At 41.3% G+C, this 123736-nt stretch overlaps 5 protein-coding genes across 14 annotated transcripts; 3 read left to right on the top strand and 2 right to left on the bottom strand.

Annotated features, from left to right (window-relative positions):
• Window positions 1–663: 663 nt before the first annotated feature.
• mnx1 (motor neuron and pancreas homeobox 1) lies at window positions 664–2713 on the top strand. The gene is made up of 3 exons (XM_086191459.1): window positions 664–1216; window positions 1865–2025; window positions 2357–2713. The coding sequence occupies exons 1-3, from the start codon at window positions 718–720 to the stop codon at window positions 2642–2644; spliced, it is 948 nt and encodes a 315-aa protein (XP_086047585.1). The 5' UTR covers window positions 664–717; the 3' UTR covers window positions 2645–2713.
• A 1679-nt stretch (window positions 2714–4392) lies between these two features.
• Window positions 4393–12835, bottom strand: nom1 (nucleolar protein with MIF4G domain 1). Its single transcript, XM_086192235.1, has 11 exons — window positions 11560–12835; window positions 11361–11473; window positions 10149–10344; window positions 9568–9891; window positions 9322–9432; window positions 8880–9050; window positions 8413–8534; window positions 8166–8298; window positions 6404–6535; window positions 6202–6311; window positions 4393–5338 (listed from the first exon to the last, which is right to left on the bottom strand). Exons 1-11 carry the CDS (start codon window positions 12478–12480, stop codon window positions 5161–5163), a joined length of 2511 nt encoding a protein of 836 aa, XP_086048361.1. The 5' UTR covers window positions 12481–12835; the 3' UTR covers window positions 4393–5160.
• Window positions 12818–49028, top strand: lmbr1 (limb development membrane protein 1). Its single transcript, XM_086192236.1, has 17 exons — window positions 12818–13033; window positions 16363–16435; window positions 18346–18385; window positions 20104–20243; window positions 20982–21085; window positions 27475–27601; window positions 28840–28908; window positions 29036–29100; window positions 29408–29480; window positions 33916–34005; window positions 35648–35724; window positions 36100–36177; window positions 41501–41574; window positions 41792–41882; window positions 42495–42561; window positions 45980–46141; window positions 46649–49028. Exons 1-17 carry the CDS (start codon window positions 12971–12973, stop codon window positions 46732–46734), a joined length of 1479 nt encoding a protein of 492 aa, XP_086048362.1. The 5' UTR covers window positions 12818–12970; the 3' UTR covers window positions 46735–49028.
• On the bottom strand, window positions 18329–89116 carry rnf32 (ring finger protein 32). Of its 10 annotated transcripts, none has more exons than XR_015111076.1 (13): window positions 89089–89116; window positions 85002–85125; window positions 80138–80252; window positions 78274–78389; window positions 67797–67915; window positions 57531–57765; window positions 57308–57450; window positions 56111–56268; window positions 55223–55331; window positions 50802–50969; window positions 49948–50073; window positions 25700–25884; window positions 18663–18759 (listed from the first exon to the last, which is right to left on the bottom strand). XR_015111076.1 is itself a non-coding variant. In XM_086192239.1 (8 exons), the coding sequence occupies exons 1-8, from the start codon at window positions 58712–58714 to the stop codon at window positions 18691–18693; spliced, it is 1023 nt and encodes a 340-aa protein (XP_086048365.1). In that variant the 5' UTR covers window positions 58715–58782; the 3' UTR covers window positions 18331–18690. The 10 variants fall into 10 exon arrangements, 3 of the variants coding, with proteins under 3 accessions (XP_086048365.1, XP_086048363.1, XP_086048364.1); XR_015111075.1 differs by lacking the exon at window positions 89089–89116 and adding an exon at window positions 88576–88731; XR_015111070.1 differs by lacking the exons at window positions 67797–67915; window positions 78274–78389; window positions 80138–80252; window positions 85002–85125; window positions 89089–89116 and adding an exon at window positions 58700–58782 and having other exon boundaries at window positions 18329–18759; window positions 25709–25884.
• Window positions 89117–111482: 22366 nt separating this feature from the next.
• On the top strand, window positions 111483–119413 carry shha (sonic hedgehog signaling molecule a). Its single transcript, XM_086191661.1, has 3 exons — window positions 111483–112267; window positions 115682–115943; window positions 117618–119413. Exons 1-3 carry the CDS (start codon window positions 111968–111970, stop codon window positions 118280–118282), a joined length of 1227 nt encoding a protein of 408 aa, XP_086047787.1. The 5' UTR covers window positions 111483–111967; the 3' UTR covers window positions 118283–119413.
• Window positions 119414–123736: the final 4323 nt, after the last annotated feature.

The raw sequence follows: 123736 nt of genomic DNA on the forward strand, positions 1-123736 counted from the left end.
TCTGCTGTCCTCAGCTGGACCGTCGGAACAGACCGTGCGCCAGAGGACATCAGCCCTCCTGATGTCCCGGAATACAAAAGCTGGCAGTATAAAAAATAATAATAATAAAAAAAATAACCCTGCAACTTCATTTGATTAAAGCCAGATTTAAAAAAAAAAAAAAGATTTCAATGCAGCTTAATTTGATTGTTAATTTGGAGAGTTTGTGTGCGCCAGAGTCTGTTGCTGTGACCTTGGTCAAACGGTTGATGTATACGCTGGAAGCCAATCCCCCAAAATGTATAGCGCACTTCCTCCTATAATCATAAAGGAATAAGCTCTTTAGTCACTCTGGACACTTTTACTCGACAAGCCTCCTGTTAATGAACTGTATATTACTGTAAAAAGGCGAAAGATGGCATCTCGTTATAATTAATGGAAAATATGAGGTTTTTTTTTAACAACATTTGCGTCATTTTCCTATAATAGCAGCACCCCGCGGAGGCGTTAATACAGCCCGCGGTGATTAGAGGAGAGAGGCGTTGTTGGGTCCGATGGGAACCTTGGGACAGCCCCCTACCACACGCTGCACCAATCGCCTCCATCTGACGGGGATTAAGTGTCACGCCGAGCTTCTCTCTCACACTTCCGAGCACATTAGAACTTTTGAGAGGTGGGAAAACGGCACCGGCGAGTCCTTCCTTCATAGCAGACCGAGGACGCGCACCGGGGGGCTCCATGGAGAAATCCAAAAACTTTCGCATTGACGCGCTTTTAGCAGTCGATACACCCAAAGTGCAGACCTCTCCGCTGGCGCTGGTGACTTCCCTCTCCTCCCCCTCTTCCTCCATCCCGTCCACGGGGAGTGTGGCAGCCTCAGAACTGACGACCAGCGGCGAATCTTTACGCACGGAGACGCCGTCCCCGCCGAGGATTTCCACTTGCGGTTTGATCCCTAAACCTGGTTTCCTCAACAGTCCGCACAGTATGGTTGGATTACACCCGCAGAGTACCGCAGGGATCCCCGCACAGGCTCTCTACGGGCACCCCATGTACACCTACTCCGCGGCTGCCCTCACAGGCCAGCACCCTGCCCTGTCCTACTCGTACCCGCACGGCTCCCATCACCACCACGCCAGCGACCCCATCAAACTGACCGCTAGCACCTTCCAGCTGGACCACTGGCTCAGGGTCTCCACAGCCGGGATGATGCTGCCAAAAATATCCGACTTTAATTGTGAGTAGCCCAACTGTTTCATGACAAGACGGCAAAAAAACCAACCCTACATAAATCATACATTTATTCTGAACATAAAGTAAGATGTAGAGTAGTTCATACAGAGTTAGACGGTTCCCTAACAACCAATAAGCACCATCCTAACGTTGGTACGCACCGTGCGACTTCAAAACACGCAAAAAAAACCAACAACAACTAGAGTTTAAAGAGAGTTTTCCCTCAGATTTGATCACCTGAATGACACGGATGTCAAAGAGTGATGATTTTTCTGAGAGGAACTAAAATGGACAGATAATGGACAGTGGGAAACTGGCAGAAGAGTGTGAAACCCACAGTCGACATGCTATTTGCTCACCAGATACTGCCTTTTTGTTTCTGCTGGTTTTAGCAGATTTGTTCAAAATGAGGTGGCAAATAGCTTCTGTATGGCCATATTCATAGGGGAAAGCTTGCTGCTTCATCCACAGACAAACAGTCTCAATACATGATACATTGTTTCGTTTTCTATACATTCCACCACAGTATTTTAGTGTCAGGGATTTAATGGATTTTGTTTCTCCAAAATATTCATATAAAAAAGTCAAAATTATTCTTGCAAATCATGTGGAAATTAATATTCGTTTGTTTTGTTTTGTTTTGATCTTGCAGCTCAGGCGCAGTCCAATTTACTTGGCAAGTGCAGAAGACCAAGAACTGCATTCACAAGTCAGCAGCTGCTGGAGTTGGAGCATCAGTTCAAACTGAACAAGTACCTGTCACGACCCAAGCGCTTCGAGGTGGCCACGTCCCTCATGCTCACTGAAACTCAGGTCCGGCTACACACAAACACACACAAACACACGCAAGCACACAAGAAATTCATTGTTTTTTGCGTGATTGATAATTATTGTACAATCTCTCTGCGCCCGTTCTGAATGTTCAGACGTCTCCGAGAATATTTCCAGGGGTTTAAACCTTAAAAACACATTAAAAAAAACATTAAATGTTATTTTTTAACTTAATATGAAGCAGGTCAATAAACATGTTTGCGTAAAAGCAGCGCAGGAGGACAGGTGACTTTCACGGAAGCTTTACGCGCGGCTCGCCTTTGCGTGGTTGATATCATTTAAGCTTTAAATTAATTGACAATTTCTTCTTCAGGTTAAAATCTGGTTCCAGAACAGACGTATGAAGTGGAAGAGAAGTAAGAAGGCCAAAGAGCAAGCCGCCCAGGAGGCCGAGAAGCAGAAAGGCACCAAAAACGGCCAAGAGAAATCGGACGGACTCGAACAGTCGGATTATCAAAGCAAGACAAACACAAAAAACGGCAGAATAAGAGACTTCAGGGACAGTGACGACGACGAGGGCGACAATTTCCTGTATAACTCCTCAGACTGCTCCTCGGATGACGAGAGGAATCACACCAGTGACGTTAGTCCGCAGCCTTGAACCCGAGGAGAGCCGAAGGTGGCGTCTCATTCATAAAGACTTCCTTTAAAGTGCATTTGCATGTAAACTTTTATCACAGAAATATTCATCGTTTTTTTTGTTACAAAAAAAAAAGGGAACATTTAGGTCAAGTATAGATGATCCTCATGTTACTAAAGAAGCAATAAAGCAGATGACTCGGCTATAGTTTCATTGCATGGATTCTATGCAAAAACGCATCAAGGATTTGGGCACCTGGCAATAATCTCAATACTCTTCACCTAAAAAGTCTCCTGTCATTTCTATATTGGCCTTAATCGTTCTTTGTTGTGTCAGTGGGTAAAATTACGCTGGGGAAAAAAAAATACGTTATGTTTATTTTTCTATATTGTATTTATAAAAATGGTCATCGTGTACCAGTGCATGCTAAATGGTTGTTTAGCGTCTCAAACAATGTGAAATAAACTGTTTTTATATAACTCTTATTGTGGCGGAGGGTTTTTGGCGTTTTAAAGGGGGAGTGAACAAAAATAAAGTAGTCCCTCGATTTCTGATTTACGCAGCGCTTGAGCGCGGATGCGGGCAGAGGCTCGTGTTTTTCTGCTGCTCTGACAGGTCGGGTCATGGGAATCACTGTTAATAGCGCTGTCGGATCTGTGCAAGCGTGCGGTGAGAGCAAACAGCGAGTAGGCAGGCAGACGGAGGAAACATTTCACACCACACTAGCAATGGGCTCGGATTAATAAGCCTTTTAAACGCTGCTCAGCCACTATTTTCAGGGCTGAAATCATTTGCAGCACCCGTGGCCGTGCATGGAAATATTTAGCTTATTGTGCCACACGCTTGCCTGTTAAAATGATATTTCATTGGCCTTGAATTTTAATAATTATTTGAGTGATGTTTTAATTTTACAAGATGTAATGGCATCTTGTTTTTTTTTGTTTTGTTACATTTAACATTTTTAAATTGGGATTTAGCTTAACAACTGGCTTCCATCTGCTGTGAATACAGTTTGATTTATTTTGTTGTTCAATGTACATGGTGCTCTTTCAGACAGAACTTTTATGAAAGTGGACAATGACGACTATCAACAGTCCATAGAATGGTTGTTGTCATTGTTCCCGCTGTCATCAGAGTTTAAGTGTAGCAAGCCTGACTGATAATGTGCCATTTGTAGCAGGATTACTGAAAGATCTGCTGGTTATCTTAGACTGTTTGCTTTTCGCAGACTAAATCAAAGTTCAGCTGAGGGTCAAGCCCAACCAGAGTACACCAGGTAAGGCTGATGGCGACTCTCCGGTTCACAGCTGCAGACAATAGCTTGTGTATGGACCGCGCACTGAGCCCATTGATCCGGCCAGATAGATTCTAAAGTAGAACCATCATTTCTCACCAACTGAACCACTGCTGCTGGGATGCAGGGGATCACTGCGTGCGCTGTCACCCCAACTAAAAACAGCTCTTTGACGTGAAGCTACTGAGGAGTTTTGTGGAAAAGAGTAGAAGCTTAGTGGCCGATTCCTGACCTCAGGCTGCACTCCTGCCTTTGATACAGGCTGCATACATGAGGCTAATTAATGGCAGCGAGTATTAAATGTCACCGCTATGCTAACCACGCGGGGAGATACTGATGTCAGCCAGCAAACAGAAACAGACTCAAGACTCAAGGCCTCAAGTCATGTAAACACAGTGACTCACTGCTCGTCATACTCTGGGTGGAAATATCAACAGAACAATGATAACATAGAAATATTCAATAATCAGGCTGATGAAGACTTTATTATAATATGCTTTTGTTTGTGTACGCGTGTAAATACACACAGTAAATCTCAGAAGAATGGTTCCAGGTGTCCGAGGGAAGTGATATTGACCGGCCGTACACTGCCTCCAAGAGGGCAGACTCAAAACGCCGAAGCATTAAAATAAAAATAAAAATGAATGAATAGAAAACAGGATTATGGTCGTGTGTGTGTTCATGTGGAAAATAATATCAAAAATGTTTGTCTTTAATTCTGACTCTTACCCTGACAGTTGTGATTCTGAGAAGAAAAGTCATAACTACCCGAAAAATAAGTCAGAATTGTGAAATGAAACTAAGAATTCTGACATTCTCGCGATTCAAGTCCCCCCCCCTCCAATAAAAGAAAACCAGAGCCTTTAGCCAAAGATTTGAGCAAATACCTGATTTTCTGAGTGCAGATTTACTCAAATAACAGCAGTAAGATGGTCACTGTCTGTATTTAGAAGCTGAAATACAAGAAATATTTACTGCTATTCAAGTATCATTAATCATAAGAAAAATCTATAAATATTAATTGAAGCGATATACACTTGCTCTTAATATAAAACACATAAGCTAAGACCGCTGCGTGTTAAAAAAATATCTTCCAGACTTGGAAATATTAACAGTGAAAATCATTTACAACAACTTTCAAAAGAAAAACAGATTTATTTCTCCCTCAAAGTGAAGTGTAGCTTTGAGTAACCAGTAGGAATATGACTCCAGCAAACCTCCTGATGATGCACCGTTGTGGCTGCTACAGTTTGAGTTTGGCCTCTTTGGCCTCCATGGCTTTGGTGGCGACCTGCGCGCGCTCCGACAGCGCGGCTGCTTGCTCGGCTGGTTCCTGCGACTGGGAGTTCTTCAGCAGGAAGTGGCTGATGAAAAGTTTCAAGCCCTCCCGCAGCATTCCTAGCTTGGGAATTCCTGAAATCCTGGAGGACAGGAAACAAAGAGAGACATTCAGAAGTTGCCATCACCGGGGAGTTAAACTAGACTTTCAGCTGTGTTAGTGACGTGGCTCCAGGGACGCCTCTACCGTGGCTTTTTGACTTTTACCGTTGAGTCATTGTGACATTTTATGGATGGATTTGAACATTCATGCTCAACTTGGGATGACATGTAATAACTGTGGTCCACTGGTATCTTTTACCTTGTGCCATCATTGAGTCAATATTTGTTCAGTACTTTTGTGTAGGATGCATTTGCATGCAGCGCATTCTCACCAACCTCCCTGTCAAATCAGTGAACAGTGGCAGGCTAACGAGCTAAGGTAGCAGCGAGCATCGAGACACTACACCTGGCATGTCAGCATGCTGATGATAACAGTTAGCTCAAAGCTCAACCATGCCCAACTATTTCTGGCACCAATACTGGGAATATCTTCCAGCGAAGACTGTCTGACGATGTATGCTGCAATACCCATATTTAACTGGTTATTTATGAGGTGACTGGCATTTCCCTCCGCTTTGAGTGTGCAGCTATAAACACGCCCAACTGACAGTGTATGAACTCGTTCTTTTTCAAGCAACGATTTGACATTAATCTAAATGTTGAGGAACAGCAGAAGAGGGATGTTTTGCTTCACTTTCTGGTTCAGTTTCAAGCTCCACATCCACCCTCTTTCCTATAACCACGCATGACAGTGATGCAGAGGGGTCCTGGTCCACACCTGAGAACCCCAGCAGCAAGCAGTTACATGATTTCAAGGGAGCAAAAATGATATTTTCAGTTTTTTTTTAATATTCTTTAACTTACAGTGTGAGTGTGAACTGCGGCTAAACACATCGATGCTCACCTTCCAAAAATACTGACTAGATCCTCCAGGTCCGTTTCTTTTAGTAGTTTAGTCAGCACTTGACGCAAGAAGCGCACTTTGGGCTTGTCAAGTTCTCCAAACTCTATTACCTACACGAAGACAAGCACGATCTATTCAACATATAACATTAAATATATAACATAAATGTTACCGTGCCACACAGATAAAAAATGCCACTGACTTTAAATACGGAGAGTGAGAGGCACTTCTTCTGGAGGAACCGGGTAACAAGCTGGATCAAGTTGTTGAAGGTGCTGCTGGGAAGGTTGGAGAGTTCTCTGAATTTGTCCCAAAAGCTGAACTGGAAGGTCATCTATGAAAATACAGATAATAAATACACATAAATATGTTATGAAACAACAGATAATAAATACACGATATGATTGTAAAAGCCATTACAGTGAAAATAAGCACGGTAATGATTCCAAACTGTAGACAAAACACTTAACAGGAACCCACTTTTCGACACAACTAATCCACTCGACCAGATCCAGTCTACATGTAAAAAGCAAACTTTCCCAGCAGCTCTGCTTCCAGCTCTTTGGTGAGGACAATAGTCATCAGTTTCTGATACAGACTGGCGGTGAGCTAGGAAGTGACGTTTGTCGTCACAGTTTGAGTCGACTAATACGAGAGGTGAGAGGTGTGAGGAGCTCCCACAATGAAGAGGTGAAACGCAGGTCACACGCAGAGACTGGGTGGTCTGTCACGCACTCTCACTCACACACACACTCTCACACACACACACACACACACACACACACACACACAGTCTTTAAACGTCACTTATTATCGGTGTTTCTCATAAGGAAATTTTCATCAGCTTCTAGTAAGGAAATTGCTCTTCGCAGCTCCAGATATAATTACAGGGATGACATGTCTGTTCCTTGAATTTCATTGCCTGCTGCAATTTGTTTATTTATCTATAATTATTATTATATTCATATTGATTTTTGGGTTCTGCACCTCCCATTTGGGACAAATATCCAGTACTGATTTGGAGTCCACAGGTCCTACAACATGGAAGGTACTGAAAAAATGATAAACAACTGATTTCTCACTATAAAAAAATATCTTCTGCGCTAAAAAATTAACATAAAATATTTGAGGTGATAAAATGCAATAAATACGGTGGGTCCTTGAGGTCTGATAAGAATATCTGGAGTGTATTGGGAGACCCTCGATTGCATGACATGGAAGCTATTGGGAAATAAAAGAATGATTTTACAGGGTATGAAAAATGCACTTTGCATCAAAATATTCCTGTAAAATTCGGCATAGGCAATAAAATGGAAAGACAAAGGTGGGTCCGGTACTTTCGGAGTCATACGAAAATCTGGTACTGATTTGGAGTCCCCAGGTCAGTTGACCTGGCAGATGTGGAAACATTTAAACATTTTGCAACGTATGAAAAAGACATTTTGCTCTAATATATTGATAAGAAATATAAGAGGCAATCAAATGCAAAAAAAAAAAAAAGGAGGTGTGGCTTATACTTCCATCAAGTACTCATCTCTGGTTCTGATTCGAAAACCTGAGGTGAAATGATAAGGACGCTCTTGTAAAAAAACAAAAAACAGCAGAATTTTCTGTATGTAAAAACAAATTTTGCACTGTGAATATTCATATTAATACAGGAGCCTGAACAATGCAATAAAAGAGGCGTGAGTTGTGTATTTGCAGTCTGACACTAATATCTGATTTGAAATCCCAAAGTCAAAAGACACTGACGCTACTGACTGGAAAAATAACCTAAATTGTTCATTAGGAATAAAGCTGATTAATCCCATGAAAACACATTGTTGAACTCAAATAGTCTGGTTTGTTTTAACAAGTTAATCTATTTAATTCCTGCATGAATGTACATTTGGTTACTGATGAGGGACACTAGATGTACTGTAGATTTACGCTGGTTAAGGTTCCGTATTTAGCAGCAAGGGTACCTGGAAGCGACGATCATGGGAGCAAAACTTTTCTCCCAATACGGCGTAAAAGCCATTGAAGGTTTTCTCCTGGAGACAACAGTCCATCAGGACATGGACGATCTCTCTCTCCTGCTTGTCCTTCAGACCCATCCTTCACACAGAGCAAATAACAGGCTTTGAAATGTCAACCTCACACTTGGAATATCTTCTTTATTCTTATTTTTGGGTCGAGCGACTTCAACGGGAGAGGGGAGTGACGACAAACCTCAGAAGTTTCTCAAATGCATCCAGGTAATCCTCACTGGTCATCAGCACGCAGAAAATGTTTCTTCTGACCTCCGTGTTCATCCTCTGTTTTCGAGCCAGATCCAGAACTTTGGTGCTGAACTGAAAATACCAACAGCCGCAATAAAGTGAGAAATGCTGCCATGGAAAGACACATGGTGTTTATCAGTGTGTGAATATTTCTGAACAAATGACTGCTTGGCTTTCTCCACGCTTGCGCCGATATGAAACTTGAGACGATACGAAACCCACAAATTATAAGTTTTGACAGGAGACGAAAAAGTGAAGTCACAAAGAGCGAGGGAAGGAAATCTCTGGCATTTATGATCGATCAGTTATTAAAACACGACTGACTGAGACTGATAATCAATTACCTGACCTAAGAGCTCAAAAGATGCAGCCTGTCATGTACACTGCTTCACACCTCGTGTGGTTCAAACACTCTACCTGTCTTTCAGCGGCGCTCTGTTTCGAAGGTGCGTTCCCTTGTTCGGTGATCATGGGTGCTCCGCTCCACGAGGAGCCCACGATCCACCAGCGGCCCACTTGCTCTGCTGCCAAGAGATTGTCCAGAGAAACTCGGAGCTTCATGTCACTGCCTCCTGCACTCCGGTGGACCTGAGCAGCACATTTACAAGGAACCAGTTGCAAGAGCAGTTAGCAGGCATACACTCTTGTAAAATAAATGTGGACTTCATTAAGTAGTCCAGCCACACTCATATTGCGGGCATCAGAAACAGCATATCAGCAGGTGGCTCTCTGAGGACACCTGGTGGCATAAATGGGAACTGCTATAAAATAAAATAATATGAGAGAATGCTGCACACAATTAAGGACACAGCGGATAAAGTGATATGTCATATAAAACTCTTAGCCAACAGTCACCTACCAGAGTTCTCTGCAGCTTCCTCAGTCTCTCCACTGGCTCGGGATCATAGCCAGGGATCTTCCTCATGTCATTGTTCTTCAAAGCCAGCATGGTTTCCAGCATGAAACGCACCTGAGGACATGTTTTCATATGATCTAATGTTACAAACACCTCCAGAGGAGCAAGTTACATAATGGTTTGGTTATTATTAGGGAACCTTATTCTAGACCATCTGCTAAACGTTTATTTCCATTACTGGTGCCGTACTCTGGTTTGATCCTGAAACTTCTTCCCGACGTCACTGGCCTTCCGCTGAGCTTCAGAGATCAGCTCCTTGAGGGCAAGAGCGTCGTCCTTCCTCAGGGAAAAGCCCACATTCCTCAGGACAAACAAAACTAGCTCAATGTCTTTCTCCGTGAAGGCTCCCACCAAACGCTTGAGAATGTCAAAGATGAGGACGGAGTGCACCACTTGGAAGTTATAGAGGTGAGCAATGATGGCCACCAGATTGTCGCACTCTTTGCCTTCATTTGAGCTCTTGTAGGCTTCGTCGAATTTTCGGACCACTGTCTCCAAAAAGTTTGCTCCCACCTGGAAAATTATGTAGTGACTTTCTGATTAATATTACTATTTATTATTATTGTGTGAAAAGCATATATATATATATATATATATATATATATATACACACACACATATACACACACACACACATAATTGCACAGTAGAAGTAGAGGCTTATAAAAAGAGCCTTCAACAAACACATAAACATGTCACTCAAAAAGAATCTGCTTCACACAATCCTTATTGCCTTGTTTGCGTCAGAACTCTGAAGTGGGTGTCTTTACCTCCAGCCCCACGGCGTGATGGATGATGCTGACTAGCAGGATGTGCTCCATCAGTAGTCTGTCAGGCATCAGGGCCGGGGTGACGCAGGCTGCTAGCAGCACCTCTGTTATCGTATCATTCATGTCCTTCCTGCTGTAGCTCATGTAGAGCTCCTCCATTTGGCCACTGATGGACGCCATGTTGGGCTCACTCAGCCTGAGGAGGAGGAGGCATTGATCCAGAACTTGGTCACTAATCTGACAAGCTTAGAAGTCACAGATTTTGGAGTTTGTGCTGTTTAACATGGTAACCTTCTGGATTAAAGATTTAAGACATGGTGAATTCAGTTACAAGAACATCAGGGAAGGCATTCTGGGGAGCAGCCAAACGGTCTCCCTATAATCATTTCAAAAAACTTATGTTGCCGCGAAAATGACAACTTTCTCACACCAGGCTGAATTAGTTACGTCTACAATTTTGCCAATGAGGTTAATTGTTTTGGGTTCTTTCAGTCATTTTTGACAGAGAAATCTTTCAGTTATTTTACATTAAATAATTATATCAGGTATACGATGTCACCACTGACTTTGGTTGAGCAAGAAAACTCAAATAGTTGTAGACAGTTTTTGATTACATTTAGTAAATTGAGGCACAAGCAGTAATTCATCTGGAACCGGATGTGGGTCTGATGACATCATTCCAATTTGACGGAGGTTATTACACTGCGAGTGCTCTCGTTTGTTTGTTGGCAGGAACATCTCGAAAACTAATTTTGATGATATTTGGTGGAAAGATAAATAATATTGCGAAGGACAAGTGATGATGGAGGCTATTTGCTTCTAATTGCAGACCCTAGTCTTGGCAATTTGTGAGATTACGGCAAATTGTTGAAGCGTCCACGGGGAACGGTTGAAAGAAGATCAGGAATCATCTTGGTTGTTTTCAAGATCTGCGATCCCAAAGACTCATTTTAGTCAGATGAGTGAAAATAGTTTGATGATACCATTTTGATACTATTCCATAGCTGCATAGCTTCCTTTGAAGAGGTATGAGCTGTCTCCCCACGTCTAGTCACAAACGGATTAGAAAATATAACCAAAATTGTGTTTTTTCTCAAAATTCTTTGTTGATTTGAATGGTTAGCTCCTGCACTATGAATCGTATCGTGACTTGTACACTATTTGCGTACTATTTAACGACTGTTGATGTTTGAAACCTTGGTGTTTGGTTACCTGTTCACCAGGCCTTTCACATTCTTCTTCAGTTTTTCCAGTTCAGCTTTGCGTTTATCATCTCCGGCATTGCGCAAGTGAGGCGGCACGTACTTGCCTTCTGCTGACGTGACCTAAGAGACGACCATTAGATGTAGTGCATCAACACACGCAGTGCCAAGTAATGACAATTAAGGAAACATGTCAGGTGTGAACTCACAAGTCCTGAGTTGGATCCTGGGGTTTTTGAGACGGGAACTTCTTTTTCCTCTGTTTCATCGTTGTTTTCGTCCTCTGTTTCACCGCTCTCATCTCCCTCCATTTCTTCATCCTCTGCTTCCTCTTCAACAAGCATTTCTTCATCCTCTTCCCCTTGCGCATCTTCATCAACGTCACTTTCATCCTCACATGAATCTTCTACGCTACCTTCACTCGTCATCTCATCTCCCACCTCTTCTTCATCATCAGAGAGCTGCGAGTCATTCTTCTCAAGCTCTTCAAAGTTCTCTCTGGCCATGTCCATATTGTCATCGCTGTCATAGATCCCCGGCGCAGCCGTAGAACCGGAGTCAAGAACTCCAAGGATGTAGTCAAGTCCGTCAGCAACGAAGGACTGCGGAAGTTTTTTCTTGTTCTTTCTCTTGTTTAATCTGAGACAGCGTTCTAATTTCTTTATTTCTCTGTCCTCTTCTTCGTTTGCCTCCAAAAGTGCCATCTTTCTTGTCTCCTGAAGCTTATTCACTTTCTTGCCCCCCTTGGATGATGTTGTTTTAGATTTCTCTGGAGCGCCAGCAGACCTGCTCGGATTCATTTTTGGCTCTTCTCCCTTTACTTTCTCCTTCTTCTTCTTCTTCCTCTGCAGCTGTTTACTAGCAGCTGTTTCTTGGTCTCCACCATCACCACCAGGTAAAATGACAGTCTTTTTACCCTCGTAATGACATTTCATTTTGGCTTTTTTCAGCTTTCGCTTTTCTTTGCGTAACTCCTTTCTGCTTTTCTTTTTAACAAACGTATAGCTTCGATCATACTTCTCCTCTTCTACGCCACTTTTGCTTTTCACAAACTCGTCCACTGCAACCATGTACTTCTGCAAAACTACATTTCCCTTCTTTTTGCTGCTCTGCTTAAATTTTCCTTTCATCTTAACAATTTAGACGCAAGATTACGGACCACTACAACGTTTAATTCAACCGGCAAACCTCTAACAACCTGTAGCCGGTAGGCTAGCTTAACATTAGCTTGGTTAATAAATTGACGTCACGTACCTGTAGAGGATTTGTTAAAAAATAAAATGAAAGAAAATAAAATAAAAGACATACATAAAAGATAAACTGGGCTATTTTAAATGCATAACTGTTACCTCAGGCGACACATGCACCACCATGAGGACCACAATGTTGATTCTGTGACCAATTCCTTCCGGGGCATGCAGAAGATTTGGCGATTGTTGATGACGTATTTTATTTTGGGGCTACTTTTTTTTCGGAGCGGGTTTCCTTCGATGCGAACTGTCTTCCAACCAGTCAGGGCAAGTGTTGCAGCGGAGGTAGCAGCACCCAGGGATTGTTGCTGTTGTCCAAGCTAGCATGTAGTGAGTCTGTAGCTTTTATTTTTAATATGCAATATGAAGAATGGAAGAAGACGATGTTACTATCAGAGAGCAGAATTTCCACAGCCAAGTTCGAGAGTACATTGTAAGTAAGCGGCTACGTCTGCTAGCCTGCTAACAACGTCCTCTATTGCATGCACGGTAGCTAGCGTTAGCATGAGCTGTCAGTTGGACTCAGCAGAATTTGTTAAGCTTAATCCACCGAGCAGAAATTCCTCATTCCATTTTACTTTCTTTTAGGGTGCTGCCTGGTGACATGTATTTATTTTAAATAAATCCAGAAATAATTCTTCCGATTAAAGAGATCTACAAGAACACTCGGTTATCGTAACCAGTTTATTGAGAGGTTATTGAACGTGTTATGATGTTAGGTTGCAGATGTAGCTCAACAAATAACATAAATTAACGGAAATCGACTCAAATGAAGAGCCGAATTTGAGGCAGAATTAATCAGAGTAAGTCAGTTAATGACGGTGTTACCAGCTTCCCAGTCAGGAAGCGAGATTGGAAGGTTTCCCACAATTTAGGAAGACTTTCTTAATAAAAAATAAATAAATAAATAAATAAAGTCAATATCACTCTTAATTTTAATTAAACTTTAATAAAAATGTCCCTTCATTCCAGAAAAAAATCCTTCATAACTTCCTTTAGGTTTTTAGGAGGGTGTAATTGGGAAATATTTTCCACATAATTTCCTCTTTGACCAATATTTCAGCACTGCTTGACATAATGTGTAAGAAAATAACATTCTTCCTTTTGATGATTCATCAAAAATATCTGCCATCCCCAAAACTATTTTATTTTTAAATTTTTTTTAAATTAACAAATAAGGAAATCAATCTAAAGAGACATCAGACCAAAACACAAATACTCTAAATTATTTCATCAGCTTTAGTTTTCCCACCCCCCCCCCCCTCCTCTCATATGTCATGAAGTCATCCCATATCGACATTGCTAATGTTATGCTAATAATATCCCTGTAACATTTAAGCTGCATGTTTATGTGGAGTCATTTTATTGATAGATTTCTGCTGGCGCCAAATACAGTGTACTCTCAATATCCTGCTAAGATTAAGTTCAGTCAATGAGCGTGATGCAGTGGCAAGATAGGGCACTCTTACCACACCAACAGTTAAGTGCAGGAAACGTTCTTTTTCTCAATAGTTAAATAATATATAAGGAAATATTCAAACAGGCTATTCCAGCGTCAACACTAAACACAGAAATGAGGTTACTGGTCGAAATATAAAGTGTCACACAGTGCTTTGTATTGCTTTTTCTGTAATTCAGTGTTCCTACCACCTCCAGACGAGGCTTTAACATCATTATTGTCACCGCATTCTTTTGAACAAAGAACTGTGTTGAACAATTTGTTTTTGTGTCCCAGATGCTGTTTAACTGGTGCTTCACGCTCTAAGCGACAGTAGCTGGCCAGGTGTTCAGATATCTGTGCAGGAATCTGGCTCGGTCAATCACATTAGTCCTAGTGGCTTAGAGCAGAAAGTGGAACCCATGTTTCACATTCATGCACGTGAAGTCTGGTCACTGCTCAGAGAGGCAACAGGGTGTGGCGAACATGTTAAGAACAAATGTAATTACTGTCCTTCACCTCCAGCTGGAGTTCATCTATCATAGATGTGTGAACACTGCTGCTTACTTTAAAAGTGCTTGAGAGAAGTTATTACTTACTGTATGGCTCTGTTTTGTTTCTTTTTAAGGGGAAATGAAGGGCTACTGAAGGGCTGTGTGGTCTAGATGTACTGGTGCTGACTGGTCTATTTGGGTCTTGGTGTTATCTTCACCCTGACTGTTGCGTCTCTGTCTGTGCTACCTTATCAACTCTGAACACATGATTCTGTACTCTTGCCTTGTGCCTTGCTGCCAAAGCTTCTTTTACCACCGTTTTGTGTCTTATGTCTCAGTTTTTTTTTTTTAACACAGCTGTGATATCTCCTTGGGGTTTGGATTTCCATGCCAGTATGTGTGGTGTCTGAACTGACTGTGCCATCTCATGATCCCCAGCTGGGCCATGATGAGTTGTGCAATGTTGACAGGACGGCCAAGTGCTGAAGTTGGAGCCTCTAACATTAGTTGCGTCCCCGTCACTGTCATGGTGGGGGTGGGGGGTTGAAATGAGATCTATGCCTGACACCATCCAGCTTGTCCTGAGGCCACTATTACCTAACAAATTCCACACATGGGTAGTGTCAGTATCAGCATGACTCTGCAATGTAGTTTTGGCCTAATTAGTGTCATCAGAGATTTGAAAGAGTGATGTCTCGCTATTTTTTTTGTTTTTTTAGCTCTATACTTACGTAAGTGGACCGTTTTTTAAACCTCCAGTGCTGACTAACTCCTGAAGTTCCGTAATGTGATGCATGAATTCACGAGTCAGAATTGTTTAACTTACTTTGCACATCAAAACAGACATACATTGTTGGTTTTAAAGATGAAAACAATGGCCGAATGATGTGCAGAAAGAAAAATGTTGCAATTATTTTGACAGAAAGGGCTGTGGCACATCATCTCACCCAGGCTATAGTGTCGCCACCATGATGAGATTCTTTTTATCGCATTTTGCTGTCATAGGTACATTCACACTACACTATTTCTTTGTAGTTTTAAACCTCTTTTAGTGAATTCATCTTGCATGATTTAGTATTTAATGATGATCAGGGCTATGTGTTTTTGTTTTTTGTTTTAATATTTATGCTTGCACAGCTCTCAAGATTGTGTCCTGATGTGAACTGTCGCCAAACAGATAATGCTTTATTTTCCGATTTTGAAATTTCACAAAAAAAGCCTTGAAATATCACGACACAGTGTTAAATCTATATCGTCAACCTCTATTGACAAATATCGAGAGATTATTCATAATTGTAGCGGGGGTTATTATTTTTGAATGTAGTTTTTCGCTGCAACAATGAAACATAAGCTCGGGTTAATTGTGCCTCATTCAAAATAAAGTGATGAAAGTTTGATTTTCCAAACTCAAAATGTGTAACAGTATTTGTTTCCTGTAAGAAAAACTCTGCACTGCTTCCATTGTCCATAAGCAGTTTGTACATACGCTGTCCTGGTTGTGCCACACACACCATGTGTGGGACTTTGGGTCAGTCTGCTTATGAGCTTTAATATGAGACTGTTCATGAGTGCATTCTGGGGCGTGATGTTCTTACATGTCCCGGGTCAAATACTGTATTACATGTCGGCCCTGCATTGCCTTTTCATCGCCTCAATATACACAGAGTGAAGTCCTTCTGTATGTGAAATACATTTACATAAAGACGAAAAAAAGTTTAAACATTAAATTATGTTTTCACGACTGTACAGCAGTTTTATTCTCTCTGGTCTATGAGATAGATCCTCAGATTGAGTTTGGCTTTGACTGAGGTTCTCCCGTTGTCCTTTCAGATTTGCTTCCTCCTGTTTGCGGTTCTCTACATTGTGTCCTACTTCATCATAACGCGATACAAGAGGAAGACCGGTGAGTGTATCTGTAAATGATCCGTCTCTGTCCCTGTCTTCATGGGAACAGAAATCTGAATGTGCCTGCGTGAGGGCGTCTTCAAGTGTCTGTGTGGAGCACGTGTCTGTGGTGGATCCGTTTTCTCTGCTAACATGGTGAAATTTAGTCCCTTTAACTCTGCCAAAGGAGGTTATACGCTTTCACTCCAGTCTGTCAGTCCATCCGTCTGTCTGTCCACAACTGCACCATTTTCTTATGAAATTAGGTGGAGGGGTGGAACGTGGGACTGAGGGAAGAAACCATAACATTCTTTGGATTTGGATCAGACGTGACTCACACGGCTGATGCGAAATTATTTTCTGCTTTCTCAGTAGTGTTTACCCCACACTTGTGTTCCAGCTGGTGTTATTGTTTAAACACATTATTGCATCATGTGATATTTTGAGTCATGAGTAAACCAGTCAACCCCTGGATATGAAGGCACGTCTGCTGCGTCTCCAACATAGACGTGTCAATCAATCAGTTATTTTCGTAAAGAAATAATCAACTTGCAGCGACTCTGAGGAGGTATCACACTCATCTTGTTGGAGATCTGTTCAGGTTGTGGTTAAGCAAAGACAGAGCCCCTCATTGTATCAAGAATGGAAGTCAGGGCCAAAAAAGTGTGTATGAAAAACTGCACACACCTCTGTACACTCATAGTCAGGCCTATTTTTTTCCCTTTATCTTCAAAAGGCAAATAGGGACATTTTTAGAAACAATAGTCAATGTGATCTTTTCAAGAAAGCAGTTTTGCTTCTTCTGTCTTTGATGCAGCATGTGAGTGGAGAAAAAAACAAACAAGGAAAAAATAGACCTTATTACTGGATCCCATTTTTCCCCAAGACAAATATAGTCTGTCCAGGTCACCTGGGCTTCGGTTGTCTCATTTTAAAAGTAGACCAGCAGAAAGTCCCCTCTAGAGTTGTGTTGAGTAAAATCTAGGCTGCTCCTTCTCTTACACCTAGGTGGACTGCTAGTCTGTTCATGTACAGGACAAACGAATCCTGAAAGAAAAAGTGTTTGTTCATGAAAGAACGGTGAAAGATAAGGTGGCAATGCAAGCACAGCTTTGTTTACTAAATGGTGATGGTTAACATACTCGAGATTTTCAGGACACATTATGATGTGCGGCTGCACGGTGGTGCAGTGGTCAGCACTGTCGCCTCACAGCAAGAAGTTTCCGGGTTCAAGTCCCGGCTCAGGCACAGCATCTTTCTGTGTGGAGTCTCCATGTTCTCCCTGTTCCTGCGTGGGTTCTCTCTGGTACTCCAGCTTCCTCCCACAGTCCAAAGACATCAAGAGGGGACGAGGCTGATTGATTCTCTAAATTGACTGTAGGTGTGACTGTGAGTGTGAATGGTTGTTTGTCTCTATGTGTTGGCCCTGTGATGGACTGGTGACCTGTCCAGGGTGAACCCTACCTCTCACCTGTCGCTGGGATAGGCTCCAGCCCCCCCCCCCCCCGCGACCTTCAATAGGAATAAGCGGAAGACGATGGATGGATGGATTATGATATGCTTTCATTCACTGTAAACTCTATTTTGCCGTGATTATTATTAGAATGCAGTTACATATTTGCAAAGAAAGACTGTGGCGATGGATTCGACTGCTACTTCTGCTACCTGGTTGTTTGTTGTGAATGTCACCTCTGACAGAATCCCGTTTTCCGCCATGAAAAGAGGGTTTTGATCCTTTGTTTGTACAAAACTAATAATCTTTAAAAACATCTGCTGTTGTCAAGCGATGGAAATATATCAGCTGTTGGATGATGTTTCAGTGTTTTCCTGCTGGAGAAGTGGAGCCAGTGCCAAATTATGATGTAGGATATTATGACCTCATCATGCTTATACCACCACCCTGTCACTGAAGTGCGTTCTCTTTTATAGACGACCACGAGGATGAAGATGCCGTTGTCAACAGAATATCGTGAGTGGACTTTATTTCTTTTAAATCTTTGAAGAACAATGTAAGTGTAGCGAGCAGAGTAACTAAAGAGTTGTGCCATTATCTTCCCTACAATTTTCGGTAGTATTTCACCTACTGACACGTTTCCCTGCTAAAATGAGGAAAGAAAATGACTAATGCACTACAATAAAAGTCACCAATGACATCAGCTGAACAGCACTGTCACTCACTAATTATTACCACTATCACTGATTGTGTTACATGTCGTGTCATTAGCAGGAACGGTTTTGGCGTGTGTCACGCAGGACTCAGCGTAGAATCACACATCACACTCCAGGGACGTCCGCTTTAGACAAGTCCATCCTGCATTCCTCAAAATGGCACCTCAGGGTCCACTGAAATCACAGAAAGCATTCTAGATAAATGACTTTCTTTCGTGATGTGGTGACTTTGGGCCGGCCCACTGAGGACCCCCCGGACAAATGGTCTGGGCCAGACTTGAGGACCCCTGCTTCTGAATTTCGCCATATGGCAGCCTGTAGAAACAGAGCCAGTCCAGGTCTTTTGTTGTATGTCTGAGGCAGGGGGAGATGAAGAATAGAGCAGAAGGACAATTGTACTACAGATGTAGGTTGACAAGGAGCCAGCTGACTACACAATGCAGTTATTTAAAGCAGCTTTAATCAATATGTGTTACTACCCCAATGTATCAAATAAAGAAGAGAAGTGCGAGGCTGCTAGTGAGAAATGCAGCAAACTCTGCATCTGCCCCAGCGTTATTAACCTTTAGAACAAGTTTATATCATCATGGTTTAGCTCCTAAAGCCAACGTTACATTACCTGTTAAGCATCAAGTCAAAATAGATACTTGCTGGCCATCATAGTGGTGCGTTTATCAGATAGAGAACCACAAGTTTTCCTCAGGACATGATAGAAACCAGAGAGAGGGAGTGAATGTTGCTTAAAAACTCCTAAGGTGGACAAAACATGGGTCCAAAACAACGACAAGCTGGATTCTTGTGACTGGATGGCTAAATATTGTGTTTTCTATACTTGAAGCTGATGGTTCCCAACCCTTGGGAGCGCCCTCTAGTGGGTGGCCAATTTTGTTGTTGTTGTTGTGTTGTTGTTTTTTAAGGAAAGTAGAATAGTGAAAAAGTGAAATATGATCATAAGTATATGGTAAAACCATATGAAATGTATACAACTATTACACTGTTAATAGATTAACTTTTATTATGTCCATATTCAACAACATCATCAGTCCGAGAGTCCAAGTTTGGTAAGCTAACAGCCAATATTCAGGTGTGGTGTTGAAGTAAATTTCAGATAACAGGTTATTAGATGAGTCAAAATAAGCCACATTTACTTTTAGTGGGCTCTGGCCTGGCACAAGGTGGATAGATTGGTAGCATGGATGGATGTTGAAAGTAGACAACCACTGCTTTAAGCTAATATGTCAGTGTTGTGCTCAAAGTTTGTTAACGCTGCCCCCAAGTGGCTGAAAATTGGTAAATACGGGCTTAAGTGTTTCGTATGGGTAAATGAGTAGTTCACTCATAGGCTCTCTGAATAAATTTGACTTTATTAATGAAACGGTAATCCAAGATGAACTCACCAATGACTAACCTGATGTAGAGGAATCAGTTGTCTGTTTATGTATGTGTTTGTTCCAGACTAGTCATAACGCTTGTGTGTGTGTGTGTGTGTGTGTGTGTGTTTGTTTATTCCATTCACAGATTGTACTTGTGCACCTTCACCCTTGCAGTTTCGGGTGGTGCGGTCTTCCTACTGCCTTTCTCAATCATTAGTAATGAGATCCTCCTCTCCTTCCCCAAAAACTATTACATTCAGTGGCTCAATGGCTCCCTCATTCACGGTCAGTAGATCACACACTTCCGCCTGTCTTGATTGTTAAACTGACTCATTATCTCAACCTTTTGGTCCTATTTTTTATTGATTTTAAATGCTTCTGCTCTTTAAATGTCTTCCAACATGTTTTGGGATGATCTGCATGAACTGTGTCAAGTAAAGAAAGATTCAGTAGTTGTGTTAAATGATCAGATTTTCTAATGCACCCAGATAAAAACCGAAAAAAGAAATGATGTCATTCCAAGTAGTAGCATTTATTCGACACCTGAATTACATTTGTTAGTGTCCAAAATTTAAATCTCAGTGTCAAGAATGTTTAACTACAAAAATGAATACATTTTTTTTGTCTAAAGGTAAAATTCAGGAAATGAATCAATTGTAGCTTCATTTTGAGATGATTTTTTTCTTTTTACATTTACTGTTAATAAATTTTCATGTTGACTGAAACAACTTTGAACATACAAACTATAGATATTTACATGGACTGCATCAAGTACAACAATGAAGTGTCTGTCTTCTGAGCTCTATGTAGTATCTTGCATCAGACACACTGGGAAGTGTTGGGTGTGCCTTCAGCCAGCAGAGGGCGTTAGAGTCCATGACATAGTCAGACTACACTGTGAACAGAAAACCCTTTTGCTAGCACCTCTCCTGAGAAATGGAAATATTCAACTTCGAAGGAAACGTGTTTTTTAAACCGAGGACTTCCAACTTGTTTTTATCATTTTTGTAATACTCCTTATAGGTCTGTGGAACCTGGTGTCTCTGTTCTCCAACCTTTGCCTCTTTGTCCTGATGCCCTTTGCCTATTTCTTCTTGGAATCTGAGGGATTTGCAGGGTCAAAAAAGGTAATTAAAAAAAAAAAATATGTATGTATATAAAAAAAGTCTGTGTTTTTGTGGTGCAGCAGCATGATTGTGGGATTTCAAGGCTTAAACAAATGTTACCGTGCAGTTTTGATACTGTTGGTTTCTCTGTCAGTGGTGAAAACTGCAGATTGTGTGGTGTTTGAAGTGAGACAAACCGAACAACTTTCAAATGGGCATCGTGGTTGGTACATGGTTGCGCTGATGTGTCTGTATGCTTTGCCATCCATGCACGAGGTTTTCTCTCAACATCCAAAGCAGCAGCAGCAGGTGCCTAGGCTTTGCCCTCTGCCTGACTCACACCACTGACCGTAACTGCCACCACAGAAAGCTCATTAACCATGAAAGTCTGAATCTGGTCTTCACCCAGCGCCACATCCTGACAAACCCTTCCAATAAGGCCATAGGCCGCAAACGCTTCAACACTGCTGCATCGGCCCCACTGATTTAAGGCCTGATTCCTTGTCACCCCCCTCCCCAGCCCCCTAAAATAAAACTTCAAAAGGACAGGCTAATAATCGAGTTGTAAGGCTCAGCGAACTTCCTTGTTTAATTGATTACCCCCCCCCCCCCCAAAAAAAGAGAGGCTGGGGGCTCGTGTTCCAAAAGTCCATAAAGTCGCAGCAACATGACAGCACAATAGAAGCTTGCAAAATGGAGGGGGAAAGATTTACTTTTAATACACCTCTATCCTGTGTCACAGTTTGAAACACCCCTGGTTTATGTCCCTCCTGGCAAAAGCACATAAAAATTAGTCTGTACTGTAGTGTAAGGCCAGTTCTTTTCTTCCTCAGCCCACTAATTTGTTTAGGTTAGATTTCTTCAGGAGAGGGCAGGTCCTGATGTGTGGGAAGCAGGACGAGGGCCTCTTTCACATTTTCCCTTTTTGTTCTTTTTCATTTCAGCAAGACTGTTTCTTGCTACTGATCCGCCATAAATTAGCTTAAAGGAAGCACTGTTCAATGTTGAGCTGCACATCCAGGTATATACTGTGTGTGTGTGTGTGTGTGTGTGTGTGTGTGTGTGTGTGTGTGTGTGTGTGTGTGTGTGTGTGTGTGTGTGTGTGTGTGTGTGAAGGAAGGGGTGGAGGTGACACTCCCGTTTCACCTAAAAACAGCCCGCAGAGTCAATCATGCAGCTAACAGTAAAAGATGTATAAAACCCAGATCCACTTTCCTATAATGTGATATTATCCCTTTCTCCCAATAACAGCATTAGACCGCAATGTCATAAGGTTTTATGTGGCATTTTAACCTTCTGGGCTAATGTTATGGCACCGAGAGGTCCTTTTGACTGCGGAAATGAAGTGAATGATGAATTTAACTACTAATGTTGTAAGTCAGCCTTTTCATGTGGCTGTGTTTACGTTTGACGATGTACTAAAAGACGCCACCAGAATAAAGATTGAAATGTGGATGTTTTTCTAACGTTAACTGTTCAGCTCGTCAGAGGCTGTGTCACCCGAGTGATTAATAGTGTAACAAATTGTCCAAATTGTGGATGAATCAGAGTGACTTAGGGTCTTGATGTCTGATGTTATGATCCCGGCTTTATTTGCTGCTGTAAAATGTCTCAGGCTTTACTGCTGTGTTCTCAAATCTTCGCAGAAGAGCTGCATCACCGAGGCCTCTGAAGGTCGTCGTTTAGTTCAGCCTTTTAGATTCCAAACGTGTTCTTTTTTTGTTCGTTTTCTTTTTTTCCATGCTGTTGCATAGACAGATTTTGTCCAAATAAATTAATTAATGTTGGGATGGTTTTAGGTCAGTGGAATTAATGATGTCCATTTCCGTTTATGAAGCCCAAAATCAGTCATTTATCTGCTCTAGTTGCCTCCGCACCACCAGTAGATGGCATTATAATGATGAGCACGTTCCGTGTTGTCCAGATACACGATGAGCATGTTCTGACAAAGACTTTCAAGATATCTGTAAAGAAAATTGATAATTATAGGTAGTCATGAAGCTATATTTACTCAAAACAAGATTAAAAAGTTTTGATAAAGGCAGCTTCTAATGCAGCTTAAGTTGATAATCTTAGCATTAATGCATGGTAGTTTTTAAAGTTAATCATCTCTCTGAAAGCACACGCTGAAATCATCAGGGCAGATTATTAATTTGATAAAAAAAACAAACCTTGAAATTCTAGATTGAATATATTTTGTGATTTATCACAGATTTTTTTTAAATTAAAAAATAAATATTAGAAAAGGGCTTGGCCGTGTGAAGCCGCCAAGTCTTACCCACAGTATTGAAATGTGTTTGATCCTGAAACGAGTTGGAACGAGTCTGACCCCTTGACTGACCCAGTAAAGGGCCAACAGGTTTCATCTGGTAGTTAAAGAAACTCCTCATCAATCTCATCCTAAGCCTTAACCCGCCGATGATGAGAAGTGTGTTTATTGTGGAGGGAGGGGCAGTGACGGGAGGGGGGGGGGGGAGGAGGAGGGGGGGGCAAGAAAGAGAAAACGTCTCGCCCAGCAAACCCCGCGTGGTGTTACTAAGATACTCCTCTTTGTTGGAGCTCCACAATGGGGGCCTGGATATTTATTTCAAATCTCCTGCACATGCAGACATTTTTCCCAGGCCTTCTTTCGGGCTGGGCCAGCCGGGAATATAAAGTGGTGTTTACATACCTTTCTTTAAGGTCACAATGTCTCCCTAAAGCTGTCTGTTACAATGTTCGTTACCATGGTAACATATTAGTTCGAGCTGGGAATTTGAAAAAGAACAAGCAAGTTGTTCAGGTTTTTTTCTCCCCATCCTCTCGTGACTCAGTTTTTCTAGACAAAGTGATAAGTTTCAAACTTTACAAATTCTCCTCCAGAATTTTAGTTGTTAATTTTTTTTTTTTTTTTAATTATCAAGATGGCCTCCATTATAAGTATAGACGGAATTAGTACAACTCCCCTGGTGTAGGATAGAGCATTAAGCTTGTGGGCAACTCGGTGCACTTGGTCTTAACCGCTTTCCGAACAAAAAGCAGAACGTTGTTTATTCTTTTTAAACTCTTTTTTTTGTTATCTAAGCAAGTTGCTGTTAGATTGTTAAGTAAGAAGTCCTGAATATGTTCATCTGTTTTCTAACTTAGCTGGTCAACCAGGAATTCTTGTTCACACACCTTGCAACCTCAGTGAACAATACGATGTGACACCAATCATTTTCCATGCTCTGGTGTGATTGGGGCATTATTAAGAGTCTTTAGAAGTTTATTCTGCAGCTTTACAGGGTAGTGTCCCTGTCCTCTGCTTTCTGTCTTTGACACAGTCATTGCGCTGTGGCCGACTGCTTGAAGGATACACTAATAAGGTCTTTGGGCATCTGGCATGTCTTTAGCAAAAAGGGCAGTCCTTTTCCTGGGGGCCATGCCCCCTCCCTCACTTACACTCTTGGCCCTTGTTCCACACGCCTCTGTCAGTGAGCAGAAGGATGGTCCGCAGGATGATCTCTGCCACCGCCTGCTGACCTGCTCAGGATTGATTGCAGCAACTAGGAAGCTCCTGCACCACCTAACTCTCATCTATTGTCTCATTTGCTCTGCTACCCCCCCCCCCAAAAAAAACAAACAAACAAACATCCAACACAAGCATCGTCACTCTCTCCCACATCTATCCAAGCACTATATCAAAGATATGCTTTAGTCTTTTTCTGCAACACAAGCGAGGCAAAAAGCTTGCAAACTGTTTCCAGACCCTCGTCAGCTTTCTGTAATTGTGTTGATTTCCTCGGCTGGTCATGTCTGTCCCGTCTTGTGTGTGTGTGTGTGTGTGTGAATCCCGCGTGTTTGTTTGTTAGTGCAAATGACGCTGTTACTTTTCTCTATGGTCACTACACACTTTTCTTGGAAGTCTTTCCAGTCTTGTACAAGCATAGCTGCAGTTAAGCAGCCCCTCACTCGATGTCGGTGTGAGGATCGGGGGATGCTGAATATTTCAGAGCTGCTATATTTAGAGGTAGCTACACATTTAGAATGGCAAGAATAGAAACTTTCAGTGGGCATGCTGGATGCCAAGGCACAGGTCTTTTTCTTTCTTTTTTTCTGCCTTCCTTCACCAGTTGACAGTTACATCTGTGATCAGTGATGATGTCTTAGTCAGGTTTATCTATTTTTAGACCAGAATTATTTCAAAGCCCTTTCAGAGAACATTTGCCCTTGCTTACCTTTGCAACGCGGAACAAAGCTCAGTTTCCGTGTATGCAGGTATAAATAAGGCTACAGAGAACTTTTATTTCCTAATGTTATGCATGCAACTGGACCAGTGAAACCAACCAAGGCTCACACCTCTTTCTCCTGCACACTTAAATCGCGTCAATTGATTGTTCTTTTGGTTAGGCAGGGACCAGGGATGATAGTAAGGGAGGTGACAAGCATTGCCTTTGCCCTAAATGATCTGAATGGGTAATGATTTGAGTCTTATAAATGATTGAGAGACCTATCTAAAGGGAATACACCTTCAGCATGGCATGGGCAGCTTGTTAAGGTGGACTGGTGCGCTTGAATGGACAAGCATCTTGCTTGCTGGGCCTACTCATCCTGATGCATCCTTAAGCAAGCGCGTGTGGGACGTGGTTGAAGTCCCTGAAAGCATTCCTCTCTCACCTCTCTTACCTCCAGGGAATGAGATGCGCTCAGACGTTGACTCCTCTCCTCTCTGGTGTTCTCTCTCTCTATATCTCTATACCACTCTCCATCGCCTCCTTTTTTATTCGCTGGTGTTGAGCGTTTTTACCCACTGCCCAGTTGAGCCGGTCTGCTGTGAGATACTTCATAGTAGCATCCGTCTTCTAAGATGTGCAAAAGAGCATTATGTGTCAGATATATGGATTTATATATCTGCATGTGCATTTTTGTCCTGCACACACACACACACACACACACACACACACACACACACACACACACACACACACACACACACACACACACACAGTTTCTACAGAGTGATGCATTTAAAAAAAATAGACATCCATAGATCCCTCATAAGTTTTGCCTGCATTTTTTAATTCATAGTTTACCATTATTAGGTTAAATTCATGCTGACTTGTGAGGCTCACCTTCCCCCACCACCATTACCTGTCCAGTGGCTGCAGTGTCCACTTTGGCCACATTGGGGCACTCCAGACCCTGCCCACTTTCCTCTCTGTTGTGTCTAGAAATTTCTACCCTCACTGAAGCTTTTCCAGTAACAATGTTGGAGTAGACAAGAGGGAAGTGATTGCTCAGTTAAAGCAAAAGGATGCCAAGGAAGACTTTCAGGTCCTGATGCAAAATGGAAGAAGCTTTAATTCCTATTTTTGCATCCGGACTGACAGAGTGAGCTAATTTCCCCGAGTGTTACATATCTGCATTTGATAAAAAAAATTAAAAAAACAAACAAACAAAAAAAACCCACAAGAGCTAATAAGTTTAAAGAAGATACTATATTTTAAGTGGATTAGAGGAGGGGGCAGCAGTTGACAAGTGACCTGAATTGTTATGCAAATACTGGAGGACCACCACCTACAATATTTTCAAGTTAAACAAACTGCCTGTCTAATTTAATTTGCAGAATTAAAGCCATTTCCATTCCATAAAGTGGTTCCATGATTAGTGTGGGGAACTTTCAAAGAGAAAGCCCCTTCATGTACCTGTTGGCAAATGCTGAACAGCAACCACACAGCCATTATGTTAGCTGGTAACAAATTGCTCATATGCACCCAATTTAAACAGCTCTCCAAAGGCAGAGAAGCCTTGTTATCCTGTGCCTGGCAGCTGAGCTGACATATGTATAAGAATGCCTATCTATCTTACAGTGCTAGACAGCTTGGCTCTCCAGCAGGGGGGGAAATGGAAACTGTGTGAACAGGTAGAGGAGGACTTTATTAACCACTCAGCAGTTTGTGACCCGGAAAACCCAAATTACCCCAAAACCCTCTCGTCTGCACGGCCCAGGACACGACTGTGCTAAGGGACCTCCTAATCAGCCCCAGATGGGAGGCCTGCTCTTGATCGCAGACAGTAGCTGACCCAGCCAGGTTTAATGCTCCTTATAGCACCCCCACCCCTCTTCTCTTTTTAATTTCACCTCTGCCACCGCCAGTCCCTGTTAGCTCTACTTTATAGACCGCAATATGTGTGTATAAAAGAGCTGTTTTACACAGGAGTCCGTGGGAGCGTTTATGTCATGTTTGTGTGCTGTGAATGGAAATGATGCTGTTTTGTATGAGTGTGGCAGGATGGGAGGAGGAGGGGCGTCTAGTAAAATATAAATTGGAAATGATAGCAGTTTAACCCCGTGAGCCTTTTATAATGTGCAGTATATTAACATACGGTAGTAATATTTTGGTGTAGTCTTTATGAGACCTCTCTATTCTGTCCTTTATGTTTTCTCTCAGGGCATTAAGGCACGTATCCTGGAGACCTTTGTGATGCTCTTCCTGCTGGCGCTGCTCATCCTGGGCATCGTGTGGGTAGCGTCAGCGCTCATTGACAATGACGCAGCCAGCATGGAGTCACTCTATGGTGTGTTATTGAATGATCTATAGGCACTAAGTCTGTAAACATGCTGATGTATGTTTTTAAGAAGAGGTTTATTATTTTCCTAAACATTGCTTTCACCAGTGGAAGTGCTTTCATGAGTAGACCCATGTGCCTTTTACACATAAGCACTTCTGGTGCCCATAAATCCGTTAATACACTTTAAGTCCATTAATTTCCTATGGAACCACTGTGATCTCTGACTGTGAAGCTGCTCCTCTGTTTATCTTCTGTCCAGTATTTCTCTTTAATACACTGTAAAAATGTAGCTTTTGCCCCAGATTTTGGGATTGACCACGTGCTAGCAAAAACAAGCTAACAGGCTACAAGTGCGCTAAACAAGGGACTTTTGCCATCTCTGTAGTATTCGATGCTTATATTCCACACATCTAATTGTTAAAAATCAGCTGTATGTCTGTGGCCTTGTGAGGGAATACTCCATATATCGTGTGAGAATTATTGACTACAGGAGTGTGTGTTATGTGAAAATGAGGCTTCAAACACTTCTGATTTTTGTACATCAAGAAAGGTACAGTAGATGTTGATTAGCTGAGCTTCGACTGTGTAAGTGTTTCATTAAAAAACAACAATTTGAGTACCTTATCCCTTAATTTTGTGAGGAACAGGTAAGTGTTTCTCTCTTTCCTTTATGTACAACATGTGGAAATGGTTCTTCCATTTCCATTTACCATTCTAATAATGGGTCAGGTAACAATTCTCTGGAAACAAAGAAGAAGCAATACCACACTGAACAGACTGTAACTTGATTTAGGTAACTAATGGTGCAGCCACAGCAAATCTGACAATTTATTATCTAACTAGATTTTGCCTAGTTTTATAGCGTGATCTGTTTATCGCAAGCCAGCTGTCTAGCGTTGAATGGATCCATTTGCATAGAGGTCGAGAGTATGCAAATTCAAATATAGAAGGCATCCGGCAGATCAGTGCACTGTATTCCATCACGCACTGCACCGTTGGATCACCTGTTCTCAATAGAGAATGATTGTGGTCAAACCGCTTTACATTCATCACTAAATCTGACGTAGCTGTCAAAGCTTCACATTTCAGCCAAGCTTTTCAGAAATGTATTTGATAGCTTTGCCCACCATTTCTAGTGGCATCCTGGGAAATAGCTGAAAGGCCAGTAAAAGTAGTACTAGTGGTAGCCTCAAAAATGTCCCCAATACTCTATATTGTGCTGATGAATCAATGTTTTTCTCCAGACCTTTGGGAATTCTATCTACCGTACCTCTACTCGTGTATATCTCTGATGGGAGGTCTGCTTTTACTCAGTAAGTCTGATGTGGCTTTAACATCCTTTTGTTATTACGAATATTTGTCTTGCTTGAAAAAAAAATTGAATATTCTCTTTATTGTTTAACAGTCAAACTGATAAATCTATTTTTCTCTCTGTTGTAGTGTGTACTCCTGTGGGTTTGTCCAGGATGTTCACTGTCATGGGCCAGTTACTAGTGAAACCAACAGTAAGTAATCTGTTTAAGAACTTGTTCTGTCAGCAGAACCAGGTTGTAAATAAATTTAGATCAAACTTCTACAACTTCAGGTTTCTTTAAAACTCTGAGCTGAACTTTAACAGATCTGCTCAAACTTAAAGCTGCTTTGCTTCTCTATTCTGAAAAAAAAAAAAAGTCTCTGTCGGCCATTTACATCCCCAACAAAGGACTACAAATACATCACCAACTCATCCTCCCATCTGCCATCTCTCCAGTCCCACTTTGGGCCTAATTATAACCCATTTCATCTCTTCCCCCTCTCCTCCCTCCCCTTCAGATCCTGGAGGACCTGGATGAGCAGATTTACTGCATCCATTTGCAGGAGGAAGCCCTTCAGAGGAGATTAAACGGTATGTCTGCGGGAGACGTGTTGGCACATTATAGAGGAGGGGTTGACTGCCCTATTGGGTGTGATGGAGCGAGCCACACTGGAATCAATTAGCATTGAAAATTCAGCCAGGCGCACACACAGACAGTCACGGGCTTAAGCAAGAAAAAAAAAATCCACTCAAACTTGACATCGGTCTTTCTCTACTGCTGTCCCACTAATAACTCTCTGCTAAAGGGCATAGCAGTCACCGTGGCAAGAACCATATTTTATGTTTAGGAAGTTTTTAAGGCTTCATTTAAGACACTCCCGTGCCACTGTCACTCCTGGCGAAATGATTGCCCCATTTAATGTCAGGCCTAGAAAGGTAGTCTGGGTAATGGGATGGAAATTAAATTTTTTACAAGAACTTTTGGCTTGGTGCTGCAGACATTAAAGAGCATGGACTTTTCAGTGAGAAATGAAAAGCGACCCAGTGCCTTGCTCTGTCCTCTGGACTAAGTGAAAGTCCCAAGTTGAGTTTGGGGAATTCGGAAAGGAGTTATTTTCTTAACCTGCATTTCCTTTTCATGTCTTTCATGTTTGTGAATTCCTTGTTAAATAACCTCAAAAAGCAGGAAGTATTTGGGCCGGGTTCCAAAACCTACTTTAATATTAACTCAAGCACGCAAACCAAGTGTACAGATGCGAGTAAATGAAGAGGACGAGCGTCTTTTCAAACCAGGGAGGTAAGGGAGATTACTGCTTGATAGTGCATGTTTTAGAACGCTACACCGGCCACCTCCATAGAGTGCCACCTAAGCGTGTGGTTCCTTAGGGCTCGTTCCACATCGCCCTGCTTTGAACTAAATGATAAAATAATTGTAATCTGTTCTTTATCATTCCCAAGTCTTTTTGATCTTTTCAAGTCTTGACAAGGCAAAAAAAATAACAGTGGTCAACATCTCCATGAGTGCACTGAGGCCAAACTGCAATTCATGTTTGTTAAATTGGGAATTAAGGATAAGGAGGATGTTAATCACTGCAGCCTTATCACACAAGTGTTTTCATGCACATACTGTGTATAACATGCTCACACATTGGTGAAACGGAAGGCCAGCGCAGAGCTCCTTTGATCTGCTCAAAGTCCTGACTGGAAGGCAGTTCAGGAACAGTTCACAGGACACACTCCAGAGGCGAGCAATGTCGTCGTCTTACTTCACCTGCATCTGTTCACCAGCCGATCCCCAGCCTCTTACCTTGTTTGTGTTTATAGATGTGGACTGTTGAGTCACATCAGTTGATGGATTTATGTTTATTTATATGTCTGGCCTTTTGTTTTCCTCCCCTACACATGCAATTGCCCTTTCGTAATGGGAATGAGATTAAATGATGTTTTTAATGTTGCAGATCAGTCGTTTATGGTTTAAATTGGCTAATGGGCCAGGTGTGACTTATTTCCTCGTCATGGGAATGATTCATTTCATAAGTGAACATGAACCGAGAACGATTAGATAAGCTGCTCACATTTAACTTACAAGAACAATTTCAACATAAAGGTGGCCCGTCCACGTTATTGTTTTTAAAGTAATTTAAGATTAGAAAATGATACATTAAGTTATATCAATTATATATGTAAAATGTGTAGAAGCATTTAGTCGAACAACTCATGAGGCCATTAAAGTAAATTCACTGGCAAAAAATGTGATAATTAACTTGTGTGAGTATTCATTCCCTGAGTAGGGAGGCAAGGTTTACGCCTCGTTTGCACATAGCTCAAGTATCCATTCATTCTTACAGGAACATCTGATCTCCACGGACTACCACATGCTTCCTTCGTTACATATCGTGTCACCAGCCTCTTCTAATCATTTGACAGTGAGAAGTTTAGTTGGGACAAAGCACCCCCCCCCCCCGATTATTTCGACCTCAACCGACCATTGGAGGCGCTACTGCAGGGGCCCAGACACAAATTGGCTTGCTGTCGTAAGACACGGCCGATTGTGTCTGTAAGGATGCCTAACCTGGATGCACGGGGATTCAAACCAGTGACTCCCACGATGAAACGTTATTCTTGAAAAATTTAACATTTGATGTTGATTTCGGAGAGACCTCAGACAAAATGCTAGAAGAAACAAGATTACAGGTTATTGACTTCTCTGTAATGTTCCACAAGACTAGATGGCAAAAGAACACCAAAAATTAGCCTCCAGCGCCAGGATAATTACTTTTATCCATCAGTAAAGGGATGAATTTCCTGGCCTTGAACCCTAGGGGGCATAATCCATACATCATACAGACTCAGGGATACCAGACAAATCTATGTTGCAATAACAGCAAGGCATGTGGCCTATTAAGTCTGAGGTGAGGAGCTCAGACATCACTGTTTGGCTAGAGTGACTATCGCCTCTTGACCCTCAAATAATTTAGGTGCAAAGGGGAGTTGTTAATGATCTAATGTCCATTTTGGATATGAGTTTTCAACAGGTAATTAGCATAGAGGAATCTAGAAAATACTGCAGCACCAACAATGAGATGCACATTTGTCCACACTGCCCTCTCAAGACCCTGATCTGCAGATAACAGAGCAACAGAGCTGCTGTCCAGATGCTATGCGGCACAATGACCTTGCCAGTGCCTCTGTCGTCTCAGCATGGTGTTTAGCATATTTGTGGGTGACGTAATTTTTCGACTGTGTTGAAGGTTGGAGAGGATACGTTGAATTACTCTGGGCCTTCCTGGCTGCCAGAAGCCTCACTCAGCATCTCTGCCTCGCTGTAACTCAGTCTTTTACTTGATGCTGCCAGCAGAAGGAGAAGGAGGATATATTTAACTTCAGTCTGGAGTGATGTCATTGTACACATACCGCAGTTTAAATTCTCCCAATTTTCCATTTCTCTTTGGAACAAGAGATGATATTGTTCTTTGTTTTAAGTGAGATCCCTCTAGCTTTCATTTTCATTTGTTTGATCCGTGATTTATCTGTCCTGGTTGACAGGTGACTAAGGCCATGTTGGGATATGTTCTGCACTTCGGTGATAGATTAGTTCACTTGAGGCGGCGAAGATTTGGCTGCCCCGAGGGCGAGTATTCAGTTCGTCTCGAGAGAAAAAGAGCTGTTGAACTGTCCATGACATTTCCTGTTGTGTTGTGACTGCGTTTGCTGGAAGGGTTCAAACTTTCCCCTGCTTAGATCTGGGACAGGTATCTGCGACAGCACAGACAAGACTGTTAGCACTCTCTCTCACTCTCTCCTCGTGTATTTCCCTCTTTTACCTACTTAAACCCATCCAGACAGGGTGTGTCATAATAACAGAGGGAAGAAAAAGGTTTGATCAAAGTGATTGGTCCTTCACTCCTGTAACCTAGATGAAAGATGGTATTTTTATTGCACTCTAGTAACGGTGTAACACTGAACTAATTGGGCTTGATCTGCCAGTCACCCCAGGGGATGCAAATGGATACTCTTCCACTTTGACTCGAAGGGCCTCTACGCTAGTACCTCAAGCTGGAAGCAAAACAGAGTAAAATAGATGAATTAGCCTTAAATGAGCTGGCCTTGTGGTTTTCCTGGAGAATCCCTTGCTGTCTTCTCCAGTCCAATCAACTAGTTGTGGCATGTACTAGACAGCCACAGACATGAGAGATTATTTTTACTTGTTTGAGATCACATTGTTATGTTCTGAACAGGATTACTTGTTTGTTGTTGCTTACCAAAGATATATCAAATACCGTATGGATCAGACAAACACAAAAAGTTAAGACCTTAAGAGCATTCGGACTAATTCTTCTCCTGACTGGATGTATTTAATAACAGACAAATGTCAGGAAAGTACATTAAATGGCCCGTTAGATGTGCATATCAGACAAAAAAGGAACATCAGGGCTGCCAACAAATATATAAAGTGAGTTTGAATGTGAAAATTTATATTTGATTATGGGGAACAAACAAGTCAAACTACTTACTACCTCTATCATGCACTTTACAAAGCAACTGCTGCTAACCCTGGGAGTTATAGACTTCCTTGCACTTCCTTACTCTATGTATGTTGTTGTGTTGTTGTTGTGTAACCAACTTTACTGCTCTCTGCTCTTTTAATTGGCCCAACAGGGATAAATAAAGTTTTCTGAATCTGAAACTACAGCTGTTTGACCTAACCTCTTACCCAAAAACTTCTTCATTTTTTTTGGGCTGCTGGGAAAAAAATTTTATCGACCAAATATTTGACTGCTGAGCAGGAGCGTGAATTTCAGACCTTGGATATCATACACCAGTATGACGTTTGTTTCATCAGTATAAAGAATTTGGCTATTGAATAATAAATCTATTATCAATCATTCAGTTGATCCGATTGGGTGTTTTTCCTCCTGTACAACGTTTTTGAAAAGATTTTCCGTCATTTATGGCCAGTTTTAACATTGCTATATTGTGTTAACGGTTAGACAACCTGTATTCATTTCACTGTTTATTTCCACAGGATCCTCCACCTACACATATACTCGAGGAAGCTTCACTCACCAGCTCAACAAAGAATTGGACAGTATCAGAAATCAGAGAAATAAATTGGGTAAATATTCTTATTACATGATGGAACTTCTACTTTTTGTCTTAACTCCTTGAATTGAATATCTGTGTGTGTGTGTGTGTGTGTGTGTGTATATTTATTTAGAGAGAGAGATAGATATAGATAGATACACACACTTACACATGCAAGTTTGTTTTTTCTCATATTGCTGACAGGCAGTCGCTTTCTCCCTGTCTGCCTTTATTTCTTAATTTGGATGTGGACCAGAACTGCCTGATAATTTTCCATTCATTTTAGGATATTATAAATGAGGCCTGAGTCTTTTGGGGAGCAGGGTGGGGGGAGAGAGAGCACATAGGCACTTAGGATATTGGACAAGATGCAAACTTTATATTGTAGCAAGCCTTTTAGTGATGTCATTAATTTAGAAGGATGGTGCATATAAAGTGCATTTGGCAAACTTCTCAGGCAGGCAGGGTGGGTGCACTTTGGGAATAAGGACTAACAAGGTTGGAAATGGAGAAAGAAAGTCAATATGGTGAGGACCAAATGGTTTAAGGGGACTGTGGATGTCCATAAGGGAGGATGTAGTGCATGTGGTCTATCAGTTCAGACACAGTACAAACATGACAGATGAGCCATTGAAATAAAAGATGGAAAAATGTTTCATCTGGCTTGGAAGAATGGGACACATTAGTTGCCCACCACATGCACACAAACATTCAGACCAAATTGTAAATCACCAAATTAATTTAGCTGTATTTCTTTTTATCCAGGATTTATTATAGTTTCCACTAATTAAGTCAATGATGAGTGTGGCTAATTAAAGAGGAAGAAGATAATTTCTGAAGGTTATGAAAACTGTATCACCTTGAGGCGAGTGGTTGAAATGAGAGGTGAGACTGTGTTTGGCACACACACTCCTGATATGTTTTACCAGACCAAGCTGTACAAACCCTGTAAATAAAGCTGGAGGGCTTGAGGTTTCACTAGTCGTCTTTGATGAACTCATTAATTATCCACAGGTGGAAAGTGGTGTGTAAAATGGAGTTAACCTCATTACTGCAAATAGGAATTAAAGCTAGAGTACATCATTTCAAATCAATGAATGTCTCTTGTAAATCAGCACTATGCAGATTATTCTCATCACCTTCAGTTAAATCTCTGCATTACACATTTGATGCTGTTTGTATAGACGGCGTATTTCCCGTGCTGTCAGTGGCGCACACTACTTCCAGTTAGCCCACATGCTAACTTGAATGTGGATACATAATTTAATTGTGCAGCTTTTAAAAACTTCCCAAATATTAATAAACCAAATGGATCAAATTCCAAGAGTAAAATGAGGAATTCTGTGGCAGCTGTATGATGCTAGGATTTACCCTCTGTTTTACAGCGGAACCAGTAACAACAGATTGGGCTGCAGACTTCTACTGGGTAGCCCTCTGCGAACTTGAAAGTGGATTAATGATGTAATCATTCAGCTGAAAATATGATCACACTTAAAAGTTGAATTTACAACAGTGGCACGAGTCATTCTGCGGGGGTATTTAACGCTCAACACAATTTATCTGTAGTTTTTACAGCAAAGAGTAACCTACAGCAGAGCCTCTGATGTAATGTTCCATTATAAAGCCTTGGTTGTACATAGAATACATAAAAAATAACTCCAATTTCCTTTCAGAGAGACGGAAGAAAGCATCAGGTTGGGAGAAGAACTTGTTGTATCCCATAGTGATGCTGATCCTACTCGCAGGAACGGTGAGTGACCTATGATTAAGCCCACGCTGTTTGCTCATGGCGTGTACGGCCTGGCTGGTGGCCACCGGGCCTAACACCCTGCACCTCAAACCCAGACTCCATCCAGTTTTCCCAGAGTTTGGGTGGGGAAACTACTTTTGTTTAATAGCTGTTTAAGACGATCCTTAATAGACACCTGCAATAACTGTGATTTTCAATAGATTATAGTGTGGGAGTAGTCAGATAAGTCTGTGTGAGACGCACCAAATGTGCATTAACAGTATTCATTTCCGTTCACACAGATTAACAAAGAGCTTGCAAATTGATTATATTAAATAAATCTTTTTATAATTATACCAGGTATAAACAAAATGTTATCTTCCTCTCTACCTACAGACAATTTCAGTTCTTATGGTTGTACTGAATATCCTCTACCTTCTAGTGGATGAGACTGCCATGCCCAAGGGATCCACAGTAAGCCTTCTGTTTAACTTTTTTTAGCCTCCCTTAGTGTCTCTCTCTCTCTCTCTCTAACACACACACACACACACACACACACACACACACACACACACACACACACACACACACACTCCCAGAATGTAAACTGCAGAAAAGCTTGCCTATCAGACCTGCCATGTTCCCGGCTGAGACATAAATCAAATTCCGGATATGCTCAGGTGCATGTTAGAAGAAAAGCCCCGGCCAGATGTTAATCAGGCCCCAACCCTGTGCTTCTGGGTTTTGTTTTGGAAGCTCATTGAAAGTCATTTCACAGCAGTGTGCAGAGTCAATGAGCTAGCTCAACGTCTCAAGTCCACAGTGGATGAATACGCTGCCTCTCCTACTCTCTGCTAAGGGAGACAGAGCCAGGCGGAGGGCTCTCGCTGTGAGGCAGACTGAGTGTGGAATGGCTCTCAGAGATTCTCATCTTCGCCTAACATGCAATGTGTTTTAAGCCCTCCTTATCTCATCTCATCTGCAGTGACAGTGGTGCGTGTGTGTGTGCGTGTGGGTTTGTGGTTGCATTCTTGTCTGAGTGGGGGCAACATAACATATCCTATTTCTCCCTCATTTCATTTTACGTCTCGCGGCAACTGACAGAGCTGTTCTCGACATTCCAATTATTTTATTGAGCAGAGATGTTTTCTTTGGCATGACACGTCACAGAAAATCCCCCAAATTACACTTGTCATGCAGCTTGAAGCTGTCCTCCCTGACAGTGTGGCCCCACTAAATGGTTTACGCGTTTGTTGAGTTGGATAAATGCCACACCTCTGATCTTACACCCTACAATACCAAGCGGAATCTACTCCTCCAGTGTAGAAATGCCCTCGCAGTTACCCGTACAGTGGGAGGGAGACGATGAGACAGAGGAGGCAAAATGATATAAAGAAGCAGAGAGAGTGGCTACCGTGAGGATTGGAGTGTCAGAGCAGTGGGACTCAGACTGTGGGAAAGTCAAATGAGGCCCCGGAGCATTGATTGTTGTGGGGGGAAGAACACAATGGAATTGCCCTGTCAATGTTTGTCTTCCCTTCCAACTATGCATCCCTCCTTAGCATACTGAGCAGCGCCCCACTCAGCTTTACAGAGTAGAGGATGGAGGTGGGATAGCGAGATGAAGAGGAAGAGCAGGTGGATGGAGATGAAGAAACAACAGGAGAGAGTGGGGGGGTGGGGGTGGGGGCTGGAGCTGGCCTCTATCAGAGGACGCCGCTTTACAGCTTGATGAACAAGCACTAAGAGGATCCAATAAAGTCCTTACAGCAGGCCCTTCTCTTTAGTAGCCACCACATTTGACACTGTATTTTGTGAAATGGACAATCAGCTACAAGTGCACTGCAATTTTCACCTCACTAAAGTTGACCTTCACTAAACACATATAGAGAATTACAGAGCACAGATGATCTCTCACGATGACCCTGAGTTCCGCGAGTAGCCTCGCTTATTTGAAAGTCAAAACAATGATTGATATCAAATTCATATCAAATAATCTGACACATAGTATATCTACAGTTGCAGCGCTCGATAATAGGTATTGACTGATTACCAGGTACACAAGTACATTTCCGTGTTGGGCGTGGAAACAAGAAACTCATTTGCTCAGTGTAGTTGATAAAATGAAGATGAAAATTATTTTTTGTCATGCTGTGGTCACTTTTGGGGTTTTGGGCTGTTTTTAGTGTTCTTACAGGAATATAACAGTATTTTGAGAAATAATTCAATTGTCCATCCACCCCAGAGCCAGACAAAAAGATAGATATCCTCCTCTCCTCTGTGTGTGCAGCAGGAAGCCAAGACCCAGAGCAGCGAACTGCTAGATAGCTTAGCATATTGAATGCTAGTGGACTAGTTATAGTAGCAAAGCTGTTTCCTTCAAAAGACTGCCTGCATCAATATCACTAGAGTTTTGCATGGCACTTGCTATGAAATAACAATTTTGAATGATGAAATACTCTGATCTTTACAACATTTAAAGCTACAATATAAAAAACTTGTAGGACAGAATAAAAGTCTCAAACTCAATGATCAGCTGAATCTTGATGGTGCTGGCTGGCTGTCAAACAGTTCATATGTGGGGAGAAGGAGGAAGGATTGTCACATTTATGAATGCAAGAATAATTGTTTTCATTCTCTCCCTTAAATTAAATAACAGCTTGAGAATTTTATGTTTTGTTGTTTGTTTGACAACCCACTAATAAAATTATTGTGCAGGAGGAAGTAAAATTTTACTTTGGATAAGTAGATTTCTGATCCACTTGCCCAGACAAGCAAGTGGGAATAACAAACCCTTCACACTGAACCCTGAGTAGATGGAAAGCTTTAATTCTGGGTATGAGGTATCAGAAGTTGTCATTAAACATGTCACTCTGCAATTACTTAAGGTTAATTATGTGATACTGATTACTGAAATAAGGAGTAATTTGTCAAAAAGGTCTCAGAGTAAGAGTAAATGTACGCCTGGGACCACTGTCGTAGCACTCTTTTCCAATAAATGTCTGCAGCTCGACAGTTAAGAAGTTAAAATGATGTTGGCATTTTTATGGCAAGATAAAGTAGAATTAAATACCAGAACTACTGTGGCCACAGGAATAGATAGCTTCTATCGTTTAAATGAGTGATGGTCCGGCCTCAGTATAGGCGGGATCAAAGAAAACACTCTAAATGTGCCTCTGGAATCTCTCCCATTTCTAAATTACACATATTGACGAAGAGGGATAAATGAATGAATTATTTTAATGAAAATAGGATGTACAGTATATAACTTTTAAATTAGCTAGGCTTAATTAATTTAGATCTAATTTCTTACAGGGTGATGAATAAAACATTTTTGGAAGAATATTAAAAGTCGTACTTAATAAATAGTAAAGTAGGGATGAGCAATCATGGAGTTTTTGCCAATATCCCGTTATTTTACACCTGATATGACCAACAGGCGATATTTCCAGATATTATCTGTATAAATATAAGTAATTAAAAAAATATATAAATGTCCGCAGATACAGAGCTAATAATATCTTGCATAACTTGAGAAAAGTTTATGTTCTGTTATAAACTTACGCAGCTGCACTCAGGTCAGTTTTGAATGCAACTTTATGTATGTTATTAGTTGCTTTTGTGACTTTTGTTGAGATTTTGGGGTAAATGAGGAGGTTTGCTGTGTCTTGAACATTAGTTTAAAAGTTAGCAAGTGAAATTTAAGAGTAAATGCTTCTGAGGTGGTACATTGTGACTAAAGACTATGTAGAAAAGTGTTCCATCACATGGAGAGCATCTACTGTATGTGAGACTTGAGGATAGAAAAGCTGTCAGGTGATTTGCATCATGTACAAGCACTTCCAGAACTCTACCTAAAGTTCAAAGCACCTCTTTAGAGTATATATTATTAACGGTGTCTTCCTCCTACACATTAAATATAGCTGAAATTATCTGGTTGCCAGGTGGATAAGTGAGGGAGGAAGGGCGAAAGAGTTCACTGTAAAAGGTGGAAGAAAAAGAGATGTTAAAGATGTGTCTTGGTTAATATTTTTGTACTGTATGCACCTTCTTTTGTCTGAAACCAACAGTTGACAGACTGTTTGTGTGTGTGCGTGTGTGTGAGAGAGAGAGAGAGACACACACACACACACACACACACACACTTGGGACACAGGTATTGCAAAGTGTTGCCAAGTGTCTTACAAGCAACACATGCAGTATGTCTGATGACTGAACTACTACAAGCAGCACAGACAAATTTACCACCCCCATCAGCCCCCTCCATCACCCCCCTGCTGACCCCCTCTCTCTCTGACACACACGTGCTTGCACACACAAACACACACCATCACCCTTCCTGCTACTGGAATGAAAAGAGTTGAAAGGAGGCATACTGTGAAAGGTAGCTGTCCTAAGCCTGCGCATACACGCATATGCAAGTCTGCGCGCGCGCACGCACACACACACACACACACACACACACACACACACACACACACACACACACACACACACACACACACACACAGCCTTAATGCGTGCCCGCCCTCCCTCCATTAATAAATGACATCAGATGCTGTCTGCTAATTCTGTGTAAGAGAGAAAGAGCACTGCACCATGGCTCTGCAGTAAGCTCCCAGGATGACAGTTGCATAAAAAGGCATGAAACGACCTGCCAGGCTTTCCTTTTTTCTTTAGCCCTTTAACAAAACAAATCAGGATAATGACACTTGAGGTGCGTTAGAAAGAAATAAAATACAGTAAAAACATTCATGATAGAGTCAAACTTTGACCTAATGGTCAATAGATTACTGCAGGGTTGAGGTATTTTTGTAGGGCAACCAGGAAGTAAGCATCGCCATTACTTCCCTCGATAAAAGCCAATTTTTACATCTGATTTTGGATTATGGCCAAAAATAAGCTCTGTAGTGAAAAAAAAGTTTATGACATCTAGACGCAAGTGAACACAACTTGATTATTTTCTTTGTGGAATCTGAATCACTTATTATAAATAATCAAATAGGATGTTCTCTTTGCAGGTCAGCATAGACATGTTGGGATGAACTACAGCATGAATGTACAACTTCACCCCAACTAGCAACTGCAGTTTTTCAAACACATACACTGTATGAGACGAACCATGCTAACTCATTTCCTGGTTTCTTGTGACACTATATGGGTTCGTAAATTAGGAAATATTTTCAAGTATAACTTGTGCACGTTCAAAGTTAGCAGTCCTACATGTATAGCAATCCATCCAATCCAATCCTCCAAAAGATCAAACCTGCTGCCAATTCAGACAAAAGCAAATATTTATCATTTGACAACACAGATGCTTGGTATGTACAGAGTATGTAGATGTATGAGATCTTTTTCCTGCTCCCCTTTCAAAAGGGCCCAAGGGGTTTTGGGGTTGGAGGGGATGTGGGGGTATGTCGAGTGTGTTTGCTGAAGTATTTGTTTTGTTGTTTTTATGTTTTTGGCATGCGTTCAGCTTGTACACTCTCCTTACCGTGAGCAATGTGCCGTTTTTGTTTGAACACCTGTTCACATATTGTATGATCGACAGTGATTTGAAAAGAGCCTCTTTCATCTTGTTCCTTTCATTACTTAGCCAGTTTGATTCTGTCTTTCTCAAGTGGGGAAATTCTCCATGCACAGCAACTTACTGTGCAGGATTTCTGTAATTGCGTGTGTGTGCAACTGCCTGCAGTGCTGTCTTATCCCAATTCCTTTTTTTAATTTCTGATGTGTTAATATAAGATTGGTTTATGATGACATTGAATAACCCAGTTCTCTGTGTCTCATCATCCAGGACCGGGGCATTGGGAACACCTCGCTGTCCACATTTGGCGTGGCCCAGGCGGCGCTGGAGATCATCCTCATGTTGTATCCTTTCCTTTGTTTGTGGTTGGAGTAGCATGCTCCATGACAAGCGTTGTTTACCCAGGCCATAGTTCAGCAAGACACCTTCCGGAAGACATGTTGCGCCGTTTCATCACCTTTTATCAAAGTTGAAAAGGTGCAGATTTGGGGACACTTTAAAAGACAACTCAATGAAGCTTCTCTGCAAGTGGTTTTGGCCCTTGACTGATTTGCTGAACAGCTATTTGATGGTGTCCTCTGTCCTCGGCTTCTATAGCCTGCGCGTCTTTGAGGGACTCACTCCCAGGAAGGATGATACAACCATGACAACGGTAAAGATGGGTGAAGTGGGGGCAAGGGTGCTGAGAATGTTCCTAAGGTGCTGATGTGTTTGGGACCCCCTGGGTTTCATTTATTTCCTGATGTTTCCCCTCCTCTTTGGTGTGCTCCTCCCTTGTCTGAACTCCTACTGCTCACTAATGTTTTCTTCAGGGCTCTTCAATGGCTTTAGTTGATCTGTCCAATATTTGTTTGTGGGTTGCTCAAACACTGGCAAAGTGCAAGCTCTTTTCTTGTACATCAGAAGGCATTTGAGGGGGGGGGGGGGGGGGGGGTGCGCATGTGTGCTCTGTTTGGCCCATAGCTTCACCAATTCACTTGGTAATGAGTTTGGGTGGTGAAGCTTGTTAGCTAGTCATGACGCTTCAGACAATTCAGAGAAGCTGCTAATGAGCAACTTCAGAGGCACCAACTGTACAATATGTGGAACCAATTTAGCATCAAGTGGTGTGTGTGTGTGTGTGTACTGTGTGCACGTGCACATCACCATTGAAATCTATTGTGCAAATAATGCTTTTTCTTTCTCTCTAGCACTTCATATTTTTCTCACTTGAATAACCTGAAAATCAAATGTTGACAACTAATCTTTTTGTTATATTTTATAGATCATTGGCTGCTGTGTGTCGATCTTGGTCCTGAGTTCAGCCTTGCCAGTCATGTCAAGAACTCTCGGTGAGTACAAGGGTTTTCACATCCATCCTGTTTATGAGTGTTAAGTGTTAAAGATCTGGAATGTCTCACTAATCGAACAAAACCTACTAAAAAGGCATAAAATCACTCAAAATTCTCATTTCAGCCACCAAAAACTTAATCTGAGTGTAGGCAAGAATACGATACATAACATAACGTATATAGTGCGATATGATACTAGAAATATTGCATTACTCTGCATAGTGTACTGAAAGTTTCATAATAAAGGCTGAAGAAACAACCTGCTCTTTAACACTGTGGGTGGTCTACTAATATATATCACATTATATTTATAAGTAAACAGACAAAATGAATCAAAATTCCTTTCTGATTATTAAAATGTCATTTTTTGAAAAATGAAGTGCATTTAAATTCTGATGTCGCTCACTGAACTGTAACAGACTAAAAGGAAGCTGCAATATCATTCATGGGACAGGATGCAATTCTATCATGATATGCTGTGATACAATATTGACTAGAGGTTTGAATGTTGATCAAATATTGGGGAAGAAATACGCCAAGTAACGATTTTGTAGGACAGCCCTCCCACAAACAGATGATAAACTAGAAAGGAGCGATGGGGCCAAGGATAAAAATGACAGGAGTTGCACCATCACAATGGCACTAATAAACATGCAGAGCGCAGAGCACAGCTGTTCAAATAGTACTACTGTGTGTGTGTGTGTGTGTGTGTGTCAGTGAGTGAGAGAGAGACGGGGAGAAAGAGACCAACAGAGTGAGATAGAGCGAGCATACAGTGACTCATTGGAAGCTTTACTAAATATCAACAGGTTCTGCTTTGTGACGCTGAATAGATGAAAAGGAATAAATGCTTGAGACAGAGTTGAAGGGAAAAGACCTCCAAAAAAAAAAAGAGTTGAGTGTGACGAAGTGAGATGTTAAGAGACAACAAAGGGTTTTGTGTGTTGATGTGAGGTGTAGTTATGCGTGTCTGTGCAGGAAACATGTTATATGCCTGAGAATAGGCAACTGTACCATGACGTAAAATATATGATACATTCTGTCGGCATGATGCCGTGACAGTTCCCACACAGGTAGTGGTTGTTAGGGGTTGCTGATGGAAACACTGTTTACTGCTGACTGGTTGAACTTATCAAATGCTGTTTGACAGACTAAGAGCCCCATCATCCACCCGAGACAAAGAGGTGCAGTGCAAGAGTCAGTAATAGTTTCCAAATCAAACAGGGGTCACCGTCTCACCCAGTGCCCACCTTGTTTACATACTTGTGCCCATGGGTGTTTTGGCTTTTCAATAAAGGTGTGGACGGGCACACTCCTGGCACATTTAATCATGAGGCAGTCAGAGCAAAGCCTTCGTGCCACGGAACAACAAAAACCAGAGCCACAGTCAAAGGCACAGCATTGTCCAGACATTAAGATTCAACAACATAGGTGGATGCACAATGCACACACGAAAACGCTGCAGCATAAAAAACTACACTAAAAATGTGAGTGATAGGATTTCAATGTGAAAAATTATTTAGAGAGGCGCAGATAAAACATTGATCTGACAAATCATACAAAAATTTCAACATCCTATTTTTATGCTTTCAATCTAGTCAAAACTAGATTGAAAGCATAAAAATAGGATGTTGAAATTTTTGTTTTCGCTTTTCTGCAATGACATAGGCTATTTAAAACATTCTTGAAATTAATATTGTAACTACATTGTATAAGTAAAACACAACTCAAAAATTGTATTGGAATGCCCACTTTATCTTAACTTTGTAGACTTTTGCTAAAGGAAACAGGTGCAACAGATCACTATTACAGTGTACCTACATTATATTTTTAGTGCAATATTTTACTTTTTTTTAAATTGATGTTCAGTCCAAATAAAATCATGTGATTCTGACTGAGGTTATCAGCAAGGAGTTGTCGTGGTGACAAGTGACCAGAAGTAAGCAGGATATGTTGGAAGAAATACTGTAATTGAAGTTAACTGAAATGAACAAAGCCTAAATTTTAAGGCTCGCTTCAGACCTGGTTTTAGGTGCACAACTCTTGCTACTGTGTGAACACACTCAGGATACACTGAGATCTGATAACTCCCGAAAAAATTTGGAGGTGCTCTGGGCTGAAATGAAGAATGGCCTTCTGGGTACACATCATACTCTTTCATTCAGCAGAGTAATATCATTATTACACAACCCGTGTAGCTATATTATGAGTGTCAAACATCTTGGGTGATTTGGTTTGCTTGGAACATGCCAAGAAATACAACCCAGCCCTTACTGTTTTGATTCCCTCTCATGCTTTTAATTTCAAAGGAACGAGGCACTGGGGCATTGCTACATCTTGTTGGTCCAGCACAAGGTTGAAGGTTTCTGTTGAATAGCACCGCTAGCCCATCAGGAACACTGATGCAGCAAAATGGATAAGCAAGCAAACAATGAAGTGTTTATAACTTTCCAAACAGCATGCAGCCAGCTGTGACAGATGGCTTGAAATTAGTTTAGCAGCATCAGTCTGGAACTAAAAAAGAGACCGCCAGAACACCATTTCTTCATTTCTGTCTGTAGGTCCTGGGAGGGACATGAAGTCCACCTGCGCAACACATTTGTTGTTTATACTTGGTCACCCACCATTCCCCATTCCAATGGGAACGCTCCTTACAGATGTAGTCAAGTGATTAAAATAAGCATAATATGGGCTGTGAAAGACTTATTAGATATGGTCTCTGTTTCTATCAAATAAACTAACATTCTGAAAAATTGCTGTGTCAGGCAATTTGTAAAGGTTAAAAAGTCAATCTCTGCCATCCAGTTCATGGTGCATAAGGAAGTATTAAACCGTGCTAGCAACTTGTACTTGATTTCCATTTTGAGGAAATTGTCAAGAAAGATTGTAATTATATAAGATGGATACATTAGGGGTCATTCTGTTTTTGAAAAAAGAACCATGGTGGCAATCTCACATTCTTATTGGGACTTATTAACAGAGGGAGGACTTTCCAGAATATCTTGTGGTAGCAAAGAAAGGTTTATGAGACTTAAACATTTTTTTGAGCAAGATAATCTTCTCAAATGAAAGTCACTTTCATATTTTTGAATTTTGAAGCATAAATGCAATTGCTTGAAATGAAAAGCTAACACTCGGCCATGAATGGCACGATGGATAAAGCGACCTTTACAGTGTGATGATGTTAAATGCCTGCCAAAACTCCTGTGGTGTAGTTTAGCCTCTTGTTTGCAACCACCATTTTTAAGACACATATAGAGCTCTGGAATTCACAAGTGTGGTATTTACTGACACATTTTGTACTGTAGAAGATAACACTTATATATATATTGAGCTAGCATTAACCTCAGACCTTCTTACACTGTACTAACCCAGCTGATTGTCCACACTTAATAATTTGTTTGTTTGTCCTTCACAGGTATCACCAGGTTTGATCTACTCGGAGATTTTGGGAGATTTAATTGGCTGGGAAACTTCTACATTGTCCTTTCATACAACCTGCTGTTCGCTGTCGTGACAACACTCTGTCTTGTGAGAAAATTCACCTCGGCAGTGCGGGAAGAGCTCTTGAAGGCCTTAGGTAAATCTATTTATCTTAAATTAAATATGTCCAGATAGCTGCAGCTTTACTTGACCAATTTGTCTATAATTCGATCTCTCTTGCTGGGTCCCACAAACTGGACAATTTTTTAAATACACCATCTTTTTACATGGGTACATAAAGAAAAGTATGACATTGATGACCCAATTCCATCCACGTTTTTTTATCCTCAAAGCTTCAAACTCCTATGTGGCCGAGGATGGGGATGAGGTCTATTTCTCTCAGAACGACCTGGAGTGACAAAATGGGATGAAAAAAAATTCTGAGCGATCTAATGTGCTGCAGGATGGATATATGACAGACGAGGGGGCTAGTCTCAAAGACTCGTGGTGACAGGCCCTGGATGCTGCATACACAGGGTGGTATAGGGTTAGAAAATGGTAGACGGGCACACAGCGAGGGGGGGGGAGCACATCAATAACTGTGTCTAAGTGAAAGTCTGAGGCTTTTTAATGAAATGTCTGTCCCTTATCTTGCCCTGCCCAGGTCTGGATAAATTGCAACTGTCAAACAGCCCGACGGACCCTGAATCTGGGAAGCTCTCGGCCAACGGGCATCAGAAAACTCTGTGAGAGGAATGATAGATCAACATACACACACCTTAGCACAGCCAAAGGGAGATTTTCGACAAGACTGTCTGACTGCTGAAAGGTGAAAAAGGATTGGAAGGAACTTAATAAACCCAGGCGGTGTCTGACAGACGCTGCAAATGGAGGCTGAGAGCAATTTAGCTTCGTGACATTCCATCCTCCGCCTCAGATGGAAGCTGGGACAGAGCCAGGAATGAGACCGAGGAGTGAAATAGACTGGCATCACTGCAGTGACCTTGATGTTGACCTCAACCATGACTGTGACTTTAAACCACCCATCTCTTGCAACAGGGACACTCTCTCTCTCTCTTTCTCACTCCACCCCCCCGTAGTGGTACCTGTTCTTCCTCTACAACCCCACAGCTGCGTTTCCATGGTTTTACTCCTCTGTCCTTAGCGCCATTAATAATTCCCAACGATTTGCAATTTTGAACGTCAGTATGTCTGCAGTAATTGCTGACACGCTTCCAGTTTATGGTCTATAATTGTAGGTCCAGATAGGTAATATGGGCATGATAAAGGTGTCAATCTATCACTTTTTGATTTATTTAAGCTCAGAATGTACACTAATCACAGCCAGTACATATAAAACTGCATATCATCAATACGATTAATACATTGGCATTCTTACTATGCTGCAGATTTTGGCACACTCTGCTATCATTTGTCTTTTTATTTGGCTTTACTCAAATGCGCTTTAATTTTATTGATGTCATTATTTTGTATGAAGTAGGGTATTAATTTTTTTTAGGTGCTCTAGATTAGACTCTACATTTGGGATACCACAGTGAATGGGAGTTATTATCCATGTCAGTCAGTCCTAATAATGGTTTTGTGAATCTGGCACTGATCTTCCACTAGAAAGATCCATTTTAAATTCACAGGGCACCACCATATATTGTAAATATTGTATTTACATGTACATTTGTATTTGTTTCATACCTCTCTTTTGCATTATTTAGATGTATATAATTGGGCTTTCGCTCAGCCCACTTTGGGTCTGATTCACAAAGCAATCTGTCTTCTGTTGTACATATTCTTTTTATAGCACCTCAGTCAAATGCAAATCTTTAAATCCAGAATGCACAAGCAAACAGTGTTCAACTGTGCAGCCGGTAGAAAGGTTTGCAGACTCAGGCATCGTTCATACGTTGTTGTATTGCTGCATCTTCTCGATGTTGTGTGTGTCTGGATCACCTTAAATGCCTTATACAACAAGCGTCTACCGGGGCTTAATGTTAAGGTTGTTTCTTGTTCTGTCTTGTTTATGTTTGTCTCTGAACAGTTCCACTCTGATCCCCCGTACACCACCGAGTTCGTAGTCTGAAGCCAGCTGGATGTATCATGTCAGTTTTACCATGAATGTCACAGAAGACTCGTTTATCATCCATCAAACTTGAGCGACCTAATGATTTTCTATTAGACTGTACGTGATGTGTTTTCATGGTGTGACAAGAAAGGAACATTTTATTTAAATATGCATTTGAAACTTTTGTTTCTCAGCACAGGGAATGTTTTACATCAGCGTTTTCTTCCATTGGTTGTTGCATATTACAAAGACTGGATTTAATCTGCACCTCTCAGTCATTTTCTAAAATAGGACTTGAAACTACTGGACCAAAGGTATGGTTTATGGATGGATTTTTCATCACAATGTAATGATATCGAAAGATGTTATTTCAAGAGTCCAGGTTTACCCAAAGTCTTTACATGTGAACACGACAGATTGCAGAAGCTTTGTAACATTTCATCTCAGCAGCTCTCTCACTGACGCTACAATAAAGCTGTGCCCTTGGTGCAAAGTAAAATAGTATTTGGAAGAAGTTTGAAAAAATGTTATGGCTTGAACGGGATGAACTACAGTAACTAAAAGGCTCCAGGTGATGGTCACAGTCCACATGGCTGCAGTAACACTGGACCCTGTGATACCTGGCAGGGAAGTACACAGGTCATCACATTCTGAGTACAATATCATAATCATACATGTCACTGTAGCTTCTGAGACAACAACTTGACAGGGTTGTTTTCTGTTGGAGTGAGTGTTTCAGGTTGCCTTTACAGTCCATCTCAGTGTAGTATGTGTGTGAGAGGGGTCAAAGGTTGTGAGTGGATCTGTACTTTAAGAGAAGCAGCTCTCTGTGCAACTGTCAGTCTCTGCATGTCATTTTTGGTAAATGTTTTGTGAATGTATTTTTTTACAATTTCTGAGTTTGCTATATGTATGTTTAATTATTTTTGATTTTTAAAATGTTGTGTGTTTGCAAATAAAAGTTTTTAAAAAACCTTTCTGAACTTGTTTTCATGTGTTTTGACTTTGACAGTATTTCTTTTTCTTGAACAACACTTTTTTCTTACGCATTAAGATCCATTTAAGTTAAATGAAAATTCCATCACATTAAAACAAATTTGTTTTTAGTTTTCTCCTCCTTTCACACACTGAAAGCAGTTTGGTAACATGAAAGCAAACCAGTCTAACAAAATGTTTCAACACTTTAGTTTCAGTATGTTGGCATTTTTTACTTAAAGCAGTTTTACAACATAAACAAACCACACCCTGGAGCTTTACTCCTCAGGTATTTGGAATTGAATGACAGGCATCTTTTGATACGGTAAAATGGTCTCAACAGTCGATGTCACAGAAGAATCGAAATTCCGCACCCATCTCTCCCAGTAATCTCGCTGTGGCTCTAGTCTTAATATAGAACAGATGTTAGCAGTATTTGGTCCACTACCTGTAGAGAATGCAAACGCGCCCTCATTTGTGATATTAGCTAACTAGCTCAGCCATCTGCTAACATGACATTTGTCCTGTTCTCTGTATCTTGACCTTTCATCTATTGAGACAAACATTGTCTGCAACAGAAACGTCAGCAATATTATCCACAAGTAGTTTGAAAAGTTCATTAAACACGGATTTGACTATTTGAAGTCAATTCTGTACTGATGTACAGTCGTGGCATGCGGGCTCGGCAATGGCTAAACACTGTAGGTACAAACTGGAATTCGATTCTACACTAACCAGAGCTATCAATCCAAATCAACACTTTCTTTTGTATGAAGCCTTCTAGTGTGTGTGGGCTGATCCTCGTGGCATTTCTACATGGTTCAGATGAGTTTTTTGTGATAGACTGATCTGCACAGGGGGCAGGTGGGTCTGGTGTCTGCAGCGAAGGCCTCAAAGGCATCTAGACAGACCTGATGGAAGAGGTGAGAGCAGGATAGAAGCACGGTGCATCTATGCTGTTGCTGGCTGGATGGACTGGACTCTGTTGTGAGGGGTGTCAAGCAGATGGGGCAGTCCCACACATCTCTCTTGGTCACCTGTATGAAAATAAGCAAAGCAGTTGAACACTGCACACTGAAAGATGCCCAGACAGCAGAATAATCAAGGAATTTTACATGATTTTTCACTGTACTTTTAAAGACAATGTCCCAAAACTTCATAATAATAAGTAAATTTGCTGTAGGTTTGAGTATACACAATGCAGCAACATGTTAATCCACAATCTTTCTTAAAAAAAAAAAGCATCCTGTATTTAGGAGCCAACATGCCCTGCCGTTATGTCTTATTAAGAGCTACTTTCTACAGTTTACACCCGAGAAAAAGGTGCAGTATTATTGAAAGTGCATTCACTGTCAAGGCTGAGCTGCTCCTGCCTTGTGCACAGCCTTTTCACACCAGATAAAGAAAATCTTGCCTCCCCCCTTTATAGAAAATGGTACTGGCTGCCATCAACAATAGAGCCACACGGACAGAAAGTCTTAATGTCTTTTCAGTTGCCCCCCTCCAGCAAGCCAGCCAATGAAAAGCCTGCTGTGGATTTTCAGACTGCCATGTGTCTGGTGTAAAAACAGAGGATTATTGATTATTTGGTTAAGTGAATGATCACCTCTGGAGAGATGTGTACTTCCAACAAAGCAGCTGTGATGCTGTCGTGCTCACGCAAGCATTAACATGTCAGGGAAAAGGCAAAGCTGGTTTAAGAATTAGATTAGGATTTGATATTTTTAGTGTTTATTGATACAAGTGGCTCCTATTTGTTCCTGACCTGGCTCCGTATTCGCTCCCAGTCGTCCTCCTGAGGTTCAGGGATGTGCTTTCTCTCCAGCTGCTGGAACACTCGCCTGCTTGATGACAGGGAGCGGTCGATATCACTCAGAAAAGCCTCCGTGTCGGTATGACAGTATTGGACAAAGCTGTCATTCAACTCCTGCAACTAATTAGAAAACCATTTTAGTGGCACAAAAGAGGAACGTTTCATTCAATTACACAATAGCGTTGTGTTTTTCATGAAGGCTAATTGTGCGCGTGTATTGTAATGGCTGAGGCACGCTGACAGGGTGTAGTTGTTAAACAGCCAGATCAATACAGTCATAGAGCATTAATGGAAACCAGTAAAAAGAATAAGACAATGCCAGGAGACATCAAAAACAAACATCTGACATTTTCATACATACATGCATGTCTCATATACACAGTGATTGGATTGATAATTAGAAAACTCAAGAATTATTCCATATGATGTTTTACAGAGTCACTAATTTATTCACATTTTTGTAATGTGACACAACATTTTTGACACAGAAAGGATGACGACATCTCCATGACAACTGAGCAAACTCTGAGTACCATTTATTGTGGCAGGAAAATCATAAATGGGTTTGTCTCATTAAACATTAACAGAAAGTGCAACTGCTGCAGCTAACAAGCACTTTAATGACGGATAATCTGTCCGATAGTTTCTCTGTAGCGAAAATGACGAGTTTCCTAAAATCCAAAATAGGGTCAAATGATATGGTTTTAAATGCTTTTCAGTTCATTTGATTAAAAGATCACTTTTCAACATGATCACCCTGCAAGGAGCTCTAAGCATTATTTCTTATGGAGTTAACTGAAAATGTTAATAAATACATTAAAAGGGGGGCACTCAGCGAGCACTTGCCTCTGCCAAGGTGAGCCAAACACAGTGTAAAATGGACTGTGTGGCTGCTCAACAGAGCGAGAGGGAGGTGAAGCATGATAATATTTGGACTTTGCATGAAGGAGCAGACAAGTGTTTCCACTCTGGTGCAAATATCACTTACTGCATCCACTAGGTGAGATTTGAAAACTCACCCGTACCTTACATTATGTTGCTGTACATCATGTGAACACAACACAGTGTCATTTTAATGTAAAACAAATGATGTTTGATACAACAGCCTTAGTTCCTGTAACGACTAGGTGGTGCTATGACTTTGACTAAAATTTGATGCGTAGATGTCGTCAGGGTGGGACTCTAATCAAATATGTGAAGTTTAGAAAAGATCTGATAATGCTGAATCAGGTACAATGTTTCCTGATCCATGGCAAAACATCCAAATTGGCTGCCTCACCACTGGTGAAGCCATTTGACGAAAACTTAGTCTTCTCAGTCACCCATAACCAAATTCTTAGTGTTTTTGAAAAAAATTAAGATGGCTCTGGTTGACCCTCTAGGTGAACATCAAACTGTAAAAACATGTCATTTCCTGTTGCCACCAGATGGCGAAATGAATAATGTGCCCCAAGATTTATTGGATTCTTCCTGGAGACATACTACAAATATTGGTGCCATAGTTTTTGTGTGATCCTGCTAACAGAAGGACAGACAAATGGCACTGAAAACAGTACTGTAGTCTACCAAATCAGTGCTGTTGGCAGGACATTGCTCAAGACCAGCGAATGTTAACAACAGCCAACAGAGAGAAGCAGCTTCAGAGGAAACAAAATATCCCATTTGAAATGTATTAATTATATCAAAAAATGATTCAGTAAATATGTTCATTCTGATCATTGAAAAAATGAAAAATATCAGTATATCAATTGGTCGATTGCTAGCCCCTAAAGCAGACTTGGTGTGCTGGTGTAAACAATGCGAACCTGAAGATATTCATTTTACAAGAGTAGACTAAAACCTCGCACATGAGAAGCTACGAGAAAGAAATAGTTGGTCTTATTGCTCAATGATGAAACCCTTACAGAAACAAGTACCTCTAGCAGCTGTTGTACAACATCTTGGGATTGTAATATAATCACCACAGCATATTTAGCATAAGCCTTTAGCACCTGTTTGAAGACATGCACCTCTGACGCTCACATTCAAACATAAACCCCATCCCTTAGCCTGTCACGGTGTCATCAGAATTGCTTTACAGTTAGCCTTTTATCACTTATTAAACAACTGTTAACCACTCGAATGGAGGCTTTTATGAGGTTGCCTGACTTTTCGACTGGCCAGGCAAACACTCTGCCTGTGTAGTGAACTTTGCCTTGCTTCACAGTAGATTTGGATGAGAGAAGGGGCAGTAGAGGTAGAGTGCAGAGGTGTTATCTCATGGCAATCCATCTAGATGTCGATAGTGTCCCCCCTTAATGTGTTGACTCAGGGTCGGACCTCCAAAGTGAGTAAAAATTGAAAGCTTGCCCTCTGTTGATAAGATTTCTGACACTGGGTTGTTGTTTTTGACTTTATTTTTGCAGGGAACACTTGGCTTGGTGGTAGAAAGATGCTTTACTGCCTTCTGCTATCACGAGGAAAACGGAAAGAATAGGTTTCTCTGCCTCGCGCAGGTCCCAGCCCAGCACTAACACGCCTGTTTGCATTACAGTCAGCTAAGCAAATAAGTCTTTCCCTTGAAAATCAAGTCGATCAGACCTGTCAGCGCTGTGTTGCAGAGCTTGCAGCTCTTGAAGATCATCCCCAGTGTGACAAAAGATGTGAGACAATCTCATGACCACCCACGACCACTGAATCACTGCATGTCTATGACTCCTTCATGAGCATGTGGACACTGACATGGCCTAATGTGTTAGAACAGAGTTAATTGGCTCAGTAAATGCTGTGTCTTTGTTTACGTGACATGTTAAGGCATGGTTTATAGGTGAGGTGATGGGGGCTGACGGGGGGATGGGTAAGACCCCCCCTTGACCGCTGCAGCCCATTCTAAGTGGTGTCATTTTTGCTTAATCAGTCTCCGGGGCACTGTACATGATTGAATGCTACAATAAATAAAGCCTCATCCTCTAAAGATATACGTGTGTGACTGATGTGTCACCACACATTTCTCCTTTATACGTGAGATAACTGGAACCTCAAACCTTTCAAATTGACAAAATGATGTTTAAGAAATACTGACCGGTGCTATTTATGGTCATTAACAACCCCAGTTGGGGGGGTTCACTAGGTGGCAATGTTCACTTTTCCTGAGAGCCACCGCAAAGGCAACACGAGCCTAACTGTAGGGCCACCCCACTGGCTGCTGATCCAACTCGAGCAATTATCGGTTCGATACCAGCCCAAATCATTGTATCAGCTACTGGAAATGTATCTAAATGCTCTATTAGCCACAATTTTCATGTAAATGCTCCTGTCAACACTGAGCAACATGCTGCGACGTGTCATAAAGAGAGAGGAGTCAGGGGCAGCATGTTGTCAAAGAAATGCATGCAACCTGGCACAGTTACGCAACATTTCTTTATGGAAGTATGGAATATAGTGGAATATTAGTCTCATGTTGTGTTGTTGTAGATGTGCAGGTGATACAAAGTGTAACTACACTTGTATTATTAACTGCTTTGTTATCTTCACCATGACAGACGCCAGGTCCATCCATGGTGGGTAACGTGAGCATTGTGATAATGGTGGTTGCAGTCAGTAATCACTGTCAGATCTCTATTTTTTTCCACTGCAGGTCTATTTTCTTTGCTGGTCAAACTACAACAAAGTCCTCCATACAGTTTCTAAACAAAAGAATATCTAAAGGAATTAATCTGTTTGTGCTGCAGGGCGACCAGAACTATCCACATACATCTATAGGTCTCTGGCAAGAACATACATAGTGAGTGCAGTTCCATATTGGTTGTGGTATATGTATTGTAAATGTGGTATCGAGCCAGTCTAACTGCTCCCTCCATCAAGTCCATTTGCTGCATGATTTATAGCTTCCAAACAGGGGACAGAGAACAAACTGCATGTCTCACTGCATCAAGTATCTAAACACTACAGTCAGCCTCACCTCTTCACCCTCTCTGCTCAATTGTAGAACCATTGCAGGACTACACACACGTTAATCGATGAAGGAATACCATACCACAACGTGCACTGGAGACATTGTGCTTTTGTGTTGAGCATGGAATGTCCAGACTGTTTGACTAAAACACAAAACTCTTAGTATTAGTGGACAAACACGGTATGATTCACAAAGCATCAAAGGAGCTTGAGAGGGTGACAGCAGGTGAAGATATTTGTGTGTGTGGAGGCAAGCAGCGGGGTCAGAGAGTCCCTATAGTCTCAACCTTGTCAAAGTCTTTATTTGACCAACTAAACCATGTTGAAGAGTGATGAGGTGAAGCTGACTGATAGAGGACAGGAACACAGTATTTTCTATTCATTTTGACCAGTGAGTTCACAGTGGATTCTCTGATGTAACCACTGTAGACCAAACTCACCTTTGCTTCAAAGAATTTGCGTCGTTGCTGTTGGTCTTTAGGGCAGACAGTTTTCCTCTTATGTCTGTACAACTTCCGGGCAACATAACCTCGCCAGCAGGCTTGAATTCTGCACATAAAGGTGCCTCAGTAAAAAATTCAGATTTCATTCAAAAGCTTTATATCCAACAACTACAAATGGATCACGTGTTATATGTGAATAAGTTTAATTCCAAGAGAGTGTGTCACATGAAACACTGACATCTGAAACAAAGCTTTCTATTCAAAGGAACATGCCAACTTTTTGAGAAAGGCATGTATTTTCAATCCTCCTCAGAGCCAGAAAAGTAGACAGATATCCTTCCCTCCCCTGTGTATCGGAAAGCCACAGACACTAGCTGAATCTTAGTTAGCTTAGCACAATGAATGGAGGTCAATTTTAAGTGTTAGCATACCTCAGTCAAAAGCCATCAAATAACAAATAACGGTCCGTCTCTGTGCTTGATTTTAAGAAACATTTTGTTATTTCAAATTGTCACTCACAGTGAACGTTCTACACAACTCTAGTTATATTAATACAGACAATGAATGTCGTGGAGCATATCTGATGACTTTTGACTGAGGTATGCTACTCTTCCCATCCACTAGCATTCACTGTGCTAAGCTAACTAGCAGTCAGTTGGTCTCTATGGGTGTCAGCGGCCTAATGCACTCATAGACGAGAGGAGGGTCTCTATCTTCTTGAGAATACATTTATTTCCAGAAAAGACGGCCTTAAGGGATGACTTTTCCTTCATCACTAGTTTAAAATTGTTTTGTTGCAAATTTTTAGTTCACACTACTGTGAATGACTTTTCCATTACTTCATTGATACACGTTTAAACTTTTTTTCTGTATTAGTTCCTTTACCTGGTTGCACAAACGTTTCTGTAAAGGCGAGCCGCATCATGGATCACCCTTGTTTCATACTGTTCCCTTCGGCAGATTGGGCAGCACTTCCTCCCGGAAAACCTCTCAAAGGCCTGTAGACATGCTCTGTGAAACACGTGTGAGCAAGACAGCAGCACCTAAAAAAGCAGAGTGTGTCATCAAGAGGAACTTCTTTCATGATATACTGAAATAGCAATAAAACAAAGATAAATTTGAGCTTCTGAACATGCTTTCAAGATTTTCCTTGTGTGTGTATGTGAGCTTTAAGCGTATTTAAGTGTTATTTGCCAAGAGGATAGAGGGAATCAGCATGACCCCCAGTGGGCCGGCTGGAACCTGGACTAAAGGCCCCCTTTACCTGTGAGGGGAACTCTTTTATCGTCTGAAAAGACACAGCCGCAGCTATGGGACTTGGCACACAAACCAGTTTACTCAGATCTCTAGAAAGCAAGGGGGGGGGGGGGGGGTTATTGATTTGCCATTGTTTTTGGCCTGGTCAACACACTCCATCACCAGTGAAAGGGCCCCCTGCAGTGTACAAAATCCAGAAGCTTCACAAGCCATTAGACTGGAGAGAAATTTCACCTCTCACTACAAGCTGTAGGAAATCGTGACACCTTCAAGTAAAACAAAAATATTATGAATTCTTAAATATACCAGACAATCACATTTTTAAGGTTTTTAGACACTCTTTTGATTTTTAAGCATTAATTTAACCCAGGATTTTAAGGACTTAAAAGAAAATTTAAAAAATTAACAGAGGTCCCTTTTGTCATTTTCTGTTGTTCATAGGCTCTAATTAACCCCCCCCCCCCCCCCCCCCCTTAGTCAAACTAATATTTACAAGTGCATCTATGGCAACTGTGCTTTGTGAGGCCGCCTATTCTAGTCCTGCATTCTTGAGGAGATTGGCATCTTAAAAGGGGATCGGAAAGGTGTAAAAGACTGAATGACCCTCACAGTAACACACTGATTGCTACATCATCACGTCACAGTTGAGTTCCAAGGCAGTATGGGTAAATTTGTACAGTTGTCTACACAGATTAAAACATACAGGAACTGCCGGGCAGGGGCGGGGGAGTTACACTGGGAAGTTTCAGGCACATTGAAAACAAAGAGAGGGGGTGAAAAGAAAAGACTCTCTCACAGAACAGTAGCTCGTGTGTTGGGGAATACCTGAAGCTGAAGGCAAAAAGCCTCCCGGCAGATGGCACACGGCTGTTCCGACTCCCCCTCCTGAGCAGACCTCGCTTTCACCTGAGTCCATTCCTGCTCCGTCAGCCTCCTCACTGGAGAGGCCACCAAACCCATCTTCTGCGCTAGAGGAAATCATGAAAGTGAGATACAGACGAATGTGTAACACAAAGAAAACATTTCCAAACCCCCCAAAGTAGCCTACCTAATGTTAAAGGAGGTGGGGCAGGACCAAGCACGTATTCTCTCTCTTCTCGTCCTTCTTGTCTCTGCTCTTCTTTCTTTCCACCTGTTGTTTGTGGGTTTCTAGAGTTTTTGGTTTTGCATCTCAGCAATGGGTCAGACAGGAAGGATTTGTGATTCAGGAGGGTCCGTGCGATATGATCTTGAAAGGCAACTGAGGTCATCACCAACTTGTTGTTACCTTTAGAAGTCAGGTCCTGTAAAACAAAACAAAAGAAAGAATTGAATTCCAACAATTAGAAGAAGGCAGTGGTGGATGAAGAAGACACCATTGCATTTTTCAAGTATCTGCACTTTGAGTATCCATTTCTCTGGACAGTAAGGATTTTTAACTCCATATTTCTGAGACAAATATTGTACTTTGACTTTACTAATCCTGACTGCTTTAATCTGAATGATAAACTGTGTTCCTCAAAGTAGAAAAAAACTGATTGACACCTGGTTTAATTTGGAATATTCAATTCAATTATAGCTATTCTACAAGGACTTCATTAATTTCAGTATGATTTCAGAATGTAAATAGTGAACACAATAATGTTGTGAATTGATATTAATAACAAAACTTACTTTTCAATACTTCTGAGTGAAGCTATAAATTCCTTTATGCCAATAAAACTAGAGAAGAAAACCATTAATGTATTAATTTTATTTATTTAAAAAAAGGACAAGTAATGCAAAAGCATTCTGAATACATTGTAGAAACCAAAAAACATAACCGTGGTGAAATGGAGATGATGTAACGATGAATGCAGCAATTAGCATCAAAGTTTTGTTTTTAAAACTTAGATTAAGAGCTCAGCTAGTCTCTTTTATAGTTTCTATAGTTTCCTTACATAAATAAATTATATATATATATTATATATATATGAATACTGAACCTTGAGCTGAAGCTAAGGTCAATTCACAGATGTTCACAAATTATCTAATCAAGCTAGCAAGTGCACAACACACAACGGAGCGATATAACTTCGACGCTCGCTTCTTAAACCTGCTATGAAGAAAGTGTGGCACAGAACTACACATAATTTTATCAACATATCTTCAAGTAAAAACTTACAATATTCCTGCAACCGTTTCGCAAATTACCGCATTTTCATAAATTAACTATTTAGAAAGAGCTGGAGTCCAAACCTTCCGCATTGCCATCCTATCAGCACAGTGTTTCAGTGGTTACTAAGTAACGAGACTCCGCCCTCTTCCTCTCTCAATCGTTTTCTGATAGGCTGAACTGAGACGCCTGAGCAAGTTGATTGCTCATTGCTTTTTAAATAAAAAAAATTATTATGATTATTATTATAATTAATATTGTTATTGTCATTATTATTATTATTATTATTATTATTATTATTATTATTGTTACATATCTATATGCAAACCCTATAATGATGTTAATATTTTTTGTAAATTAAATCAATATAATGTGTGTCTTCCATTATAACTTTATTTAACTTTCGTGAAATAGAGTGCATTAATTTATTTAACTGCTAAGGTTCAAATAATATATTTAAGTAGATTTGCCCTACTAAAACTTGATACTTGATACACTGATTTCAGAGGGAAATATGCACCTTCTACTGCAGTAATTTTATCTTCCTTCTATTGTTACTAGTTGTATGAGCTTACATACAAATCCATTAATAAATTTATTCTCAACAAGTCCAAAGAAGATGAGAAAGTGTGAACAAAAATATGTGAGTGCACTGCTGATGTGAAGAACTACCCAGAAAAATTATTCAAATTGACTCCACCACCATCAACAACATTAAAATGCTACTTACACTGATTTTAATCAACTAATATATTCAACACAGGAGCCATTCTGCATTGAATATCTTTTACTAATTACTATTTTGTGCTTAAGTCTGTTGATTGCAGTATTTTTATTTACTGTATTTAAAAGATGTGTGCCTCTCACACCCCTGCAGTAAATCTTTGATGATCTCTGAGATTTAAAAAAAAGAAAAATACATTGTGGTGTTGCACATTATTTGAGTCTGAGAAATTAAAAGTAAAAATACACATGCAAAACAAGATCCTTATTGAATCACTCCCCTTTTTTATTACCCTTCCTCCTATTAACTACCATACAGTATAACTGCAATTACTACATAAGTGCAATGTTAATCATAGCTCTTACTTGAGTACTTCCATTATATGGTACTTAGGCTCATAGTCAAATGAATGGAGGGAAATGGTGTACTTCTTATTCCTGACAGATCTAGTTTATTGCAGATTGGCTGCTAGAATATTATGTATTGCTGTACATTAAACTCCCCAAAAGTATAAAGTAATTTAAAAATTCTCTCCCATTTCAGAGTTATTAATATGCTATATAACCATATGAAACACACACATATATATGTGAGTGTGTGTGTGTGTGTGTGTATATATACATACATATACTCTGTTAATATATGAAACCAATTAAATATTTCTTCCAGCTTCGCTGATTACAGTACTAGTTTGTTATGTCTATCCTCCTCTGTCACCATGCAAAGTCAATTTTACTCTTTGAAAACTATGTGCAGCATCTCAATCTCACTAATGATTATTTTATTGTCAAGGACTTGTCAGTGAATGGTTGGAACCTGACCAAAGAAGGCAAGTCTGCGTGACTCACCGAGCTGTCGTCAGAGTAAGCACTGAACAAAGTTAAGCTGCTCATACCTGTGCCGTGAGCTAAGGGATCCCTCCCAGGTCACCCTCACATGGAAAACCATACACACACAACGCTCAGTCCAAACCGTCTCTTTTTGTGTGCCTGATGAAAAGTTTGCTTTATTTCTCACACACAGAGCAGGGTTTTTTGTGTGTGTGTGTGTGTGTGTGTGTGTGTGTGTGTGTGTGTGTCTTTGTGTGTGTGTCTGTGTGTGTGTGTCTGTGTGTCTGTGTGTGTGTGACTTTTAAAATGCTTTGCAGCCTTGATTGACTTTGATGTGCTCAGTCAGAATTGGTGAAAGCAGATGGTCGGGGAGAGGGCTAACGGTGAGGCCTGTCAATCCAGGGAGTCCTCTAAGAAAACAAAGTGAAGACCTGACTCTGGGAGAGGAGGAAACCCCTGAGCTTCTCAAGAGGCTGCTGCATTCTTGAGATTAGGGCAAGAAAAACTTAGACCACTGCTGTTAATGCCCCAGACAAAGACGTGGAACAATTTATTAGTTAAGAATTCAAGCTCAGAGCTCAATCAAAGGCCTGTCGTCCACCACGCCAGACTTTGGCTTTGGTTTGTTTTTTTAAAGTAAATAATCACGCTTAAAAGATACGGCAAAGATGGGGCTCAAGTCCCCCATAAAGCCTGCATTCTTCCAACTGTCATCAGAATGGATTTCAGTGCGCGCTTTTATTTTCAACAGGGACAGTGTTTGTCTTCTTCTTTATGAATACCATTTTAAAGGGCTTTTTATTTAACTTTCTTTCCCCTGGACCTCTTTACCCGATCTGAGGTATTTCTGAAAAGACAACTCACCTTGACGCACAAAGAGTTGAGGACTTATTAAAAAAGTAACGCATATTTAAATAAGCATTAATTAATAGGTTAACTGACATGAGAGGCTAATTATATATTAATAAGCCTATAAAACCCTTCTTTGTAGAATCATATTAATCATCATAATATATCGTAGTTTTATTTTATAAGACATAGAATAAATCAAATTATGTGTCACAGCCATGATGTTTTTCTTGTTTGATTAAGATTAATACATTTTTCATTATGCATTTATTATCACGTTATTGTGCACTAACAGCTTCTGGATCTAAAATCCATGGACAACATGTAGTGCTCATCCCAGATGGGGAAGCTGAAATAACCATATTTAACTGTTAATTGGTACATAATGAAGGATTTATTAACATTTATAAGTCATTACGCTTTAGATCTGGTAGCTGCAGAAAACTGAGTTAACTGTTAATAAGTGTGTTATTACCCGCGAATAAATGTTTGGAAAATTAATACATCATATTATTTAAGTTGGTCATGCATCTTATAATCTGACAGTAACTGTTTTCATGATGCTTTTGTTAACACTTACATCGTCTTAATAAAACATAACAAGCATATACGGACTTATAAGGGCCTTATTACCTATTAAGCAAGCACTATTAAGCAGTTCCAAAAAGGGAAAATCCCACAATTCTTCAACGCTTCTGTGGTGGTGCTCGGCTGCTAAAACTAAATCACTGTGATTCATCTTCTGCACCTGAAGAGAATATCATATGAAGCTAACATAACGCTAATCAATATTGGAGTAAATAAAGCCTTTAGACACATGCACAACACTCTCATAGTACAGACTCTGTCTGAACTCACAAAACGGGGCCGTGTCCATACATCATACACTGTGATATATTGCATTGTTGTCAAATGAGTAATTGCGGCGAGATATAGATGAGAGAGGGCAGCCCATAATGGTTAATTAACAATTATGTCAGCCAGAGAGATGACCGGGAGACCAATCACTTTGATAGGAGACAATGGCGGGGGACAGAAATTAAATTATTTTATGACTTGACCCATAATGCTTCCCTAACATGACTTTAATCACTTCGTGGTGGATAGGAGTCCCCCCGAAGCTATGTGGAGAGCACAGAGGGACAGGGAGATTTTCCTGTTTGCTGTTATCTCCTGCTTTATTGCTGAGTAAGTAAGCTATAAAAGAACACAGCCATCATTACAGCAGCTCGCTTGCTTTTCAAAGAGATGGAGCTCCTAATGATTAGACATGTCCTTTGTAAATGAAATACAAATCACCCCAGGCTTTTGGTTTTACTTAATTTACTAAGTGCTACATTACCTCATACTTTGGACCTAACAATGGATTTCCTATAAATCTCTGGCTAGTTGAAATGATGGAGGGGCTCACATATCACAAAATGTGCCAGTGCTTATTAGCACTTGAGAAGTTATTGATTGGCCATTTTGATTAACGTCGGCTGGGGGGCTACGCTGGCATTCATAGGACTGTCGTGGCCCCCCTGTCCAGTCGGCTGGGACTTTTCCCTTTGTGCTGACTACCAGCATGAGCTTTGGCGAGGTGACAGCCACTGCAGTGTCCCGATGCCAGGAATGACAGAATCTCAGCCACCAAAAAGCCAGAGGATGACTATGGAGGATTTACTTTTTGAATATCAGGGTGTATGGGTCAGCACATCCATCCATCCATCATCATCTTCCGCTTATTCCTACACATTAAGGGTCGCAGGGGGGCTGGAGCCTATGCCAGCGTCAACGGGCGAGAGGCGGGGTTCACCCTGGACAGGTCGCCAGTCCATCGCAGGGCCAACATAGAGAGACGAACAACCATTCACACTCACATTCATACCTACGGTCAATTTAGAGTATCAATCAGCCTAGTCCCCAATTGCATGTTTTTGGACTGTGGGAGGAAGCCGGAGTACCCGGAGAGAACCCACGCAGACACGGGGAGAACATGCAAACTCCACGCAGAAAGATCCCGTGCCCGAGCCGGGACTCGAACCCGGAACCTTCTTGCTGTGAGGCGACAGTGCTGACCACTGCACCACCGTGCAGCCCGGGTCAGCATATGTGTAGCAAAATTATTGTATGATTAGCAGACAGCTTGTGATGACACTGTGAAGAAAATATACTCATTGTAAGGAAAACCACCCTGTCAGCTAATGTTGACATCCAAACATGCTGATGTATTAAAAAAAGTTTATCATGTTGGGGTCTTAAGATGTGTGTGGCAATTTTAAACACACTTTTTTAGTTGGGGGATGCAAAAAGTTGAGCAAAGATGTGGAAAAAAAAGTTTTAACACGAAGACATGAAAAAAAAAATTTTTTAGAACTGATCAGTGTTTCCGTCTTCTCAGTTAAGCAAGTTAGCATGCTGATAGTTACGGAGGAGGTCATGTGAGCACTGCTTTGTCTGTCCGGCTGTTAGCAGGATAACTGATAGAGTTGTGAATGGATTTCTATCAAATTTGGTAAGATAGTTAGTGGGTTAATACCAGAAATAAGGTCGGCAATACTTAAACTTTTTTATGGTGGTTGCTAACTAGTCACTAGCACAACTAAAGATGCCGTGGACAAACAATCTCATACAGTGACAAAAGAAGAAGCACGTCTGTGATGACGATGTCGCTGAACAAAACTTGTTAGTCTCATAAAAGGTTGTTTGCCTAGCACGCATGTTATGCATCATCCATCCATTTTCTTCAGCATATTGCTGTTAAGGGTCGCGGGGGGCTGGAGCCTATCCCAGCGGCTTTCAGGCAAGAGGTGGGGTTCACCCTGGACAGGTCACCACTCCATCACAGGGCCAACACATAGAGACAGACAACCATTCACACTCACACCTACGGTCAATTTAGAGTATCAATCAGCCTCGTCCCCTCTTGATGTATTTGGACTGTGGGAGGAAGCTGGAGTACCAGAGAGAACCCACACAGGAACAGGGAGAACATGCAGACTCCACAAAGAAAGATCCCGTGCCCAAGCCGGGATTCAAACCCAGAACCTTCTTACTGTGAGGCGACAGTGCTGACCACTGCACCACCGTGCCGCCCTGCTTATGTTATGTATGTTATGTACAGACTAAAAATCTTATGTGAAATTCCCTTTGAGTTTCGGTCAAGGGAATCCTCCACAGATTTACCATTTAACATTTCAATTAAGCGGGCTGCACGGTGGTGCAGTGTTCAGCACTGTGGCCTCACAGCAAGAAGGTTCTGGGTTCAAGTCCTGGCTCGGGCATGGGGTCTTTCTGTGTGCAGTCTCCATGTTCTCCCTGTTCCTGTGTGGGTTCTCTCTGGTACTCCGGCTTCCTCCCACAGTCCAAAGACATCAAGAGGGGACGAGGCTGATTGATACTCTAAATTGACCGTAGGTATGAATGTGAGTGTGAATGGTTGTCTGTCTCTATGTGTTGGCCCTGTGATGGACTGGTGACCCGTCCAGGGTGAACCCCACCTCTCGCATGTTGACGCCGGGATAGGCTCCAGCCCCCCCACGACCCTTACTAGTAAGGAATAAGCAGAAGATGACGATGGATGGATGGATTTCAATTAAGCATTTAGAATTAGATTTAGATTTGATGTTTAGATTCAACATTTAGATTAAGATTTTGTATTAAGATTTAATATTTAAATTTAGATTTAACATATAAATATATATATATTTTTTAAATCTGAACCACAAATGTCATGTAGTGGTGGCGCTAGAGGAGAGGACAGAAAAAAAAAAACCTGCACTAGGAGGAAATAAAAACTTAATGTAAAGGGAAAATAACAAATTCAAAACAAATAATTGTATATGACAATAAATTCATATACAAATTTTTTTTTTTAATGATCGTTACATACCTTTTTTTTTTCCCTATTATTCCTTTTTCCCCAAACTACCTTGCAAATTTATCTGACCACTGAGGCTTTTGATTTCACATTTTTTGTTGTCATCAATCAATTTATGGGGTTATTCATTTATTCATTTATAGCATCTTTAGACCTCCACAGATGGTTGGGGACCAAAACAAAGTTAGGTGAGGTGTGTCCCTCAGGTCTGCGAGTTATATGAATGGCGTATGGCAAGACATTAATTTGAAAGGCAGTACAATCAAAATGATTAAAATGACTAAATATATATGCTGTATGGTGTTAATATTTTTTTTCTCAAATTCAGGGCTTTATTTTATTTTTTTCACATTTAAATAATCAGAGAAGGGATTGCTCTTAAGCCTAAAACCTAGACATCCCGTCTGTTATGAGGGGTCAAAAGTTGATGTGGATTTGTATTAAGAAGGTCACAAGAGAAAAATGTTAGGAAGTAATGCGTTTATCTGTGAAATAACAAGTGACTTTCACTTTTGGCTGAGCTGAGCATGCAGCTATGATTTCAATGTCACTGCAGCAGGGGAACTAGTAATTTCTGGCATGGTTGTGCAGCCATCTTTCTCTATAATGGACAATAATTGAGCAGAATCCATCACAATAGCTGGAAATAGACCACTGTAATGGCCATAAATTGTGCCCTGTGAAGGCATGAGTACTGAAAATCTGACCGCCCCTGCTGCGTCTGAGAGGCATTGCGCCTTCTACACATTTCCTTTCATCCGCACATTTTGACTCCATGCTGATTACATTTAATGCTCATGCAGTCTGGACAAATCACACCTTTTAGAGCAGGAGATTGACCTTTCTAGGGTGTTACAAGAACAATCTCCAGCAGTAATTCCATTAAATAAAAGATGCTCGAGTGAAACCTAACACCATCAGATATTGCAAATGTAATTTCCAGATAAATATGAACTAAAAACATTAACATCTTGGATCAACACACTAAATCTTTGGACTGCAAATACAGTGTCATGAATTGCGAGATTTGCAGACCTAGTCCCCAACCTTCTCAAAGAGGAGCTACTACAAAGGTAATTAACTGATTTATTTTTTTTTATTTTTTTTACCCGGGCATCTGAATTAAATCAGCAGGGATGATGGTGACTTCCTTCTAAACGCCACCATAAATCATCAGCAGCAGCGTTTTCATCTGATTGAATGAGTGCAAAGAGCCTGAAGTTTGCCTCTGCTGTGGGGAATGTGTTTGTGGTGAGTCTCATAAATGCCAAGTTCTTTGGGCAATAAGAATAAATATCACAACCACTCTCTAGAATTACCACATAATTGGGGACTTTCCGTGTCTGCACACGACCCCGCTGTCTCCTCCTCATAGCTTAAATGTACTACAGCGGATGAGTCCATATTTAGGTGAGGAGGGGTGGGAACAAGGTGGGATGAGCCATTTTTAGCCTTACATGGTTTTAGACTGAATTAAGACAACAACAGTGCCATACAAGAATGTTAATTACACAATGCTCATATACATTTTTTTGTTTTTCATTTTTTCAGGATTATATCGGTTCCTTGATAGCTGAACGTGTCGTATATTTACACTGAAAGACTCACAAGAATAGATATTCACCAAGTTATTATTATTAATTTTTGTTGTTGTTCCAAATGAAAACAAAGTGTTAGTATCTGCTAGGAAAAACTCAAAATACTTCATTTTGGTTTTATGCCTCTGCAATATGTACAGTGACTTTGACTTTTGACCACCAAATTTGTGCCAAATTTGATGCAATATCCTCCAGATAGAGCGTCAAGGGAGGTGAAAGAAGACTTGACCTGTGACCACCCAGATCTTTTCAGTTCATTCTTGGCAACAAGTGGACATTTGTGCCAGCTTTACAGAAATTCCCTCAAGGCACTAAGATATCATATAAATCTTAGCGGAAATTTACCCTGACCTTTGACCTGCAAAAGTATGAACGATTTGATTTGCAAAAGCAGATACTTGCCATTGTCAAAATGGATAAACATGAAATCAATTAAATCAGATTATAAATATGATATAAAAATCATATTGAATTTATCCAACCATATTCTTTGAGTGCATTTAATTCTAATTTTTTAAATCTATTTTTGGATTTCTTTTTGTCCATTGTAACAATGATTTAGCCAGTATTTTTTGCAAATGAACTCAACAAATTCTTTTCCAAATGGTTTTGCAATTCACATTATTTGGTGAAACCCTTGTATGGAGAGGTTGTAATTTGTCTATCAATATGAAAATGTATGAGAAACGTAGATATATGCACAAATTATACCCAGTGAAGAATGAACTAAGCATATCATGTCATCTTCCTAAAATACAATCATACAGAGCTGAAAAAAGGAGCAACTGGAGACTAACGAACCATCTATTTAGTTATATCATGATTTCCTCTTGGTAATGAGAGGTTACGGTTTTTCCTGCGGCGCGGAATAAATTTGTAACGTGTAAGCTTGAAGTTGCTGATGTGATGTTTGACTGTCACCACGTAATTGCATTTCCCATGGTGCATAGAGGTGAGAACTGAAGACTGGTAGGGTGGGAGGGGTAGATGGAGGGGGGGGGGTGTTTGATATTGGAAAAATGTAACAATCAAACTTTAAGTCTGTTTAGCATTGACGTATGTTTGTGGTCTACCCTTGATTAACCAAAAGAAAATCCTCTATTCATGGCACAGTCAGTTAATCTACATGAATTACACATGCTGAGGATAAAGTGCTGAATTAATGCATAAATGAGAGCGATTTATGTCAGAAAAAAGTACACATTTCATTTATGTAAGCTCCTCCAGGCGATCATAAGACGTTCCTCTGACCCGAGCTCGTCATGTTAAGTGCACTGCCAGGTAAGATTTCTGCACGAGTTACATCAGTTCACTCACATGTGAGGGGACACAACTGGTGAATCCAGTGGGAGAAGTGACAGGCTACTGGCTGTTTGCCTGCGCTGCCTCGACTGCCAAAGTAAACAGGTGAGCTTCTCATCTCTTCACACCTCCGCCTGCTCCTGACAGAGAACATGGAACACAATCAAGAAGAAGCACATCAGACACTATGGACAACTTAGGAAAGATGTTTTGATATATCAAACTGGATTTTACTTCTTTATGCTTGGAAGAGAGCTTGCAGCAGATTTGTTCGTCTTTCACATTCTTTTGAAGGTAAATGTGAGAATTTACAGCTTGAAATGGAAGAGCCTGACTAGTAAGGCTCAGCGCTGCTTTGTTTACATTCCTGCGTGATGTCCCACTCGACATATCTCATTTGACACCACAAATCAATATTAGAGATGAAGTGTGTAGGGGTGGGGACTCGTGAAATACAAACATTTCTCTGATGTATATTCCAATTCGCTTGACCTTTCGATGGGGTCAATAGAGTTGCGTCAGTCACAACAAGACAGCTTTGTGTTTACACCCCCCCACCCCCTTCAACATTTGTCACATACTTGTGCTGAAAAACAGGCCGCCCCAGCTGCCTGCTGGGAACCCAAGATGTCATACAAGCAGCAAAATACCTGGCCATCAGAAACTGTCAACCTTTGAACTGTCACTCCAAGATGTGTCAGGCTGAATAAGCTGGCGTGTAAGCAGACGTTTTGAAGGTCATGCAACATGGGAACCACAGACAAATTCTTTATTAAGAAGCTCTCTGACCATACAGATTTATACTGTACATGCACTGACACGCACGTGCGCACACACAAACACACACGCACATGCGCACGCACACACACACACGCACACATACACACACACACACTGTATACTCATGCCTTACCCACGCAGCAGTAACATCAAAAGGTACAAGGAGATAAAACAAAATGAATTGCAGACACATCAAGCCTCCCATGCCCTTTAAAGCTTAATTATACCTGTTGGGGTGATGAGAGACACATCACAGAACCTAGTGATTAATAAACAAACGGCGCATCCCATAAAGCCTCTGACAAGTCCCTGCTCATCGCCCCTCACACTCACAGTCTGGGCTCAGGTGGAGTGCACATATCAAAGTCTATCAAACAGGAATGAAGTTAGCCCAGCCTTTACCATGGCTTTACCTCCCTGTCCTGGCCATCCCCACCGTCTCCCTCCACCTGTCCATCTGCAGGCCGATGAGCGCATCACCTCGACGCATGCTTCAGAGCACCAGTCTAAGCTTTCATCTTTCATTGCCAGGCCAAGATCACTCGACTGGGGCTTTGTACCCGCCGACATGGTAAGTGTTGCGTTTGCCGGGGTTTTGTAAACAGACACACCTTTTGTGAAAGATGATGTGAATGAGATGAAGTTACTAACTGCTGGAGCTCTGTTGCTGAATGAAGGGGTTGACCCCGGGCATATTAGATTGCCCCTGTATCCCCCCCCCACCCCCAAACCCACCTCCACCCCCACCCCAAACCTTAAAAGGGTTACGTGTGGAGTGAGAACCAGAGTTACAGCAAGCACAGTGAGCACTTACTTTGTGTAGTCAACACTCACGCACCTGCAGCATCATCAGGGAATAGAGGAAGGTGTGGGATTGTTTTTCCTGCTAAACCTTGAGACACATTAATCTGTGTCCCATGCAAGCTAACCACCTACTTTTTGGTCAAAATAAGCCTAAAATCTGCATGACAAATGAGTAAATCAAATGACTTTGTATTGTCTGAATGTGGGACCAGATTTGAGTTTAGAAGTCAAGAGTGTCTTTTAAAGTTGTATTATTGGATGTTTATGAGTTGCGGCGACCTCTGCTGGTTCGCCGAAAACTGCTAACTGCTAGTCAAATTAAATGTTAAAGATAAAAGTGCTGCATAATGTTGATCTAATGAGACTAATCGCTGTTTGTTTACCATTTCAATTTGCTAGGTTCGCATCAGCATCACAGCGCAAGTCACATAACCTCAAGAATCCGAATCTTAAGGCAATTTCTTCGCTGTAAGTACTTTTTGTGCCTTCGCCTGATGACACCCTTAACAACATAAAACATTGTGATTTCTTGAAACTTTGATCATACATCTTTTTTTTAAAAATCTTTACAGGCTTGAATAGCAAAGACATGATCATTGTGGAAGGGAATTTGTGGTATTTGTATGCATCTGCTCTCAGGATTGGGGAAATGTGAAAGAGTAAAGTCGTGTTATTTGTACGCAGATTAGTGAGATCAGGTTAAGTACTCTTTAGAGGCTGGGGAATGTCATCCAGAAATGCAATTATGAAATATCTCTCTCAATTTAAAATCACATTATGATTAAAAAACAATGGCTGTATCATCATACAGAAGTTTGTATCGAGTAGAAATACGAGTAAACAATCAGAATCTTAGCGTGATGAGTGCTTAAATGTGACAGCTGAATATTTCAATTTTGCTCATTAACCTAAAACACATAATGAGGCCATTCTGTTTGTTGTTCAGTCAGACTTTTGGTATTTCTTAAGCTCCTCTCCAGTCACTGTTATTATGCTGTTGGCAACACATGTTCCTTGCTTTAAGCTGCTTTGGCCAAACAAATGTGATTTAGACTAATCATTTCACTCAAACAAGTTGGTATTGTTTGCGGTGTTTTTCCACTTGCCGTTTTGCTTCATTTGCATCAGCATGTTGATCAGCACCTCCTTAAGACTCGATTCAAAGTTTCAGCCCTGAAACGTGCTAAGCTCATTGGACAACAAAGATACTTAATAGAATTGTATAGATTAATACAGCAGATAAACTGCAGCTACACCTGATCTGAGCATCTGATGGTTAGTGAAGACCAAATTGGAGTTAAAACAAGTGAAGATGGGATATACGGAGGCTAACAGATGACTTGAAACAAATGCTTATGCTGCTATAAATAAGCTTCATTTATATGCATCATTTATTCTGAGACATACACTTTGTGTTATTCATACATTAATAATCAAAGGTGGACAAGGTAATAATTGTCTCTAGTGAAATGACTGCATCTCTGCCTCAAATTTCAAGTACTCAGTACTGACTATACTTGCAATAAACGTAAACGAAAGCATTAAAGTAAAAGTACAAAAACAGAGAACTATGTAGACATCCATACAGTAAGGGACATTCAAATATGACAATGTTGGGATGCATTAAATTGTACTTTTCACATTTTTCATGTATTTTTCCCGCATTTAAAGTTATTTTTAAAACAACCTGCTGCCTGATACACGTGATCTTAGTTTAGCGGTAATAATTTTACTGTAAAAGTCTGAGACAAGAACAGTAAAACAAAAGAATAATCTTAAAGAAGATATTGTCATGTTTTTTTTGGGGGGGGGGTGCACAGTAATTGATTTTTTGACTAGATTCAATAATATGCAAATTTTTTACATCTGATTTGACTGCAAGACAGTACGGATCAAAGTCAATGTTACGTGTACAAAAAAAAAAACATAAATAAATTTACCTAAGTGCTTTTAATATTTCCAAAACATTTGGAAAAACCCATAAATTATATATGTACCACTGTGAGCTCATTTCTACTCATCGGACTGATACCAAAAAAAAGATGACCAACAGTAGGTAGTCCTGTAGATGTGCCAATATCATACCCCTGCAATCAACATTCATATTGATTATTTGAAGCAAAAAAAAAGTGATAACTGACCTTAAACCTTTAAAATCTATGACATATAGACAAGACATTATATTATTATATTAGACATTATAGTGAAGTACTTGGATAACTCAGTTTACTTAATATAAAAAGCCTCGCAGAAGTAAAACTGTATTAGCAGCTCACTGAAAACATCTCATTTAACTATCTGAAGTCATATATTAATAGCACCATTTAAACATAGCTAAGATGTATAAAACACATCCTGAAGGCTAATAGGTGTCACACGACAGCTACTGTCATAACTACTGGCTATTAGGAGCTCCTTGTGTTGTACTGTAAGGGACTGGTGATAGACTGGGACCAAATGAAAGGGCTGACACAGACACTAGGAGTGTGGTAGAGTATAAATGATCCTGCCTTAGCATTGATTTAACTAATGATGAGTGCTCCCAGTGCAACAATAGTAATTTTGTCATAAAGCTGTCAGCAGTTAATCAATCTGTTAAGGGGTTTCCTCCTTCAATGTAAGATTTATTAAATGTTCATGCAGGCTTGTCTGTGCATGCTCGGGTCTGTCTGTACAAAGTACGTCTAAATGTTTCAAAAGAACTTTGATGTTTCTTATTTGTCACAATTTCCATCATAATTTCCTTTCTTACTTCTTTCCGAATGGCATAAGGTGACATAATTGTGTGTGTTTTTTTCACACGGGAACCTCCAGAGTTGACAAGGCAGTTTATGTTTCTTCTCTCACCCTTGTGATGACTATTTCGTATCTGGTGTTTGAATATTTTGTCTGAGCTCCTCAGGCAGTGTCTGTGTAGCCAAGGCTTGCATGGTAGATGCCTAGAGGACTCTCTGAGCCTGCTGGTACATCTGCAAACAATAGGAATTTCCCCAGTTTACACAACTGCAACAGAGTTATCAAGATTTGGCCTCTGGATTTGTTTCCTTTTTGGTTCATGCCACTTAAGTGTTAAACTGTCTGTTAAATCAGCCGACTTAATCTTCAGTGATTAATGTAATGAGCATGATTGCGCAGCTGTTTTGTAATTACATCCTTTTTTCCTATTAAAAAAATCCCAAAGTAAACTTGCAACAAGATTCATGTAAACCTCATTTTATAAATAACATATTCAATATGGACACTTTTTAAAAAAAAATTCTCTCTGATCAAAATCTTCCATTTTTGAATTTTTTTCCTCTTCCTCATCACTTAAATCCTCTTTTAACTCTTGAATGTTCACTGGCATTAAATCACGCTGCTGCAGATCTGTAGATTAGGGAGGAACATTAGGAACGGCATTCGAAAAGAGAGGTGGAACACTTAGTTGGGGTGGCTGTTGATAATCAATTTGAAATACAACTTCAGGCAAAATCAAATTTCAGAATTCAAGTTGAAATGTTTATCAAAATTCAAGTTAACGTACTTCATCATTTTGAGAATAAACTCATGTGGTGCATTAGAGTGACTGACCACCGGTGGGGGCTGGATGGCATGAAAGCTTTCACAGTAAACACAATTCTGAAATAATTTAAAAAAAATGTTTTAAGACTGCAAACGAATATGTCAACGTTTTTAGAAATGCCTTTAGTTGTCTTCCTGTTCTGAGTTGGGTAAGAAGGCTTATACCTCACAGCATATTAAACTACTGTTCGGAGCAAGCTATTTTCACTGTACCCCCCCCCCCCCCCCCCCCCGTTAGCTTAGCATAAAGACTGGCGAGCAATAGTTGGTTTAATGTAGACTTTCAGATGTGATTTGACTGCAATCTTGACTCTGGGTTATCTTGAATAACCCGGCCACACTTTCAGAACACAGACATTGCATTAGATTGAAAATAAACTTTGTTTTTAGCTTTAGGTAAACAAGCAGACATCTCAACAGCCTGTATCTTGACAATTCTGCAACTCACATTAAAATAATCTGGATGTACAAATGGCATGACGGGTAAATGGTAAAATATATTCATTTTTGGGTTTTTTTAATGTTTGGGTGAACCGTCCCTTTAAAATGTTTAATGTACATCACTTTAATACTGTATTTGCCTTGCAAAAAATCCCTGTGCTGAAATCCTTGAATTGTCAAAAAACATTTTAATATTTCATCAGATTTCTCAGATGATGTACTCATCACTGAAACCTCTCATTCACGGGGGGTAAACATAATAAACTCCAACCTAAATGTGCGTTAAAATTTTAACTAATATTTATGATGACATGTGAAATTATTGTTTTGATGCCTGTGCTTGCTGCTGGTGCTCCACTTTGAAGTGGAATATTAAAGTGCTGTTTAATGTGGTCATGGGGTGTTCATACATTGCCTTCCGACTGTACTCAGCTCATCTTAAACACATAGCCAGGGCTGTAATTTTTTACAAGTTAAGGCAAAATGCACTTTAAATACAGTATCATATTTTCACATAGCTGGGATCTCATTTTGCAGATACATCAGCACGTCATGCTCAGAGAGAGAGGCTGGAACAAAAGTCATGCTTTCTCATGGAGGAGTTATTAAAATGTATAAAAACAGATTTTGTGAATGAAACTGTCAAGTCAAAATTCCTGGTATGATGCACTTACTCACTTGACAATCCCTTCCATGTTGGAATATGAACAGGTTTACTTCGACATGGTGCCAAAATAAAACTTCTTTTTTTTTTTAAAGTAGAGAAACATAAACATGAATCAAATTAAATGTACCATGTACGAGAGGAGTAATTTCTTCTGAGTCAAGCGTCAGCTATCATACTTTTCCCTCCTTTTCTCCAATTTAGCAGTTACGCTATTTGCCATAACCATGTCTATCAGTTTAATGTCTGCCAGCATGTGGTAGCATGACGGTGAATAAATTGAAGTTGTCATTATGATACAAGAAAATATCTATCTGTTCGCTCTGTCAGCTAACACCAATACAATCAAGCTAACGTGTCACATAGCTAGTAGCACATTGCAGCAGAGCTAACATTAAGCTAACCTCAGTGTTAGCTTTCACATTACTGAGTGACTTATCTATTCATATGTATTTTCAGGTACCTGCTAATATTTTGACGTGCGAAAGTCTTTATTTTGACATCGAAAAAATTTGCATGTAGGTGTTGTTTTTGTTTGAGTGAAGTTCTTACAGCCAAACATGAGGACAAACGGCGCAGGTGTGCTGCTAATGTTGCTACTGCTGTTATGCTGCAGTACCTCTGACATTCCATTCCCATCTCTGTTAAACTGTACCTTTACTGCCTGTCATCTTTATTTTTATCTCTGTCACAGTTTGCTATAGATAACTTTGTGTCAAATCTATTCCTTAAGGTGGTCTATAAATACACCTGCTTTGTGTAGGCTCAAAATAGCCAACGCATTTCATGCTTTTATGTATTTCTAGCTGTGATTTGCTTTAAAAAACAAAACAAAAAAAAACATACTGAAATCTGCAGCATCAACGTTGAAAGCCCTGAACATCCAAAGCCCCTCTTGAGTCCAGGCTGTTTCTATTATAGGTTTTGTCTGCTTGTCTCGTTGGACGTGCAGATGATGAATAGGCGAGGGGGGACACTGCTGGTCGTTGGGTACAGACCACCACAAGTCTCCCTGCCACCAATATGGCGTTATGAGAATGGGATGGCTCTTGAGACGCTCGCCTTTCTCCTCTGAGATGGTGCGTAAACAGAGCAGGGGCCGACAGATGGGCCTCAGCAAACTGGTCCCGTTGACCTTTCAACCCCACTGTCCAGTACTCCCCTTCCTCTATACGAAAGTGCTGAGGAATTCCAAGGAGATTATCATCCTTTATGTCCCTCGGTTTGCTAGCCATTGTGAGTGGTGAATAAAAAAAAATAAAAAAAATACACCAGGAAATAGCGCTAACATGCTGAGGAGGTTTCTACTGGAGTAGCAAGACCACTGCTTTGCAAATGTACACAAAAACACAAACAGAATAATTAACGTACTTATGAGTAAGTGCTTAGGTATGATTCTAATTATGAAATGCACATTTTGGCAGAAATACCTGCTCTTCCTTACATTAGCCTGTCCAAGTAAATGGTGTGACTTCACTGGATGCTGCACACCTCTTTTGAAATATTATTACAGTGCAGCTTGATGCACATTGAACTCACTACTGTATTGCCACTGTTTACCTTGCCAACTTATGTATGGAGAAAGCTGTAATGAGAGAGTTGTCTGTCTGAGTGAGGGATCTGAACTTGTACGCTGTAGACAGAAGAAAGAGGAGACTAGCAATTTGGAAAATTATCACTTGAGATTGCCTGAAGCTATACTTTTGTATATTCTTGTTCTTATCTTCAACCTATTTCCTGGTATAAGCAGGACTTACCCGAGGTTTAAGTGTGCGAGTATCTCCTGTAGGATGTAGGAAAGCAACTTCCTGTATGATTACACCTGGATGATTTTTATTTTGCCCCATTCCATAATAACTAATGCTATAAAAAGAAAACTGTACATAGACGGTATAGATTTTCCTTATGACTGATTGTGACTGTCTTTTAGAACTCACCACACCATGTGTTTTTTGTTTTTTTAGCACACCTATTGGTGGTTTGCATTACTTATTGTTTACTGGGATAATAATTCTTCCTTGGAGTTGAATTAAAAAAAGATGACAATTTTTCACACTTCTTACTGTAAGTTTGCAAAATGCACAACCTTAAGTTAAGCTGAAGTGTAAAATGCCTCTTTTCAGTTAGGTATATTTCTCATCTGTGAGACAATGTATGCCACAAAAAAAATCTCTTTTTATTTTCATATCACAATCCAGTAGTTTTTTCTTCAAGTTTTTTTCAAACAACAACCTGTCGATGTTTATGTTGATGAGCTAAGTTAAATTGGCTAGCTAGCAATAATTGCATGTTAGCCTAACACCTCAAACTCTGCTTTTCTTCCCCCAAAATAATGTTGTTACTGGTCAGAATCGCTTTTCACATAACTATTATTACTGGTTTTAAGTTAAGTCATAGGAATCGGTTTTTAAGTTAAAAGAAAATCCACGACTGCAACATGTTCCGTACACAATGTATATGTAATGCTACCACTCAGGTGGTGCATGTCTGCAGGGGTACTCCATTAACCTGCAATAATAAAACAAACTGTATTTGTGTTCCCAAAGAAGCATCTCTTGAACACAAAAACATCTTTTATTGCATCATGAAGGACAGCAGAAGAGTTGTTACATCACTTCCATGGGACTGTGTGTGGCAGTTATCTGACGAAATGAAATAAACACTGTTTGTACTGCAACATCCAGCTCAATATGAGTTTAACTGCTTTCTCACAGTTCTGTTTTTTTTGTGTGTTTTTTTTAAGTTTGTCCACCGCTCCCGTTTGTCGGTGTTGTAAACATTTGTGTAGCCATTGTCGCTGATCCTCACCGAGCGGCATTTTTAGCATTCCTTGCCGAATTTTAATCTGCTTTGTATTTTTTGTTCTTACAAGCAGAGCGAAATAATTCAGCATAAGCTGTTCAGGTCAGCATTATGGGTTGTTTCCCAGGCCAACTGCAAGGAATGAAACTACTTTGATAAATGACCAATTAATGCAGCTACATTACAATTTTTTTTTTTTTGGGTGAGATTCTTAGACAAGTGTATTGATCAACCAAACAGACAGATGCTTTACATCCCTAATATTGCGTCCATTGATTGTTTGCTCATCTCATCCCTCAAAATGAATATTTCTCATTCAGACACTTCCTTCAAACACATAATTTTCAAGGTAAGCACACTTACTTATATAACAATACTGATTAACAGAACATTTCCCTTTTGTAGATGGCCACAAAGAACGACTCTTAGCGCCTCTGTGGCTGAGTCACCACACAGCTTGGGCCCCATTCATGTTTTTCCCATGTTGCAATTTACTCACTGAATTAGGCTCGGACCAAAAAAAAGTGTTTCAGTCCCAATTATCATCTGGCAAGGAGGAGAGGAGTTCTGACAGAGGTGGGGGCTGAGATACTTAAGCCTTTTCACTAGTGCTGCCTTGTTTCCCCTGTTCCTCTCCTTGAGAGAGTAATGTGTTTTCACACACAAAAGGAGGATCTTCAGAGATATGCCAAGAGTCTGGAGAGTGTGTTTGCTGGACCTGTGAAGAGACCTCTTTAGGAGGCTTTGAGGACAATGGAGCATGGGCACCGGCCACGGTTTACTTTGTCCACGCCAAGCATTTCACACGCACCCGGGGCAACAGCCGGTCCGAGCAAAGGCACAACATTAGTCTGAGTTATTGAAAAGGCCTTTTTCATCTTTGTCACCCAATCAGCGCAATGATCACGCTGAGGGAGTTATGTTTGGATGGGTTCTCTCTATTTCTTCTGACTTTCAACATTCTTCCCCAAAATACAAATGCGATTTTTTTTTTATTTGTCACACATTGTATTTATGTCATATAAGTGCAAATTCTATTGAACTGATGTCTCTCATCACATTGAGCTCATACTTATTGAACAGCAATCAAACAGGGATATAGTGCTTCCCTTTATGAGCCAAAAAACATGGAGGATAGGTATCACATCTGGAAACAGCTGCTTTCTTGTAGGACGAGTGATGTGTACCATGTTCTACAATCTATCAAACTCTCATAACTGATTAACTACGGCGATAGATGCTGCAACATTATTTGCTTGTCTTAAATATTTAGAAAGATCAGCACGTACACCCTGCTATTCTTTTCCTGATGATGCCAACATCAGCATTTGAGGTTCAGATATCATTTCTTTTTCCAACAGTATTGTATCAGGTGTTTTATTCTGATGCCCAAAATGATGATGTGATGAGGATAAAAGAATCCCTGCCTGGATGACCTACCGCAAAAATGGAGGAGACATCTAGGTGAAGTTCCCCATCTCTCCTGTGTCTCCAGACTCAGCCTGCTTCGTTTGCCCCGTCACATTGTTCATATCTCCATTGCCTGGCTGTTGTTGCTATAGCAATAAGAGGATCTGACAAGTTAAAAGTTCCTCTGCAACAGATTATGAAAAAAAGGAAGGCAATCAAGATAATGTCGCATAAATTACTAATTAAACAAGACAAACGTTCAAATTATATTAAAAGAATCGGGCAGCATGCCCAATCAACCTGCAAAAACTGTAGGAATATTGAAAATGTTCTTGATTTAACTGTATATTCTCAGTGCTTAATTTTGCAAATGGCATGCAAAATATAAATAAAGCTGTCAGTTTTGCACCTCTGCGGTAACTTAAATACTTGATTAAAAAATCTGACATTGACGAAGATTAAAAGTTATATCATCTTGATAGAGCTGATTGACAATAATCCCATTAAATATGTGTATTGACTTTATTTCCTCATCACGTCTGCAAATTATGTCCGTGCTCTTTAAGAATACAACGTGTTTCTATGAGCTCAAGAGTCAGCACGAACACTAGGACAACAACAACACACCCACCTGTGCATCAATCACTCGAGACAACCCATAAATACTTTGTTATGAACAGGAACCTGATAACGGTGGCAGCAGAGCCCTTAAGAAAACACAGCCACACAAACCACCGACTGCGTGCAGCATTTTCAACCAATGCCGTGTTAAATATTAATCTCACACACTTTGGGAGCAGCATTCCTGTGAACTCACAGTCGAGGCAACTTGTGGAATGCAATGCTAAGCCCTGAAACTGTACTTCCTGGCTGTGAACAGAGGCATGCTGGGAAGGCCCGTACAGATACCTTTTACCTCACGTCTCTCAACAGGTAGCTCTCGCTCCTGATCCTTAAATTACTGCTCTTCTGTGAGACCCTCCATGTTGGATGGCTTTGACAAATATGGCTGTCGTTGTTGTATTCTCTCTTTGATTGAAGTCAACAAAAGCATCGTGACAACTCACACTGGCATTTGGACTTTGGCTTTTTAAGACCATTAAGTTCATGAGGTGAAGGTGTGACTGTATCCCATACCCAAACAAATAATAGCCTAGCCGATCACATGGTACATGTCTTAAGTGAGCATGTGCAGGCATATCTGTGGTAGTCCTTGTGAAATATCTTGATATAAGCCCCACTTGCCAGACCACATAATTAGCTTTTGACCTACATTTTCTCCGCAAGCTTTATGTGCATAAGCTACGGGTCAGTTTCACCGGGATTGAGACTCGACACTTCAAGGAAATCCTTATTTTCTGACCTGAGCTAACGGAAACCAAATCATTAACAAATGTGTCTCAGTGTTTGCCAAACACAATTTTAACCTTCTTTTCACAAGTAACAGCTGTTTCTGGAGTAAAAGTGAGTCAAAGAGTGCTGAAAGGGAGGTGTGCATGACTCATTCCATTGACAATGCTAAAAGATGACTTTCTGGGATAAAAAAATCCTCCTTTGATGGTGTGATGAGTTGGGTGGACAAGTCCTTGAATAGCATTTCACTCTATGTAGTCTGGCTTCTACTGGAGCATTTTTTCCTTTTGACGTACATAACATTACAAAATGAACGCATAATACAACAGCGAACGCTAAGATAATGTGCTATCTCATCCACTGACATACAGGGAGATGATACTACATTACATTATATCAAATAATGTTAAACAAAATATCATGACATGATATGAAAACATGAAATGAAACACATATAATAGTCATTTTATGACCCAATGTGTACATAAATCTATAGAGGATTACTTTGAGGCACAAATCTCTGCCATGTACTGTATGTTACCTGGGAATTTCATGAATAAATCCAGATTCAAGTTGAATGGGTTCTCCCTCAGCTGCTGCTCCACCCCTCTGTAAACTTTCATGACAGTTGGTCCGGTAGATTTTGCATAATCTTGCTGAAGGACGTAAGAAAACACAACATGACATGACATGAGTAAGGATGAGCAGAGAGCCCGGTTTTTGTATCCTTACTTTTTTTTTTTAAGGCAGCAAAATTGCTTGTATCTCAATTTGAGTAAAAGTCGAGGTTTTATGACAATTAGCTCGCAGTTACATATTGTACTGTATCGTCATGTATTGTATTGTAACGTACATTGTATTGTGTACAGAATCGTACATTGTATCACATCTGGTATTGTGTACTGTCTCATATTGTATCGCAATGCATCACAATGCAAACTTTATACAACTGAAAATAGTTCCCACTCTGTAGCAGTCAGGATAGGTAATCAATAAATAATTAATAAGAAGATAATTGTGCTTTACATGAGTGCAGGGGGTAGTGAGGTGCATCCATCGATCGACAGCATAATGGTAAAAGAGAAATTACAGTAAACAGTTAAAAATCAAATATAGTCTGGAAACATGGAACATCTCTTTTTTTTTTCTATTCTGACTGGGAAGATTCATTTTGTAATTTAGTATGAGTTGATTGTTTCCTTACAGGTGAATTAATCGAGGGTAAAACTGAAGCAAAAATAGTTTATAGACTATAAACTGTTATTATCAAAGTCCCTTTCATTAGAAAATAATAAATTCAGTCATTAGGCCATGCGTGGCTTCAATTAATTATCGCATAACAATAAGGTTTTCAGAAATATAACAAAATCTCAGCTCAGGACCAGATAGAAGTGATATAATAGACAACACAGAATATTACATGCAACTCATAAAGCTGCTACGGCAACTAAGTGGGAAATTAAGACATGCTTCTTAGCTCTTTTTTTAATGATAATTTAAACATTCATGACAACACTTGACTATTCACCATAGCACAGCCCACTTTTTGTACCTCCCTCATGCAATAATCTATTTATGCAAGCCAACACTGATCATCTGTGTAATCCCAGTCAAAATTCTTGCGTCGAAAGCGGATGCAGGCCTTACAGCAGATTAATGCCATGACGATGTGTTCCGCTACTGATGAGAGCAGGCTAAGCAGCTCCTTTATAGACGGGGGAAATGTTGGGGATCCCTGCACCGAGGGATGTGGGGCCACAGGGTGACATGCTTTGCAGAATTCATACTGTTCTTAATGTTCTCACCACAGAGAATAAAGGAGTTGAAAAAAGAAAAGACAAAGTAATTCAGGCCTCTTTTGTATAAAATCCTCCCAAGAGCTACTCAGCCCATGATTTCATTATCAGTCCGACTTACACTAATCCTCTCAGAGTGGAGTTGGCCCTTGTTAGATGTCTATACTTGGGTATCAAAAACCCTGGGTGTCAATGGGTAAGAGGGATGGGAGTGTCAAATATTCCCAAAGTTTACGTGTGTATGTTTGAGTGGAGTTGTGTGTGTGTGTGTGTGTGTGTGTGTGTGTGTGTGAGAGAGAGAGAGAGAGAGAGAGAGAGAGAGAGAGAGAGAGAGAGAGAGAGAGAGAGTGCATGTGCGCATCCCAGGGAATGCTGGATGTTTGAGATCATCCCCAGACGCTCAAGACTGTTTTGATTTCCCACTTCATGGAGAACGTGAGAGTAATCCCCTCAGGATTCCCCCTCTAGAGGTCTTTAGCTGCCATAAGCCACCATTCAACAGGCAAAACCCAACATGGGCTCTATACAGACTGCTGGTATTACTGGATGATTGGGGAGGGGAGAAGGCTTAATCTGCCCTGGTGGCTAACCTGTCGCTGAAAAGAAACCTGCAGGGAAGCCAGCCTTGGGACTGGTGGACTGCCAAAGTATATTGTTCATCCTCTGGCTACATTGAAGGAAACCTGGGAAGGATTTGTCAACTGGGGACTGAATTATAAATTACTCAATTAGGATCTCAACAATTACTTTAATAGTTTTTGATTAACGCTTCTTTCTCTGTGCATGGTGGGCTTTCTGGTTTTCAACAAACATTCATGATTGTAAACATGTGGAAATCATGCTTTTAGTGCAACTCTTAACATGAGAATTACAGCACTTTTTCCATTTTCAAAAACTGCATTATTCAAATACTCTGGAGTAAAAAAGGAGTTATTTGTTCACATCCCACTTCAAAGAACCACTTTTGTTTGGTATCTGTAGTTTGTACAAAACAGATTTTCCGACATTTTATCTAATTTTTTCCTCAAGGAAATGGACCACACAGTTGTCATGTGATATATTATTGCTCCCTCACTCTGAGAACATTTACTTTGTTCTCACTATACCTTGAATTGTTATGTGACCTACCAATTTATTTTAGGCGCCTTAACTTAATCCTAAAAAAGCCCAAAATAAAGTATATTTAGTTCAGACTGTCCACCCCAGAAGAAAGAGCAGATAAGCCGTAAATCGGTGATCTCAACCTATTTTCAAAGCAAACTGCAACACCTCTGGTCTGATGCTAACATGAATGAGCACGAGCAAGAAACTGAATGTGCTAGCTGGTCGTGCTCTGCACTACCAAGAACGAGGTGGGAAAAAAAGTCTTTCTGAGCTCAATACATGTATTTGTGGGTAGTAATTCACTTTTTAGATGAAATATTGCTATAAAGTTAGCAAAACATCGCAGCTTGGGTTCGACATCTGATACCTGTTGGTACCAACCGCATGAAACTGACTCAGATGTGGATGTTACTGGTGCAGCTGTGGGATGTACTTACATTAAAAATTGGAAATTTGTGTCATGTACACATATTAATAAACTACATATCCCACCAATATGAGAGAGGCTCGGTGCAACTGCGCATCATGTGCATTCAGGTCCGAACACGCGTGTCAATCACGTTGAAATATCTTCTCCAAACATTAGTCAGCCATGAACCCACTAAGTGTCAATTCCACCTAAAGTTTTAATCTTTAAGTTCAGTAGCAGAAGCGTATGATGCAACTAACGGTGAAATTCAAAGAAACGTGTCATGGTGGAATATTTTTAGAGTTGTATCTGGCATTGGATGTTGGTGTGTTTGCCAAACTCTGCTGCCATTCAAGTAAATCCAGATGATACACTAACTCCCTTTTAAGTGCTTGATGTGAAAGCAAGTATTGTGAAGAATAATAACCTGGATGTGGGATGGATAACACTGACAAGGAATTAGGTGACCTGAATGTGATGCAGTAGCATGCCCCCCCCCCTTTTTTTTTCCAGCCAAAAGATTCATGTCACATTGCACATATTGGTGGATTACTGGCTAGTTTAAAGAGCTTAAGATGAGTTCCTCTGCTGTGTGATCAAGTCTGAGCAGTGTGCCTTATAATGCAGGGCTAAGAAGAAAAGGCCCTGTCACACTGGCTCTCCCCTCGTCTTACTCTCAAGGTCTCTCGTCATTTGACTGTCTGAATAGCTTTGTGTGACAGCTGTAGCTATGCGGCACTGATTGCAGCCAAGCTACATGGCGTTACCATGGAAATGGCACTCAGGTTACTCCTTTTGTGCTTTGCTTTGTGGCAATCTATAGCAGGTTACCTACATTATATTTTGCATTTATGGCTGCAGTGAAGGTGTGCTCGCTCTGATTTTGCTCTCAAATTACAGAAATATACTTTCTCTATGAGCTTGGGGCAATGCATGAAGTGTAGTTTTAGCTTTTATATACCAAGGTTTCAAAATTCCACCCAAAAATGACGACAGTAAAGGATTATTTTCTTCTTCAAGTGTCATTTTACTCTTATGAACCCATTTTCATAAAATATCATGCCCTTTTTTCAAATTACATTTTACTGTAGTCCCCCCCCCCCCCCACAGTAGTTTTGTCTACTAAGTGGTCCAATCGTCTTTTCTTAAAGATGTGGCATCTCAGACCCTTTTACACTGAGTTAGCAACCCATAATATGTCAGTTCCCTTTATTTGTATTGCTATTATCCGTTATTATTTTTGATATATTTATTTTATGTGTAATAATAATAATAATAATGATAATGTGAAAAAACATATATGACCTCATTATTATCAGGTCCCTTTATTACCATCCTATTTATTACTCTGTCACACTGGTTTGGCTCGCTACTATCTTTACATGTGCTTCCCTATTATTAGGGATTATTACCTGCTTTATTAGCCAGATCAACCTATTCTCATCACCGTTTTATCTGGTCATCACCTTGGTAATTGCACGGTACTGATTACCGTGTTTTTAACTGAGCACACCCGTGTGATTGACCAGGTGATCAGGTTTTATTTTATAGAATTAACATTTTGGTGTGCAAACCCTCATCACATTATTTACAAGGCAAAGAGAATGAGCGAATCAAGCAGGTTGAGCCTTGTGGACGAATCAGGTGACACAACAAAGCAACATGGCTGACTGGCTCAGTTGAGGGAAACAGGTAAATCAGGTATATCACGACATTGCGGCAGCTTAGTCGACAGTGTAGAAACGAGAAATAACCTCAAACAGAAAAAAAATATCATCTCAAAAGACATTCTTCGGAAAACTTTTATGTGTCTACCACAAAAAAACAACAACAACAACACACAATTGGAGTTTCGCCTGACGTGGAGAAAAAAAGGAGTCTTACAAATCAACATAACAATAGAATGAAATACGTCGTTATTCGTCAAAGATTGTTCAGAGAAATATGTGACAACATGACATTTTGTGAGCAAAATTATTCTGAGCTATAATGACCGTGTGTGTGTGTGTGTGCGTGTGTGTGTGTGTGTGTGTGTGTGCGTGTGTGTGTGTGTGTACAGTACCATATTAATTTGTATTTCAACATCGAATGTTTACCTCAGGTCTTTGCAATGCGGAACGACGACCACAAAACACAACATGTCATCATTAAGTGGCTGAGAAGTCATCACCAGAAATGTTGAAGCTAATCTTGAATTGGCAGAGCTTCGTTTGAAGTTGTCTGTGGGAGAGAGAGAGACGGCTAAGGGACAATTATCTTGTATGTCCTCAAGAGGTCTGGCATTGTGGAGGGAAGGCTGGGTAAAAGAGATCAGAGGAGGAGGGTACACACAGAAGTACATCTGAGGGCTTTGTAGATCCCAGGAATTACCAACTGTCTGAATTAACAGGATACACATACTTCACTAAACAGTCAACATGTCATGTCTTAACAGCATTTGGCTTCACCTATGAGCCAAAATTCTTACATGAAGCCCCGTGAGCCCCTTGCTGTTTCGCAAGCTTAGATGAGGTCTTAAGCCTCCACAGAAGATGAATGCGAGTGCTAAATTAATTTCAGGCATTTTCTTTTGTGTGCTGACAAAAGCGACTAGGTTGGTGCTGGTTTCCATAGCTGATGACAGATCATTGGGCTGCAGTGTTTGCCCAGGTGTCAGGCCTCCCGCTGCAGACAGCGCAGGGTTTGTCCAGGTCTCCGAACTTCACATCGGAAAGTGTCTTAATTTTAAAGATCACCTCATTCAATATTACCATGAAAGAACACCTAGCATGCAAGTGACAGAGGGAAGAAAAAAAAAAAAAAACAGCGAGAAATGTTGCAACACGCCCTATTCAAAACATTTACAGCTGCAAGAAACAGCAAAATTCTTCAGAAAATAGGCCGAACTCATAATTCCTTCCAAACATTAATCATTAGTATCGTACTGCAAAATGTATTTTAATTGTGTTTAAAGTAAAAGCAAAGCCAGCGAAGCCATGAGATGATTGGCGGGTTGCTTTAGTTTGGACCAAAAAACAAAACAAAAAAATTCTTGACGTATAAATATTGCTGTATTTATATGATCTGATGTGTGTGTGTCATTGAAGTTTGCAGTGTTTGGTTAAGGTTAAGCTTTTTTGTCAGGAACACAGAGGCCAGTCCAAAAGTTTTGTATCCCATCACTCAGGAAGCTTGTTATGTCTGCATTTAGAGAATTGGGCTGAGTGATTGCTGCACAGCTGGCAGGTACAATGCGTCTGGATCTATAAATTCCCTTCGGCTGCCATGCATGACAGCCTTCACCTTTACCCAACCCTTTCTGATAGAGCTGTTACAGGTAACAAACTCAAACAGATGCTTTCTAATCGTAGGGAAATGCTGCCTGCCAATCCGCAGCTTACAGTGATTTAAATAGTGATATATGCTGCACAGGCGTAACAGCTTTTATAATTGCAGCAAATGCATTGACAGGCTTTGAAAGAGCACATGTAGTGAAATCACAGGTGCTCTAAATCACTCTGGATTGAGGGAGTGTCGTTTGCACTTCTCCCACAGTCGGTTTCTTCTATGATCTGCTCAACCTTTTGAAAAACACTCACCTTGGACCCATTCATGTGCTCACACGCTGCTCCTGCAAGTTTATATTCGTCCCTCTTTTGGCTTTTAGGAGTTGATATAAGGAGAGAAACAGTCGAAATTGACAAACTTGAACAAGAGTTTCTCCACATTGCTATGGCTTACCGGACAAAAGGGCGAGGGTTTTTTTCCACAGAGTGAGCAGGGAAGAATTAGAAGCCTCTTCCACTTAATTTGGCGGCTGAGACTTACCCTGCGAAGTTTTGTTTTTCTAAGCCTCCAACATAACAGAGTGTGCCTTGCCGTCAGCACCTTAAGCAAGTAAAAGCGCTTCCTTTATGAGCTAAACCCGCCAGATATTTGCTTTGCGAAGCCCAGCGAGAAGAAAAGAGGAGGGTTTGCAGTGAATAACTTTTAAAACACTGTGTGTACGAAACGAAAAAGCGGCAGGAGACATGAAAGAGCAGGAGAAATGAATTGAATGTTGTTTTTTTTCCAACTCTATGAAAAAGAGGGCGATGGGATCTGAAGCCCTCTTTTCCAAAAGCCTTAGCCAGGTGATTCATCACAGCGCTCTGTCAAAAGAGCTTTCCACAACATGAGGCGAACAATGATACTGTGATTGCAAGGACGGCAGAGCTCTTGATTGAAAGATATCAGCTATATGTTCGGCTTCCCAGAGAGGAGGCCGAACGCAGGAGGAGGAGGAGGAGGAGGAGGAGGGAAGGGAGGCACGACTTTCACAGATGAAAATCAAAAATCTTAACCCTCTGACATGGGTGTCAAGAGAGCTTTTTAGGAAGGATATGCGTAACGAGAGCCTCCAGATATAAATTACGCAAAACAATTTAACAGCTGCTTAACCACGAACAGAGGAGCTGCCAGGCAGATTGATTGGAGATGAAGCAGAGGAGAGCAACTTTCAGATTCTGTCCTCTGCTGCGGAGCGATGCTGAACAGATCATGGACCACTGCCAGGAGGGGCTGTGCCATATGACAAAAATCTCATATCCCAATACATGTCACAATTTAATCTACTTTCTTACAATTCAATGAATAAATGGTTAATCACCAAATGATAAGGTGTATATGAAATTAAACCCCCCAAAAAATGAAAGATTTTTACACAATCTGATCATGTCGTTTCTTTTGTAGTAACTCTCATTTCCATTTTCAAATGAGCACATAAACTGTGACGTGTTTACGAATAAAAGATAGAAAGGTGAATTGACAACACTTTTAAAATGTGGTTGCAAACGAAAAGGGAAATATCCTTAGAACTATCGAAATCATCTATCTTTTGCACACATCATTCCATTCATTCCTTTGAGAACCTCAGAGATATCTGAAACTCCTCTGTTTTTTGTTTTTTTTTGTTCTAGAATATGTATCATACATTGAAAACAAGTTAAACTTTTGCAATGGATTTTGGAGAGACCGCATGAAGTGCTAGCAAAAGCTAACTGTGTACCAGCAAAAACTAACTGTGTGCTGGCAATAGCTAACCGTATACCAGCAAAAGCTAACGGTCTGTTAGCAAAAGCTATCAGTGTGCAGTGTGCTAACAGAAGCTAACTGCATGCTAGCAAAAGCTATCCGTGTGCTAACAGAAGCTAACAGTGTGCCAGCAGAAGTTCATAGGGTTATCATGTCATATTCATGCACTGCCTCTGTATTTTTCCATGTGGATATTCCTCAAGACTGGATGGCTAAACTCAAAAATTGGCCAACAGGCTATCCTGTTAGCCTGCTAGCAAACAGGTGGCAATTCCATCCATCTGTATAAAAGTGCAGTTTCTTGTGTAAAGGCATATTACATGGATTGATAGAAAGCAGACAAAACTGTGTGGGTCGTATAGAAGAACATAAACCTAGTGCTTAGTGACATACTGTAAAATGGTGCTGTAAAGCATTTATCTTCTGCATGAGGAGATAAATTGTCACAATAATACGTTTTTTATTATCATTAATAAATGTTTCTTGTATCGTCAGACAATGTACTGTATATTGCCTCCTTGCACAGCCTCGCTGCCAGATCTTAACAGAACAATATTCAGAGACGCAGTAAATGTTCCAGTTTAGGATCCATGTGTTGCTGTTTTGTCTTAAACTCACATTTAGGTCTCTTCTCCACCTTTGTCTCCTTCTGAAAAAATGAGTAATCACCTTAGATACTATTTACATTCAGGGACAAGGGCTACCATTACCCCTCCATCAATATCAGCACTTAGAGTTCATAAAACTGAGAGTCAGACCTCCAACCTGTAATTTACATAGTCCTTAATTCATGGTGAGAAGAGCTAATATTACAGGGTGTTACGCTAAATAGAGATGACACTCACACGTAATTGTGAGACGCAACAAGAACTCTCACTGGTTCCAGAAGCTTCAACACACTGACGCCTACAGACAGGTCATGCAGCAACAATATCGCCAACATTCACTGTGCGGGTTGACTGGAATAAAACTAATGAGAAATCTGAACCTGCTCATCAGATTCATTGACACACTCCAGCAATGGTTTTCTGGTTTACTAATAAAATAATTACAGCATGATTTAAAGCAATGCATCATCCAAAATGTGTGATTTGCCTCTCAGTTACTCTTTGTTAGATATCTTAAACTCACAAAAACATTTCCTTGTTTCCATGCGTGACTTCTTGGTGGCTCTGGAAGTTAGGAAATGCTAGCAAGCTAGCTTGAAGCTAAAAGAGACCGACACTTAACAACAACAAACCTGTCCAAAATGTGTGTTTACAAAGATTCAAATTGTCCAGGATAGTCCAGGTTATCTTTTTCCAGCACAATACTCCTCAAGATTGAATAGAGACAATATTGACTGGTTTGTTTTTGTTAGGTGTCATTCTCTTTTCGCTTCAAGCTAGCTTGCTAGCATTTTCTGACTTATGGAGTCGCCATGAAATTACGCAAGAGGAAAACTGTTTTTGTAAGTTAAAGATACCTGACTGTGAATCATGGAAAGGCAAATTACTCTTTTCCAACAGAGTATTACTTTAAGCTTAAAACAACATTCTCCGTGACATATTCAGCTTGCTAGAACTTCAAGCCAAATAAAACTGGAGGGATGACAAAAGAATGCATCTAAACTGAAGAATGAGATTGTGGATATTGAAGCTCAATTATTGCCTAAATCTGCAAGATCGTGGTTTATCTTAGTTGAAGCCAATCAAAACCATTTTAAAACTTCTATATATCACAAACAAAATCAACATTAAAGAGACAACACATTTTAAGTTATATCTCCATCAAGGAGGTCATATTTCCAGGGTTGTTTGTTTGTTTGCACAAGTTTGGATTTTTTATTTATTTATTTATTTACATTTAATTTGGCTGAGTTTGCCTTCCCAGAGGTATGCATTCTTCAGGCTCTCCGGTCAGTTGTTTTTCAGTTCAAAAATAAAAAACTCAGCACTGTCCTGAAAAAATAATCAACACAGCTCCATCCACTTCAAACTAGTGAGAAAACAAGAAAAGATATACAAATATCAAGTGGAATAAACAGAACTGTTCTACATTCATCAGAAAAATGTGTTTTGATATAAGATACCATATTGAGGTCATCAGGTCAATCATGCACCTTTCGCACCTTTATAGCTCATCTTTCCAAGTGTAACTTAATCAGAGCAAGGATGCTGTCATTTCCTATTTCTGATTAAAAACATTTTCATAATGTAGAAATGGCCAAGTAGTCATAAAAGATAAGAGCAGTTCCTCTTGTAGCATCTAATTCTGTCTTTAGGGTCTGCATTGAGCCGAGAGGAAACCCTGCAGATCCTGACAAATCTCACAGGAGATTTCCTATTGATTCAAATCCTGGAGCACTAATTAATAACATATCCAGTTACATGGTAGGCATTTTATAATATGATTTATGAAGGTGTAATGTATTTCAACTGCAACAGACAGTTCAGTACAGACAAAGCTACTGGAGCGTATGACCTGCGGCGCCTTGAACTGTTTGAGGAAATGCTGTCAGCTTTATCTGATTGATGATATCACAGCTTAATCTGCTGCTTGTGCCTGCAGATAAATGTTATCAATTCATTATTCAGGTTTAAATAGAGTTGAGAACTTAAAAGAACAAAAATGACTTGTTATACAGATTTGTATTGGTCTCCTTGACAATGTAAAGTAGCACCTTTGTTGTTATGTAACTGTAAAAGAAGTAATGGTCCAATCAAATATATATAAAATATGTTTTGTTGGAAAGATCTACAGATATGTAATGTAGATATATATTGAGAACTGGTGACCTTAATCCTATATTCTTGTGAGTATATAAAAACAGCAGATATCAGAAAGCGCAGTGCAAAAAGCAACACGCAGCATGAAAGCAATGCACGTCACCGCCCTTTAACTGCAATTTGCAGCTCCCACAACTGACTGGAATCCTTCATTCAGAGTGCAGTTGAATGGGATCGTGGAACGGCTGACTAATATTAAAGGAAACAAAGATTAGGGATTAGGAGCTAGGCAATGAATGGATTAAACACATGCTAACATGTTGGTGCATCTTCCTCACAGGACATAATTCATGCCACTTGGGTCTCACAATCACAACCTATGACACACAAAAAAAAAATACTTTGATGACATTGTGAGACCATTTAAAAAAATATCCTGCCTCAGGCTATCCTGCAGTCCTATTTGCTATACTGCTAACACCTTGAATTTCCTCTAATTTGGCACTAACGTTGATTGTAGACTCATGGATGAACTGAAATGGATTTGGTCGTCAAAGGTCAAGGTTACCTCAAACGCGCATGATTCTTGTGATATCACATGAAAACATGTTCACACTTCGACTTCTACTGGGACTCAGCCACAACGCAGTGTTTGTAGTTACTTATAAAGTGTCTTATTAATAAAATACCCATCCTAAGTTTAGCTAGTATAGCCGTAACTTGTCATTTGTCGATGTCACCTACAGCTGCGGCAGCTAAAGCTAACATTGAGCAGTCATGCTAAAAACGACAGTAGCTAATGTATCAATTGTCCAATTCACCTACAGCTACAGTAGCTGAAGCTAACATTGAGCAGTCATGCTGAAAACGACATTAGCTAATGTGTCAATTGTCCAATTCACCTACAGCTACAGTAGCTGAAGCTAACATTGAGCAGTCATGCTAAAAATGAAGTTAGCTAATGTATCAATTGTCCAATTCACCTAGAGCTACAGTAGCTGAAGCTAACATACAACGGTCATACTAAAGAAAATGTTAGTTTAAGTTGCCTTTGTTTATCTTGTATCTTATTCCCTGACAGCTATGGACGCTAAAGCTAACATTACACAGTTATGCTAAAAGTAATGTTAGTGTAGCATTTGTCCTTTACAGCTGCTTTAGATAAAAATCACATTCAAAAATCATGCTAAAAATAAATTTATGAACATTGCAGTAATGTTATAATGACCATACATGTCAAACCTTTGAATGCCCATTGTTACATAATCGAATACAAAGAAAATCCTCAGAAAATCACCTGTATAGGTCTATTAAGATTTAGCAGAGAAATGCAAATTTTAGTTTGCATGTTCGAAACATATTAAATGTGGCACTACAACACCAAATAATTGACTTATATTATTAAATTATGCTGTATGCAGAAAAAAATACTCTATTATACATATTTCTGTTGGGTTATCAAATTGAACCTTGAATAAAATCCTGTATTTCTCTGAGTGTTGATATTGTTGGAAACCTTTGTGATCATGTAAGCATACAACTTTGAATTGCTTATCTGTTTTATGATGCTCATCGTTGAATATTGGGAGGTGTATGTTCCTGGAAGCCATAGGGTGTAGTTGTATAAGGCTCATTTGCAGGGAGAGGCAAATATTTGCTGTCCTGGATTCCAGTATCTGGAAATTCATCCTTATCACTTGTGTAACTAAATAACATATGGTGCTGAGGAGCTACACTACCTCCTTCAGCAGTGCACCAGAGATAAGCATACTCTGGCTTTCATAAACAAGGTATCCATTGTTAAATTACATGTGTAGATAAAATGTGACACCAAAACAAAGCAAACAAGCAATCCAAGAAATTGCACCCTCAAGTTATTGATCTGTTTGTTGTGACTTTTCTTTAAATGATTACAGACTTCAATACACCTAATTACAAAAAATAGTTTGACATCTTATCACTGTGACCCTTAAAAAAGATCTCCAAGCAGTGTTTACATTTGAAAGTGGCTCATATTAAACATGTAAAGACACGTTAAGAGCATCAATACCCTGAAGTATGTTTATATTATGATGCCGTCTTTTAAATCCCTGCGAAAACAATGGCCCCACAACAACATTTCTATCCACGATATTCAGTGATTTTCCAAAGCATAACATTAATTATTGAGTGTGTTTTAGTGGAACTAATGGCACTCGTTTTCCCTAGACAGATGTCGATATAGAGGATAGAGAAAATAGATGTTACACTGTCAAACAACTCTTCAGGGGATATAATTGCTTCTTCCTGCACCCTGGTCTTGTCATTCCCACCATGTGTAGACATATTCAGAGCTTCCTCATTTCCCCCCAAAATCCACCAACTTGCCGAACTCCTCTAGACTATCCTGAGACACTCATTTTCCCCCACAGCATCACACATGACTGAAAAGCATCTGCTAAATGATAAAAGGCACCGGCGTTGCCAAATTAGCACCACATTCAAAAGTTCTGAAAGGCTGCTGAATGTCAACAATGGAGGCTGAGCAGCAAAAGCTTAATTATCATAAATGTGCATGTATGTGTGTGTGTGTGTGTGTGTGTGTGTGTGTGTGTGTGTGTGTGTGAGTGTGTGTGTGTGCTTGTGTGTGGGTGGGTGGTTGTGCATGTATGATGTGTGCTGTCTATCCAGGTTTAGAAGCGATGATGTAATATTGTATCTGTATTTGTCCCTGCAAGAGCATTACATCATTGATAGCACCGACTAGAAGCGAGGAGACGAACGGCCTCCCCTGACACTGGAGGCATCGCTGGAGACGCTAGTCTGCCAGGCTGACGCTTACACAGTAAGCCAGGATGGGTTTCCCAACATAAGGTCCAGAGTCCATCGAGTGCCTTAACATGATTTTAGCACATGACTGTGGGAGAAACGCAGATTATTAATATAAATGTGATTTAGTGTCTACTAATTCAGTGTTTTCCGAACAGTTGCTGAATCTTAAAATGTTGTAGAATTTTCTCGAACGTTGTTTTATTTATTTATTTTTTTAAAGTTTTGTCGCATTTTAATATAGCGTCCAGCCAGAGGCACTATGTTTTCACACTATCCATACATACGTACGTGCCATTCTTGCCGCTATGATATCCGAGGAATGCCTTGACTTTCTTCCAATATGGCACTAATGTCCACCAGGACTCAAGGATGAGCTGAAATGATTTTTGTGGTCAAAGGTCACATGTACAGGATACCTGCTTGCTTCCATCATCCTTCAGAAATGCCGAGAAGAAATGTATCGAATTTCTCTACAAACATCCACTGGGATGTACGATGAGTAGAAAACATTTTGGTGGTCAAAGGTCAACGTCAGTGTCACCTAATATGAACCTGATACCTTCGGAATGCCTTGAGGGAATTTCCTCAAATTTGACACAAACATCCACTGGAACTCAAAGATGAATTGAAAGGATTTTGGTGGTCAAAATTCAAGGTCACAGTGACCTCATGCAAACAGGATATCTGCCCCATTCTTGCAAAGAAGACACCTCAGGAATGCCTTCAACAACTATGTTGTTATCGCAGACATTAGATTTACTTCGTCAGTTAGTTAGTTCTAGCTTCTAAAAAAAGCCCACCAATATACACGTACGATGAGAAACTCACAACCCCTTGTGACGACATTACAATAAACACACACAGACATGACATGCAGATAACTCAACAGATATTTTAGTCAAGCGGTTGTTCGTCAGTACTGAAAAGTACAATACAAATTCCACTGACAGCGTGTTAGAGTGGACCATTAATTGTCTTGGTTCGTAAAATAGGATTTTCACAGTCTCAGTGACAAATCTACAGGGAAGTACTTCAGAAATATAAATCAGATACGGATGTTAGTACCTGAATGTGTCACTTTGTTGTGGAAGTTGCAAACTCATTCTTGGTCATATTTGGAATGAAAAGGACATTGAGAGTCATGTGAAGACTGACTAATGTATTAATCTGCAGTTTGACTGTAACCTTATTTGGAACAGTCATACTGCAGACTGGACTCATGAAACTGACGTGTGACAAAGGAAAGCACACACTCAAAACGTCCTTTGAAACTTAGGTAGGAGGAAACTTGACTAAATACTGAGGAATTACAGCTTTTACATAAATGGAATGAAGAAAGAAAGAGAAAAGGTCCTGAGGCTTTTTCTGAAGCTCTTCCCTTGCGTTGATGGTGGTGGAGCTGCACTCACCTAACTATCTGGGGACAATCCGAGGTCTTACTCGAGGACACTCGGACATTTGGACAAGTGGAACGGCAGCCCTTTACCCCCAATGCAGTCTCCTGACTCCACTTCCTGTCCTTCACCTGCTCTGATCCTGCTGTCTTCCAGGAAATGAAAAAGTGACAAAGACCTCACTTTAGTGGTTTGAGGCAGTGGAGACATAAAATGACAACAGTAAGCGAATTCTCAGGTGAAAGAACGCAACACACACTCATACTGTGCATAAACTGCTTTGTCATTTTTTATTTCCCACAATTTACAATCCTTAATATACTCCCCCCTTTGGAAATGCAGGGCGTTGGGTTCAACCAAGGCACTTTTGAATTACGAGCCGAACGAAAAAACGTTTTTAGAAACTTGGCTGGAATTAGGTTTGTTTCGATTACCTCATTACACAATTTATCTGCGACTGAGTCACTCACACACACACACACACACACACACACACACACACACACACACACACACACACACACACACACACACACATTTAGAATCAAGCCACTTATTGATCTTTCACTTTCATTGTTTGGTAACTTTCCGTTGACAGACTCTAGATGAAAATGCCTCAAAGTTAATTACTCGACTTGGAAACACATCCTGTGTTCAAAGGTTGAAGCAGAGAACATAAAAAAAAAAATCCGCCCGTGATCATCTATGTAAAACTTCACAGCGGCCCTTCATCTTCGACAGCAGCCAGCTCTACTTAGTAAGCCACAAGAAAGTGTGACTGACAATGTACAGCAGCCCTCCTGTAATTCCTACTGATACTTATGTATTAAACTACCTGCACATCAAAAGGAGATTAAATTTAAAACAACTAAGGCTCTATCCGGAAATTCAGAAACTAAAAAAAAATTCTCATGCTGGAGTTTTTTTGTTTTTTTGTTTTTTCCCATCTCTCTGCAGGTGCTAATGAATGATGCAATTGGGAAACCACGACATATCAAGTCACCCTATTATCACAATCTGGATAACACAACCAATACAGGACCGTCTGTTTCACGGTGAAACCAAAAAAATAAATAAGAAAAAGATCAGAGGGAGAAAGAGGAGGGGGCAGCAATAACATGTTTGTCTGGGAGAGTAAATTGATCACTGTATGGATGTCACATAGCTGGTGTTATCCCCCGCCGGAGCCACAGAGAAGGTCATTGTTGTATTGTGAATACATGAATAACGATGTCATGCCTTTTTTTTTTTCAGGGTTTGCTTTAGACCCTGAATGCATCAATGGAGACCGTCAACATGCCCGGTCCTGCGTGTGAGCATAAACATACAGGAATTATGAAGGGCAAAACTTAAAAATGTGCTGCCACGCTGACACCAGCAGACAACCACATAGCCATAATTAATACTTTATTCCCCAGCAGTTGCCTTCATGAGGGGCAGATGCCAACGTGATGACCTGATATTTGGAAACCACATGTGAAGAAGAAGCATGGACGCAAAGTATCATGTTTACTTTCATAAATATGGCCAACACACACGTGAGGGCACACACACACACACACACACACACACACACACACAGACACACACACACACACACACACACACACCTTCTTTCACCTGGCAATTAAATTCAGTTAGAGATTCCTCTCAGCTGCTTCCCCGGTCTTCACAGGAGTCTCAGCCTCCGTCCCGGGCTGATAATAACTATAGTCTGCAGTATTTCAGCCATTCATTTGATAAAGTGCTTTTCATCTTGCAGCTTTCATTATCCACACACCCTGAAAGTGTGTGTGTGTGTGTGTGTGTGTGTGTGTGTGTGTGTGTGTGTGTGTGTGTGTGTGTGTGTGTGTGTGTGAAGTTTACTTGCTTGGCATGCTTGGTTTGGAGTTGATTAAACAAGTGTTGCAATTATGATTGGATGATTGGAACTCCATAATGCAATAAAGTGACCTCGGATCTATACCAGAGCTGCAAGGTGATTCGCTGGAAACTATCCAGGGGGGGAAAAGGATTTTTTTTTTCTGAGATCGATCCTGTTGACTGAAATGGCTTTGGTTCATAACAGACCATGTCTGCTAGCAACAGCTTAGCTGGTCCACTGAGGCGTCTGTCCACACATCTTTTGGTGGGTTCTTTAAAGAAGGTGAGTAAAGCAGTCTCTCCCAGCAACAAGGAGAGAAAGATGTTTATTGTGATGACCCCGCTTGACACGGTGAGGCTGCTTCCTTGACACAAAAACATGCTACTCCAAGGCTAGACTTTCATATAACCTTCAAGACGCCAGAAACCACAGACACAGCAGATTCATTCATAAATATATAAATAATTTCACACCATTTTACTTTATCGCAACACTCTGGCAAAGATTTCAAGATATTTGACCACCTTTCTTATGTTTCCAAGGAGCAGATGTCAAATCACTGATATGTTAAGGAACGACACTATAGTTGCATGCTTTTTAAAGGACCATGGTGTCGAATTTTCACCCCTAAGGAAAATCTTCTGTAGCTTGCAGGGTCATTGGCGAAGGAAACTACCCAGTTCATAACTTTTGTTCTCCAATTTCTTACAACAAAAACTTGCAACCAATGAATCATAATCAGAAAAAGTTCCCTGTCGGGAAATTTGTCTGCCCGCAAGTGCTCAAACACAGTTAAGTAAGAGGAAATAATTGTCCAGTCCACACGATCATAAGGAAAGAGTCTGAAGTCCTGCGGTCACTGATAAATAATCAACCTGCAATTACTAGAAAGTAGGAGAGGAACAGTAGCTGTACAATAAGAGCTGACACCAAGGGAATAAAATAACAAGCAGGTACAGACTACAACTCAAAAGTGCTGGTTTGTCCATTCTGGGCTACTGTAGATGCAGCATAGTGGGCTTCTTATCGACATATAAAGGTCTCAGTCAGAGCCAACTGAGCCGCAATTCATTGTTCTTTGTTTCAGGTAATTATTGAAAACATAGTCAGAAATAACGACTGCCAAAAGACTCATCTAAATCTTGCACACTGCTCCTTTAAGTGATTTAGTTTCTGACCAGCAGTGACCAGGTTGTACAAAGGTGCCAGTTGATGTCAAACACCCCCACAAATGCACACACACTCTCACCTAACATGTTACATATTCCTTCTGAGAAATATTGCTCACTCCTGGCATGACTTAGCAAATAATTGCTAGTCAGGGGGAGGAGGTAGCGTCTAATATGCATTGGGAATTTTAATCTTGACTTTTAATAAGCTTTTGACCTTCTTGCGTCTGCAGCCTATAATTAGAATTTCTGGCTGGGCCAGATTGACACAATGCTGTGTCTTAAGGGAGGTAAAACCTTGTGCGACTGCGGTCAGCAGACCTTCTAAATCATGCAGCTGCATGAGAAGTGTTTAATCTAACAAATTGGTTTCTGTTTCCTCTCCTTTTATTCATTCTTTCATGCTGGAGGTATTCTGAATATGGAGGTGATGTCATCGTCTCATCCTCTTAAGAGTGACTGTGGACCGTATATTCCAAAGGGGAGGCAGAGAATCAGGACCTAATGGTCTCTGCTCCGCCAGCCAAATCTAATTGTGCCCTTATCTTCTCCAAGTTTAACTGCTCCACTGAAGAGGACGGAGCTCTTTGGACTTTAACTGTTGACTTGCCTGTGTGTTATTATTACATATGTGAAGCTATATACGAAATTGCTTTGCTACGACTGGATTGAACCTCATCATTGTTGAACTCTCTCCTCCTCTTTGGACCTTTGCATGTGTCAGGCAGCACTAAATTTAGCGGCTGGTGTTTATTTACTTTATGTCCTTGCTGGTGTGTCCTTGCTAAATGAAGGCGAACAGGACTGTCACCATCCAGAGGACAGCAGCGGCCAGCCCCTCTGGAGTTGATGGATAACGTGGGGATGTGTAAACCTGTGTGTTTGTATGTGTGCGTGTGTGAGTGTGTGTGAGCAGAAATATATGTGTGCAAACAACATGCATACACCCACGTGCACGCACACAAAAGAGCTGCTTTTGCACAATAACTGGCTGCTGTAATCCAAATAGATCTTTATACAGGAAGCTGTATCACAGCCTCACTTTGAACAACAGGCCTTTAGTCATACAGGTATTTGTGCTTGTGAAGGTATTCAGACTTCCGTGTGGCATAGTGGTATTTGCACCTTTGCTGTTTCAGTGTGTCAGTGTTGAGCGCTACACCGTCCTATGGATCAGTGCCTCTGTATGGATCCCCTGGAGCAGCCTCTTGTTCCTTTAACATTCCAGGTACATCCAAGCCAGCTCCTTCCTGTCGCTCCCCTTGTGTGGCGCTGATTGACAAGCGTCCGCTTCTCTCAGGCGCGTAATCAATCTGCTAATTGGTGTCGGAGGGTCGGTTGCTGTTGAAGCGTCCCATGCTCTTTCTTTGGCTAATTTATCTTTGTCACTGCCAGACTCACATTAGTTGGGAAAGTTCAGCCTCTGCAGAGCCTCGCCTCCCTCATACACACACGCACACACACACACACACGCACACACACACACACAGTATGCTACTGTGCTTTGTTCATCTCTTTTTTTACTGCAATACATCACACAAAAGAGTGAGGGTAAATGTTAGCCTTGCACCGTTTCCATTGGTAACCACAGCTCAGGAGGTAGAGGAGGAGAGCAGGTCAGTCTCCATGCAGGATAATTGGTGACTGTATGTGCTTTATCATAATCCACCGCTGCAAATATAGAGCAGGAAGAGTGTCGAATACTAATAACAATAATTAGGCATCTCAAAGTTGTGAAACTGGTTGAATGCAATCTCTTCTTCGAGAAAAAGTGACATAAATGCATGCCATTCTTGGTATAACAGAATCTCAAAAGCAGCACGGCAGAGAGCTGACTGAGCCCTTCAAAGAGCACTTCACGTCTGATTGATTTACAGGCCGTTTCTACCCAGGGTGCCAATCAAGCTCTGATTAGACATCACTGATGGCGGTTCAGACAGCAGACATGTCCCTCTGCCTTACAGAGCACAGAAGATTGATTGTACCAGGCAGTTTAACCCAGATTAATCTCTGCAAATGACGTTGGAAGTTTTCATGAGGAGAAGTGTGCTAATGAGGAAGTGGAAAAGGAAAAAGCATGAAGCACTGCCTGCTCCCAAACTTGTGGATTAGGCCCCCAGTGCCCCCTATTGGCCCCCAAATCATCTGTTGATCCTCTCACACACTGATCCTCTACATTCATTAGAGACAACAAGACTTCATGCACTAGAAAAAAAGATATACCTTCAGATGACGTTGCTATGTGACACACACTTTCATGTATGCCTCTTTTCCGCCTATTTTTAGTTTCTTTCTGCAGCGATATATAGGTGCGAGAGGTGTTCTGATGGGAGGAAATTATGAGGACCAGCAGGAGAGATGTCCATATTCCAGCCTCGCCAGCCTTGCTACCTTACAAGAGCGGCGGCTGCACACTGATCATTCCCTCATTAAAGTTGTTCACTTTCTCCTCTTTTTTTTTTTTTTTTTAAAAATCTTTTTTTTTCTTTGATGCACCCATTAAGTGCTTTAAGCGCTACAGCGGTCGGCCGCGCTAAAAGTCTGTCTGAGCTGTTAACAGCACCTTTTCAACAAAGACAGAACTATCAGAAGATGATGATCAATCCACCGCCATTAGCTCCACTTTTATTCACTCTCTTATTCACTTTTAATGCAAAATAAGGCTCTTAGGGAGCAGAGCAGAGCTTCATCATTAGTAGTCTCTGCGGTTGTGTAAAAGCTTTGTATATATAAAACTCTCTGCACTTTTAAGAATGAAATAAAAAAGGCATTTTCTGGAATATATTCTCTGGGTTTAATGAGTGTATTTGTTATCTGATGCATTATGGGTTTTTACAGCCAAAGCTGCAGGTACAGAGTACACTAAGATAAGGCTGAAAATTTCCATGTTTGTAAGAATCTAACATGGGGGTTTTGGAGGTAATCGTGAATTATTTTCAGCAGGAAGTGAAGGTGCTTCTTCTCCGACATCAAAGGACATCAACTACCTCAGACCCCGACAGGTCATGACCGATAATACAAGAGAAGATCACTTCAAGACGCTTCTAATCAGCGATATTGGCCTGCTGTGCGTCACACTGCACGCTGTTTCAACCCTGACACACAGACACAGACACACACACACACACACACACACACAAAACCAACATGAAGGACAAAATCAATAAAACTGCTTTTTTCATGCAGAATTGTGATTGTCTCCCCTTCCATTCGTGGATTGAAGTAGTTTATGTCTGAAAACAAGTATTACACAACTTAACAAAAGCTGGATTCGTCTTCCAGGGGCTCCTGTGAGTGGCTATATTTGTAAAATAAGCATTTAGGGCAATAAATTCAACACATTTTTGAGTGCAGAACTCCAGTCTGCTTGGCCGCTTACTCGACAATGTAGCAAGTGGGTGAGTTTTTAGACACCGGCTTGTAAGTTTTCAGGGAGCAACGCAAGTGGAGGATGCGGTGAGGTCTCACACCGGCTTTCCCAAAAGTGCAGCTGTGGAGGCCGGCCTCTTGTAGTTTGGTGAGATTAGGAACAGAAGAGGATCAAAAGTGAAAAACAACAATTTATCAATGCATCTAGTGAGAGATATCCTATAGTATGAGAATAATGTGGAATGACAGAAGAGGATCAAAGATGGGAAACAAGCAGGGAGCATAAACATCAATTTGAGCGGCGCTAAACAATCATCAAATTGTGCTTCGACTCAACAGTAAGATAATGTGAGCGTTAACTGTGAGGTGTAACCATCCTCAAGTCCGTTTCCTGTGCTTTTGATGTCCTGGAAAGCTGGCAGATAATGTACGATATGATATTATGTTCATGTACTGAAAGAGCCTTCAGTCGACTCTTCAAACACCTGCACAGCCTCCTATGATCCTCTCACCTGTGATCTAAGCCTTTTATAAACCTCTCCACCCTGCTGTCGAAACCCGTAAACTCCTCCCTATGCTCCTGACGGTGCAGCCGCAGCAGTAAAGATAAAGCATGAGGAGTTTCCCACCTGCAGACAGGAAGTGAGAATGAGTTCATTGAGGAGTTGCTGCTCCTCCTGGACCTACTGTCCGAATTAGAACATCCAGGACAAGCGTTCTGCTAGACGCTCTGACCTTCCCTGATAACACGAGGAAGTAAGATGAAGGGGACATGTTCTGGCATGTCTATATCCTACCTATGGCAGTGGCCTAATTTCTTGTTTGAGTTGGATGAAGTCCTTGAAGGGGCAGCTTAGTTTACCAAGCCGAAGGCACACACGGAGAAGGAAACCTGCTGCATTTCATACACATGGGAAAGAACAAAGGGAGATGATGATGATGATGACAACACAAGATCAATACTATTTTAGCATATGATTGTCAAAGACACCTCAAGAATTTATTCTTAACATCTGTAATTTTTGGGGGGGGTTTTATGGGCTTAAGCTTTATAGTTCTGCTTCATTCTCGTCATCTCCCCACTCTGATAAACCGATGCTCCAAATGAACAGGCAACAGCTAGCGAGTGAACATCGCAATAACCCCCAGAGGAACCAGGATCTGGGGGTGACCAAAAAATAGCTAAAAGGTGTCTAGAAATACAGCTCAATGGCAGCCCTGATAGCCCTTTCTTGCATCTGCAGGTGTAACTGGTTTGCGCTATCATGTCAATTTTCTACTGCTTATCCTGCTAAGGGTCTAACCCTGAAGCCTATCCCAGTAACCTTCAAGCAAGAGGTGGGGTTCACTCTGGACAGGTCACCAGTCCATCACAGGGCCAACACATAGAGACAGACAACCATTCACACTCACAGTCACACCTACGGTCAATTTAGAGTATCAATCAGCCTCGTCCCCTCTTGATGTCTTTGGACTGTGGAGGAAGCTGGAGTACTAGAGAGAACCCACACAGGAACAGGGAGAACATGGAGACTCCACACAGAAAGATCCTGTACCCGAGTTGGAGCTCCAACCCGGAACCTTCCGGTGACAGTACTAACTGCTGCACCACTGTGCCTCCCATCATGTCAATTTATAAGGTGATTATTCTTACCACAAAAAAACAACAACAGAGCAAACCAATGTCAATATATAACTCGCGCAACTTTTCCTGCCGGTCCAGATAGTGTAACCAGCGACCTTGAATCTTTACGCCCCTAAATAACCTGTTTAGTTGTGATAGTGACTTGTCAGTTAGAGGTTGAGCCTGTATGAGTGTTCCAAGCTGGGTCCTAAATCTCTGCAGCCCAGGACAGGAATCAAACCACCAGGAGCTTGAGATCCTTGATTGGTGCAATTGGACAAACCATGTTATGTCTGAAACCACCAGTGTTCAAGACCAATCGGCATCCTTCGGGGTGGCTGTACGACAGACTCTATGATGATAACTAAAAACAGTGGCTCCTGAGGAGGTTGGCATAGACGTTGCCGCAGCATCAGTTATATCAGAAAGAAGAGGGAAGATCAAAGAACCACTCTGTACTCTTTTCTGGTTATAAAAAGATGTTGCTCTTTGACTTGCTTTGGCTTCTACTTCAGTGAGTTGATCTTATTGCTTAAAGTTTGACTGATAACTCATCCAATCACCTGACTTCTTAAAAGCCTCTGCCCTTTTGCAACAGTGTCTACTTCCAACTTTATCGCGTTATGCAGGAAAACGGTACAGAAACCTTCATCGGCAACCACCTGTGGATCCTAGTTTGACATGTGGCTGTTTCCTGTTGTACCTCGAGTGTGCCGTTTCCCCAGCCGTCACCCTCCTGGGATTGTCTGGGTGTGGCTCGCTGTTGGGATTCTCCCAAGTGTGTTGCATGAGTGACACATCAGACCCTTCCTCCTTTTCTGTGAGGTCACCCCTCCATCTCTTCCTGCATGTGAAATGCGTGTGTTGTTCGTATGAGATCAAAGGAGTTATAATGCAGGTAAATTCCCCACAGAAGCCTCTACCACATGAGACTATTAACCACCGGCTAAACAAATCATAAAAATAGACCCCAGTGACTGATTGTCTGGCAGCGTTTTATGAAGCAGCCATAAAGGGATTCGAAGTTTTTCATAGAGTGTTTAAAGCTTATAAAATGTGAAGATATTTGGAGGTGGATTTAGTTATTCAGGTTAGGAAGGGGTGTGAGCTGTAGGGGTCAACGCGAAGGTGCCAGCTAGCGAGAGCTGCAGTCTGGGTGTTAATCAGACTCATCCTCTGGAGCAGCATTTGACATTTCCCATCAACACCGACTCCCGACTCGCTCTCTCCTCACCTGGGCTCTCGTACGCTCTCGACCAGACTGTCTTCCTTACTCTGTTGACACAGGCGGGCTGCTCCGTCAGTCACTCGCCTCATTAACTCCTGTTGGGCTGCAATTCCCACTGCAGGAGTTATACACGCACTACATCCACAAAGTTTCCCACTCGGAGGCAGTGGAGTGTTTGTCGGTTAGCACATTTTGACATGTTTTGACGTTTGGCTGCATGTGTGAATCACTACAGCTGCAGGTTCTGTCTGCTCGACTCTGATCAGATGAATTGATTTTGGACCTCTGGCGCTTCTTCTTTTCTCCAAACCTCAATAGATACATCACTTTTCTGTCTGTACTGAAGCACAGTCCGCCAATCGCTCAGGGCTCAGTTGTTGTTGTTTTTTTTCTCAACATTTCTATTACTTCAAACCCACAGGGAGCATATACTGCATTTCAATTTATGGCTGCTTTCACTTTGAAATACCATCCAATATCTGTGTCCATCCAAAGCAACAACTCAGAATAAAATATGAGGCAGTGTCACTGTTGTTCAGCTTCCCTGTTCCTTCCAGGCAATAACTTTGATCAGTGGCAGCAATTTCCTGGATTAGTAAAGTTTAAATGAAAGCATGAAGGATGTCGGATACTATCAAGTTTGATTGAAACTCCGACACCGGTGTGTGCCAGCACTTCCTTCTCATGATGCATTGTGAAGATCTGCGGCGATATTGAGTTTGATGACAGACGCTGTGTTTTGCAGATATCATTAAGGCAAATGAGAAAGAGCTGATTGAGGAGCCCGAGCAACATGTTAGCATATCGTAACTGGCAATCAGACACACGGGTGATTAGTGCGGTTGGCATGGGTAGTGTAGTAGCCTGCTGACGGGCGTGTGATTAAGCTTTCCTGCTGTTTGTTGTGTTTTTACACCTCGTTTTAGTCAGAGGGGGAATTATAACCACCATTTTTGTAGCCTGAGGTGATATGGCAGAGACTTCCAGACACCCAGGGCTCATTAGAGAGATAGAATCAGTGTCCTCCGATTTAATGACTGCAACGAGTTCATGTTGAAGCGTATTACTGCCGTACTCACACACTTCAGACTGTTTCACAACTTTATGTTTAGGGTCTATTTTTTTTGTACCCTTATAGAGGCACAAACAAACTTTAACATCTGGGTTCGTATTCAGCTGATTCTTCTGAGGTGGGGAAAATATTCTACCGGTCAGGTGAGAAAATGAAGTTGTGTGATTCATGTTCTCCCCTGAAAAGACTCACAAGGTTGAAGGTTGCAGTAGAGATTGCAACACAGGTGTAAACAAATACAAAAGTCTTGGAAAATAAATGTAATGTGACTTACTAGTAAATTTCCATGTCTCTGCACCTGTGACAGGCAGTATGTTTTCTTCTTCTAATTAACAGCAGATCCCTGGAACGATTTGAGGGAATGACTTCAAATGCCCACTGGGACACTGAAATTTGTTTTTAGAGTTCAAAGGTCACTGTTACAGTTGGACTAGTTTTGTCTTACTATGAGTGACAATTACAAACTCATATTTTAGAGCAAAAGACTCATTCAGATACTAAGAATGCAGCATATATCAATAATCATATCAGTGAGATGTATCAAGCTTTAGTGTTTGCGGGGGGGGGGGGGGGGAGCAGGGTTCACATAGTAAAAATAAAACCTAAACCCTTCCCTTTGGGTTATTTTCAAACATTGTTCAATAAATGGAATTTTGCAATGTGTCTGTTATGTTTCTGTTTTTCTTATTCTTACTTTGCTTTTTTTGAAAATGGACATGTTCCCATGACAACTGTATTAGAGAACACTAATGTGCATTGAAAGCATTTCTCTAATATTTTGGTTGTAAGGTGTGGAGCGAGCTTGCCGTGTTTTTGTAATGAGTTCTTTACTTATTTATGTGTGTGTGTGTGTGTGTGTGTGTGTGTGTTTGCAGCATTTCTGTGATGCTCTGTGTCTTCACTCCAGTTCTTTAATGTGAAAAGCGCAGCGTTTCTGTAATGACGTGTGTTGTGGTTTTGCAGTCTTACTGTCAAGTTCCTCTGTGAGTATGCACCTTTTCTATAATGTCCGTGTGAGTTTGCAGTGCTTCTATTATGTTTTGGGTGTATTTGCAGGGTTTCTGCACTGCAGTTGCGTTGTATTAGTTAGCAGCATGTTTTTTATCGTGATGTTTTATTATTTTGCTCTTGTTTTGTCTATTTGACCGTGTTTTCATAAGTTGCAGTGTGTTGAGCTCTCAGGGCCGCTGTTATTATCCTTGAAGATGCCATTTCTTTACCTCCGAAACCTTCTGAACAATTGAATTTGGGGTGTTTTAGGAAACAAAGGAAGCAGTGGGAATAACCCCTTTTAAGTGTATTGTCCATGTAAATAGACATTTTCATGGTTCCAGGGATGGACAGAGGTGAGCAGCCACATGTAGGGTGCATGTCAATGTTGCCTAAGATTGTGACAGTGTTGCACGGCGACCAGCGCTGACTCACCTGCTGGAGAATATCACACACCCCAGCCCCCTGCTATCCACTCGTTCACCTCCTTCCCCTCCCAACGAATTCACCCTGCACTGCAGTTTAAAGTGGTTTTGCCTGTCTAGCCTTGGCGTTTAATGTTTAAGTATTGGGAGCGGCTGGAGAGAGCAAATAAAATGCCTTTACAGACTCTGGGGCACGCTCAGAGCTGTGATTCCAGATACTGTATTGTGAAATTTCCATTGTGCTTGACAGAGTAGCCCCAGGGCACCTGAATCTGCTCTGCTGTATTTAGACTTATTCATAATGCTTGATGCGTGGGGCTTGGATAAACCATTTAGAGGTAAATTACTTAAACTTTTGTTCCGACAAAGGAGTACACATGTTCAGGGCATAGGTGGCCGTGTGTCCCTGTTGTAAACTGTGAGAAACAGGATAAAGGTTTGAATAGAGACCTCACCTGTGAGAGAAAACCACAAACAACACAATGAGTTGTGGTGAGGCTGCTTTTTCCTTTTGCTGGGAGAAAGGAAATCCTATTTGCTGCAAAACAACGCAGAAAAGCCTGATACTACTTATATGTTTGTGCATGATTATTCTGTAGTCCTAATCCGTCTAACAATGTTACAAAACATTCAGACAGGAGGAGGCTTTAAAGCAGTAATTGGGGGGACTTTACACGGGTAAAAAACACCGCTCAACCACTTCTAGTTGCATCTCGCTCATGCTTGATCAAGACCGTGGCACAAAAATCAAACATGGGTGTGGATTTAGTCTGATTCGAAGCATATCTCTTCATTCCCTTGAATGTCAGGTTGAAAAAAAAAGATGAAAAGGGAGCATTTAATGCAGCAGATGTCTCAGACTTTGGATGTGATGTTTCTTTTAGGGGGTGCAGGTTTTCATGTGACACGGAAGGAGTCAAAATGGACGACTCACTGGTTGTTTTCACGCCTAACTCAGGATTAGCCGTCACATGCAACAGGCTTCTTAATATGAATTGTGTAATGACCTCAATCCCTTCAGAATTATTTCATCAAATCAGCCTAACTGTTGCTGTGTCACTTTCATATACAGAGGCGAGGAAGAGGGGGAGATGAAGGGGTTACAGGGTGGCACATGCCCCAAAGTTTTTGGGGGTCTTTGTTGGAATTAATGCCTGAATGAATACTTCACTCTTTCAAAAGGGAGGCATCCAAATAATTTGAATAATCTTTGGTGAAGCATTTGCGTTGGCAGTATCAGTAGCGATATCAGTATTGTCACTCCGATCAGTATTTTATGTGTAAGATATAAATGACTGGACTGGATGAATCAAAAAATATCATGAGCTCAATAGCTGCACACATATACAAAGAATTTGAATGTATATTTCTAATTTCAGTTTAAAAATTTGAGGCCCTTTAATATCGATTCATAGCCCTTTGATGTTGGTGTTTATAGCTCTTTGATGTCAGTGTTTATGGCCTTGTGATCTGAGTGTTGTGTATTTTTTTCTCTTTTCTGCATTTTATAAAATGTTAGTAAGGTGTAAGCTGTATGTCACCGGCGTCTATGAATTTGGAAAAATAGTTATAAAAATAAATATGATAAGTATCACATCATATAAAAAAAACTGCTCCTCTTTCCATCCATCCATTGTTTACCGCTTATCCTGTTAAGGGTCGCGGGGGGGGGGGGGGTGGAGTGTATCCTAGCGGCTACAGGCTAGAGGCGGAGGCGGGGCCTCTGTCCAGGCCCTGGACAGGTCACCAGTCCATCACAGGACCAACACATAGAGACAGACAACCATTCACACTCACAGTCACACCTACGGTCAATTTAGAGTATCAATCAGCCTCGTCCCCTCTTGATGTGTTTGGACTGTGGGAGGAAGCTGGAGTACCAGAGAGAACCCACACAGGAACAAGGAGAACATGGAGACTCCACACAGAGAGATCCTGTGCTGGAGCCGGGGCTCGTACCTGGAACCTTCTTGCTGAGAGGTGACAGTGCTGACCACTGCACCACCACCACACTGCCCCTGCCCCTCTTTCATCTGGAAAATTCCAGAAAACACAAATATTTTTCACATCATAAGATGCAGACCAGCGTTTATTCTCTCTGTTTGAACTCTAGGGGCTTCAGCTTTTGTGTCTGCTGAATATTGGACCAGAACTGACACATTAGTGATGTCATAAATCCTGCATTTGAGCCCGCCTATTGAATCCGACTCTTCTAGTGTTAAATTCTACTCATAAAACAAGTGCCCAACTACATACAACTAGCAACAAGTTCTTAACCCATTGTTGACTGGAGGGGGAAGAATAACTGTTGGTATATTGCAATTTTTTATGCCCCTGTATCAATATGATCCCCCAAAACCCAGTACACTCCCCAGTGGTTGGTTATTGTTGGGCTCCTCTCACATCCAGTTGCTCCGAATCTGAAGCTGAAGTACAAACTCTTTAAAAATGGATTTATATGTCCTGAATTAGCAAATATTATTTCATATTTGTTTTAGCTGTTTGGTTTTGTTTAGCAGCAGTTTATCAAGATGAGGTCAAACTTTACTAAATCGATTGGAGGTAGAAACTGTCTGCTGTGATTTCATTACCTTGAGTTGCTAACTCCGCCCACCTGGCACTGGAGGAGGCCAAAATCAAACAATGAAGTGCAATGTTTGCAAATGCTCCTTGCCCCAGTTCTGCATGATACATGGCTGCTCTCCTCCATGAGAGCAACCATTCAGTCTCTCTCAGGCTGAGTTTTGTCTCATTCACGAGGAACCCATCGTCAATGATGATTATGATGATAATTATTATTATTATCCTCATTACACCCTGCATCCTTTGTGTGGAGTGACACCTCTTCAGATGCTCTCTGTGGTTTGAGGATGTTTGTGTGGGATGCCAAGTTTAATCTTAAGAGTTGTGAGACCTGAACGGAGACTGACCTGAGGCCAGAGAGGGCCTCTGGTGTCCCTCAGGGCACCGGGACTACCGTCGGCTCTGTATTTGAACAGCACCTCCGTGGAGACAGCATCTGTCTGAAGGAGACGTCTTATGTCAAAAACAGAGAGAATATAAAGGTAGTGGAGCCGTGGAAGTTGGTCGAGCTCACATAGGAGCTTGCCAAGCCGTCTTCCGGCCAAGATTAGCTGTTTCGTGGTGTCAGTGCAGCGGCAGGTAGTCTCTCAGTGCCACAAGCCTGGCACAGGCTGCTAACACCAGCCTGGAGGTCAGCCAGGGGGAGGTTTAATGAGACTGAAGCCACACCAAAGCCTGGCGTGTCTGTCCTCGCTGCCACACTGTCAGTGTGATGAGAGCTGGAGTTGCCCCACAACAGACCCTCTTCCTGTAATTACTCCAACAATTTCCTTTGTTATCACACAAATAGTTCATGAAACATTTTAGGTATTTGTTTGTGTCTTGACTAATACGCCTTGAAAGCGGATATAGTGGTGTTTCACATGTAAACACTAAATACTAAAATATCATGTGTGTGTGTGTGTGTGTGTGTTAGGCTAAAAACAAACCACCGAGGAATGTGGTGGAAAACTATTTTAGACACAACAAAACTTTCAATTGCACAAGTTTTAGCAGTGATGTCGACGGATTCTGCCATGGATCGAGAGTTTAAGAGCGCGAGGGCGTCAGTCGTACACGGGCCAGTTAAAACGCTGCTCAGTGAGGCTTCATGTGGTGAACATGCTGGTGATTCTGGCTCCTTAAAGTACAAAATAGATGGTTCCTAAAACAAACAAAAAAAAAAACAACTGGTCTGATCTGGCCTGGAGAATGGTTTCTGCTGTTGGACTGTGACTCTGTCCAGGTGCCGGTCTCTGTGTCAGGGACTCAACCTGGTGGTGTCACTGTATAGTTTTAAAGAGAAGTCCAAACATTCTTTGATAGGGCTGAGTATTGATCAGCCATGATTTTAAATCTCTGAGCAAAACTTCAAAACTACAGAGTATGAAGAGAGACCAAATTTCTATCACTGAGGATTAAACCTCCAAGTTGTGGTGTTTTTTTTTTCATATTTTAAAACTGCTTTGTGTGGAAAACTTGAAAGAAAAACTCAAAGAGTCGTAAAAGAACTTAAGATAAACCACATTTTGGTGAGTTGATTTATAGATTTTTGTATTAACAGACTTTTCTGAGCGTGTGAAGTTGCCAAGGAGCTAAAACCCAAAGATTTGTGACTAATGTGTTGTGTAGTTCTTATTTTGTTAAAAATGTTTTGTTTTGTTTTGTTTTGAAATCGGTATCAGTATCATTCAGGAAGTGTTGTTAAAGGAACCGATATATCGAACATCTTTTGAATGACATCCAGTGTCAGTCTTGGTGCTTTGAGGCGCAACAGGGCGCTTTGAGTGCGCATGGCACAAACTTGAGTGAAGAATAGAAAAAAAAAATACTGCAGATCGATAAAGTTGTACAAGTTTGCAGGGTACCAAACAAATTTCTCTTTTATCGTATTTTTTCAGATTTCTGCAGACTGATTGTAACCTTGTCTTCATTGTCACTTTGATGTGTTTACTCCTTTATATCCAGAATTTTTTTGTTTTAGTTTTCAAAACCACGGATCTCATTCAAAAAGACAGAAAATAAGATTTTTTTTTAAAAAATATAGGCTTAATTAAATACAAAGTCACAGTGAAATCATCAGGCACGGGCGTGCGCGTTCACGCGTAGTTCTCATGAGAAAAGCATTCTGTGTGCGGAAAGTTCCTCTAGACGCACTTCAATTACCGCGCGCGCACGCACTCTCTCTCTCTCTCTCTCTCTCTCTCTCTCTCTCTCTCTCTTTCTCTCTCTCTCTCACACACACACACACACTGAAATCACTTCACTTAACTTGGCCGCTTTCAGATTGGAGCTCGTGTCTGTTCAGCCTTGAAATCAGCAAAATAGGAGGGTTATAATTGATGTTTTCCCATGGAGCGGCCCCTCCCCGCGACACAGGCTCACCCTCAGGTGGAAGAAATCTTTTAAGATTTTTGTGTGGGATAACATCAGGAGGGTTTGTCGAGGCGAGCCAATCAAGTCCCTCCCCTGCTATAGATCGGTGCTATAATACAAAGCAGTAAAAGCGGTCGTCTCACACAAGCGGCTGCAGCTCGACTAGAGATCCCGTGGCTTTTAATTCCCTCACTACTTTTTTTTTAAACCCTCCTTCGATGTGCCCCGTTATTACCGTTTGTCTGAGGCGTTCATTTCCGCACCTGCCACGGTAGAGACCAGGCGAAGGCGAAGTAGAGGAGGAGACAAGGGCATTGCGAGAGCCGGGAGCGGCGCACACGGTAGAGACAGCAGCGGCGACTCGTTTGAGACCTTAAAAAAAGGAACCAACAACCAAAAAAAAAAAAAAAAAAAAAAAATGCTGCTCTGGACCAGAATCGTATTGGTCGGTCTCATCTGCTTGTCCTTGGTGTCCCCTGGGATGGGATGCGGACCGGGCAGGGGCTACGGCAGGAGAAGACACCCGAAGAAGCTGACACCTCTCGCGTATAAGCAGTTCATCCCCAACGTGGCAGAGAAGACCCTCGGGGCGAGCGGCAGATACGAGGGCAAGATCACCAGAAACTCTGAGCGATTTAAAGAACTGACTCCCAATTATAACACAGACATCATATTCAAGGATGAGGAGAACACTGGTGCGGACAGGCTCATGACTCAGGTAAGGAGACTGAACCAGCCTTCCTGCTCCTAACGCACCATCACCGCCACAACCTCCTTGTCACACTGATTGCGCACCTTAAGTGAAGTCTGTTTTTACCCGCTGCTGAACTCTTCGCTCTCAGCCTTTTAACTTCCTTGTAAACGCAGATCTGCACCACAGTCTGGGTTTTTTTTTTTTTTTTTTTTTTGAAAGGCTGCAGAGCGAAATCTAGAGATCCAGCTGGAGGAGACGTGATGTGCAGGCGGACAGTCAGGACAACTCGGCCTTCATGATTGTGACAGTGTATTTAAAATATTAATGTGGCCCTCTCCTCATATCTATATTTGTATCTGTTTGAAGCTCTAGTTGTTGTCTTGCAGGCGCGCGTTCAAATTAACTCACATGTACGAAGGCAGGCGGGCAGGCAGGCAAGCAGGCGTGTGTGTGTGTGTGTGTGTGTGTGTGTGTGTGTGTGTGTGTGTGTGTGTGTGTGTGTTCTCCAGCTGCTTTTTAAGGCGCGTTTTTTCTCTCTTGTGGAGATGCGCACACGCAGGCATGGCGTGGCTCATTCAGACATTTTCTCGCGCAGGCTGCTGTGATAGAGCCCCTCGCTTGCTGTGCACCAGCGCGTGAAAACTGACATTTCTTTGAGAGTGTTTCTGAACACTAGCATAAATGGGTGGGACGCGGGTATTTGAGCGCACATGGCATGCGGAATGATTCCCCCCGCCCCCCCCCCCCCGGTTGTTGCTGCTGCTGCTGTTAAATAGACTCTCATCTTGGTGGATCACAGCAGCTCTGGAGCATCACAGTCCATGGGAGAGACCCGCAGGACGCCGCGTCTCTTCAGCATGACATTTAGCACTTAGATGCTGGTGAATTATTAAAAGCGCTTGGCTGATATCGGCTCTGTGATAATAAAATGCCGGTGATGGTGGAGGTGGTGGTGGTGGTGGTGGCGAGGCCACGCGAGCGCGCGCCAGAGTCCCTGAACCCGTGCCTCGCACCAGACGTGAGCACGAGCTGCGATGAAATATTCACTGTGCGTGCGTGCGGTCTCGGCGTCCCTCTCCCCCTCCCTTCCTCCTCCTCCTCCTCCTCCTCCTCATCTCTTCTGTGATACACATATAGGTTCACCAACACACGCGGATCATGAATTTACAGCCGGGTGGTGAAGCCTGAAGAGGGTGTGTGCGTCTGTGTGTGTGTGTGTGTGTGTTTGTGTGTGGTGGTGGTGGTGGGGAGATCAGGGTCGCCGGGATTTGTGATCTTTCCCGGGGAATCAGGAGGAAACACACCACCTGCTGTATAAAAAGTGTGTTTATGGATGCGTCAAGATTTGGTGAGTGAGGGGCAAACAAAAAAGGAGGGGAAGAGTTGTTGCCTCTCATCCATCATCGCGCAGCGAGTGTGAAGTGCGCTTTAGGCACCCCTCACTGAGCCTGGAACCAAACGTGAACTTATGACCTCTGATCAGTGAGGGGGTGGGGTGGGGGGCACAGACACCAAACAGGTGATTTTATCAGGATGATGATGCAAAGTCCCATAACAGCAATGAGTCTTCAGCGGTTTGGGGGCTTCCATGTGCATCAACACATGATTACCGCTGTGCCAATGAGGTGATCCACGGCTTTACGCATGGGATTTTACGCGCGGGGTTTTACGCACGAACGTAGCGGGCTTCCTTGTTATCTTTAGAACGTGTATTGGCTCATGAATAGAGACACGTGGGTTCTAGCTTCTTAAAGTGTGAGTGGTAACCAAAGTGACCCGGTAAATTCAGTCACTGCAGCGCGGTAAAACCTCGCTGACTTAGAGGAGTTTGTGGTTTCATAGGATGTTTAGGAGTCTGAGAGGGAGAGGAGCATCATCCTGGAGGCTGCGATGACAAAAAAACAATGACATGGCCACGGATTATTGCCTCATGTTCTGTTTAAACTCCTAAACTTGAAGACAAGTGATAAGATTTGGACATGATATCAACAGAGTGACTCAACAGACTTGAATCTTTTTCTTTGCTATGTTAAGATACTTCAGCACCCCCCCCCCAAAAAAAAGAGAGAGAGAGAGAGAGCGAGAGAGAGAGATGAGCTGGCGGGTTGTTTGCACTGACAGGTAGCTGATAAGTGTTTCCTCTAACCAAATCATTTGTGAAAAGATTAAGAGGGAGGCTGTTGAACAACTTTACCCCGAGCACAAAGCGCCTCCCGGGACGCCCTGCTGAGCTTCACGGTGGCTGAGCAGAATTTGGCTTGATTTGCGGCACACGACCTAATGAATTAATAAATAGGTTAAAGCTTTACGGCTCTTGACTCTGACAATCTCGCTCAGAATGTGGGAGGGTCCCCTTTTTCCAGCTGTTTTTTTTTTTAATTCATTCATCACATTCTACAAGTGTGATATCCTCATAAATCTGATATAAATGAGTTTGTTGGAGGAGGGGGGGGGGCAGTGGGTCTCACACACATACACACACGAATATACATAGAGAGGTCTCTCTGTACTCGATATTTCTCAACTCAGCAGCCAAAACACTTAAGGAGGCGCGTCACGTTTCCCAAGACTTTACAGGAGGGATAATGAGGAAAGTTTCCCTCCGCGGTTGACTGAAAAGGCTCTTTGTGATGTTTTATTTGACATATTGGTTGAGTGGTGAGAATAGTTGTCTTGGAGAAGGCGAGGCATCTTCATTGAGAGAGAGAGAGAGAGAGAGAGAGAGAGAGAGAGAGAGAGAGAGAGAGAGGCAGAGACGATTTATTTATAGGACAAACTTTAAAGCGACAGCTGCTCTTGAAGATCATCTTCATATCATCTGCATATCAATTATTTATTTAAAGAAAACAGACAACCAACAAAGGACCTTCATCCTTTCATGGTTAAATTTATCATGCAGGGGTTTTTTTTGGGAGGGGGGGGGGTGGAACGGGGGGTGGAGAGGGAGGCTGCTCGCACCTTTCCAGGACCCATATGTTATAGGCCAGTGAAGCGAATGCGGTGTCTTATCAATATTTCATCAGCAGCTTTCTTATCCGAGATGTGCCCTCTGACGCTGCTGCTCACGCTGAGAAATGCAAGCTCACATTGGAGATCAGAGCAGCTCGGCCACTACCTCTCAGCTGGGAGGAATTAGGGGGATGTGAAGGTGTGTGTGTGCGTGTGTGTGTGTGTGTGCGCGCGCGCGCGCGCGCGTGTGTGTGTGAGCGAAAGAGAAAGCGAGAGAGCGAGAGAGAGGCCTTTAAATCGATCTTTAAATGTTATTACTAAATAATGGAGAGATCAAGCAGGCATGCCAGGAATCTCTCTATTTATGGGGTGAAGAAGAAGCAGGAGATAGAAAACCAAACCAAACCAAACCAAAAATCTCATCCACAAGTATAGGAAGAGGGCACCTGCTGTTAACACCTGAGCTGTAAATCTCTTTCTCCTCTCCAGAGATGTAAAGACAAGCTGAACTCGCTGGCCATCTCAGTGATGAACCAGTGGCCCGGGGTGAAGCTGCGGGTCACGGAGGGCTGGGATGAGGACGGACACCACTTCGAGGAGTCCCTCCACTACGAAGGCCGAGCAGTCGACATCACCACGTCCGACAGGGACAAGAGCAAATACGGCACTCTGTCCAGACTAGCCGTGGAAGCGGGCTTCGATTGGGTCTACTATGAATCCAAGGCTCACATTCACTGCTCCGTGAAAGCAGGTAAACAAATGAGCCTGTGACGTATTTGCCACCAGGTGTGATTGTGATCAAGAGCAGGTGCAGCTGCTGCAGAGCTGCTTTATCTCCTCCAGGTTTCATGCAAAAAAAAAAAAAAAAAAAAGTTGAGTTTTATCAGGAGAGGAAGTTAAACTAGTGACGACAAACATGCTAAAAATAGCACCGATGACGATCTGGGGGCGTAATTCTGTCACGGCGAAGAAAACGGCCACGAGAAAGTTCACAAAGCCAGTAGAGTTGGATCGATATTTACTCCTGATCAGAAACCAATGAGAGGCAGCGAGAACCCGAATGCGTCTGATGAGTTCAAGTGCAGTGAACCCCCCCCCCCCCCCCCCTTTTAAACGGTAACCATCTCCCTCTGTTCATGACGGATGTGCAGCTTTCAGCTGGGAGCAGCTTAGTTTCTGATCTTACATCGCCCCACACAGTTTCCTGGTGGGAAACACGGCCGGCGAGCTTGCACGGAACTTCTTTATTTTAAGTTAAATGGAGGTCATATTTTGTATTTTGGTAGTTAAAAAACAAACAAACAAACAAACAAAAACCCGTCCCTGTCTGCATTTTAAATTCAAACCGTTATTATTGGTATTTTTTGAAGGGGTTTCCATTCTTTTAACTTAGGGCCTTTTTTAAGTTTGAAAAACTCACAGTCATTGATAAACCTCATCTCTCTCTCTCTCTCGCTCTCTCTCTCTCTCTCTCTCTCGTTTATTGATAAATCCCTTATTAATCATTCAACACACACTCCGTGAGATCACAGCGTGGGCCAGGGCCGACGTGTCATTTAGGGGTCATTCGACTTTACCAAAAGGATTTGGGCTGAACAATGTTGAATTGGTTGAGCTAAATCTGGTTTTCAGTTGTCACCTTATTTCATGCTCGGGAATCTTAAAAGAAGATTAAAAGCCCCCAAATTCTGAATATAGGAAACCCCCTCTCCTCTGTGTGTGTGTGTGTGTGTGTGTGTGTGTGTGTGTGTGTGTGTGTGTGTGTGTGTGTGTGTGTGTGTGTGTGTGTGCAGGATAGTGTGATCCTAGGGACTGGTATGTGAAGAGCTCCACCAAGGCCAAAATTATTGTCATCAAGACTGACAACAAAGCTAGAGAGAGGTGGTTGGAAAAAGGGACATTGATGTTGCACAACAGAAAGCATTTAAGAGCCCGGGCCCTCATTTAAATTCAAATCTACAACTCGAGAGGCTTGGAAAAGTGGCTCCGCAGGGTAAATAGTAGTTGTGAGTCTCCTATTTGTGTGAATTGCCACATAGAGGTTTCTGCACCTGAGTAAATATAGGAAGAGTAGCTGGGAAAGGCGTAAGTGTTCTTTAGCGGGAGAAGCTCGGATCCACAAGCTGATTTAGAATAACAATGCCAGCTCTTTATTGGGTTTTTTAATTAAGAATAGATGAGCCAAGGCTTTCAGTTTTCACGTCTCAGACAACGTGGAGGAAGCCAATACGCATCTGGCACCGAGGAGCCCACCGGCATTATGCAAAATGCATACGGCCCACCATGTTTGAGGGCAGGAGAGAGATAGATGGGGGGGAGGGAGGGGGGGTATGAGTTTTTGAGTCCCATTAAAGTTTAATCATCAACTTTGATTCTTCTATATTAAGTTATGTAATAAAAAATACCCGATGTTTTATTTCTACAGAAAACTCCGTGGCAGCTAAATCTGGAGGCTGTTTCCCAGGATCCTCCTCGGTCACCCTTCAGGATGGATCCATCAAACCCGTGAAGGATCTCCAGACCGGTGACAAGGTCCTGGCGGCGGACGACGACGGAAACCTCATCTACACCGATTTCATCATGTTCATAGATCGAGACTCGAGCACTCGGAGGCTCTTCTACGTCATAGAAACAGACTCGGGTGAGAAAATCGCGCTGACCGCTGCTCACCTCCTCTTCGTCAACTCCACCAGCGCGCGGAGATCGGCGATCTTCGCGAGTCAAGTCCGACCCGGTCAAAAGGTCTTCGTGTTTGATTCGACTCGACTCGTGCCTGTGACGGTAAAACGGATTTACACGCAAGAACACGAAGGTTCCTTTGCACCGGTGACCGTCCAAGGAACCGTGGTGGTGGACCAGGTCCTCGCGTCCTGTTACGCAGTGATCGAAGACCACGAGCTGGCTCACTGGGCCCTGGCACCCGTCAGGCTGGCGCACTGGGTGTCCTCGTTGCTTTTCAGGTCCAAGTCACAAGTCAGTGCACAGAACGACGGAGTGCACTGGTACTCCAAGATCCTCTATCAACTAGGAACATGGCTCTTGGACAGCCACTCGATCCATCCACTTGGGATGTCAGTATACTCGAGTTGAACCCTCCACAGGAACTTAAATGTAGGACAAACGAACTATTCAGTAGATTAAAAAATAATAATAATAAATAATAATTAAAAAAAACAACAAAAACAAACGAACGAACAAACATGACAAAGGCCCCAGCGGAGTTGGGATATTTATTTCAGTGACTTTTCTATGACGTGTCCCCCTTTCAAAGAATGAATGGAGCCTTAAAAAGTTTCTCTTTGAATAATTTATTCTCACATGAACTGGCTGCTGTCACACAAATGGATTCTGGAAGGGTGTGAGCGGCATAAACTGTGCATAATCTATTTTTGTATATCTCAAATGCAAAGAAAGAAAAAAAAACCGAGGAAAAAAATGGAGAAAAATGTTTTTAAAAAAAGTGTTTTAAAAAAAAAAAGGAAGAGAAAGATGTAGAAAGGAGCTAACTTTGACAGGTTGTAATGTTCATATGTGCATATATGTGCAACTGACTGTTATATTTTGGGGAGAACAAACTTCGCGGGGTTCCATAAATTATATTTTTATACACAGAATTGTAAATTAGATTTTGACAGATCGCTACCGAATCACATTTCGTTATTTGAAATAGTGTAAGATATGAGAATATATTTTAATTTAAATACAGTAGTTGGGAAAGTATTGGAAAAGAAAATCTTGTACTGCTTGGTTTATTAAGAATTTTATTATTTTGGAAACTGTTCGTTTACGTTGTCGGAGAGGGACAGATATTCTGCCTCATGTCTGCATTCTCTGCTTTTTATTTTTGTTATGTTGCGTTTTCTATTTTTGTTGTTGTTTTGGTTTGTTTTCTTTTGAGAAAAAAATATTAAATGCAGATTCTGACAATTCAGTAACAGTTAAAGTAGTACTGAAACGGTTTCGTTAAATAAATTAATAAGTAACTCATGTAAATGTACTAAAAATGTATTTTTCTTTTCGTATTTTGTAATAGGGAAATAGTTTTATAGAAATGACCTGCGGCAGATGCACAGTTTGGATAGTCTATATAGCCAGACCATACCAGTTAACTTTCATAACAGGGCGATGTGTCAAAAAATGTCTAGAGTTTATTATTTATATGTTTATTACAAAAATGAGATAAAGAAAATCTTCAAACTTGCTCTTGTTACATGTCTTTGTCTGAATGAGCTTCACAGGAACATTTAAAACCACATTTTACCACCAAGTAGAACCCATCATCCACGTCCCAACGCTTGTACTCAAATGTTCTTATTTACAAAGTACCGAGAATGAATCTTGCCTGATGAAAAACTATCAGGATATTTACGGTAATCCTGGGAGAACTATTTCACCCTGCTGTCTAAAATGGAGCATATTTCGCTTTGAAAAACCTTTTGCGTGCTCGCGAAATGTTGAGAGCTCTTGTCAAATTTAACGAGGTTTGCCCTCCGCAAATAACTTCTATCTTGCTGACAAATTAAACACAAGTGTGTTTGTTGGCCCTAAATCTGCTTCTCAGCGTCTGCTGCTTGAGGTCAGACTGCTCCGTTCGTCCTCTTTGACATTAAGAGCAACTTATTTTAGTCCAAATGCGTAGAAAGTTGGAATACTACTATATTTTCTTGGCGGACTTGTTCTTGTGCATTGTCTTGAAATGTGCTTTTTTTTGTGTGCTTGTGTGTGTGTGAGTGTGTGTTTTGTTTTTGTGTGTCGTCTGATGACGCGCAGACCATGTTATTAAGTTGTACAAGTGCGACACCATGTGGTGAATCATAGGTAGCGCGGCACAGTCGCTGGAAATTCTTTTTACAGAGAAAAAGAGCTGAAAATATCAAGAAAAAATAATTGGAAATGTAACAAAACAAGGCAGAGAGCAGCACGAGGGTCTGTATGGAGGGATTCTTTTCTATCCAAGCAGGATGTTCAAGGTTCAGAGGTGGGTTTGGTGATCTTGAATCTAATTATGCAGCAAGGAACACAAGGAATATAAAACAAACAAAGTGGAAATATTATCCTCAAGATGCCTTCAAAAGGTAAAAGTTCAGTTTGAGAGCACTGTTGCAACACGAGCAGGAATTCCATCTGCTTCTCTCAGGTCACCCACATTGTGTTTTGTTGTTGATATTGTGAGGTGGAAACTTGGGGAGGGGACATAGTGGCCCATCTCTCCCGGCGCTGTGACCTTGGGTCCCTGAGAGATACAAAAGCGTCCGTGCCGGGCAGCATTCCTGAGAGCAGGTAAACAGAGCCTCCTCTAATCCCTCTGGGGGCCCTCCGTCTGCTGGAGCTCAACAACGGCTTTTACAAATGTTGACATTTGCAAACACGGACAGTCTGGCATTCTAGAAAACAAAACTCCTCGTCTCTAAGAGAGTTCTGCAAATGGCAGCACTGCCGCCGCCACTGCTCCTGCTTTCTGGGCAACATTAAGTCCTCAGTGCCACACAAGAGTCACAATATGAGAAAACACTTCAATCTGCTGATTTTACAGGTCCTCTGACCCAGCCATGGCTGCCAGGACTACATGGTGAGTGGTCCTGTGTATGTTTCCAGTATCTTCCATTCCAGCATTAAAACATGGGTTGAACTTCCGCGTTCTATTAAGCAGTAACATAAAACCTCCAATATGAAGTCAGGACTCAAGAAATAATCTGCTGTTGTTTCCCATCTAACAGTTTAGTGCTGTACAAGAAGCATCTTCAACAAATCTGTAGCCTTTCAATTAAAAATCCGAGGTTCCCAACGCGAGGGGCCCGACCCCTTAAAGGAGTCGCAAGAAAATCTCAGGATTAAGGTTTCGCAAGAGAGCAAAAGGTAACATTCAGCGCATCTAATATACATCACCTTTAGGTTTACTTTTAGGAAACAGTAGGTTGACCTCAACAGACGTGAAATTATTGAAATTGGATGATTTAGGATGTCATGTGGAGAAAAGTCAACGTTGGAGGCTTTTAACCTGCTGTTAAAAGACAAAAAAGGGTTGTTAAATCTGAGATTAAAGGCTCACAAAAAACACATTTAACAAGCAATGAGACATTTAGCTTCAACTCAGTTGCTCACCAGACATGTAACGACTCCTCCTGGTGGCTTCTGTTCCAGCAGCATCGACTAAACCCTCAATTTTTACCTGGACATCTGCAGGACTTTGCCACACCTTTGAATCATAAATGCGTCCCTCAAAAGTTCCCTTAAAATGCCAGTTTATAAATACTAAAACCAAAATTTACCAGGAGACACTCTACTGAAACGAATGACAAATCACCCGCTCGGATGCAACAAAACATGCATCAAAGTCGGTCCATATTAACCACGCTTGTTTTCGGGAACCCCATTCAAATGTTGCCATGACTTTTCCAAGAGTTTTTCCAATAAGTTTTCACTCATGGTTCTCAAACTTTTCCATGGCTGAAAATCTTTACAGTAAATATTTTTCCAGTTCAAACCCTGTCAATACCAACCAGCGCCAGCAACACACACAATGTCATCACAACAATAAAAGACAGAAATGTGAGTTCATGTATCAAAAACTTTTATTTTTCTTTAAAAGGTTTCTAGTATTTAATTTAACAATTTATATCAAAAATAGAGCATTTTTTTCTTAGAAATAATTCCATTCTTTCTCTTCAGGGAAAATTGACAATGTACAACAAACAATTGCACATTTGTTTCAGAGTTTTTTTCTTCTTTTTTTTTTTGCGATACAAACTTGGTGTTTACATCAAAGCGTGTAACACACAGGACAGAGAACGGTTTGTCAACAGTTTCAGTCAACACTCAAAGAGCTTGGATTTTCAACAATGCGAGTCATTCGGTACACCCCGACTGTTCCAGATGAGGACAAAAAAAAAAAAAAAAAACCTCTGGAGAGTCTTGTTTTTTTTTTTCTCTCACAATCCAAGCACACAATGACTGTCTAGAAGTAGGGATGACCTTTGTTGGAGTGAGAGCCATAAAGAGTTAGGTGAAGCGGGCTGTCGTCACAGAGATGGAAACCTCCATCCACTTGGCTAACAAACAATCCAGGAAGGCCACCCTGCTTGATACAGAAGTTCATTCAACAACGGCAGCATCGAGGAAAAGAAGAGCAACTGTCAAATGTACAACAACACTGAGAGCAGGAGGAGCAGTAACGAGAGGGAACGAGGTGGTCCGACACTCTGGCCGCCGCTGCTGTGAGAGAAGATGGTTAAGGTCAAAATCTCTGTCCCGCCGTCCGAGGCTGCCGAGCTGCAAAGAACGTTACAGTTAAGACAGAGAGAGCGACAACACGCCGCCGAGGAGAACCTTCCTGAAGAAATTCCTGTTAACGAGTGTGTTGTGGCGCTTTGGCGACACCTGTGGTGACTAGTGGTCACATCAGGTGTGTTTTCACGAGAAAGATCATCTGAAAACTCGTGAATTAAACCAAGAGACCGTGAGATGACCCATTAGACCTTTAGGAGCAAACTCCAGTCATAGCATATTACACTTAAACTATGATCTTTCTACCAAAACACACCATCGCCACCGCCTAGCACTGTTTACTACAGTGGAAGGAACCATACCAGAGCTTCTACACGTTCTAGATCGATGCCAGTTTGTACCTCGTCTTTAAGGAGATTTCTACATTCACGCACCGACTTTACTTGCCAATTTAAAAACCAACCAAACCAACCAGGTGAGTCATAGGGAGGCACCATAACGCCAGCACATCAGGGGCGTCCCGAGAATTTAGTTCGTTTGCTCAAACCTCTAAAGAGCAACTTTTTCAAATTCACCATGACTGCAAACGTACCTAACGATTGTGCAGACCGTATTTACTTGTTTTTACACAGATGATATTGACTTCAGTACGTAAGCGCGATCCGAATTTGGCACAGATTTCAGATTCATCACTGCAGCTATTCTGGGGAGTAAAATCTGCCCCCCCCCCCCCCCCTTCTACTTTTAAATCATTTCACAACACAAATAGACCTTCACTCCAAATTAAGACAGAAACTAGAAATCAGACATCAGAGGTACCAACGGCATTTTAAGTCATGAATGATAAACTCTTTGGGAAGAGTTTTAACGTAGCATAAAAGCGCTGACTGTACCATCGTGACAGGGTAATGGAACTCTAGAGGCCGCGTTCCTGACGTACTAGAACGTGCTCAGCTCTTGGTATGGTCTCATTTGGAGCAAGACTTCCCATAGCAGCCCTGCAGCCGACCGCCTGACACCTGAGGAGAGAGCGAGATGATTATTTCAGCACAAGTTGCTCGGCGTCCTCCCACAGACCTGTTGATCGAAGTCACACGTTAGCGGGAAGGAAGTTGACTCAATGCCACGTTTGTCTCTTAGGCGAACACAAGAAAGACTACTTAGAAATCATCGCCTGATTGGTCGATGAAACCATGTGATGTTTGTCACTTTAAACAACCAACTGAGGTGAGATACATCTCTTATCAAATACTTAAAATAAGTTACAAATAGATCCAATACGGATCTGTTCTGGCATTACAAGACTAACGGCGTCTTGTA

Source organism: Aulostomus chinensis, chromosome 21 (assembly GCF_037954235.1).
Source record: "Aulostomus chinensis isolate RoL2024-O1b breed Wild chromosome 21, RoL_Achi_v1.0, whole genome shotgun sequence".
Classification (NCBI taxonomy): Eukaryota; Metazoa; Chordata; class Actinopteri; order Syngnathiformes; family Aulostomidae; genus Aulostomus; species Aulostomus chinensis.

Bases quoted from the DNA above. Each gene is read 5' to 3' on its own strand.
- mnx1 (XM_086191459.1), top strand. From the start codon at position 718: ATGGAGAAATCCAAAAACTTTCGCATTGACGCGCTTTTAGCAGTCGAT. The intron at 1,217-1,864 runs GTGAGTAGCCCA...TTGATCTTGCAG, and splicing joins AAAAATATCCGACTTTAATT to CTCAGGCGCAGTCCAATTTA. The intron at 2,026-2,356 runs GTCCGGCTACAC...TTTCTTCTTCAG, and splicing joins TCATGCTCACTGAAACTCAG to GTTAAAATCTGGTTCCAGAA.
- nom1 (XM_086192235.1), bottom strand. From the start codon at position 12,480: ATGAAAGGAAAATTTAAGCAGAGCAGCAAAAAGAAGGGAAATGTAGTT. The intron at 11,474-11,559 runs GTGAGTTCACAC...GTCGTCTCTTAG, and splicing joins CAGGATCCAACTCAGGACTT to GTCACGTCAGCAGAAGGCAA. The intron at 6,536-8,165 runs GTACCCTTGCTG...GTATTTTCATAG, and splicing joins CCCATGATCGTCGCTTCCAG to ATGACCTTCCAGTTCAGCTT.
- lmbr1 (XM_086192236.1), top strand. From the start codon at position 12,971: ATGGAAGAAGACGATGTTACTATCAGAGAGCAGAATTTCCACAGCCAA. The intron at 16,436-18,345 runs GTGAGTGTATCT...TCTCTTTTATAG, and splicing joins GCGATACAAGAGGAAGACCG to ACGACCACGAGGATGAAGAT. The intron at 18,386-20,103 runs GTGAGTGGACTT...TTCCATTCACAG, and splicing joins GCCGTTGTCAACAGAATATC to ATTGTACTTGTGCACCTTCA.
- rnf32 (XM_086192237.1), bottom strand. The intron at 50,074-50,801 runs GTCAGGAACAAA...ATTTTCATACAG, and splicing joins GGGAGCGAATACGGAGCCAG to GTGACCAAGAGAGATGTGTG. The intron at 25,885-49,947 runs GTCTGTCTAGAT...TGCACATCTTAG, and splicing joins GCTCTCACCTCTTCCATCAG to AAGACGGATGCTACTATGAA.
- shha (XM_086191661.1), top strand. From the start codon at position 111,968: ATGCTGCTCTGGACCAGAATCGTATTGGTCGGTCTCATCTGCTTGTCC. The intron at 112,268-115,681 runs GTAAGGAGACTG...TCTCCTCTCCAG, and splicing joins CGGACAGGCTCATGACTCAG to AGATGTAAAGACAAGCTGAA. The intron at 115,944-117,617 runs GTAAACAAATGA...TTATTTCTACAG, and splicing joins TCACTGCTCCGTGAAAGCAG to AAAACTCCGTGGCAGCTAAA.